Source organism: Lepidochelys olivacea (assembly GCF_965140295.1).
Source record: "Lepidochelys olivacea isolate rLepOli2 genome assembly, chromosome: 28".
Taxonomy (NCBI): Eukaryota; Metazoa; Chordata; order Testudines; family Cheloniidae; genus Lepidochelys; species Lepidochelys olivacea.
The window spans coordinates 2,621,221-2,758,974 of NC_140438.1; the positions used below are offsets into that span (position 1 = coordinate 2,621,221).

Sequence of the window (137,754 nt, forward strand, 5' to 3'; positions counted from 1 at the left end):
CTCTCTCTAGCCTCACAACAGTGTACGAGGACGAGTAGGGCGTGTCTTCAGATCGAACAAGCACTGCTACTGAAAATCTCTGATCGAAGGTGCATGGCAGCACATGCAGAAGCAGCAGAAGATACCTAAAAGTGGATAGTCCGCCAGCGCCCAAACCGTGGCCCTGCTCCGGCACTGCCCCTTCTCCCCGAGGCCCTGCCCCCACACCACCTCTAAACCCCCAAATCTCCCCGCCATTCGCTCCTCTCCTACCCCCATCACTCTCCTTTACAGACAATAAAAAGTGGGGGCGGGGGCATGGGTCTCTGGCCCACCATGTTCCGCCGCCCCGGATGCATGCACCCAAGGGGGGAACACATCTCAAAGAACTCCAGTTACTGTGCAAGGGGAGTAAGCTCTGCGCAAGGGGAGTAAGTTCCCCTCCCCCTGTACACCAACTTGCCTGCTGCAGACTCAGCCTTGGCCAACAACCCTTTCAACAGAATCATAGAATATCAGGCTTGGAAGGGACCTCAGGAGGTATCTAGTCCAACTCCCTGCACAAAGCAGGACCTAATCCCCAGCTAAATCACCAGCCAGGGATTTGTCAAGCCTGACCTTAAAAACCTCTAAGGAAGAAGATTCCACCACCTCCCTAGGTAATGCATTCCAGTGCTTCACCACCCTCCTCGTGAAAAAGCTTTTCCTAATAGCCAACCTAGACCTCCCCCACTGCAACTTGAGACAATTGCTCCTTCTTTTGTCATCTAGTACCACTGAGAACAGTCTAGATTCATCCTCTTTGGAACCCCCTTTCAGGTAGTTGAAAGCAGCTATCAAAACCCCCTCATTCTTCTCTTCCACAGACTAAATAATCCCAGTTCCCTCAGCCTCTCCTCATAAGTCATGTGCTCCAGCCCCCTAATAGTTTTTCTTGCCCTCCGATGGACATTTTCCAATTTTTCCACATCCTTCTTGTAGTGGGGGGCCCAAAACCGAACACAGTACTCCAGATGAGGCCTCACCAGTGCCAAGTAGTGGGGAATGATCATGTCCCTCTATCTGCTGGCAATGCCCCTACTTATACCGCCCAAAATGCCATTGGCCTTCTTGGCAACAAGGGCACAGTGTTGACTCATATCCAGCTTCTTGTCCACCGTAACCCCTAGGGCCCTTTTCTGCAGAGCTGCTGCTTAGCCAGTCGGTCCCTAGTCTGTAGCAGTGCATGGGATTCTTCCATCCTAAGTGCAGGACTCTGCACTTGTCCTTGTTGAACCTCATCAGATTTCTTTTGGCCCAATCCTCTAATTTGTCTAGGTCCCTCTGTATCCTATCCCTACCCTCCAGCGTATCTACCACTCCTCCCAGATAAGTGTCATCTGCAAACTTGCTGAGGGTGCAATCCACACCATCCTCCAGATCATTAATTAAGATATTGAACAAAACAGGCTCCAGGACCGACCCTTGGGGCACTCTGCTTGATACCAGCTGCCAACTAGACATGGAGCCATTGATCACTACCCGTTGAGCCCGACAATCTAGCCAACTTTCTATCCACCTTATAGTCCATTCATCCAGCCCAGACTTCCTTAACTTGCTGACAAGAATACTGTGGGAGACCGTGTCAAAAGCTTTGCTAAAGTCAAGGAACAACACGTCTACCGCTTTCCCCTCATCCACAGAGCCAGTTATCTCGTCCTAGAAGGCAATTAGATTGCCCTTGGTGAATCCATGCTGACTGTTCCTGATCACTTTCCTCTCCTCTAAGTGCTTCAGAATTGATTCCTTGAGGACCTGCTCCATGATTTTTCTGGGGACTGAGGTGAGGCTGACTGGCCTGTAGTTCCCAGGATCCTCCTCCTTCCCTTTTTCAAAGATGGGCACTACATTAGCCTTTTTCCAGTCGTCTGGGACTTCCCCGGATCGCCATGAGTTTTCAAAGATAATGGCCAATGGCTCTGCAATCACATCCGCCAACTCCTTTAGCACTCTCAGATGCAGCGCATCCGGCTGCATGGACTTGTGCTCATCCAGCTTTTCTAAATAGTCCCGAATCACTTCTTTCTCCACAGAGGGCTGGTCACCTCCTCCCCATGCTGTGCTGCCCCGTGCAGTAGTCTGGGAGCTGACCTTGTTCGTGAAGACAGAGGCAAAAAAAGCATTGAGCTTTTTCCACATCCTGTCACTAGGGGACAACACTTTCCCTGACCTCCTTCTTGTTGCTAATATACCCGTAGAAACCCTTCTTGTTACTCTTAATATCCCTTGCTAGCTGTAACTCCAAGTGTGATTTGACCTTCCTGATTTCACTCCTGCATGCCTAAGCAATATTTTTATACTCCTCCCTGGTCATATGTCCAAGGTTTCACTTCTTGTAAGCTTCTTTTTTGTGTTTAAGATCAGCAAGGATTTCACTGTTAAGCCAAGCTGGTCACCTGCCATATTTACGATTCTTTCTACAGAGCTGGGGCCAAGCCCTTCCTGGCTATATACGTTTGAGGGGATGCTCTTTAACTATCCTGCCCTGGTTTCTGCTAACAGCTCCTTTAGTGCTAACTCTATGCTAGCAGTTTTCAAACTGTGGGTTGCGACCCAGTACTGTCGCAAAATGACAGGTTTCAGAGTAACAGCCGTGTTAGTCTGTATTTGCAAAAAGAAATAACACGCATCCGATTAAGTGAGCTGTAGCTCACGAAAGCTTATGCTCAGATAAATTGGTTAGTCTCTAAGGTGTTGCAAAGTGTAAGTCACTGGGTCTCAGTGGCTCTGGCCAGCCCTGCTGACCGGGCCATTAAAAGTCCCGTCAGCGGTGCTGCCCAGCTAAGGCAGGCGAGTCCATACCTGTTCTGACACCACGCTGCGCCCCGGAAGCAGCCAGCAACAGGTCCGGCTCCTAGGCTGGGGGGCCATGGGGCTCCGCGCGCTGCCCCCACCCCGAGCACTGGCTCTGCGCTGGCCAATGGGAGCCTGGGGGGGGCGGTGCCTGCGGGAGAGAGCCACATGCAGTTGCTTGCGTGCCTCCGCCTAGGAGCCGGACCTGATGCTGGCTGCTTCTGGGGCGCAATGCGGTCTGTGGTGCCAGGACAGGCAGGAAGCCTGCCTTAGCACCCGCACTGCGCTGCTGTCAGGGAGCTGCGGGAGGTAAGTCTGTGCCCCAATCACCTGCCCCAGCCCTGAGCCCCCCCAAACCCAGAGCCCCTTCCTGCACCCCAAATCCATCATCCCTGGACCCACCCCAGAGTCTGCACCCCAAGCCCAGAGCCCTGACCCCTTCCCACACCCCAACACGCAGCCCTGAGCCCCCCCAACCCAGAGCTCCCTCCTGCACCCCAAACCCCTCATCCCTGGCCCCACCCCAGAGCCTACACCCCCAGCCCAGAGCCCTGATCCATTCCCGCACCCCAACCCCCTGCCCCAGCCCAGAGCCCCCTCCCACACCCTGAACCTCTCATTCCCGGCCCCACCCTGCAGCCCTCACCCCTGCATCCCAACCCTCTGCCCCATCCCTGAGCCCCTCCCACACCCCGAGCCCCTCATCCCCAGCTCCGTTGGGTCATGGGCATCAACAATTTTTTTCAACTGGGTCGCCAGAAAAAAAAGTTTGAAAACCAGTGCTCTCTGCACTCAGGCAGGACAATATCCCACCTATCCACTGAGGTGCATATGGTATTTATTAAGAAATAATATATTTCCCAGTTCTCCACAGGAGTAGGAACACGAACCAATGGAGGGGCAGGATCTCACTCACACCAGCGTTGATCTGGACACCGATGGGAGAAGTTACTACAAATTGATGCTGGCGTATCAGGGTCGGATGAGCTGTGAGTGGAGCAGAAAGCACTATCGGTGATGCTTTGTGGTTTCGGATGAGGGCCGGTAGGTGTCACAGCAATGGGACAGAAAGGGATCAGGGATGCATGGTCACGGATTTGCAGGGTGAGTCCCAATCGCTCTGGTAGAGACTTTGCCCCCTTAGGGAGCGATGGAACCAGAGACCCAGGGCAGCTGTTGCAAAGGGGCCTTTCGGTTAGTCTGGGAAAGCCAAGTTTTGCTCAGAGTCCGCGTTCATAGAATAACAGGGTTGGAAGGGACCTCAGGAGGTATCTGGTCCAACCCCCTGCTCAAAGCAGGACCAACCCCAACTAAATCATCCCAGCCAGGGCTTTGTCAAGCCAGGCCTTAAAAACCTCTAAGGATGGAGATTCCACCACCTCCCTAGGGAACCCATTCCACTGCTTCACCACCCTCCCAGTGAAAAAGTTTTTCCTAATATCCAACCTAAACCTCCCCCACTGCAATTTGAGACCACTTCCCCTTGTTCTGTCATCTGCTACCACTAGATCCATCCTCTTTGGAACCCCCTTTCAGGTAGTTGAAGGCAACTATCAAATCTCCCCTCACTCTTCTCTTCTGCAGAGTAAACAACCCCAGTTCCCTCAGCCTCTCCTCATAAGTCATGTGTTCCAGTCCCCTAATCATTTTTGTTGCCCTCCGCTGGACTCTTTCCAATTTTTCCACATCCTTCTTGTAGTGTGGGGCCCAAAACTGGACACAGTACTCCAGATGAGGCCTCACCAATGTCGAATAGAGGGGAACAATCACATCCCTTGATCTGCCGAATCACCTTGCGTTCTTTTCCAAAGTGTCCTGGAGCTCATCTTCAGTTCCTGAGACTTCATTCGTACCAGCCCATCCCTTACCCCTGTGTCCCAAAGGAGACATTAAACACTTCACACCCAGCAAGTGGGGAAACCGAGTCATGCATAACGTTCCTAAATATATTACAGAAATGCCCATATTCTCCACACACAATCCTCTCTGATCCGCGTGACTCACGCGGAGAAGTCAGCCGGGCAGCACTCAGTCTTGGGGTATTTCTACACCAGAGCCAGAGGTGAAATTACTCTGAGCTAAAAACAGAGGTGTAGTTGCAGCAGTGGCTAACCACTCCAAGTACAACCCTGTCTGAAACCTTTGGAAAATACTTGGGCACCATCGTGGCTACACACCTATTTTTAGCCCTTTAACTCAATTACAGCTAGTGCAGGTATGTCTACCTGAGTTGGGAATTACACTTCCGGCTCCAGTGTAGACGTGCCCGTAAAGACACAGTGTCACCAAGCCAAGCATTCAAAGATTCTGCATCCGACCCCTGAAAACCACAATATTGGCTTAAAATCCATGAGCTTGTTAAAAAATAATAAATCTGGGATTCTTCGTATATTTCCTTCTGGTTTTTGACCCTCTTAGGGATTGAAACCCTTTCAGTACCATGCCCTATGTATGTGTTTTTGTCATGGTCCAAATTTCTTGGTCAAGGTCCAGACTCCCGAGAAAATAATAATAATAAAAAATAATAAGAATCATAAGGAAATAGAAAGATTTCAGGGTCTGTTCAAAAGCATCTGGTGATCCAAATTTGGCCCGCGGTCTGCCTATTGACCACCTCTGCTCCAAGAGGCCAATCTGTTGCATTCAACAAAGAGGAGATGAAGGGGTGACGTGATCCTGGTCTCTAAGTACCTACACAGGGAACAGAAATGTGACGATAGAGGGCTCTTCAAGCTAAGGTCGAACAAAAGCTAGAAGTGGAAGCCAGACAAATTCAGAGTGGAAATAAGGTGTCAATTTTTTTTAGCAGGGAGGAGAATTAACCATGGCAACAATTTACCACGGGTCATTGTGGATTCTCCATGACTGGCAATTTTTCAATCAAGGTCTCTGGATGTTTTTCTGCAAGACCTGCTGTAGTTCAACCAGGGATGAATTCAGGGTAGCTCCATGGCCTCTGTTATAGAAGGTATAGATGATCACAATTGTCCTTTCTGCCCTTAGAATCTAGGAAGTGATGAAAAATTTCCAAATTTTCTCCACCAACATGAAGCGTAGAAATTTCATTTTAAAAAGAGAAATCATGTGACTTCGGGAGCCGGAGCCTTACGTGAAAAAAACCACCAACAGGGCGAGACTCGTTGGCTGAGCAACGTTCAGTCCTACATTCGATAGCGCTTCTCTGTTTGGCTGCTTGTAATGCAGTCGTTTTTGAAAACTGCATCCGATCAATTCCAAAGTGTCAGGGCCTGTTCGAGGTGTCCATTGGCAGAACGCCCTTTTGATGTGGGTGAAAATCATCAGACTGGAAAACCCGGATGTCTACTCAGATCAGGTCCTCAAAGAGCTCGCTTGGGGCTGCATGCAAAGGAAACCCCCCCACCCTCCCTATTGCCTATACAGACCACAGGCAATGAGAAGAAGGAGAAGTAAGTCTCTAGCTGGGATGGTTGTGAAACAATCCTTCAAAATGTGACCCAACTGTTACCAATGCAGGGAGACTGCCTGAGTCTGCAGAGAGCCTGAGCCCATTGCTCGGTGGGGGAGCTGTCCTGAGTGTAACCGACACAGCAACTCTGCCTGAGTCTGCAGAGAGCCTGAGCCCATCTCTCTGAGAATGGGGTAACGGCCCTGAAAATAATTGACACAGCGAGTCCTGCTTGAGTCTGCAGAGAACCTGAGCCCCATCCCCTGCCATGGGGCTCAGTGATCAGCAGGAGAGAAAGCAGCAGGCTTGACTCACTCTGCCACCCAAATAGATACCCTCTGGTGAGGAGAAGGGACCTCCACTGTGCCCAGGAGGAAAGAGTGTGCCGTTTATGTTCCTGGGGGTGAGGTAGCAGGCTCATGCCTCTTTGGGAGGTGAACTGCCACTGTAAATGGGGTGGATCATGACCACTCTGGAGCCCCAGATCACCTTCATTAAGCCCTGCAGGGAAAGGACGAAGTGGGTAGCGATTGCTTCTGAAAATGTCTGAACAGCTGAGCCAGAGCTCGGCAAGCAGAAGTCGGAGTTGCAGGGAAGGATCAATTATGAGGAGTGTGATTGCTCATCATCTCCTGTAGGGAGCAAGAGTGGAGGAAGTCAACGGATCCGGGGGGGGGGGGGCAACGAAACCCACCGTCTGGGATCTCCCAAGCTGGCGATCACACCAATAGACCTTGCGGGCCCTGCGGGAGGGAGGGCAGGCTACCCACACAGGGACATCTGCTCCACAGAGACACTTGCAAAGAATAACCAGGCCCAGAGCGTGGGAGAGAAACATCTGTTCAGCACTCTGGGGACCACCCGGAGAAAGGGGAGGAGGGGAGGTTAGACAGGAGCCAGGCGAGGCCGCCGGTGGCAGGGCTCTGAGCAGTGTAACCTCTGTGATGACTGGGCTCGTGCGATAATTGCTCAGTGGGTGTTTCTGTCTCAGTGAACGGCAGCCGGGCTCCCTGCCCACTGACCTGTGTCTGTCTGCAAAGAGACAGCTCTGTGAAGGGGAGAAAAAAAAAATCCCTCGCTGTTCAAAATGTGGCGAGGAGCCCTTACATCTCCCAGGCATGCGTCTGTCTGGCTCACTCTCTCTCTATCTGCTTCCCCCTGGCCATCTTTCTACCACCTTTCCAGGTTTTATTGCCACAAGGCAGCATCTGGCAGGGGACGTTTTTTCTCCGACGTACAAGACAAGTGATGTATGTAAGATCCAAGCCCCCAGCCGAGATGAGAATATGTTTTCTGCCTGGGTGTGATGAGGAATCAACCCACTTTCTTTTCGGCCCCAGTCATCCGAATATCACAAGTCGGGCCCTCAAAATCATGTGATTGGCTTGAAAAAATCATGAGACTTTGAAAAATAATACATTTGGGGTCTTCTGATGGGCCTTGTGAGTTTTGAGCCATTGTGTGTGTGTGTGTGCGTGGGGGGGGGGGGGATGGTTTCAAGTTTTTTCCCTCACTGACGAGAGCTAGAAATGTATGATTTTTTTTTTCTGTTTAAGCGAAAGCTGTGATTCTCGCAGAATCACGTGACTCCGGGAGCTTTAAGAAAAAAACATCAACGATTGGCAAGGATGAATGGAGCCTCACGATTCTCCCAGCTGGCAGGGAAGGCTGTGATATCAGCTCCATTTTGCAAATAAGGAAACTGCAGTCTGGAGAGATTAGCAACCATATTTTCAAGTGTCCTCTAATTATGGGATACTTGAGATTACTTAGACCTGATTTTCAGAGGCTCACAACTCCACAGAGAGCTGGGGTTGCCGAGCATCTCTGAATAGCAGGCCCTAAAATCCTTAAATCTGTCCCCTAAGAATCGAGGGAATCACAAATTTGGAAAAATCTCTCTTGAGTTATTTGTCTACGGTGACACATAAAGTGACATATGCTTAGGAAAGACGGTGTAGCAGTGATGTAAGACATGGATGTGGCAAGAGGATGTCACATGAATTAGAATTCACTGACACAAAACTTTAATTAGGTTGCCCTGAGGTATTTTGTGCCCTTCCGGAACGTCAAGTTCAGCAAAACTCAAACCTCTGAAAACTAGGCAATACAGAGTCAAGGTACACGCCGACACAACCTTAACTCTGCCCTCTTTCAGCACTGCCCGATTTACCCATAATTCTCATAGTTGCACTGTGCCTTCCCAGATAGTGCGTGTAGGAAGATTCTGGGTCATACCAATGGTCCATCTAGCCCAGTATCGTCTTTCGACAGCGGCTGGTGCAAGACGCTTTGGAGGGAGTGAACAGAACAGGGTAATTATTCCTCCTCCTCATATCTTTTTTGAGATGGGGTGACCAGAACTGCACACAATATTCAAGATGTGGGACCATACATAGTGGCATGATGATATTTTCTGTCTTCTTATCTATCCCTTTCCTGCATGGAAACTTTTTTAAAAACACCATAATAGAGGCTCTTGTGACAGTTCAGCTATATTCACCTCTTGGACCAGATCCTGTGCTCCACTTAAGACTAGATCAAGAATTGCCTCTCTCCTTGTGGGTTCTAGGGACTAGCTGCTCCATGAAGCAGTCGTTAATGGTGTTGAGCAATTTTATCTCTGCATCCCATCCTGCGGTGACGTGTTTCCAGTCAATAAGGGGATAGTTGAAATCCACCATTATTATTGGATTTTCTGATTTTGTAGCCTGTCTAATCTCCCTGAGCATTTCACAGTCACTTGGGGAACAGGGCATGTGACAACTGTAACAGAATTAAATGCCTTCTGTTTTCTAAAGCACAGCTTGTTTTTAGGTGATCTGTATCGAACAGGCCAATGATGGCCATCAACTGAATATCCACCTCCAGGACCTCGCTAGATATCTATCCAGGTGGCTCCCCTGCAGACTAAATCCTTCTGGGATTTGTCACGATGCCGATGCTGTTCTGAACAGGAGCTCCCTATGCCTGTTCTGCACTCAGACACTGAGCCTGCTCCCCAGAAACAACCCCATACTTGCTACATTTTACAATCCCTTCAGCAAAGCTCTCAGCCGTGGCTTCTTAGTAGGGATGAAGAGCAGCTGGTTAGCACCGGCACATCCAGATGCTGCCCAGCCTGGTGACACTGACTGGGGCCCGAGAGACTCCCCTCCTTCCTCTTTAGGGAATCGTGGTTCCTTTGAGCCATGGGGAAGCCCCGGGTCTAGTGCGGTGACAAAATGCAATTTGAAGGGCAGACGTGTCTATTGGCTTGGAGCTGCCAGGCCCGTCACTTCAGGGAGAGTACATCCCATCTGTGAGACAGACAGCAGAGAGTCATCTGATGACGTGGACTTTAGCGCACGAAAGCTTATGCTCAAATAAATTTGTTAGCCTCTAAGGTGCCACAAGGACTCCTCGTTCTTAGAGCCAAGAACGCCGCTTTTGCTTGCCTGACTCCCAGCACGTGCTTTTCATCAGGATTTAGTATTGTGCCAGGCCGGGAAGGGGGTCAAATGGTTCTGACCTTGACTCCTGGACAACTCCGCCACCACCGATGAGCGTCCCCCTTACAGCTATGGCAGTCACTGGCATGGAAAAGTGATGTTAGGGAAATGTTCTGTGTATTTTTAGCTGCTTTCGGGATGATTTAGCAACTGGAAACAAGGAGGAGAGCCAGCATCACATAACCAGCCAGCTCTCTATGGACCTCAGCGTGGGAACCACTGCGCTAGGCACTTTACAGACCTGCAAAGGAGCCATACATCCTCGATTAGTGTGATAGCACCGACTGGAATCAGAGCTCCATTGTACAAATGCATAGTAAGAGACAGTCCCTACAATCGGAATAGACAAGGCAGACTAACTAGGTTTAAAATTAAGTTTGATAAATTGAGGAACAGGGTGATATCACTGGGGTGGCCTGTGATAGCAGGAGACTGGACTTGATCCAGAAGGTGATCAGGAACAGTCAACATGGATTCACCAAGGGAAAGTCATTCCTTACCAACTTGATTGCCTTCTATGATGGGATAACTGGCTCTGTGGATATGGGGAAAGCGGTGGACGTGATATATCTTGACTTCAGCAAAACTTTTGATACAGTCTCCCACAGTATTTTTGCTAGCAAGTTAAAGAAGTATGGATTGGATGAATGGACTATAAGGTGGATAGAAAGCTGGCTAGATCATCGGGCTCAACAGATAGTGATCAACGGCTTGATGTCTCGTTGGCAGCCGGTATCAAGCGGAGTGCCCAAGGGGTCGGTCCTGGGGCCAGTTTTGTTTAACATCTTTATTAATGATCTGGATGATGGGATGGATTGCACCCTCAGCAAATTTGCAGATGACATTGAGCTGGGGGGTCGGGATAGGGTCCAGAGTGACCTAGACAAATTGGAGGACTGGGCCAAAAGAAATCTGATGAGGTTCAACAAGGACAAGTGCAGAGTCCTGCACTTAGGACAGAAGAATCCCATGCACTGCTACAGGCTGGGGACCAACTGGCTAAGAGGCAGTTCTGCAGAAAAGGACCTGGGGATTACAGTGGATGAGAAGCTGGCTATGAGTCAGCAGTGTGCCCTTGTTGTCAAGAAGGCCAACGGCATATTGAGCTGTATTAGTTGAAGCATTGCCAGCAGATCAAGGGACGTGGCTGGGATGATTTAGTCAGTGTTGATCCTGCTTTGACCAGGGAGTTGGACTAGATGACCTCCTGAGATCTCTTCCCACCCTAATCTTCTATGATTCTAAGGTCGCTTCCAGTCCAATATGTGTCCATTGGTCACCTGACAGTTGAGTGGCAGCAAATGCATTCGACCCCTGGACTCCAGGCAATTTACAGTCTAAGCTGGCATGAACAGAATTTTCACAAGACGGGGCCTAGTCAATCCTTCATCTCTTGGATGAGATGTGTCCTGGTTGACAAGCGCCAAATGTACAGACAAGGATGCAGTCTACAGATGTGATGCCAAAGAGTTGTCAGCTGAGGATGAATTTTTGGTCCAGATTCAAATCCATAATCAAGAGGCAAATAAAACCCCTGTAGCCCGACCCTGATTATCTGTGCCATCCCGTTTCTTTATCCCTAACCTATGCCGCTTGCTTGGGTGTTCAGAATACCCTTAAATATCGCTGTTCTGCTTTTTAAAAATGGCGGGCAACCTTGCACGTATTTTTAAAATTTATTTATGCACTTTTAATAGAAAGGTCTTTCACTATGTTCTCAAAAGAAGCTGCTTTGGAACGACCCTTTGGTTGATCTACCTGGGGCTTCCCAGTGAAAATGGTCACACAAAAGGAAATGAAGAATGAATCTCTCATCTGCTTGACCAGTGGTAGCCTCTCACTGGAAAAAGAGAAACAGCCCAGCCATCGAGGAATGATTCAAAGAAATATGGGAGATTTGTGATTATGGAAAAATTAACACACCAATTATGTATCCAGCAAAATAGACAGAGAGATAGATAGATACTTAGATATCTGGTTAACATTTATTCAGTACTCAAAGTACATTCATTTGCAAAAAAAAAAAAAAAAAAAAAAGAAAAGCACACCCTGTTCAATTTTTTTGAATATTAACATTAGACAGACATACCTGGTTATTGGTGCTTTCTCTGTAGTATGGTGACACCTTGTTAAATAAAAAGATCTGATGACTATATTCCTGTGTAATGTCTCTTGAACCAAAAGCTAACTGTTGTGATGATTGTCTTGTTTCTGATATTTACATGGCAAGGGTTTGCAAACTTCTTAAAATTCCCTAAATAAATAGTTTAAAGAAGAAGACGACTGCTCTGATCTTTCTGATGGTATTAATACTTAACATTTCTAGAACATCTTTACACCCAGGTCCTCAGCTGATGTAAATCAGCATAGCTCCATCAAAGTCAGTGGAAGTAACCAGTTTACACCATCTGAGACATCAACCTTTAATCTTCAGTGCACTGCATTACTGCCTAATTAATCCTCACCATGACACCAGTGTGTATTGTTACAGGCAAGTAATTATCGTCATTTTTGTTTCACAGAGGGGGAAACGGTGCCATAGAAGGGCAGAGTGTTAGTGGCAGGGGTAGGAATGACGCACACTCCATGCTGAGAAGCAAAGCGGCATCCACCCGTTTTCCCAAACCTGGGCGCATCCTGGAATTTTTCCAGCTCACGGTTTTACAATCTTTCCAAAGATTATTTTTTTTAAAGTTCCAAAATTAAAAAAATACATACTGTATTTATATGGAAACCAAGTCCCAGAACAGTACCCTGAACTACCTCACTTAACTAAGATCACATCTATATGATGTTATATATATTAACATGCTATTTTTGTCAGTCTTAAAATCCACCCCTGTGCAGATGGCGAGCCCAAGGCCTATGCACCTATTAAAGCCTACTGCAAGTGAGTGACGGCTCTGTTTACTATCAGCTGTACTGCATATTACCCTGAGTAGCCCCACAGTGGAATTACTCGCTGTAGTAAATCCTATGCCATGGTAATAAACCCTAAGCCAGGATTCAGACACAGTTCTTCAGACCCTAGTCGAAAACTTAGCCCCATTATGCTGGGTGCTAAACATGTATGTAGCAGAAGAGGCAGACCCTACCTTGAAGAGCTTACAGCCTAAATAAACCAGACAGATGCGGGGACTGCAGTACAGAAAGAGAAAGTGACTTGCCCCCAATCCTGTAGGGAATGTGTGGCAGAGCTGCAAATTGGGCCCTTTTCTCCTGAGATCCCGACCTGTTTCTGACCTGCGAGACCATGCGGTGGTAAATGCTACAACTTTTCTAGTCCACGTGTGCAAAAATTAGCCGTGGTGAAACCATGGCCCGTCACTGCCAAAACTCCCACTAACTGCACCGGGCCAGCATTTTGCCCTCTGGTTCTTTAGCGTTGAACGTGGCATTCCCCCATTGTTATAGGTCGCCACACAAATTTAACATGTTATTAAAGAGAGAGAAAAAAAGCATCAGTATAGAAAACCAGTGGGGAAGAGGCCAAGGCCATGGCAGTTGTCTTGAAAGATTTTCCCAGTGCAAACAGAGCCTGAGACAGTTCCCTTGGGGGAATTACCGTCTGGGTATGGCCGTCTCGGCTCTTTGATCCTCTTGCAAGACAAAATGCGGTGGGCGAACCATTCTGATAAACACTACGACTTCTCTATTAACACTGTGCTATGTTTCTTCAGTGGTCTCCCTCTGACAGTTGCTGAGCTACAGAAAAACATCAAACAGAGATGAGAGACGGGTAAAAAAAAAACAAACCCAAAAAACAACACAACCCACCAAACCGTTCCCTGGGGAGTATAGACCAAGCCACAAACAGCCAGGGTCAAGTTGAAGAAGAGTTTCTCTTATTGTCAGAAAATGTGTGTTTTGCTCTGTGTGTATCTTTTTGTTTTTTAACAATATGATAATACCATACTAACCACCCTGCAAACATAATAAATTGGCAGCTTCGAAACCAGATGATCAGATGCCCCTTTAATTTCTTCCCCCTTTCCAGCAGCTAACCAGAGGACAAAATAAGTCAAAGATCATGAAATCAACTGCCACAAAAAAGCCCTTGTCTATTGCATTTTAAATCCAAAGAGAAAAACCCCAACCCACCCCTTTCGCCTCCAAATTCGTCCAGAACCATTGGCTTCTAGCGCTGCCAGGGAACTGTTTCAACATGAATGAATAGGATCAGCGCCCATGCTCCTGAGGGCTGTAGGGGGTGTTGAATTAAATATAAAAGGCACAGAGGGAAACATTTGGTTGGCAAGCAGTGTTTCCCTGCAGGCGATGGGCATATCTTATGTGGGTATTTATGACTATTCTGCAGGGGGAATGGAGCTGAGAATTAAACAGCATTCATAGTGGTGTGCATGCAAATCCGAACCCTTTCCTACCAGATTTAACACCACAGTTAATAGAAATACAGCACCTATGGCTAGGTTACGATTATGAAAATTACGACTGCAGTTGTAATGCAGTTAAAACTCCTTGCTGGGAGTTCTGCCTGTGTTAAAATTGCACAATCGGGTCCTACCTTCTAATGGTCACCTGTCTTGGATTCCCAACTTTTTTTTTTTTTTTTCAGATAGATTCCCCAGAAATGTTGTCCCAGAAGGCTGGCTACCTCTGACAAAGAATGCCGTAGAGTCTTCAGAGTTCAAAAGTCTTGTCTAGAACGGGCTTTATCCAGAAAATAGAGACTGCGGTTCTCTGGCCCGTATTATGCGGGAGGCCAAACTAATCTCTTCTGGACTTAAAATCTGTGAATTTTTCTCTCCTGGAATTGACAGTTGTAGAGAGAGATTACAGAGGGGAAAAATGAATAATCATCATACTTTCCCTGTAAATATTGAAGAGAAATTCTTCCCCCACCCAACCCTGGCTTGTAATTTTATTTGCTTCTTCCAGGCGTCAGAGTATTTGAAAATCAAAAAAGTTTAGAGGGTGTTTCATATTGTGCTGACATGCTTAACCGTTCCCAGGATTGGATCCATATTTAGAAAGGATTTCTCCATTTGCCTTGTGGTGTGATTAGCGGTCTCTTTTATTTTAATATACAGAAAACGAAACAAGTGGGGTATAATATGCCTGCAAAGGAAAACAAAAGGTAGAAAGATGGTTTAAAAACAAATATAAGTAGGGAACTCCAGGATCTGTTTGGATCCTCAATTAGGCCCTGATCCTACAACTGAATCTGCTAGCATAGACCAGGATTGGGGCTTTTATTTTACCTGCTATATTTTTTGAGTTGGTGAGGATAGTCCTAGAAACCTAGATGCATTTGAAAAGAAGATGGAATCAGAACAGGACTGCATCCCTTATTCCTATAGGAGGGGTTCCACAGCTTTCATTTTGCGGGGGTGCAGGTGGGGAAAGGGTATTTGAAATGCAGGTATTTTAAAGCTACAGGAGACTGTATTCCTTCAACATTTACTTTAGGAGCTCCCTGATTTTAAGGGACACAACCAAGCGGCCGATGAGAAGAAAAATAATTAAGCTTGGCATTCCCCAGTTCTAGGTCCAATTCTGTTCCTATTTCAGGCAGTTGCAGAACTCCCCCATCATCCTCATTAATATCGAAGGTCCCATCCTGCAAACAGGTACATGTGGGAGCAACTTTACCTGGGTAATCCCAAAGTTATATATATCTGTAACATTTGCAGGATCGGGCTCTGTGGATGAGTGTCCAGGTTGTATTTAGGGCCCAAGCCGACACATGCTGACTATACACATTGTTATGGGGACTACCAACTGTAATAAACGTTGGCTAGGATTACTGAACCCCTATCTCGCAATCACTAGGCACCGCAAGTATGTTGAGTCGCAGACATGCAGCCAGTCACAGGATCAGGGCCCTAGAGAGTACTGTATCCCTTATATTTTTAGGAGCACCCCAATTCCATTTGCATTTTGGGGGTGGCTGTCAAGAACCTAGATGGATTTTGTGTTCCAGCTACAAGTTTAGGAAAAATTCCCCCTTCAAAAGCAGAAGCTTAAAAGAAAAATAAAATAAGGTACAAACAATTATAATATTTTGTTCCCCAATTTTATGTGGGAAAAGTTAACAACAAAGAAACAAAAAAGAAAGGACAGTGGTTTTTAATAGAAAAGCGGGGGGTTGGGGGGGGGTAGAAATCTCATTCTTTTGTTTTGTTTTGTTTTTTTTGTGAGTGTGTGTGGAAAACCTTCTTGAAAAAGATATCAAGGAAAAGACAGAGTTAAATCCATCCCCACGATGTACTTCACCGAATTTGGACCATGCGTTTAAATTCTTTTTTTTTTTTCCCCCTTGGTTCTTCCTCTCTTGCCTTAAGCCTAAAGAAAAAGAGAAAAAAAAAGCAAAACCCCACCACTCCCTTCTGAAGTATTTAAAAGTAAGAAAGGAAGAAAAAAAAATGAGGGCCCCCCTTCTCTTGTCTCTCACATGAACTAGTAAAGCAGGCAAAAAAAATTATATATATATATGGTGTTACTAGTATGGAACTAGTTAACCTTTAACAATTTATGCTGATGTCACACTGAGCATGAGTACTGATTAATCCCAGCCTTTTCTGTCCTCCCCCCCCGTAAAATATTTTTATTGAGGGAGGTGGGGGGGGGGGGAAGTATAAGAAAAAAGAAATAATTTAGAGCAGCCATCTTTGTTTTATGCAGAAATCTTTCTCTTTCAGTTCCCCCCCAGTGCCAGGAATATACAAATATTGTTCATCTATGCAATGAGCTGAGAGATTCAAACAAGCAACAATAAGGAGAAAAATTAAGAGGGGGGGTCTTTTTGTTGTTGTTGTGGCTGTTTTGGACTGATTTTGGGGGGGGCTGGGTTTTTTTGTTAACCTCAAGGAAGAGGTGTGTGTGTGGTGGGGGGGGGTGACTTAAAAATCAAGCCAGCCATTTTGTGTTTTTTTTTTCAATAAAGAAAGGGGTGGGGGGGATTTTTTTCCCTTTTTTTTCCCTCGTGGGGGGGTCTGTTTTAAAAATAATTTAAGGGCGGCCATTTTTGTTCCTTGCTCTTGTGGCAAATATTATGCTGAGCTGCCCCCTCAGAATTTAAATATATTTTAAACCTCCCTCTCGCTTCCTCCCCCCCTTTTATATTTTTTAGAGGGGGGGAGGGGAAAAAGTTAGGTTTTTTTCCCTCTCTTTTTTTGAATTCATGGGACTTTTTCAGGCTCTTCTTTTTTTTAGTGACTGAGGTGATCTGAAGTGGGGGGGAGGATTTTTGTGTGTAGTGAAGGGGGGTTGTTCCCCCCCTTCTCTCTCTGTGTGTGTCCCTGCCCCCCCCCCCAGCACCACCATGGCTTCCCCTCTGAGGGAGGACGAGGAAGAGGAGGAGGAGATGGTGGTGTCTGAGGTGGAGGGGGATGAAGAAGAAGAGGAGGAAGAGGAGGAGGAAGAAGGAGCAGGGGACAACAGCCCAGGCGACATATTCCCGCCCGCTGCTGCTCCGCGGGCACCAGCAGCATCAACTCCACCAGCAGCTGCGGCTCCTCCAGGTAAACAACCCCCCTCCCCAGAGCCGGGCGCCAAAACAGCCCCCCTCCCCCTCCAACGGCTTTGGAACTTTGGGGGGGGGGCATTGTTTGTAAACAACCAACGGCTGCGGAACGTTGAGGGGCCGAGAGTTCCGACTTCCGAGGCTCCCCCCCCCCGCGGCAGCTATCCCCGTCGCGCGCGCGCCGCTGCCCAACGGCTTTGGAACGTTGAGGGGCCGAGAGTTCGCAGCACCCTCCCCCCCCCGCGCTGCCCAACGGCTGTGGAACGTTGAGGGGCCGAGAGTTCACCCCCGCCTTCCCCCCGCAGGCGCGCGCTGCCCTGAGGGGAAAGTTTCCATTCCCCCCCCCCCCTTCCCCTCTTTGGATCGTTGACGGGCCGAGAGTTCCGATCCCCCTCCCCCCTCCCGTGCGCCCGCGCTGCCCAATGGCTTTGGAACGCTGAGGGGCCGAGAGTTCAGCCCTACCCCCGCGCGCGGTCCCAACGGCTTTGGAACGTTATGGGGGGCCCCGAGAGTTTCTGACCCCCCCCCACCACGCGCCTCGCGCGGTGCCTAAACGCTTTGGAACGTTGAGGGAGCCCCACCTGCCCCCAGAGATTCTAGTCCCCCCCCCCGCGTTTTGAAGGATCAGGATGGGGGGAGGGGTACAGGCAAGTCCCCCTCGACTTGGTTTTGAGGGCCCTCCCCCACCCAAAGTGGCCTCAGTGGGGCCCGATGCTCCCCCATGGATTCCAATGGAGAACAAGATTGCCCCCCCCACCCCCGAATGCGCGGTGGCCCTGATTGCTTGGGGCCTGCTGGGTGTTGGCGGGCAGGACGGGGGATGCTGGGTGTTGGCAGGAGTGGGGGGGTGCTGGGTGCCTGGCGGGCAGGACAGCTCCTGCTGGGTGTTGGCGGGAGTGGGGGTGAGCAGAATGGGGCCCACTTGGATCAGCTGGCACCGGGTGGCGTGGGGGCTCAGTAACCTGTGGGGTGGGGCCTGCTGGCATTAGGGGCGGTAGGTGTCATTTGTCTCTCTGACTCGTGGTGGTCTCCAGGGGATGGGATCTCAGGGTGTAGGGAGCAGGTGGAGATCAACACCCAACCCGACTCAGTGCCCTGTGGGATGGGCCACCATGGCTCCGGTGCCAGGGAGAGCGTTGGACTCTGGGCAGGGTGAGGGTGAACTGGGAGTGGAAGTGGCTCGGCTGTCCATGGGACAGGGCCACGGTGGTTACCTATATCTGTGTGTGGTGGTCCCTTGTGGGGCGGAGGTCAGTAGCCACCCCTCAGGCTAGAGTTACGTCACCTGTGACAGGAGTAAAGGGTGCCTTAAGGAATGAGGCCCATTCCCCTCAACAGGAGTGGATGGGTCAGGGCCGGGTTGGTGATGGCGGGAGTGGAGGGTGAGGGGAGGACGGGGTTAATGGGCTGTGGGGCCGTGGATGGGTCAGGGCCGGGTTGGCGATGGCAGGAGCGGAGGGTGAGGGGAGGACGGGGTTAATGGGCTGCAGTGGCAGTGGATGGATCAGGGCCGGGTTGGTGATGGCGGGAGCGGAGGGTGAGGGGAGGACGGGGTTAATGGGCTGTGGGGCCGTGGATGGGTCAGGGCCGGGTTGGCGATGGCAGGAGCGGAGGGTGAGGGGAGGACGGGGTTAATGGGCTGCAGTGGCAGTGGATGGATCAGGGCCGGGTTGGTGATGGCGGGAGCGGAGGGTGAGGGGAGGACGGGGTTCATGGGCTGCGGGGCCCATGGATGGATCAGGGCTGGCTTGGCGATGGCGGGAGCAGAGGGTGAGGGGAGGACGGGGTTAATGGGCTGCGGTGGCAGTGGATGGATCAGGGCTGGCTTGGCGATGGCGGGAGCAGAGGGTGAGGGGAGGACGGGGTTAATGGGCTGCGGGGCTTGTGGATGGATCAGGGCCGGGTTGGCGATGGCGGGAGCAGAGGGTGAGGGGAGGACAGGGTTCATGGGCTGTGGGGCCTGTGGATGGATCAGGGCCGGGTTGGCGATGGCGGGAGCGGAGGGTGAGGGGAGGACGGGGTTCATGGGCTGTGGGGCTTGTGGATGGATCAGGGCCGGGTTGGCGATGGTGGAAGAGGAGGGTGCGGGGAGGACGGGGTTAATGGGCTGTGGTGGCAGTGGATGGGTTGGGGCGGGTTGGCGATGGCGGGAGCGGAGGGTGAGGGGAGGACGGGGTTAATGGGCTGTGGGGCTTGTGGATGGATCAGGGCCGGGTTGGCGATGGCGGGAGCAGAGGGTGAGGGGAGGACAGAGTTCATGGGCTGTGGGGCCTGTGGATGGATCAGGGCCGGCTTGGCGATGGCGGAAGAGGAGGGTGAGGGTGAGGGGAGGACGGGATTCATGGGCTGTGGGGCCTGTGGATGGATCAGGGCCGGGTTGGCGATGGCGGAAGAGGAGGGTGCGGGGAGGACGGGGTTAATGGGCTGTGGTGGCAGTGGATGGGTCAGGGGCGGTTTGGCGATGGCGGGAGCGGAGGGTGAGGGGAGGACGGGGTTAATGGGCTGTGGGGCCTGTGGATGGATCAGGGCCGGGTTGGCGATGGCGGAAGAGGAGGGTGCGGGGAGGACAGGGTTAATGGGCTGTGGTGGCAGTGGATGGGTCAGGGGCGGTTTGGCGATGGCGGGAGCGGAGGGTGAGGGGAGGACGGGATTCATGGGCTGTGGGGCCTGTGGATGGATCAGGGCCGGGTTGGCGATGGCGGAAGAGGAGGGTGCAGGGAGGACGGGGTTAATGGGCTGTGGTGGCAGTGGATGGGTCAGGGGCGGGTTGGCGATGGCGGGAGCGGAGGGTGAGGGGAGGACGGGGTTAATGGGCTGGGGGGCCCGTGGATGGATCAGGGCCGGGTTGGCGATGGCGGGAGCGGAGGGTGACGTGAGGCAGGGAGGTCAGCGAGGTCATGGCCAGGCTGAATGTGGCGGGTGCTTTTCAGGACAGGCTCGTCAGCCAGGTTCGGAGAGCAGCGGGTCGGTGCCTCATGTCAAATGGCCGTGTTTCGCGGGTTGCCCTCAGACCAGTCCATATTGCCCCTATGTAACTGACTTGCTTCCTACTTCCTGGGGCCCATCCCCTTGGTGTTGGAGTACTGGTTTAAAAAGTAAACATTAAACGTTAATGAAATCACGGGGATGCAACCGAAGGCTCTTGTCCTTTAAAAACATTTTGAATCTTTTCCTGCCGCCAGACATATCTCTCCCCAGATTCGCTTCGATTTGCTCTCCCTTATAAAGAAAATGTCAGGCGTGGCGGGGGGAGGAAACATGAGGAATCGGAGGAGCAGAGAAATCAGGAAGTGTGGGCGTAAAATGCCACTGGTTTTACTTCTCCCTTTATCGTTGCCGTAATTATTAATTTATTTTTAGTCCAGTTAACACATGGAGGCCCTAATCATGGTTCAAGGCCCCATTGTCTTAGGCTATGGGTACCTGGCTAACACATATGTCGTCTCTGTCGCAAGAGTTTACAGTCGATCTTGCAAAGACTTGTCATTCACCATGCGTCATGTGAAAGACGTGCAGGTCTTTTGCCTTCGTCTAAATGGACAGTCTCTGCCCCAATCCTGTTGTTCTCAGCAGTAGGGTCTTTCCGCACATGGATTGGTCGAAACGATCGGTGCGTAGAGAGAGAAAAATTATTAGTTTCAGCCTTGTAGGTAAAGGATTTGTGACTTAAAAAAAAGAGGAAATAAAGCCAATGTTTTTCTGTCACCAAATTTGATTTCTAGGTCCACAAAGTCACTTTGCTTTCTGTTGATTTAATAAATACGTTAATTTTAATGTTGAGTGTTTTTGCGCGGGGGTAGTTATTGATGCCAGTGTAAAGACTGCTGTCTTCCTCGACCTGCTTTCGTAGCATTCCCTGCCTGGCGGAAACTTGTGATCGCTATGTATATAAAACCATGTTCAGTGGTTTCAAAGCATTGGGTTTCTGATCCTGGAGACACTTGGGTGAGTAGCTTTGCTCATGGAAATCGTCCCATTGGCTTCAGAGTGTGAGTCAAGTTCCTTGTGTTGTGTGTTAAGTCATGCCTGGAAGATGTATGGCTTGAGAGCTGTGTTCAAATCCTGCCTCTGCCCCTGGCCTTGCGAGGTCACCTTGAGCGAGCTGCTTCCCCACCCCTTGCCTCAGTTTCGCCCTCTGTGAAATGAGGCTAAAGATACTGTTGGCCTGCTTTGGTAAGCGCTTTGAAATCTACTGAAGAAAATAGGTAAGAGCTGGGGATAATTATTATATGAGAAAGTGGAGGAAAGATTTGCAGGTTTACGACATAAAAGGTGTGGCTAATTTAAAGAAAGGCAAAGATTATTCCCCGTTGCGAATACTGATTGAAAAAAAAACGCTAGAGAGGGAGAAAAACATTCACTTTATTTTCTCTTGATCAAGAAAACTCACTTTTCAGTTAAAAGGAAAAGGTGTGTGTGTGTTTAAGCTCCAAGTTTTAAAATAGAGTCTCCTCTTCCCCGCTTTTCAAAATGGTCAGAAATCTGTGTTTCAGTTTTAAAAGCAGCATTGCTTCATCACGAAACCGGTGTCCCTCCTTCCCCTCAATCTTTAAATCCACCTCCCGATTCTCCACTTGTAACACTGAGGCGCTTAAGCGAAAGAATCCAGAACCGTTCGTAAAATGACAATATGGCTTTGCTTTTTATTGATTTGTATTCACGTACAGGCTGCTGAGCAGAGATCAGGGCCTCCTTGAACTAGGCCTTGTATTGAGTAGGCCCTGATCCTGCAAGGCTTTTCAGCATTTATGATGAAAATCCTGGCTCTGTTGAAATCAGTGGGGATTTTCCCTTTGTCCTCAATGAAGCCAGAATTTCGGCCAGAATTTTTTAACTTCTAAACACCTCCAGACCAGGAAGGTAGAAGATCACAGGTTGACTGCTTTTCCCAGAGCTCTCCCTTTCCTGAAAACATCCGAATTGTGGGGCTGCTTCTGGAAAGAGTTAAAGACACGCATAACAATGTGGACAGCTAAAGTCACTGATCGAAGCGGGATTCCTTGTGGGATCAGAATTAAGCACCCAATTAAGTCTTCGCAGGATTGGGTACCCGCAGGATGTAACACCCTGGTGCCCGCTTCTGACGCTAGTCTAAGGAGCAAGTTCCTGGTTTGAAGAGGTGCAAAGGCTCACCATTTGTACTGAAGTCTGCTGGAGCTGGAGGTGCTCAGCACCTTTGCAAATCAGATCACTAAAGTTTGCAGGAGGGTGCTTTATAATTACCCCCCCCCCCCAAAGGGGCACTTTAAGTAGTATTTCCCCGTAAAACAACCAAATGGAAATTCTTACGGGATCTGAGAAACGTGGGGATATGTTTAGCCCCTGATCCTGTGATTGATGACGGATCCAGCTGGAGGATTGGCGGCCTTGGTTGCTTTCCAGCGTGAAATCTCTTCCAAAGTAGCTGTCCCCTCTCCTGAGTAGGGCACTGGGAACTCCACCAGGTTTCCTTGGCAAGAGTTTTCCTCACATTGGTCCTAAAGCGGTGACTGCTTTTCCATCTCCTGCTAATCCAGCTCATCGTCTGAAATGCTGGAAGGTCTCAATAACCTTCCTACTTCTGCACTGGGTCTCTGATCTCTCCCGGCCCCCCTGCTGGAGCTGCATTTACCAGGGACATTTCCTTGTCAGCTGGTGTCCCTGTGGATTTATACCAGATAAAGGCTAAATTTGCAAAGGGGCTCAGCAACCCACCTGAGAACAAGGGGGAAAGAGGTGGGCATTACGCACTTCTGAAAATCTGTCTGCTTCAGTCAGTTGCTTAACGGGGGACCCAAGCGCTTGCTGAAAATCTCCCTCATACCCTGTGTTTAATTCGGCAGAGTCCCGAGGTGCGTCGCCAAATGAAGTTGTACCCGTAATCCCTCCCCACCAAACCTGACTGGCGAATTTCTACCTTGCGGACAATGATTTTTAAAGCCACTATTAAAAATAAGAAGGGCCCATTCCCCTGCCCTGGTGGAAATGCCTCCTCCCACCCCCCTGTCCCGTTTCGTAGATAAAGGATCTGTTCTTGGTTTGCTTGTCTTTTGTTTAAATTTAAATATGCAAGTGGAATGGAAAAGACATCTGTAGTGAATGAGATGAAGATTCTTGAGTCTTTCTTTTGTTGCTGGTTACAGGGAAATAACTCTTGATTTCTGGTTTTAGTTAAATCTACATCCCACCATCCCTTGTTGCGTTATATAATATCTATGTGTGTGCAAGTATTTATATATATATATATATATATATATATATATATAAAACATATATATTAGAAATAATTTTTTTTCCAAGGTAGGGAGTGGAAATGTCACGTGTGTGGAAAATTCTAGTTGATTGCCTGCCAAAATACCCGTCTCGGCTGCGCATGTGCATCAATATTATGATTAGGGAGGGGGGGGGGAATCTGAAAGGGGTGGGGGGGGGAAGAAAAGATTGATGGCAGGATTAGAAATTGACGGGATTGAGGGGCTGTAAGGATGCACTGTGGCCTGCCCCACTCCCCTCGGCTTTGTCAATTACATCCCACCGGGAACTGAGCAGCGGCGCAGGGATGGAACAAGGTGATTCAAACCCACAGGGCTGAAGAGATAATGTTGTATTGTCAGAAGAAACTGGGACGGAGCCAGATGCTTAGACAGAAGGGGCTGGTGGCTGAGGCAGGCTCCGACAGGAATCTAGGCGGGGAGGGTGCGAAGGCAAGTCCACCCCGTTGGCTGCGTCTCCATTTTTTATTTTTTGCATTTTGATTTGCAAGGCAAAAGAGCTGGTGGTATCAGCTACTGTGTGTGTGTGTGTGTGTGTGTGTGTCAGAAGGCGGTGTTGTCATTTCTAACCTAGCAAGGCATCCCCTGTTGAGGTGACTGGCATCATCCGACAGGTCATTCCTCTCTGTGCGGCTGAGTTCATGTTTGCCCTGCACCTGGTGCAGGGGTTTGGCCAATGTCTCTCCCGCAGCCAGCATGCGGTGTGAAGTTGCCAAAGGATTATTAGATGAGGAATCCACCCCGGGTAGGTGGTTGCAGGCTCCTGCATAAACCAGTGCATTTGTCTTGTCTTCCCTGAGGTTGTTTTTTCCCCTCCCTCCCTCCCCTGCAGGCCAGGGAAATCCATTATCTTCTTTTGTAAATCCAGGCTCACCGCTCTGTTGCTCTGTTGTACCCAAGGCCCCGATCATCCAGCAAGTGGGACCCACTTGTATGCTTTGTTAGATTGGGGCCTGCGGGCAAAGACGTGGCAGTGTGAATTTAGCACTGGTAAAGGATATTAGTTTGGGATCCTGGAGAGGACAGTGTGATCAGTGTGCTTAATCTGTGACCTACAGGGACCCTCTCCGGGGGCTTGAGAGGGCAGCCGTGACCCCGTTTAGTTCTCGACCTCTGTCAAAAGACAGCCAGTTAGTGCCAGCTGTGATTTATGTGGCCACCTGCCCCACGGGAAGCCAGGCTAAGAACCCGCCAGCTTGTCACACGTGTAGGGTCACCGAACAGACGTCGGATAACGACGCGGGCTTGATTGGGATGGATGAGCTAGAGGAGAAAGGCTCTGTGTCCGGGGGATGGAACTCCTGAGCCAGGAGACAGACGTGCATGGGTTTCTTGGGCAAACTCTGGAGTCTGATCCTGTCTGTCCAGGGGGCCCTGAGGGGAAGGGACATGTCGTTATCCCCAGAACTGAGGGCCCCAGGGATCGAAGGCCAGATGTTTAAAGGTTTTTAGGTGCCTAAATCCCATTCATTCCAAATACCTGTAAAAATCTGGGTCTCGGTGACTTGGTCGTATCAGAAGTCTGTGATGGGAATTAAACCCAGATCTTCTGAGTCGTAGTCAAAAGCTTTACCCGCAAGACCCTTTTCCCTCCGTCCTCTGCTTAAACCTAACTTTTAGGGGTCTATCCTGTAAAGTGCCGAGTGCCCATGGCTCACGGCAGGAAGTGCTCCCTGATCGAGGTGTAAGGAGGGGAGTTGGGGCGCTATGGAACAGTTTGAATCCAGCCCAGGTGCCGTTAGGGTAGGGAAGGGTTCCCAAAAGGTGGGGTATCCACCTCTCAGTTGTTCTCAAGTGTCTCCGTTTTTATTTTAAAAAGACCAACGCTAGCGGCGGGAGGGAGACAAACCTTGACAATGTGCGGGAGACAAACCTTGACAATGTGACAATGTGATGCAGCGATGCTTCCTGAATTTGCAGAGAGCCTGCACCCATTGGTCTGAGAGAGGGGATTTGCCCCAAGTGCAAGCGACGTTCCCTTTTAGCATATGCACAGCGTGCTGCAGGTGGTAGGTGACCAGATTCATCACTGAATTTGGTCCGGTGGTTGGATCATTTGCTTCCTCAGCCCAGGGAGCGCGCAACGTGAACGCTGATCCATGCCCCCCAGTGACGCCGCCTGCGGGGTACAGCTCAGCTAGGGAATGAAAGTCATTCCTTTATGACGGCCGTATGGCGGCCCGTTGTGTGAAACGAGTGCAGGGTTCTCAGAAGTCCCGCCCGAGCACCCGTGTCAGACAAAGTGGTTGTAATGCCCCTTCTGGCCTTCAAAATTGACGCCGGGGACCCGTCGCTGGCCGTCCCAGCATTGAGGCCTGGCTGGGTTGTGCCTGTTTCTGTCTGCTAATTATCTTCCGTCTCCGGGGCTGCCAGTCTGGCAATTGCCTTGACACCAAATTAAAAAAAAAAAAGGGATCAAAACCCTGTCACCCTGGGTGTGAGGAATTTGGCTGCACGGTGGCAGCGGCTGGGATTCTGGTCTTGCTGGTTTGAGGATGCTGTTCTGCGTTAGTCACACTTGGGGAACGTTCCCCTGCGCTCTCCAGTCAAGCAGGTGGAGAAATTGCTCACGGCGGGGAAAGGAGAGGGGCGAGGCGTGAAAACGGCTTTCTAATTGCTTGTTGAGCGGGCTGTCTCGTGACGTTAGCCAGACGTTAGCCAGACGTTAGCCAAACCCGTTATGTCTGGCCTTCCGGAGCTAATCCAAGCTTCTGCGGAGGAGAGCAGATGTTTAAACTGCGGTCCAAAAAGGGCGCAGAGGTTGATTGCCGCCAGGCTGAGCAAGGAGGGAATTGGAACGGGGGGCGTGCTTCAGAATCCCCACGCTGCAGCCCACAAGCTCTGTCCGTTTTTGCCGGTATGCTGAGGACGGCGCTGCAAAGCTCTTGTGCCATTTGTTGATTTCCTTAAATCCTCAGCTCCCGGAGTCATGAGACTTTCAGCTTTGGCTGTTTGAAAATAGCAAGCTGCTTCCTCTCTGGGTTGTGGGGGAAAGCTTGGAAACATAAAGCCAGGAGGAGAAGGGCGGGGGGTGGGGGTGGGAATCCGGGATTTATTATTTATTTTTTAAATCTCAGGGTTTTGTTGTTTTTTTTAAAGCCGACCTCATAATTTTCTTTGCGGCCGGACTCATGGGTTTTGAAGGCTTCGGCTTGGCAGCGTCCAGTGGATTAAAAAAAAAAATCCCCTTTCCCTGAGGTCTGGCTTCAGTCATTCATACTACCCTGGGCCACAGGCGAGGGAGCCAGAATCTCTTTTCCTCTGCTCTTCGGCACATAACTCAGAGCCTCGCTTGTTTCAAACCGCCGTCGGCCTTGCCAGGATCCCGGTCATTTGACATTCGATAGCTGCTGTGAGGTGATTGACTCATGGGTTTGCGGCTGCTGGCCTCTCAGGTCGTGACCCATCTTGGGTTCTGATCCCATTGGATCTCACAAGCTGGGTAGGACTCGGGGGACGGAGGCACCAAACTCAAGGAGGGGGAGTGGTATTACTGTTAGTTGGTGATGGGAACGGTTCACTTCCTGTCTCAAACGCTGCTATTTTAGTGAGTGTGTGTGCCTATGTCTACCCTCCCAGCTGCCGCATGGACACACCGTAAGTGTCTCGGAAATCCAACGCAGTCTCGACTGTTTCTAAGTTCAAGTAACAGGATTAAAAGACAACACCACCTCAACCACTGGCAATTCGGTGTCCAGCTGCTTGCTCCTAAGGGCCTGGCCTGCCACGATGCTGGGTTTTTTGGGGGTTATTCAAACTTCTGCCTTCGATTTGCAGCGGGTAACTCTGCTGGCTGCCTCGAAGAGTGTGGAGGTTTCTTAGAGTTTAAGTCTGAAGGATCATCCGATGAAGTGAGCTGTAGCTCACGAAAGCTTATGCTCAAATAAATTGGTTAGTCTCTAAGGTGCCACAAGTACTCCTTTTCTTTTTGCGAATACAGACTAACACGGCTGTTACTCTGAAATCTGACCTCCTGTGATATCACCGGGTTACGCCTATAGGGAGCCTGATTACTTTAGTTACACCAAAGCATCTTGATGGTGCGTTAGCAGGAGCGTCGTAAGCCAGACACAAGAAGTAATTCTTCCGCTCTGCTCCGCGCTCATACGGCCTCAGCTGGAGTAGTGTGTCCGGCTCCGGGTGCCGCATTTCAGGAAAGAGGTGGACAAATTGGAGAGAGTCCAGAGAAGAGCAACAAAAATGATGAAAGGTCTAGAAAACATAAGCTCTGAGGGAAGGTTTAAAAAATTGGGTTTGTTTAGTCTGGAGAAGAGAAGACTGAGAGGGGACGTGATCACAGTTTTCAAGTACATAAAAGGTTGTTACAAGGAGGAGGGAGAAAAATTGTTCTTCTTAACCTCTGAGGATAGGACAAGAAGCAGTGGGCTTAAATTGCAGCCAGGGGGGTTTAAGTTGGACATTAGGAAAAGCTTCCTACCTGTCAGGGTGGTTAAGCGGTGGAATAAATTGCCCAGGGAGGTTGTGGAATCTCCATCATTGGAGATTTTGAAGAGCAGGTTAGATGAACACCTGTCAGGGGTGGTCTAGATAATACTTAGTCCTGCTATGAGGGCAGGGGACCAGACTAGAGGACCTCTCCAGGTCCCTTCCAGTCCTACGATTCTACATTCAGGAGACTAAACTGGCAGAGAACAGAAGAGACCGAGGTGCCCCCAATGTCCGAGACTCTTGTGCTACTAAGTGAGATTTGTGGCCAGGTGATCCCGGCAAGCAGTCTGCACCCACTGAAGAGCCAGGCGAACCCCTGGCAAAGGTCCCTGCTGATCTGACCTGGTTGGCGGCGGGGGGGAATGAATTCCTTCCTGAGCCCAAATCTGGGTTGTGATTTCAGTCCTCCACCCTGATCACCTCAGAGAGACGGGCAGACTGGAAATCCAACAAGCGCCTTTGCATCTGATCTTCCCTCCCTGCGTTTTGGGGGTGGGGTGGGGGGCACCCCGTTGTGCCCTGACCAGGCTCCCTCGCTGCCTTCCTGCTGGGGCCACAGGAGCAGGGCTGCCTCAGAACTCTGAATCGAACTACACATCAGCTTTGTGCGTGTTGCTACCAATCTTTTGTCCATCCTGAACCTATTTCCATTGAATTTAGGGCGAGTTTCAGCAGGCTGGAACAAGTACAGGGTGCAAGCCCAATTTAGGGGGCTAAGGGTTTAACTGCACCAGGAAATCGACTGGAATAGTTCCCCACATGAATACTATTCTGAAATCAAAGTCATTTTAGTCCAGAACAGTAACTCTGCTTAGGAAGAGAATTCAATTACACTGAACGAAGGCCTCTCTTATTCTGAACGAACAGTCTCCACTCAGGGGTGTAATGTGGTTCAAAAGCATAGCTTTCGTTAATCTGGATTAATTTCCCCAAATCCTAAAGCCCTGATTCTGTCTGTTCCTGTGCATCTGTTGACGTGGAAAAAGATCAGCGGTTTGGAAAACCTGCCCCGTGAGTCCGTGTGGAAGGATTTGATTTTTATCGGTGAAAGCTGGTAAATGTCGATTTCACCGTAGGTGCACCAAAAAGATGTCCATAGGTAATCGCTGAAATTTACAAATAGGCAAAGTAAGAAAAACGCTACTTGAGAACTCATTCGAGTTGGATCTGAGGGTAGTTCGTTTGTAAATTTTAACGTGTGATGTTGACAATTTGTGTGTTAGCGGTTATAAAGGTGAACTTTTTGAAGCGCAACGTTATGGTCCTTAAATCAGTGGTCCCCAAACTTTTCACACCCGACCCTGTCTGCGCTCCCGCCTGGGAGCCGGGGCCAGGAGTGGGGCCGTGGCTTGGGGGTGGGCACGGACGGGGTAAGGGGGCCGAGGCTGGGGCCACAGCTGTGGGTGGGTCTGGGGCCGGGAATGGACCTGTGGCTGGAGGTGTGAAATGACCAGCCAGGTCTGCCTACAAACCATAATTTCCCCTTACGCAAGGCCCAAACTCATATCTGCTGCTGTGTGTTTATTATTTTGCAAGAGAAGAGTAATGGGTAAATATCCGTTTCACCCTAAAAGCCCTAATAATGGTGGCTTTCCACAGCTGGACGGGTCAGTAGCACGATCCTAGGGAATGAATAAATACCAGAACGCAGCTGTCTGCCCTTTGGTGAAATAACAGGGTCTTCGGAGTAAATGTAGCATTTAGCCAGGGGGAGGTTGGGGCGGACTGCACGTGTGTATCTCTGCTGCTGGAAATCCACTGCCAGCTGTGAGGAGGATGAAGATGCAATCCGACCTGGTGAGGCCTCGTTTTGGAGAAGCATGTAAAGGCTTGTCAAGGCTTGAAACTTAATTTGGAGGAAGGGAGGGTGAGAATCGAGTAGCGATTCCTGACAAGGAGGTTTGGTGGAGCATACCACTCAATTTCCCTATGTAAATAATCCTTAATAGATAACGTGTGACTCCATTCCTAGGAATCTTTCCAGGTTGACGCTGAATTCTCTGTAACCTACACCATACTTGAAGGAAACCGTTGGGCCAGGGTGAAATGCCAAAAGCTATTCTGCCTGCAGGGATCCTTCCTGCGGTGCAAATGGCGTTACGAAAAGAGAACGTTTCCCGGTTCTTCGCTCCTGACGTCAGTCATTCTCAGCAATGTGGGCTGGGAATGCCAAAATTTGCAAGGAGCCCAGTAATTTGGTGCAATTAGGATAACGACTCCGAGCCAATCTCATGCTTCAGGGCTCCGGCCAAGTTGCCTGCAGGGGTCAGGAAGGAATTTTCACCCTGATGCGCAATTGGTATCTGGGGGTGGGAGCCACTTTTCCCGGAAGCATCAGAGGTTGGCCGGAGCTGGAGATGGGACCGTGGGCTGGTGCTTTGATATCGTGCAAAAAATCTGCTTTCTAGCTGCCTGGCTGGTGCATCTGATCGGCCCTTTTGGCCTTGAACTCTAACTGGACAGGGCAGTGGACTGTGCGTCTGTGGGCCAGTCGTTCCCATGCCTGGTGTCTCAGTTTCCCCTTCTCTGCTGATTTCGATTGTAAGCTCTTTGGGAAGGGGATTTGTCTCTGACTAGGTGTTTGTGCAGCGCCTGGCACAGTGTGGGCCTTGGTCTTAGCTGGGGCCTGCTGATGCTTTCATATTATTGCAAAAAAACTCACAAGAGTAACATTCCCTCAAAACGCCAGATGAGAGGATTTGGCATGTTTGCATAATGAAAGGCCAGCTGATGGTTTGGAGCCGCTGCTCTCCAGCCAGGTCTGGCTCACTAGCAGCGGGGCTGCGTCTACGTAAAGCCGATGTGGGAAAGAAATGGAATTGGGCCCGTTGTTTCGTTGAAGGCCAGAACGAGCCGTTAGATCATCTAATCTGGCTTGTCTAGCCTGGGCCAGTCAATTTCCCCTGCACTCAGAGAAGTGTTGTTTTACCCTTTCACACTGTACAAAATCCAGGGCTCACCTGCCGAAACGCAGAGGCAGCCGGTTTAGTACGAAGAAGAGGAAGTAATTTTTTGGCACAACTAATCTGTGGAACTCATTGCCAGGGGATGTGGCAAAGACCAAAAATATAACTGCCTTTCAAAAAAGTTCACGGAGGATCAGTTCATTGGTGGCTCTTAGCCAAGATGGTCCAGGATGCAACCCCACACTCGTGGTGACCCTAAACCGCGGGCTACCAGGAGCCGGGAGCGGTAGACCGCCGTGGATCACTGGATAATTGCCCAGTTCTGTACACTCCCCCAAAGTGATAGCTCAGGCCGCTGTTGGAGACGGGATACTCGATTAGTTGTAGCGAGGCCTGACCCAGTCTGGCAGCCTTATGACTTCAGGATTGTGGGGGAGAGAATTAATGGGGAGCTACTGTTGACGCCGGCCGAGAGATTCCCTCGGTTCAGACAGTTCACCTGCGTCTCTTTGGCCTGCCGTTCACCTCGGAGGTCCCTGTGTGTCCTCAATGAGACGGCTTCGAGCGGCTGCAAAGCGCGACAAGCTGGGCTCTTAGCCCAGTTCCTGGGGGGCCTGTAATACGTTCCCGGCAACCGTAGCAGGCATGGAGAACAGATGGCAGCTCCAGGCCCGTGGGACGGCACGGCTGTAGGCAGGGTCTCTCGGCTTATTAGCGCGTGGCCCCGGCTGCTCAGAGGCGAGGATCCTTGGCAGAGCCGCGCTGGACAGATTGTAGGGGTGGGCGAAGAGGGAGCTGGGGGAAAGAAAGCTTGCTTCGGCGCGTGAGCCGGATGCACAGAATCCCGGGGCCTGTTTGACTTATTTATTTTTTCTTTCTGTAGACGAAGCAGATGGGGATCTCAGGAACCTGGAGAGCGCCCTGGGCGTCAAGAAGAAGAAAAGGGGTCCCCGCAAACAGAAGGAGAACAAGCCAGGGAAGCCCCGGAAGCGCAAAAAATTAGTAAGCTGCCACCCGTTTGCCGGGCTGCCGACTCGTCAGGTGCGGGGCAGCTGGCCGCGGAGGCTGGCAGGGGTGTGATCTCAGATGGGAAGGATCCGCAACTGGGGGAGGGAGGGTGCGATGGTGGGGTGGGTTGATCTTGGACGGAGAGGGGAATCTATGCGGGGAAACATCCCTTTTTGAACTCGGTGGGCATCGGGGGCTGATCCTGCCACCGTGCTGGGTTTATTGGCCTGGCCTGTCTCCTTAGCCCGGGAAGGCTCAAACCCTGCAGCCAGAGTCTGTTTGGCCTCTTTATTGGGGGCTGCTGGCACCCCCCCCAAAATAAAATGTCAATATACAGAGCGCTGGAGCATGGCGCAGGACTCCTGGGTCCTATTCCCAGCTCTGACACTGGGTAACCTGGAGCAAATCACTCCCTTCTCCTTCCCACCAACCCCACGGGGCCTCAGTTTCTCCATCTGCAAAATGATGCTGACCTCATTTGTGAAACGCTTTGAGATTTGCTGATGAAATGCATAAGAGCCAGGGCACCTGAGAGATTCCCCCCAAATCATCCCAGCTGGTTCGATCCGGAGCCGCCAGACAAATTCCCCACCCGCAAATCGTCCAGCCGGTTCGACTGGATCCACCAGACAAACCTCCTCCCCTCAAATCGTCCCAGCCCGTTTGACCGGGATTAACAACTGCCCTGTCCCCGCTGGGAGACATTGTGCTGACAGGTTGTTCCCTCCCCGATTAGCTCCCCTTTGACTTTGCCCCTCTCGCCCCTCAGGTGAGCGAGGATGAGTTTGAGTCGGACCGGGAGGAGTTCCGGGAGAAGTCGGAGAGCGGGAGCAGCGACTACGGAGGGGTGGCCAAGAAGAAGCGGCGGAAGCACCGGGAGAAGAAGGAGAAGAAGACCAAACGCCGGAAAAAGGTGGATGGTGACGCAGGCCAGAAAGTAAAGGTACAGAGCCTGGGAACGGCGATCCGCCACCCGCTGCTGTGTGCTGCTGGCCGAGCTCTCTGGGGTGAAACCCCCCCCGGTGGCCCTCTGCACCTGTAGGGGAAATCACCGCCCGGATGCCCCGCTCCCTCGGGTTGTGGCTGCGTTGCATGGCGAGCATCAGTGGGCTGGAGCCGATATTCCCATAGTGCGTAAAGCCAGATGGGGCCACCAGGTAATCCACGCTAACCTCCTGTCTAGTGCTGGCTAGTCACTTCCACCCAGTTACCCCTCTACCGAGTCCAAAGACCTAACCATCTCGGGAGACGAACCCGGCAGAGAGCGGCAGAGACCGAGGTACCCCCGCAATGCCTGATTTCCCTGCCATGGCAGGGGACTGACGAGGCAAGACGTGCCCGGATGATCCCAACAGGAGATCAGCCCCCAAACCTGACGATCAGTTGGACCCTGCGTGAACAAGGCAGCTAGAGAGAGGGATTCCCACAGGTGTGGCGGGAGTGCTTAACTGCAGCCGTTGTATTTTAGCGAGCACCATTTGGGAGCTTGCTTCGGGACAGAAATCGCCACTGTCCCAAAGCGCTCTGGGAATGCTGTTCTGCTGGAGAAGGCACGGAAAGGAAGCATAAAAAAACAGTTCAGGGCAAACGGATGGAGTTGGGAATCCCAGATGTTTCTGTAGGGGAAAAACCACCCTCTGAAAGTTTTCACCAGCAAAATGTTGTGGTTTTGGTGAGAATTTTCCTTTCGAACCCCCATTTTTTTGCTTGCATTGGAAATGGTTTGTTCCGATTTTCAGATTTGGGGCTTTTCCCTTGTTCACCCTTTGATTAACCTCCCTGAGAAAAAGTGGGAAGAACGCCCCCCACCCCCCAAAACCGGGAAATCTGAAAATGGAAAACTGCAACAAAATTACTCCGTTGAGACATAAGACAGGCAGGGAACCCCGGAGTCACCAAGTTCAGTCCCGGCTAGCGCAGGCCACCCCATCATATCACCCCCATCAGACACCGGGCAAGTTCTGTCTCCAGACCCATTCATCTGTCTCCCTCGGGCCCTGCACTGGGAGACTGTTCCTGACCCTCCCTTCCTCTGATGGGTATAATTCTGCCTCAGTGAATCCCCATCTGTTCCACCAAAAATTGAAATGAAATTTCTCATTTTGATTTTCCTGATTTGGGAGAAATGAAACACTTAGTGAGTCTGGACAAAATCACATTTTTCAGTGGGAAGTTTTTCATGGGGAAAAGATCAGGAGTGTTTGAGCACCGATTTTAGTGGAAGATTTGGATTTTCACCCCCCTCCTGAGCCCCCAGGATTGAGCCAGAAAGGACAGTTGTGATAATCCCATGCCAGAGTCCCACTCAGCGCGTCCGGACCCCGCGTATGAGTGCATTAGCCTAGAGTTGGGCATTTTGCACCTGAAACTTTTGTCGGTGAAAAATACAGATTCAGGGGCACCGAAACATTTAGCAAATTTGCGTCCATTTTGCTAAGTTGTTTTGGTTCCAAAGTAACAAACAAAAAATCCCTGGCGGGGGGCAGGGGGGGAATGCTGAAAAAATCAAAATGTTTCTAAATGACTTTTCATCTAATAATTTCATTGAACCGAAAAGGTAAATAGTTCCCAAAACCAACATGAAACATTTTGACTTTTTCAGTTGAAAGCGATTTTCTATTTCATGATTTCCTGTTGTTTTCCTCTAAAAAAAATTGCAAAAAAAGTTTGCAAACGAAACGTTTGATTTTTGGTTTCTTTGGAACAACTTTCAAACTTTCCTTTCATTTTATTGAAAAAAAAGAAAAGAAAAGAAACCTGATTGAAATTGAAACCATATGTTTCAGGGTGAGCAAAAAGTTGCGTTCGACCCAAAACCGTTGGGTGGGTTTTTTTGGAGATGCCAAGAATTTTGAAAAACTTTGTTTGGTCAGACCCCGTCATGATTCTCGTGTTCCCGGATTTTTCAGACTTGCCCATGAACTGGAAAACGGAGGAAGGTCCCTGACCTTGTTGGGCTTAGTGCGTGACTGGCCAAGCGATAGACAGGAGGCCGTGCTGCATGATTTTGGTAGAACCTTCTGGCCGTGAACGCTGTGATTCTCTTTTCCCTGCTCTCTTTTGCTGGTAGTTACTGGATCCTTGGCAATTCAGTATGGAAGATCCATTATATCCCGTCTCCAGCAGGGACATAGGAGAGTGGAAGATCTTTCAGGACTAGAGTCTTTAGGATGCATCTGTGGTGGTCCCTCAGGCTTCCTCTCTACGCACCAATCCTGGGAAGCCTCCCACTGGGAGGGAAGGGGTGTATCGTCCCCTTTAGATAGGATCCCCGGCAACACAAGGAAACCACCCTCCTCCCCAGCTGGCTGCCTGGCTAACGGGGAGCGTTTGGCTTGCTCAGCAGGTGGATCAGAAATCCTCGGCCCAGCTGCTCATGACCTGGGGGCTGGAAGACGTGGACCATGTGTTTTCCGAGGAGGATTATCACACGCTCACCAACTACAAAGCCTTCAGCCAGTTCATGAGGTAAGGACCTGGAGTCTTTGGATTTCCCATTGAATCAGGTTGTAGGATGGACAGTAGGCAGCAGCTAGGAGTCAGGACACCTGGGTTCTGTTTATGCCCCTGCCCTGTCATGTGACCTGGGGTGGGTCCCCTTCCTTCTCTGGGTCTCTGTCTCCCCTCCCATCCATTATATGGGCAGACAGGGAGTTTTCTGGGCAGGGACTGTACCTCGTGCGGCGCCTGGCAGGCCAGGGCCCCAACCTTCGTTGGGATCTCTGGGGTGGTGGGCCCCGTATCTCGGTCAGGTGGGTCTGTGCAGTGCCTGGTGTGATGGGGCCCTGATCTTGGCCAGGGGGGTCTGGGCAGTGCCCATCAGGTAGAGGGGTCTGTGCAGTGCCCGGCACAATGCGCACTCTGATCTTGGCATACAAGCCGCTGGAATATAAATGTAACAAGTCCTCGGTGGTCTCTTTGGGACTGAAGTCGGTGCTGAACAGCCAGCATGGATTCACCAAGGGAAGGTCATGCCTGACTAATCTAATCGCCTTTTATGATGAGATTATTGGTTCTGTGGATGAAGGGAAAGCAGTGGATGTGTTGTTTCTTGACTTTAGCAAAGCTTTTGACACGGTCTCCCACAGTATTCTTGTCAGCAAGTTAAGGAAGTATGGGCTGGATGGATGCACTATAAGGTGGGTAGAAAGTTGGCTAGATTGTCGGGCTCAACGGGTAGTGATCAATGGCTCCATGTCTAGTTGGCAGCCGGTGTCAAGTGGAGTGCCCCAAGGGTCGGTCCTGGGGCCGGTTTTGTTCAATATCTTCATAAATGATCTGGAGGATGGTGTGGATTGCACTCTCAGCAAATTTGCGGATGATACTAAACTGGGAGGAGTGGTAGATACGCTGGAGGGGAGGGATAGGATACAGAGGGACCTAGACAAATTGGAGGATTGGGCCAAAAGAAATCTGATGAGGTTCAATAAGGATAAGTGCAGGGTCCTGCACTTAGGACGGAAGAACCCAATGCACAGCTACAGATTAGGGACCGAATGGCTAGGCAGCAGTTCTGCGGAAAAGGACCTCGGGGTGACAGTGGACAAGAAGCTGGATATGAGTCAGCAGTGTGCCCTTGTTGCCAAGAAGTCCAATGCCATTTTGGGATGTATAAGTAGGGGCATTGCCAGCAGATTGAGGGACGTGATCATTCCCCTCTATTCGACATTGGTGAGGCCTCATCTGGAGTACTGTGTCCAGTTTTGGGCCCCACACTACAAGAAGGATGTGGATAAATTGGAGAGAGTCCAGCGAAGGGCAACAAAAATGATTAGGGGTCTGGAACACATGACTTATGAGGAGAGGCTGAGGGAGCTGGGATTGTTTAGTCTGCGGAAGAGAAGAATGAGGGGGGATTTGATAGCTGCTTTCAACTACCTGAAAGGGGGTTCCAAAGAGGATGGCTCTAGACTGTTCTCAATGGTAGCAGATGACAGAACGAGGAGTAATGGTCTCAAGTTGCAGTGGGGGAGGTTTAGATTGGATATTAGGAAAAACTTTTTCACTAAGAGGGTGGTGAAACACTGGAATGCGTTACCTAGGGAGGTGGTGGAATCTCCTTCCTTAGAAGTTTTTAAGGTCAGGCTTGACAAAGCCCTGGCTGGGATGATTTAACTGGGAATTGGTCCTGCTTCGAGCAGGGGGTTGGACTAGATAACCTTCTGGGGTCCCTTCCAACCCTGATATTCTATGATTCTATGATGCTTTCCATCTGCCTGCGGCGTTCGGTGCTGACAGTCATGAGCTCATTAGTGGCACCTAATGGGGGTGCATGGAGCTGCTCTACGGCATCTCTGTTCTGGCCGTGGGGTGCTGCCCCTCGTCTGCCTGCCCTGTGGCTGGGGAGGAGAAGGATGAAAAGGCCCCCAGCTGCTGATCACATCCCTGGACCAAGCCATCTCCCTCTGCCCCAACCCCATCGGCTGCAGCTGCCGCCAGCAGATCCGGAAGCGGGAAGAGGAAGTGGATCCAGTCTCGGCTCCCCCCACGCCCGGAAGCACCAGGTGTTCGGGGAGAAGGAACCCCAGGAAGACCGGTAACGTGTGTCAGTGGAGCCAGGGCTGATTGACACTGGCTAGGGATCTGGCCCCATTGACTGCAATGGAGAGACGCCCATTGACACCAGCCGGGATCTGGCCCCATTGACACCAGCTGGGATCTGGCCCCATTGACTGCAATGGAGAGATGCCCATTGACACCAGCCGGGATCTGGCCCCATTGACTGCAATGGAGAGATGCCCATTGACACCAGCTGGGGTCTTTCCTCTGCTGACCCCTGTCACTCTCCAGCCCGCTGTGCCAGGCCCTGAGGAGGGTCAGCCAGGAGACACGGGCTGTGCCATGCCATCATTACCCCGATGACGCCCCAGCAGCCCGCCCCATCATGCCTGACCCAGCTGGTGCGGCAGCCCGGATATCCGTACGGACCTGGGCTGCGTGCCAGGTGGCACAGCCCCAAGAAGCCCGGGAGAATGCCGTGGGTAGCAGCCAGCAGATCTGGCAGGGTTTACACTGGTGCCCTTGAACGAGGGAGTTTGCGGCAGCCAGCTGGGGAGGGCGGGCTGGGGGGCTGGAGTCAGATCCTAGTCTTGCCAGGGAGGATCTGCAGCCAAGAAGGCTTCCTGACCGCCTGGCAACCGGAGAGCGCGGCCTGCAGCCGCCCTGGCCACGGAGAGCTCGGCGCTGGGTCACCGCGGTGAGCAAACACCTCCGGGCCTCCCAGAAACCCAAGCCAGCGCCAAGTCTATTCAAGTGGAATTCCAGGCCTGAAGCGACAGGAGCCGCGCCAGCTGCCAGCAGGTTCCCGGGAGGAATTAAAGGCGTCGGTAGTTGCCTAATTAGCCTTTGGATCTGATTCCCCTAATAGCAAATGCACTCAGACTGGAGCTGGAGCTTCTCGGGGTTTCCCATTGGGGGTCTCCTCGCCGGCTTTCTTGTCTTCCCGCAGGCCTTCGGAGAGAGCTGGGGGTCTAGCGGCTCCTTTTGGCCGTGTCACTTTGGTCCCGCCCGGGCCCAGAGATCAGGGGAGCAGCCCTGGGATAGCCTCTCAGTAGATGGTCACAGGGATCCCTTTGGGCCTGTGAATCTACCATCTCTGCATCTGGGATGGGGTTTCTTTTGGGAGCGATGCCACCAAAATGGCTCCCCCGCCGGCAGTTGCATTTCACCAGCCCTGTTCTTTGAACTCAGCTGAGGAGGGGACCTGGTCGGATCCGCTTCAGAGGAGGATTGGCTGAGGGTCTGAAAACTGCTGGGGATCACTCCCCAGCCTCCCACTCCCAGCCAAGGGTGGTAGGCTGGGAGGTAGGAGATCTGGGTTCAATAACCGGTTCTGCCCCCCATGCCTCAGTTTCCCTGTTTGTAAAATGGGGATAATACTCATGCTGCCCCTTTGCAGAGGGCCCCCACCACTCAGAATGTAAAATGCACGGAGGTCCCATCCAACCCTGATATTCTGTGATTCTATGACTGTTTGTCTTTAGGGCCCGAACCAGGATATCGTGGTCTTTTTCCCGAGGCTTTAGCTGGGCTGGGAGCGCCACCTAGTGTCTGATTTGGCAAATCGGCTCTTTCCGTGAGTTGGCTGGAAGGGATCTCAAGAGTTCTGGCCCCCGTTAGGCCAGTCCCTTCTTGTCCCGCCATGGACGGACATGGAGGACAATTGGTCTCCGTTCTCTTTATAACAACCGTTTTACGGTTCTGAAGACTGCGACCAGGGCATAGAAAGGACCTCGGGAGGTCACCTAGTCCGGTCCCCTGCACTCATGGCAGGAGTAGAATCATAGAATCATAGAATATCAGGGTTGGGAGGGACCTCAGGAGTTATCTAGTCCAACCCCCTGCTCAAAGCAGGACCGATCCCCGACTAAAGCAGGACCTAATCCCCAGCTAAATCACCAGCCAGGGCTTTGTCAAGCCTGACCTTAAAAATGTCTAGGGAAGGAGATTCTACCACCTCCCTAGGTAACGCATTCCAGTGTTTCACCACCCTCCTCGTGAAAAAGTTTTTCCTAATATCCAACCTAAACCTCCCCCACTGCAACTTGAGACCATTACTCCTTGTTCTGTCATCTGCTACCACTGAGAACAGTCTAGATCCATCCTCTTTGGAACCCCCTTTCAGATAGTTGAAGGCAGCTATCAAATCCCCCCTCATTCTTCTCTTCTGCAGGCTAAACAATCCCAGCTCCCTCAGCCTCTCCTCATAAGTCATGTGTTCCAGTCCCCTAATCATTTTTGTTGCCCTCCACTGGACTCTTTCCAATTTTTCCACATCCTTCTTGTAGTGTGGGGCCCAAAACTGGACACAGTACTCCAGATGAGGCCTCACCAATGTCGAATAGAGGGGAACGATCACGTCCCTCGATCTGCTGGCAATGCCCCTACTTATACATCCCAAAATGGCATTGGACTTCTTGGCAACAAGGGCACACTGTTGACTCATCTCCAACTTCTTGTCCACTGTAACCCCTAGGTCCTTTTCTGCAGAACTGCTGCCGAGCCATTCGGTCCCTAGTCTGTAGCGGTGCCTGGGATTCTTCCGTCCTAAGTGCAGGACTCTGCACTTGTCCTTGTTGAACCTCATCAGATTTCTTTTGGCCCAATTTGTCCAATTTGTCTAGGGCCCTCTGTATCCTATCCCTCCCCTCCAGCGTATCTACCACTCCTCCCAGTTTAGTGTCACCTGCAAACTTGCTGAGGGTGCAATCTACACCATCCTCCAGATCATTTATGAAGATATTGAACAAAAAAAGTAGACCATCCCTGACGGGTGTTTGTCTAATGAGGAGGGGAATACAGATGATGTGTGTGCTACAGAGCAAAAATGTGTCACAAAGAGAGGGGGCATTGCCCCTCCTAAAACCCAGACGGTGGTTTCCGTTCGGAGGAGAAATGGATGATAGAGGTCAGAAGTGCTGTTTGTTTACCATGAATATCCACCAACTCACAGTCTTAAATTTTAAATCAAGATGGGATTTTCCCCCACCAGCCCTCCCACCCTGAGATCTATTCCAATTCAAACAGGAATCACTTTGGGGAAGTCCTATGGCCTGTGTTATACGGGAGGTCAGATGATCTCAGCGGTCCCATCTGGCCTTGGAATCTGTGAACATCTAAGCCCGCCTTTCTCGCCAGCCCTGCGGCCTAAGGAGCTCTGTCTCTTGGCCTCCTCCTAGGATACAACTGCCTTTCTTTCGCTTTCTTCTGGCTTGCTGTCGCTCTCTCTCTCAAACGCACACTGCAACCAAATCAATCCCATGGAAACCCCCTTAGCTTTTGATCGGCATTGCTTTGGGCGTTAGCTTCCTGTTGTTTCAACTCCCGATGCATAGAGGGGTATTTAATTGCTCCTTCGGTTTAGCCCGATGAGACTTGACACTGGCCAGTATTGCACGGTTCAGATGCAATAAAGCTGCTATTAGAAAATACCTGCCCAGAAGGGAAATTTCATCCCATCTGTGTGTGCTTATGCACTTTCTCCTGTCTGATGATCTCATCTAAATGTCTGAGTGTGGGGAACAGGGGTTGAACCTGGGACTTCTGCGTCGAACACCATGACCCATGGTATAGCAACTCCTCAACCTCTCTCTGCGTCCCCTAGACAGAGCACCACACTGTGGTGTGGGCCGTCCCTCTAAATGACACGTCTAGAATGGCGGGTCATTTCTTTTCCCGTGATGCGAACAATTTGGCGAAACCGACATGAATCCACAAAATGTTCGTCGGTGACGCCAAATCCGTGGGGGGCGTTTTTTGGCGGAAATTTTTTGCCCAGCGTTCGTCTAAGGGCCCCTCCTCTTTCAAGTAGGTTTTGAGAGATGTCAGTGTTTTATCTGATAGCTGACCCCTCTCTCTAGTCGGGCTTCCCATGTGACTGAGGTTCCATTATCTCTGCCTAATGTACTTCACACCACTTAACGAGTGCATTAGGAGGCAGGGTGGTAAATTATTCAGACTCAGAGATGGTTGTTGACATAAAAGAACAAAGAACATCCTCCTTCCATGTTGTGCCGGGCACTGAACAGACACTCCCCCCGCCTCCAGTGACCGAGATCAGGGTCTCTGGGGTGCAGGGCGCTGCACAAACACACAGCGAGAGAGACCGTCCCTGTCCCAAAGTGCTCACAACCTAAATAGGCAAAACAATGGGGTGGGAGGGGAAACCGAGGCACAGAGCAGGGCAGGGATTCTCTCGAAGTTGCCAAGCTGGGACTAGAACCCAGGCGTCCTGCTTCCCAATGCACTGGCCGACACCGCTGTGGTCTCTTGCCCTTCGTTCCTGACCTGGCCTGGTCAGGTTCCCACCGCGATTTGGGGCGTCTGGGTTCTGTCGCGATACGACTCTACAGCCGATGCGACGGTTTGCTAGCTTACAAGCTCCAGCGGGTCTCCCCGACTGGGACTTTGGAGGTCTGGGTGCTGCTGACACCCGGGACCTTTCTCTGTGCCCATGTCCCGACGCTCTAAAATAGGAGTCACGATGAACACTGTCTCGAGCAAAGCCTGAACTGGTGCAGATTAGTATCGGTGCAGGCTCTGGATGCTTTTTTAACTTTATGTACACAGAAATATGTTTATTATCGTAAAGTCTTAGCACCTTTGGCTGTTCTGTTGGCGAGTGACAGGAAACGCTGAACTTGCTAGGCCAGGGAGCAAAGAGATTCAAAAGAAAAACCAAAGTCTGGCGCTTTTATGTTGTCTAGAAAACACGCACTTTACTCCGCGGGTTATCTGAGGCAGCCTGAGTCTGCAGAGAGCCTGAAACCAAATCCGCGTTGGGCGCGAACTGCCGCTAATGTAACTGACGCAGCCACATCTGCCCAAGAGGGTAGCGCTGGGGTGAGGAAGCTGCCCGGAGATGAGCTGCTGTCTGCAGAGAGCCTGAGCCCGTTGCTCAGAGAGGCGTGGAACAAAGGCTGTGCATCTCTGTGGCTGCGAACTCCGAGGCCCGGGAAGGCATAGGCGCCGACTCCGTGGGTGCTCCGGCTCTGGACCACCCATGGGAAAGAAAACAGTGGGTGCTCAGCACCCACCGGCAGCTCCTCCGCTTCCCCCGCCAGCGCTTCCCACCCGTCAGTGATCAGCTGTTCAGTGGCGTGCAGGAGGTGCGGGGGAGTGGGGGAGGGGTGTGAGCAGGAAGAGGTGGGGGGAGGAACAAGGCGCGGAAGGTGGTGGGAAGAGGCGGGGCGGGGCCTGGGGCAGAGCAGCGGTTGAGCAGCCCTGGGAGCTCTTGGCACAACAGCGGGGTGACCCATACTACTGGTCATCGCAGGGAGCCAGCAGCGGGCGGGGGGAGCTCAGATCTGGGGGGTGGGGGTGGTGAAAGGGGGGACTCTGCTTCCAAAGGCCAAGGCGGCGCCGTACTTATCTCACCCCCCCTTCCCCCCCGGTTTTGTCTCATGTCACGCAGGCCTCTCATTGCCAAAAAGAACCCCAAGATCCCCATGTCCAAGATGATGACCATCCTGGGCGCCAAGTGGCGGGAGTTCAGCGCCAACAACCCCTTCAAGGGCTCGGCTGCGGCTGTGGCGGCGGCAGCTGCAGCGGCGGCGGCGGCCGTGGCCGAGCAGGTGTCGGCGGCCGTGTCGGCCGTGGCTACCGAGCCGCAGCCCGCTCCCATCCGCAAAGCCAAAACCAAAGAAGGGAAAGGTGAGTCACCCGGATTTCTGTCCCGCTTGTCTCCTGTCGGGGTAGGGAGGGGGGTTGGACCACATCTCCCATGATGCACCAGGGCCAGGGACTACCACAGTGCACTGCTTCTCCATCGTGAAGACCATAGGAGAGCATTATGGGGGATGTAGTCCCACCAGGGACCCCGGACTACAGAGGAGAAGGGATTGATGAAGCACCCACCACTAGAATACCCAGGATGCTTCATGGCTGGGTTTGCCCATGATGCACCTCTTCTCCAACACCATGGTGCATCATGGGATATGTAGTCTGACCAGGAACCTTGGCCTATACAGGACAATAGCTGCATGGGGCATCTGCAACTACAATTCCCATGATACCTCAGGGCCAGGAGAGGAAAGGCCCCGTGTCTCATTCCCCTCCCCACCCACCTGGACTCCTGGGTTCTCTCCCCAGCTCTGGGAGGGGAGTGGGGGCTGGTGGGTTACAGCAGGGTGGGGGCTGGGAGCCCGGACTCCTGGGTTCTACCCCCAGCTGCTTGCATTGTGACTTAGGGCAAGTCCCTTTCCCGTGCCTCAGTTTCCCCTTCTGGAACAGGAGGCCGGCCATGCCTGTTGTTGAGGTGGATTTGGAGCTTTTGATCGATCTCGCTTTCTTTGACAAAAGGGCCGGGTCACAAAAGGCGGAGCAAGAGCCCTCGCGTGCCAGAGATGAAGAGGAAGATGAAAGGGAAGAGGATGGCTCCCCTGAAGATCAAGCTGGGCATGATCGGTGGAAAGCGGAAAAAGAGCAGCTCGGTAAGCCACGCTCCTTCCCGGCCACACTCACTGGGGTGCGGGGAGAGCCGGGGGTGGTACTGGGAGCTCAGGAGGGAGGTCACGCCAGGTCCCCAACTCTCACAAAAGCGGGTGGGTTTTTTTCCCCCCTCCCGAATAATTCCTGTTGCTATGCCGGGGCCCCGCCGGAGAGGACTGGTGACTTGCTGCCGGGGCCCGGTTGGGAAGCTGAGAATGATCCCAAATGCCAGCAGGCGAGGCAGGGACCAGCCACGGGCGTTATCTGAGGCTTTCAGCATGGAATGGATTGAGGGGGCGGGTTTTGATAGGAGGGGGGCCAGCTTTGGAGAGGGAAGGGGACATCGGCGCCGACTTCCCCTCTTTCCCATGGATGCTCGACCCCCCATGCCCCCGGCCCCGCCCCTTCCTACCCCTTCCATGAGGCCCCACCCCCATACCAACCCTTTCCTCAAAGTCCCCACCCCAATTCTTCCCCCTCCCTGCCCCTATTCCTACTCCTTCCCCAAATCCCTGCCCCGTCCCCACTTCTTCCCCGCCTCCTCCCCTGAGCGCGCCACGTTCCCGCTCCCTCCCCCACTCCTGGAGCGTGCTAACGCCGCCAAACAGCTGTTTGGTGGCGGCCGGGGGGGAAGTGCTGGGAGGTGGGCGGAAGAGCGGGGATGCGGCGCGCTCATGTGGGGAGGAGGAGGAGGAGGTTGGGTGGGGGCTGAGAGGAGCTTGGCTGCTGGTGGGTGCTAAGCACCCACTAATTTTTCCCTGGAGCACCCACGGAGTCGGCGCCTGTGGAAGGGGACAGGGCAGGGTTGGAGCAAACATCCGAGCAGCACCGGGAGGACATCATCCAAAGCATAGAAAGTTCTGCTGGGGTTCCGTCTACACCGCATTGTGAACCAGAGCTTACAATGGCTGGACCTGGGTCTCTCCGGCTTGCATACACGCTTCAAAATAACGGGGCTAGGACTTGGGGCACCCGACCCACGCCCCAGCAGCGTCCTGTGTCCCAAGTCCTGACAGCTCGCGGAGACCCGCGTCCGGACGGAACACAGGGGCCGTGGCTCAAACCTGAGTCCCAGCCCGGGCATCATGTGCCGTGTAGACGCACCCTTCCAGGTCTCTGCTTTGGCTGCTTGGTTTGCCCCCACGTGGCTGGGAAGTTACCTCCCTGGCTTCATGGTTATTCTGCACGGTCCCCCGACTTCGGAAAACCAAGCTCACGGGATTGGAAGTGCTGGATGACCGGTGGGGCTTAGAATCGCGCCGCACGGGGAGAGGGTCTTGAGCCCCCCAGCCCGAGTCACTTGACCTGAGCTCTGAAACTGGGGGTGGCGGGTTTTTCACTGGAGTGTGGCCGTACCCTGGCATCACCGAGCCAGGCAGGACTCTGGGGCACCGTCTCCCCTCCGGGCGTGCTGTCACAACCCGCCCTCCTGGCTTTCAATAACACGTGGGGGAAACTGAGGCACACACACACAGCATTGAGACACAACATTCAGAGCATTCCCACTTTTTTTTTTTTTGCACTGCGGACTTACCCTTGGAGTGCGTCTGTCTTGCATAGCTCACCCGGGCTCTCGGCCTTAGCCCTGCCCTGGCTCCCGCAGCAGACCCTCTGACCTGGGCTGTAGGTGGCCAGACGGGAGGAGGTGGTGGAAGCCACACTTGGCTTTAACCGGGGCTGGAGCCTGGCTGCTTTCCAGCAAGGCTGCCTGCCAAACTGCTGGCGAGCGGAGAGCCCTCCAGCGCCTTCCCTCCCCAATTGCCCCGCAGGCAAAGATGCCTCGGGGCGCCAGGGCAGGGGCCTCCCTAGTCTGGGGGCTCATGTGCGACCGTGGGGGCCCTGCTAATCCGTGGCCCAACCATGGGCGTGAACGTCTGTATTTTCGGTCCCACTGATGTCCCACTGATGTCTCCCTGCCCCCCGTGCCGGGTCTGGGGGGAGGGCGCCCGCAGCAATGAATCAGTGACGCCGCATGACCCGCCCTCCGTCCCTGTTCCCCCCCCCATCCCCCACTTTGCGCCTCTGGACGAGCCCCGGCTAACGAGGGCCACTATGGTTATGTACAGCATGTGTTTCAGAGTGACGAGGTGGGCGAGATGGAGGAAGAGTCTGACGTCGACAACTCCAGTGTCCACAGTTCCTCGGTGCGGTCCGACAGCTCGGGGCGGGTCAAGAAACTCAAGCGGGGCCGGCCTGGCAGGAAAAGGAAGAAGGGTGAGCGTGGCCGTGGCAGCAGGGTGGGAGGAGCTTTCATGCCAGGGGCGGGGCTTCTCTGGGTGGGAGGAGCTTTCATGCCAGGGGCGGGGCTTCTCTGGGTGGGAGGAGCTTTCATGCCAGGGGCAGGGCTTCCAGGGGTGGGAGGAGCTTTCACACTGGGGTGGGGGCTTCTTGGGATGGAAGGAACTTTCACGCTAAGGCGGGGCTTCTAGAAGAGGGAGGAGCTTTCACAGAGGGGCAGGACTTCTAGGAGTAGGAGGAGCTTTTACACCCGGGGTGGAGCAGTGCTGTCCGTTGAAATGACAGCCTGTGGGCTGAAATTAATTGAGAGATGCTCTGGTTGTTGCTGGCTTGCAGCAGAGGGGCTTGTACTGTACCAGACCGGGCTAGATGGGCCCATGGGTCAGAGCCTGCACGCCAGGGGCCGAGCTGGGTTACCAGGGTAGATGGGCCCATGGGTCAGAGCCTGCATGCCAGGGGACGAGCCGGGATACCGTGCTAGATGGGCCCATGGGTCAGAGCCTGCATGCCAGGGGACGAGCTGGGATACCGGGCTAGTTGGGCCCATGGGTCAGAGCCTGCACGCCAGGGGGCAAGCCGGGATACCGGGGTAGATGGTCTGACCCGGGGCAGCAGTCCCTAAGATGTAGCTCGCCCCGGCTTGTGCAAAAAGGCCCCAGTAGCTTACGACTGTTACTCAGTGCAGTATGCATGGTAGTCAAATACTTGACGAGCATGAGTCCAGGACCCCAAGATAGGCAAGCTGGGCTGTCAGCCATCCACTTCCATGCTTCAGGGCATGAGCTGTCTGAGGGGGTCAGGTAGCATCTTCTGGCACCCCTTAAAACGGAAAGGCCCCATGCCCCATTCACTGCCCCCCGAGCCAGCCTGTGGGTCCGACAGCTGCAGACTCTGACTTGTTATTGTGTTACAGCGATTTCCACAATCCCAATCCAGGATCGGGGCCCCGTGGTGCTGGGCGCTGCGCAGACGCATGGTGAGAGGCTGTCCCCCGCCCTGACGAGCTGTTCCAAGGCTAGGAGGGGGGATCGTGGTCTCTCGTCTGACCTCCTGGGCGATGCTTCCCTGAAGGAATTCAAGTGGTTGAACCAGAGTGTGTCTAGTTCCTATAATAACAGACTTTAGCTCTTATCTAGCGCTTTCCAGCAGCATATCTCAGAGTGCTTTCCACAGGAGATCAGTATCATTATGGCCATTTAGAGTTAGGGAAACTGAGGCACAGGGAGGCAGCTTGCCCAATGCCAAGCTGGGAACAGAACCCAGTTCTCCTGTGTCCTGGTTCAGTGGGTTTCTAGCTTGTTTTCGTAAATGTCACACTTGAAATGGGGTTTTTTTTACCAATAATTTTTTTTTTTAGTTAAGTAGCATGTAGAGAAGCCCTGAATAGATAGAGGCTAAGTGGGGAAACCGAGGCACAGACGGAGGAAGTGACTTAACGCAGCTGGGCAGTGTCCATGTCCTCCGTCAAGCCAGACTTCCTCTGCTCCTAGTACAGACAATAAAGTTGAACGGGAATCTTTTGATGAATCGTTTCTTCATCGTCGGAAAGTGCCAACTTGTGAAATCCGAAAGCATTCAGAACAGGTCGGGCTTGGGGAATTTCCCGACTCGAACCAGATCCCGAGGCAGAGGGGTTTGAAACTCTCGAAATGAAAAGTTCTGGTCTGAAACAACTTTTAAAACTTGAACTCTCAAAAATGTTCTTGGGACGGGAGAAAGCTTGAAATTGTGGAAACAAAACGTTCCTGTTTTCTGCTTCGAAATGCCGTTTTGTTTAGAAATTTTAATGAATTAGACTGGGGAAAGGTTGAAGTTGGGAATATTTTCAACCTTGAAACTAGTCAAAATCGTGACTAGTTTTGAAATGTAAGCCAATTAGATCCCGAAAGGTGGAAATCAGGCCCATTTCAAGCCCATCGGACTGAAAAAGGTCGAAAGCATGCGCATTTTCTGCTGGAAAACTGGTCAGAATTGCAAATGGTTTTGAAACATGAGCTAATTAGACTTAAAGAAAAGTTGGGAAATGGTCCAAGTTGAAACCAAAGATTTAGAAATTCGCCAGAAGGTTTAGAAATTCGATTGGCCCAAAGTGGGGAAAAGAGAAAGTTTTGTCAGGCTGCAGCTATTGGTGAACTTTTGAGCTGTTTGCCCTGGCTCAAGCCGGGCAGGCTGGGGTGGGGATCCCGACCTTGCTGAAGTCTTTGCGGGACGGGAAATCCGTTTCCTGGCCTGCGGGAACGGTGCGTCCCGTGTGGGGCGGGAGGTGCAGCAGCCTGTGGGGTCTGGGCGCCGCCTTCTGCAGTGTCTGCTTTTGCATCCCTTCCCAGTGGCTGGCGAGGAGGAGGTGGACGGCTACGAGACGGACCACCAGGACTACTGTGAAGTGTGCCAACAGGGCGGCGAGATCATCCTCTGTGACACCTGCCCCAGGGCCTACCACCTGGTGTGTCTGGACCCCGAACTCGACAAGGCGCCCGAGGGCAAATGGAGCTGTCCCCACTGTGTAAGCCGCCCTCTGTTCCTTCCTGGCCGCCCCCCTCGCTCCCTGACCCCCTGCCCGCCTAGGTACCATCCCTGTGCCCTGTTGAGACCCCCGCCGCCTTTCCCAGAAGGGACTGGTGCGTTTTGGGTGCTACTTACAGGTGTCCGTCCTGAGAAATGGGTGCCCTGTGAGGCGTCTCACTTGTGATCACGGTGACCCAGAGGGGTAGCGGCTGCTGAAAAGCTGGCTGGCCTGACTCGGTTTCCCTGGGCAGGATGCTAGAATTTGTAGAGAAGAGAGTCAAGCTTCCTCTGAAAGAGGGTATTGATTTGTGCAGGCCATTTGCGTCCCGCCTGTCCCGCGCCTGGCGTCGGGTCTCTGGGCGCGCGCGTCCCGCCGGGGGCCTGTCCCGCGCCTGGCGTCGGGTCTCTGGGCGCGCGCGTCCCGCCGGGGGCCTGTCCCGCGCCTGGCGTCGGGTCTCTGGGCGCGCGCGTCCCGCCGGGGACCTGTCCCGCGCCTGACGTCGGATCACTGGGCGCACGCGTCCCGCCGGGGGCCTGTCCCGCGCCTGACGTCGGGTCTCTGGCCGCGCGCGTCCCGCCGGGGGCCTGTCCCGCGCCTGGGGTCGGGTCTCTGGCCGCGCGCGTCCCGCCGGGGGCCTGTCCCGCGCCTGGGGTCGGGTCTCTGGCCGCGCGCGTCCCGCCGGGGACCTGTCCCGCGCCAGGCGTCGGATCACTGGGCGCGTGCGTCCCGCTGGGGGCCTGTCCCGCGCCTGGCATCGGGTCTCTGGTGGGCGCGTGCGTCCCGCCGGGGGCCTGTCCCGCGCCTGGCGTCGGGTCTCTGGGCGCGTGCGTCCCGCCGGGGGCCTGTCCCGCGCCTGGCGTCGGGTCTCTGGTGGGCGCGTGCGTCCCGCCGGGGGCCTGTCCCGCCCCTGGCGTCGGGTCTCTGGTGGGCGCGTGCATCCCGCCGGGGGCCTGTCCCGCACCTGGCGTCGGGTCTCTGGGCGCGTGCGTCCCGCCGGGGGCCTGTCCCGCGCCTGGCGTCGGGTCTCTGGTGGGCGCGTGCGTCCCGCCGGGGGCCTGTCCCGCGCCTGGCGTCGGGTCTCTGGCCGCGTGCGTCCCGCCGGGGGCCTGTCCCGCGCCTGGCGTCGGGTCTCTGGGCGTGTGCGTCCCGCCGGGGGCCTGTCCCGCCCCTGGCGTCGGGTCTCTGGGCGCGTGCGTCCCGCCGGGGGCCTGTCCCGCGCCTGGCGTCGGGTCTCTGGTGGGCGCGTGCGTCCCGCCGGGGGCCTGTCCCGCGCCTGGCGTCGGGTGTCTGGGCGCGTGCGTCCCGCCGGGGGCCTGTCCCGCGCCTGGCGTCGGGTCTCTGGGCGCGTGCGTCCCGCCGGGGGCCTGTCCCGCGCCTGGCGTCGGGTCTCTGGGCCCGTGCGTCCCGCCGGGGGCCTGTCCCGCGCCTGGCGTCGGGTCTCTGGGCCCGTGCGTCCCGCCGGGGGCCTGTCCCGCGCCTGGCGTCGGGTCTCTGGGCCCGTGCGTCCCGCCGGGGGCCTGTCCCGCGCCTGGCGTCGGGTCTCTGGGCCCGTGCGTCCCGCCGGGGGCCTGTCCCGCGCCTGGCGTCGGGTCTCTGGGCACGTGCGTCCCGCCGGGGGCCTGTCCCGCGCCTGGCGTCCGGTCTCTGGGCGCGTGCCTCCCGCCGGGGGCCTGTCCCGCGCCTGGCGTCCGGTCTCTGGGCGCGTGCGTCCCGCTTGGCACCCGCCCCCGTCTGACCGGCTGCCTCGCTCCTCCCGCAGGAGAAGGAGGGGGTGCAGTGGGAAGCCAAGGAGGAAGACGAGGAGTACGAGGAGGAGCTGGAGGAGGAAGGCGAGAAGGAGGAGGAGGACGACCACATGGAGTACTGCCGGGTCTGCAAGGACGGCGGGGAGCTGCTGTGCTGTGATGCCTGTATCTCCTCCTACCACATCCACTGCCTCAACCCGCCGCTGCCCGAGATCCCCAACGGCGAATGGCTCTGCCCCCGCTGCACGGTAGGGCGCCCAGGCGGACGAGAGCCAGGCCCCCTCCTGCACCGTCTGGTGCCCCAGGCTCAGCTCCGCCTCTCGGCGTGGAGATCTCTGCATTGTGCAGCATCCCGTGGGATCCCAGAGAGACGTGGAGTTCATGGGCATGGGGAGAGCTGCAAAAATTGAGCAGAGATGCGGCCGCCTCTGGGGCAGGGCGGCTGGTTGTCCAGGGACCCCTTGCTCAGCGTTGAGATGCAGCCACCTCTGGGGTGGGGCGGCTGGTTACCCAGGGACCCCTTGCTCAGTGTTGAGATGCGGCCACCTCTGGGGCGGGGCGCATCAGCTGTTCTGAGAGAGGATGACCAAACCTAACAGGGCCCTTTTAGGACAGGAAGTGGAGTCCTGCCCAGAGCGCAAGGGGGCAGCAGACCCTGCGGGGACCGGGGGGAGCCGGCGCTGAATCCGAGCGGGACCCGGTGCCCGGGTGGGGGAGCGCGGCGTGCCTGACTCCCCCTCCGTCCCCTCCGCAGTGCCCCGTGCTGAAGGGCCGGGTGCAGAAGATCCTGCACTGGCGCTGGGGGGAGCCGCCCCCGCCCGTGCTGGTGCCCCGGCCGCCCGACGCCGACCCGGACGAGCCCTCGCCCAAGCCGCTGCAGGGGCGCTCGGAGCGGGAGTTCTTCGTCAAGTGGGTCGGCCAGTCCTACTGGCACTGCTCCTGGGCCAAGGAACTGCAGGTAGATCTCCGGGGCGGGCGGGGGGGGGGGGCGTGTGTGGGCTGGGGGGGTGCCTGGGGGTCTGCGCAGAGCCTGGCATACCCAAGCGCCTCACCCCCCCTTTCCTCTTCCCTCCCCGGCCCGCCGGGCGCCCAGCTGGAGATCTTCCACCTGGTGATGTATCGCAACTACCAGCGGAAGAATGACATGGACGAGCCGCCCCCGCTGGACTACGGCTCCGGCGAGGACGACGGCAAGAGCGAGAAGCGGAAGAGCAAAGACCCGCTCTACGCCCAGATGGAGGAGCGCTTCTACCGCTACGGCATCAAGCCCGAGTGGATGGCCATCCACCGCATCATCAACCACAGGTGGGCCGGGGCGAGGCCCTGGGGGTGCCCCCCGCGCTGCCCCGGGGCCCTGGGGGTGCCCCCTGTGCTGCCTCAGGGCCCTGGGGGTGCCCATGCCCGCCCCCACACACTGCCCTGGGGGTGTCGCCCCCTGCTCTGCCCCGGGGCCCTGGGGGTGTCCCCCCCCGCCCCCCCTCACTGCCCTGGGGGTGTCCCCGTCCGCCCCCCGCTCTGCCCCGGGGCCCTGGGGGTGTCCCAGTCCGCCCCCCCTCACTGCCCCGGGGCCCTGGGGGTGTCCCCATCCGCCCCCCGGCACTGCCCCGGGGCCCTGGGGGTGTCCCCGTCCGCCCCCCGCTCTGCCCCGGGGCCCTGGGGGTGTCCCCGTCCGCCCCCCGCTCTGCCCCGGGGCCCTGGGGGTGTCCCAGTCCGCCCCCCCTCACTGCCCCGGGGCCCTGGGGGTGTCCCCGTCCGCCCCCCGGCACTGCCCCGGGGCCCTGGGTGTGCCCACGTCCGCCCCCCGCTCTGCCCCGGGGCCCTGGGGGTGTCCCCGTCCGCCCCCCGGCACTGCCCCGGGGCCCTGGGTGTGCCCACGTCCGTCCCCCGCTCTGCCCCGGGGCCCTGGGGGTGTCCCCGTCCGCCCCCCACTCTGCCCCGGGGCCCTGGGGGTCTCCACATCTGGGTGTCCCTCACCGGCTCCCTCCCCGGGCAGCATCGACAAGAAGGGGAACTACCACTACCTGGTGAAGTGGCGCGACCTGCCCTACGACCAGTCCACGTGGGAGGAGGACGAGCTGGCCATCCCCGACTTCGACTTCCACAAGCATGCCTACTGGAGGCACAGGTACCCGCGGGGGCGGCGCCGGAGGGGGGCGCGGGGAGGAAATCCTGAGCCCCGAGGCCCCAAGAAGGGGGTGGCTGGAAACCGGCCGGCCCCGGGTTTCGGCTTGAAACAAGGCGAAGGATTTTCGGCGGCGCGAAGCTCGGGAACAAAAAAACCGAACCGGCTTCGGGACTGCGCTTGATCCGTTTACGGGGCGAGGGGACTGGGGGGCGTTTCCCAGCCAGGGGCGGCTCGCCTCGTCCATTCCCTGCTGTGGCGGGGGCTGCCGGGGCCCCCCCCGCGGTCTGTCCCGTTCGCCGCCGGTTACCTCGCCCCGGTTACCTCGCCGCCTGCACTGCCGGATCGGTTCCTAATCCTGCTCTCACCCGCCCAGGGAGCTGATCATGGGCGAGGACCCGGCCCAGCCCCGGAAGTACAAGAAGAAGAAGAAAGAGATGCCGGCCGAGGGCCCCCCGAACTCCCCCACCAACGACGTGAGTGTGTGTCCCCAGGGCAGCGGTTTCAGGGAGGGGGAGCCGGATGCTGGAGGCGCCCGGGAGCTGGGGTGGCAGAGCAGCGTCATGGGGGGCCGGCCGGGGAGCCCCGGGGCGTGGCCCCCTTGGCTTCCCCCCCGGGGGAAAGGGCTGAGATGGAGAGCCACTCGGCCTCCCGGCGCTCCTGCCGGTGGAGAACTGGATGGGGCTCGGTGATAGGAGTGTGTGTGGGGGGGACGGTGGGTAACTGACTCCGTGTGTGTTTGTGTGTGTAGATTTGTGTGTGGGATGGTGGGTCACTGACTTTGTGTGTGTGTCTATGAGAGAGCTCTGAATCGCTGGGCCTGGGGGTTGTGATTTGTGATTTCTGTGTCCACCCGCCTGTGCGTGCACTAATTCATGTGGTGGCGGCGTGGGGTTGTGATTGTGGCTGGCTGGTTTGCTGTGTGTGTGTGGGTGCTTTGGAGCGTTGTGAGTGCGTGATCCATGGGGTGGGCCCGCCCTGTCGCACGTCTGTTTGTTCCCGCATTTGAGCCTGGTTTGCTGTGGGTGTGGTGGGGTGGATTTTGGTGTCTTTGTGCGTGTCTGCCTGTAGACGCCAGCAGTTGCGGCGTGGGGTTGTGACTGTGTGTGACTGGTTGGCAGGGTGTGGGGTTGTCGTTAGTGGGGTTGTGCCGGGGTGGATTTCTGTCCGTGCCCACCTGTACGTATGTGATTGGCCCTGGCTGCGTGTGTTTCAGTGAGGGTGGCTGCCGCCGGGGGTTGTGGTTGTGTGGATCTGTTGTGGTTGTGTGCGCCTTCCTGCTTGAGTGTGTCCGATCTCGGGGTTTGCGGCATGATAGCGTGCGGGGTTCTGACTGTGTGTGATGGTTGTCTGTGGCTACGTGTGCCCACGCACAAGCCTGCGTGATACTTGTGTGAGTGTGTTAGATTGGTGTGGCTGTGTGTTGGGGACACCAGATCAGGGGAGCAGTTGTGTGCGATTGGGGACGTTTGCGTGTGGAGGGGCGGGGTTGTGATTTTTGTGGGTGTTGCCTGTGACTTGGGGCCTGGGTCGTTGTGGGATCTCGGCTTGGCAGGTGTGTGTGTCGGTTGCATGCTCAGGGTTGGGGAGCTGGCGTGAGTTTGGTCTGCGGATGGGGCAGGTTGTGTGATTTGGGAGTTGTGATTTTTTTGTGGTTTTGTGTGTGCAACTGAGCAGCAACCCCTGTGGGATATATGCAGGGTCGGGGGCTGGGAGCCAGGACTCCTGGGTTCTCTCCCCGGCTCTGGGAGGGGAGCAGGGACTGGTGGGTTAGAGCAGATGGGGGGCTGAGAGCCAGGACTCCTGGGTTCTCTCCCCTGCTCTGGGAGGAGAGTGGGAGCCAGTGCTTAGAGTAGGGGGGCTGGGAGCCAGGACTCCTGGGTTCTCTCCCCAGCTCTGGGAGGCGAGTGGGGGCTAGTGCATAGAGCAGGGGGGCTGGGAACCAGGACTCCTGGGTTCTCTCCCTGGCTCTGGGAGGAGAGTGGGGGGCTAGTGCTTAGAGCAAGCGGGCTGGGAGCCAGGACTCCTGGGTTCTCTCCCCGGCTCTGGGAGGGGAGTGGGGGTTGGTGGATTAGAGCAGGGGGGGCTGGGAGCCAGGACTCCTGGGTTCTCTCCCCTGCTCTGGGAGGAGAGTGGGAGCCAGTGCTTAGAGCAAGCGGGCTGGGAGCCAGGACTCCTGGGTTCTCTCCCCGGCTCTGGGAGGCGAGTGGGGGTTGGTGGATTAGAGCAGGGGGGGCTGGGAGCCAGGACTCCTGAGTCCCGTGGCTCACTCTGAAGGCAGCAGGCTCCCAGCTCTGCTCGGGGCGGTCCCTTGCTGTTCCCGGAGCCAGCCGCGGGAGGTCGGTAGCGAGACATCCCCCCCCAATCACCGGCTCCCTCTCTTGCCCTTCAGCCCACGGTGAAGTACGAGACCCAGCCGCGGTTCATCACCTCCACGGGCGGGACCCTGCACATGTACCAGCTGGAGGGACTCAACTGGCTGCGCTTCTCCTGGGCCCAGGGCACCGACACCATCCTGGCCGACGAGATGGGCCTGGGCAAGACCATCCAGACCATCGTCTTCCTCTACTCCCTCTACAAGGAGGTAACGTCGCCGGGGGAAAGAGCCAGCCGCCCCACCCCAGAGGTGGCCGCATCTCGGCGCCGGGTGAGGGGTCCCTGTGTCAGCAGCCGCCCCATCCCAGAGGTGGCCGCATCTCGGCGCCGGGCGAGGGGTCCCTGGGTCACCGGCCGCCCCGCCCCAGAGCTGGCTGCATCTCGGCGCCGGGCGAGGGGTCCCTGGGTCACCGGCCACCCCGCCCCAGAGGTGGCCGCATCTCGGCGCCCCTGTAAAAGCCACTCTTTTCTCTGCCCCCTAACCCCCTGGGTGTCTCTCTCTGCCCAGGGTCACACCAAAGGCCCCTTCCTGGTCAGCGCCCCGCTCTCCACCATCATCAACTGGGAGCGGGAGTTCCAGATGTGGGCGCCCAAGTTCTACGTGGTGACCTACACGGGCGACAAGGACAGCCGCTCCATCATCCGCGAGAACGAGTTCTCCTTCGAGGACAACGCCATGAAGGGCGGGAAGAAGGCTTTCAAGATGAAGGTGAGGACCCCCCCGCCCTGAGCTGCGTGTGCCTGGTTATTCTCATTGGGCAGGGGAGCCAGGACTCCTGGGTTCTCTCCCCGGCTCTGGGAGGGGAGTGGGGGCTGGTGGTTAGAGCAGGGGGGGCTGGGAGCCAGGACTCCTGGGTTCTCTCCCGGCTCTGGGAGGGGAGTGGGGGCTGGTGGTTAGAGCAGGAGTGCTGGGAGTCCGGACTCCTGGGTTCTCTCCCGGCTCTGGGAGGGGAGTGGGGGTCTGGTGGTTAGAGCAGGGATGCTGGGAGCCAGGACTCCTGGGTTCTCTCCCAGCTCTGGGAGGGGAGTGGGGTCTACTGGTTAGAGCAGGGGGGGCTGGGAGCCAGGACTCCTGGGTTCTCTCCCGGCTCTGGGAGGGGAGTGGGGGTCTGGTGCTTAGAGCAGGGATGCTGGGAGCCAGGACTCCTGGGTTCTCTCCCAGCTCTGGGAGGGGAGTGGGGTCTACTGGTTAGAGCAGGGTAGTGGTTGGGAGCCAGGACTCCTGGGTTCTCTCTCGGTTCTGGGAGGGGAGTGGGGGCTGGTGGTTAGAGCAGGGGGGGCTGGGAGCCAGGACTCCTGGGTTCTCTCCCGGCTCTGGGAGGGGAGTGGGGGCTGGTGGTTAGAGCAGGAGTGCTGGGAGTCCGGACTCCTGGGTTCTCTCCCGGCTCTGGGAGGGGAGTGGGGGCTGGTGGTTAGAGCAGGAGTGCTGGGAGTCCGGACTCCTGGGTTCTCTCCCGGCTCTGGGAGGGGAGTGGGGGTCTGGTGGTTAGAGCAGGGATGCTGGGAGCCAGGACTCCTGGGTTCTCTCCCAGCTCTGGGAGGGGAGTGGGGTCTACTGGTTAGAGCAGGGGGGGCTGGGAGCCAGGACTCCTGGGTTCTCTCCCGGCTCTGGGAGGGGAGTGGGGGCTGGTGGTTAGAGCAGGAGTGCTGGGAGTCCGGACTCCTGGGTTCTCTCCCGGCTCTGGGAGGGGAGTGGGGGTCTGGTGGTTAGAGCAGGGATGCTGGGAGCCAGGACTCCTGGGTTCTCTCCCAGCTCTGGGAGGGGAGTGGGGTCTACTGGTTAGAGCAGGGGGGGCTGGGAGCCAGGACTCCTGGGTTCTCTCCCGGCTCTGGGAGGGGAGTGGGGGTCTGGTGCTTAGAGCAGGGATGCTGGGAGCCAGGACTCCTGGGTTCTCTCCCGGCTCTGGGAGGGGAGTGGGGGCTGGTGGTTAGAGCAGGAGTGCTGGGAGTCCGGACTCCTGGGTTCTCTCCCGGCTCTGGGAGGGGAGTGGGGGTCTGGTGGTTAGAGCAGGGATGCTGGGAGCCAGGACTCCTGGGTTCTCTCCCAGCTCTGGGAGGGGAGTGGGGTCTACTGGTTAGAGCAGGGGGGGCTGGGAGCCAGGACTCCTGGGTTCTCTCCCGGCTCTGGGAGGGGAGTGGGGGTCTGGTGCTTAGAGCAGGGATGCTGGGAGCCAGGACTCCTGGGTTCTCTCCCAGCTCTGGGAGGGGAGTGGGGTCTACTGGTTAGAGCAGGGTAGTGGTTGGGAGCCAGGACTCCTGGGTTCTCTCTCGGTTCTGGGAGGGGAGTGGGGGCTGGTGGTTAGAGCAGGGGGGGCTGGGAGCCAGGACTCCTGGGTTCTCTCCCGGCTCTGGGAGGGGAGTGGGGGCTGGTGGTTAGAGCAGGGGGGGCTGGGAGCCAGGACTCCTGGGTTCTCTCCCGGCTCTGGGAGGGGAGTGGGGGCTGGTGGTTAGAGCAGGGGGGGCTGGGAGTCCGGACTCCTGGGTTCTCTCCCGGCTCTGGGAGGGGAGTGGGGGTCTGGTGGTTAGAGCAGGGATGCTGGGAGCCAGGACTCCTGGGTTCTCTCCCAGCTCTGGGAGGGGAGTGGGGTCTACTGGTTAGAGCAGGGGGGGCTGGGAGCCAGGACTCCTGGGTTCTCTCCCGGCTCTGGGAGGGGAGTGGGGGTCTGGTGCTTAGAGCAGGGATGCTGGGAGCCAGGACTCCTGGGTTCTCTCCCAGCTCTGGGAGGGGAGTGGGGTCTACTGGTTAGAGCAGGGTAGTGGTTGGGAGCCAGGACTCCTGGGTTCTCTCTCGGTTCTGGGAGGGGAGTGGGGGCTGGTGGTTAGAGCAGGGGGGGCTGGGAGCCAGGACTCCTGGGTTCTCTCCCGGCTCTGGGAGGGGAGTGGGGGCTGGTGGTTAGAGCAGGGGGGGCTGGGAGCCAGGACTCCTGGGTTCTCTCCCGGCTCTGGGAGGGGAGTGGGGGCTGGTGGTTAGAGCAGGGTGGTGGTTGGGAGCCAGGACTCCTGGGTTCTATTGTCAGCTCCTGTCACCTTCCTGTGCCTGTGTCTCCGGGCGGGAAGCGCGGCTCACCGTGCTCGGGGCTTGCAGGGCCCTGAGGCTGGGCTGGGGAGGCGCAGGGTGTGAGCGGGGCTGGGGATCACTGATGGGGCTGCCCGTGGCTCGGGGTCCCCGGCTCATTAGCCGCCAGGGCTCATCCCCGGTGGGGGTCCCGGCCCGGCTGCTGCTCCACCCACTCACCCGGCCCGGCCTTTCCCTGCAGAGGGAAGCTCAGGTGAAGTTCCACGTGCTGCTCACGTCCTACGAGCTGGTCACCATTGACCAGGCGGCGCTGGGCTCCATCCGCTGGGCCTGCCTGGTGGTGGACGAGGCTCATCGGCTGAAGAACAACCAGTCCAAGGTACCGGCATGGAGCGGGGAGTGGGGGCTGGGGGGCTAGAGCAGGGGGGCTGGGAACCAGGACTCCTGGGTTCTCTCCCTGGCTCTGGGAGGGCAGTGGGGGCTGGTGCTTAGAGCAGGGGGGGCTGGGAGCCAGGACTCCTGGGTTCTCTCCCTGGCTCTAGGAGGGGAGTGGGGGCTGGTGCTTAGAGCAGGGGATGCTAGGAGCCAGGACTCCTGGGTTCTCTCCCCAGGTGCCGGAGGGGAGCAGGGGCTGGTGGGTCAGAGCAGGGGGCTGGGAGCCAGGACTCCTGGGTTCTCTCCCTGGCTCTGGGAGGGGAGTGGGGGCTGGTGCTTAGAGCGGGGGGTGCTAGGAGCCAGGACTCCTGGGTTCTCTCCCTGGCTCTGGGAGGGGAGTGGGGGCTGGTGGTTAGAGCAGGGGGGCTGGAAGCCAGGACTCCTGGGTTCTCTCCCTGGCTCTAGGAGGGCAGTGGGAGCTGGGGGCTTCAGCTCTTTCTCTGCTGGCTTGCCAAGCTCTCTGAGCTCCCTGCACAGCACCCTTGGGCTGCCCCCACTGGTGTCTGGAGGAGTGGGGTGGGGGCTGCAAGCCTCTGACACCCCCCGCGCCCCTCCCAGTTCTTCAGGGTGCTGAACGGTTACAAGATTGACCACAAGCTGCTGCTGACGGGGACGCCGCTGCAGAACAACCTGGAGGAGCTCTTCCACCTGCTCAACTTCCTCACGCCGGAGCGCTTCAAGTACGTCAGCCCCCCGCTGCCCCACACGAGACCCCTGCCCTGACCCCCTGGGGCGCCGCAGGGAGCCAGGACATGGCTTCGTGCTGGGAGATCCCCCTCCCTGACCCCCTGGGGCCCTTAAGGGAGCTGGGACACGGGCTCGTGCTGGGAATTTCACTCCACCCTCCTTCCTGGCACATGCACCCTGTGCCCCTCACCTTCAAGAAGACCCCTCCCACCCCGATTTGCCTCCACCTTGCCTGGGCATCACCCCACCTTGGTTGGCTTGGTTTGGCGTGGGGGGGTGTAGGAAAGTCACGCCTCATGACCCCTAGGAGTATGGGAGCTCACACCCGTGGCAGCGCAGCAAGGGTCGGTGGCGTGCTCTGCTGGGGATGTGAGACCCCAGGCCCCTTGGGTCCAATCCCCCTAGTGAAGCAGGATAGGGCTGGGGACACCAGAGGGGTGCCATGCTGCAGGGCGGGGGCTGGCGGGGCTTGGCATGGGGCGGTGCTGCATGCCGGGAGGTTGGCCCGGGCCCGGCCAGGGAGGCTGGCAATGCTGCCGGGGCGGGGGGCCCAGGCTAACCCGGCCCCGTCCGCCTGTCCCCGCAGTAACCTGGAGGGCTTCCTGGAGGAGTTTGCCGACATCTCCAAGGAGGACCAGATCAAGAAGCTGCACGACCTGCTCGGCCCTCACATGCTGCGGCGCCTCAAGGCCGACGTCTTCAAGAACATGCCGGCCAAGACGGAGCTGATCGTGCGTGTGGAGCTGAGCCCCATGCAGAAGTAACCGCCTCTGTCTGGGGGAGGGTTAGGGCGGCGCTCGGGGGGCGCGGTGGGGCAGGGAGTGGGGCGGGGGGCTCAGTGGCGGGCATCGGAGATAGGGGCATAGGATGTGGTGTGGATGGGATTGGAGAGCCGTTCCCTGCCTGGCACTGTGTGAGTGTGTTGGGGTACGTGGTGAGAGCAGGGGCCGGGGCTGGGAGCCCGGACTCCTGGGTTCTCTCCCCGGCTCTGGGAGCGGTCTAGTGGTCAGAGCAGGGGGGCTGGGAGCCAGGACTCTCTGCCCTTCCACACTGCTGGGGAGCAGGCTCCGGGGCAGTGGCAGGGCCCAGCCTCACCCTCCCTCCCGCTCCCTGCTCAGGAAATACTACAAATACATCCTGACCCGCAACTTCGAGGCCCTGAACTCCCGGGGAGGCGGCAACCAGGTCTCCTTGCTCAACATCATGATGGACCTCAAGAAGTGCTGTAACCACCCCTACCTCTTTCCTGTGGCTGCGATGGTACGTCCCGCCCGTCGCTGGGGAGGAGTCTGGGGAGACCCTGGTGTACCCCGGAGCATGTGGGCCCATTGGTAACGTCCCACCTGTCCCGGGGGAGCAGAGGAGTCTGGGGAGACCCCGGTGTACCCCAGAGGGTGTGGGCGCGTTGATACATCCTGCCCGTCCAAGGCGTGTGTGTGGGGGTGTCAGGCAGACCATGGTTCATCCCGGAAGGCAAGGGCTTGGACCCAGGAGGCGGAGTCAATGAAGCTGGGTGGAGCTTTATATGCAGATTAGGCCCCATGGATGCATTCTACGACTTCGCATCGATTTTGGTCCGGAAAGAATCCTTTGAAAGAAACGTATCAAAATGGAAACATTTTTTTAAAACGTTGGAAAGGATTTTACAGGATTGAACGACGGGAAGATTAGCGGGAGCAGCCTGGGGGCAGGGGGGCAGAAAACGAGTGAATTTGATTTAAAAACCAACGTGGTGGGGGAGGGAAAATCTTTCATTGGGGGCGACGGAGACGAGTTGTCGGGGCTGGGAGAGGGACGCGGAGAATCACCGTCGAGTAGCGTAAGGCGTTAGCCGCCGTGGGGAGGAAAGCTGTGGGGTTTCCGGCGGGGTGGCTGAGGATTTGGGGCTGGGCGCCGTCCCATTACCCGCCCTCCGCTGGGATCTGTCCCTAAGATCTCCCCTTAGCAGTGCCCGGAATCAGCCCCGGCCCTGCCTGGGCATGACGGGGGCGTTTTCGGAGCTGAACAGCTGCCATCTTGGCCTCGCCAGGAATCCCCCAAGCTGCCCAGCGGTGCCTATGAGGGCGGCGCCCTCATCAAATCCTCCGGCAAGCTGATGCTGTTACAGAAGATGCTGCGGAAGCTGAAGGAGCAGGGCCATCGGGTGCTGATCTTCTCTCAGGTGAGGCGGGCCGAGGGACCGGCGCGGGTGGCGTCGGCCGGGGCCTGTGTGTTAATTCGCAGCCTCGTGCGGGTGACACGTACGTGGTGTCTTTCCTCTGATGCCCAAATGCCTCGGGGTCATTAACCACCCCGCACCAGGCTTCGGAGGGCGCAAACCCAGGCGTCCTGGGGCGTTCCGGCCCTGGGCAATTCCATCCTGCCCGATGGATCCCCTCTCAGACGGATACAGCAGCCTCCCTCGTGTCCCGTCTGAAACTCCTGCACAGCCAGGGGTGGTTAAATAGGGGCTGCCCTGCCCCAGAGGTGGCTGCATCTCAGCCCCGGGCGAGGGGTCCCTGAGTAACCAATTGCCCTGCCCCAGAGGTGGCCGCATCTCAGCGCCGGGTGAGGGGTCCCTGGGTAACTAGCCGCCCCGCCCCAGAGGTGGCTGCATCTCAGTGCCCGGCAAGGGATCCCTGTTTTCGGAGCCCAGCATTGACCACCCTCATCTCCCCTGAATGTTCAGATGACGAAAATGCTGGACCTGCTGGAGGATTTCCTGGACTACGAAGGCTACAAGTACGAGCGGATCGACGGTGGGATCACTGGGACGTTGCGGCAGGAAGCCATTGACAGATTCAACGGTACGAATCCTCCTGCCCAGACCCCCCTGACTGAGATTGGGGCCTCGTCGCGCCGTGCCGTGCCCAGACCCCCCTGACCAAGATCGGGGGCCCATCGCGCCAGGTGCTGCCCAGGGAGGTGGTGCCGAGTGACAGTGACGTTGCGAGTTGACACCTCCGGCCTGGGCCCCATGATCCCCGCAGCCCGGGCCCGGGCCAGCGAGAGCCCCCCTGTGGCGAGTTGGGGGAAGTCAGCTGTTGCAGAGACTTGCCTTGGCAGCTGCGGCCAGTTTGGTTCGTTAGCGTCCTGCTCTCGTCAGGGAGGAGATTCCAACCTGGCCCCCTCTGCCCCAGTCCCACCAGTGCCCAGGGTCATGGTCCCAGACAGCAAGAGCTTTGATGGTTCCAGATGGGGGCGGGTTCTTGCCCATGCGGGGAGGCTGGGATTTCCCCCGGGTGACCCGTGCTATCTCTCCCCCAGCTCCCGGGGCCCAGCAGTTCTGCTTCCTGCTCTCGACCCGGGCCGGGGGTTTGGGCATCAACCTGGCCACCGCAGACACGGTGGTCATCTTCGATTCGGACTGGAACCCCCACAACGACATTCAGGTGAGTTCCCCGCGGCGCCACGCCCCCAGGGCGGGCAGCTGGGGGGCAGGCGAGGATTCCCCTTGCCCAGGATGGCTGCCAAGGAGACCCAGGCCCGGAGGACCCACCTGGCTCCTTCTTCCTGAGCCCCAGGTTGCATCTCTGGCTCCGGAATAGCTCTGTGACCATCCATGGAACCTCGCCACTTTACCCCCGTCAGGGGAGAGGCCCTTCTCTTGGGGGGCGCCGTGAAGGGGAATCTGGGAAACAGTTGGCTGGCCAGAGAGGTGCCCCTGGGGCAGGGTGGGTGGTGAGATAGAGCCAGAGGGGACTCCGTGTCTCGGGTGGATGGACTCAGGCAGAGAGTTGCCCCGGAGGACGGGGTAGGTAGATCTTTGCCTCTGAGATGGGTTGGGTGGATCCAGGTCACGGGGAGGGAGGGAGGCATGGAAGGGACAGGCCGGCTTCCCTGGGAGGGTGGGTCAGATGAACGGATGGGCAGGCGGGTGGGTCGGGGTGGGGGATGGGTAGGCGGGGAGGTGGGCGGGTGGGTCGGGTGGATGGATGGATGGTTGGGCGGACAGGGAGGCAGGTGGGTGGGTCAGGCGGATGGTTGTCAGGCAGACCGGGAGATGGGTGGGTTGGGCAGACGGGGAGGTGGGCAGGGAGCCAGGCCGACGGATGGATGGGCAGATGGGTCGGACGGACGGGGAGGCGGGTCAGGCGGACGGGGAGATGGGAGGGTGGGGAGGCAGGCTGATGGATGGATGGGCGAACGGGGAGGCAGGTGGGTGGGTTGGGCGGATGGGGAAGCGGGTGGGTGGGTCGGATGGACGGGGAGATGGGCAGGTGGCGGGGGCGGGTGAGTTGGGCGGGGAGGCAGGCCGATGGGGAGGCGGGCGGGTGGGTGGGTCGGGCGGACGGGGAGATGGGAGGGTGGGGAGGCAGGCCGATGGACGGATGGGCGAACGGGGAGGCGGGCGGGTGGGTTGGGTGGATGGGCGATTGAGCGGATGGGGAGGCGGGCGGGTGGGTTGGGTGGGTGGATGGATGGGCGGGCGGATAGGGAGGCGGGCAGGTGGTTGGGCGGCTGGGGAAGCGGGCGGGTGGGTTGGGCTGATGGATGGATGCTCGGCGGACAGGGAGGCAGGTGGGTGGGTCAGGAGGATGATTGTCAGGCAGACCGGGAGATGGGTGGGCGTGTGGGTTGGGTGGGTGGATAGGGAGGCGGGCGGGTGGTTGGCAGCTGGGGAGGCGGGTGGACGGGGAGGCAGGCGGGTGGGACGGGCGGACGGGGAGACGGACCGGCACCCCTGCATCTCACCCCACGCCCACCTGTCCGGCCCCGCAGGCCTTCAGCCGGGCTCACCGCATCGGCCAGGCCAACAAGGTGATGATCTACCGGTTCGTGACGCGGGCCTCGGTGGAGGAGCGGATCACGCAGGTGGCCAAGAGGAAGATGATGCTGACCCACCTGGTGGTGCGCCCGGGGCTGGGCTCCAAGGCCGGCAGCATGTCCAAGCAGGAGCTGGACGACATCCTGAAATTCGGCACCGAGGAGCTCTTCAAGGATGAGAACGAGGGTGAGGGGCGGCTGGGCGGGGTGGGGAGGACAGGAGTGGGGCTTGGCGGGGGAGGGTATGGCTGGGGAGGGTGTGGGGGTATAGGGGTAGGGTAGGGGATGGCTGGTGTGGGGGGTGAGGGATAAGGGTGGGGCTGCCTGGGGAGGAGGTTGGGGGATAGGGGGCGGAGGATGGGGTGGCTGGGGAGGGAGTTGGGGGATAGGAAGTAGAGGATGGGGTGGCTGGCTTGGGTTGTGTGGGGCAAGAGATGGGTGTGGGGCTCGGAGGCGGTGGGGGGTGGGGAAGGGGCTGGTGGGGCGGAGCTCAGAGGGGGCCAGCTGGGTGGCGGGAGGGAGGCAGGACTTGGAGGAGCCTGGGCTGTAGGGGGCACTGATTGGGGTGGGGAGGAAGCCAGGCTGAGGGACGGGGGCCCTGCGATCCCAGGGGGCGCGGAGCCTGGACCCCCCAGTGGGGGGAGGCGGGGCGGGGAGGGGAGCCCCACAGCCCTTGTTGCCCCCAGACTCGCCCCCTGGCTTCAGCCTCCCTGCGGGGGCCGCGGGTGGGGCTTGAGGGGCCCCCGCCCTGACGTGGGTCTGCGCCCCCCCCCCCAGGGGAGAACAAGGAAGAGGACAGCAGCGTGATCCACTACGACAACGAGGCCATCGCCCGGCTGCTCGACCGCAACCAGGATGCCACTGACGACGCTGACGTGCAGAACATGAACGAGTATCTCAGCTCCTTCAAGGTGGCGCAGTACGTGGTGCGGGAGGAGGACAAGGTGAGTCGGGGGGAGCCCGGGGCTGGAGCCGGGGGGGGCCCCGGCCCGGCCCGGCCCAGCCCCTCACCCCCGGCCTGCCTCGGCAGATCGAGGAGATCGAGCGGGAGATCATTAAGCAGGAGGAGAACGTGGACCCCGACTACTGGGAGAAACTCCTGCGCCATCACTACGAGCAGCAGCAGGAGGACCTGGCCCGGAACCTGGGGAAGGGCAAACGGGTCCGGAAACAGGTCAACTACAACGATGCTGCGCAGGAGGACCAAGGTCAGCACCCGTCGGTCCCTGCACTTGGGCGGGCAGGGCCGGGAGCGAGGGGCACGGGCAGAGCTGGGCTGGCAGGAGGCTGTGGGGCAGGACTGGAGACAGGGCAGGGCCAGCCGGAGCTGCTGTTATGGGTCCTCTCCTGTATCCCGCGGCTGAGAGGGGGAATTTGCATCCGCCCGGCGGGAGGGGCTGTTATTCCCACTCAGCGACGTTGGGGCGAGTGGGGGAGAAAACGAGTGTGTGGTGCAGATGGGGGTCCGGGGGGATTGGGGTGGTGTCCTTTTCGGGACAAACACACCTCACCCTTGTTACGCCTTCCGCCCTAGACCCACAATAGTAGTGAGCTCTGGTTTCCGGGATTGACGGGAGAATAGGTGCTGGGTGTAACTGGATGTGGTGTACGCTAGGAGGTACAGTTTTGGGCTGGGACGTCCAGGGTTCTGTTCCTGGCTTCGCCAGCGGCCGACCTTGAGCAAGGCCCCGCCCTGTGCCTCAGTTTCCCCATAATTCCGACCTCCTTGAGAGCTGCTGCTAAGAGCTACAGGATTAATAACCAAGATTAATAACCCGTCCTGCTTGAAATCGCTGCTGACCCTCAAAGCGGATGGAAATCTGCCTGCCGAGATGGAGAAGAAGTAACGTAATCTCCACGTGGAGAGGGAAATAGAGCGCGTTAAGTCGAGCGGCTGGGGTTGGAGGCAGGTACCTGCAGCCTGGAGATAGGATGCAGATTTCTCACCGCCAGGGGCAACAGCTTCCCCCACAGGTGGTGGATCCGCAGTAAGATCCACGCTAGCTCCCTGTCACGGAGTCTCCGGGCGATGCTCTGGAACTGCTCCCCACAAAGCCAGTCGGGACTCTGGGGCAGTCTCCTTTCTGTGAGCAGCCTGTCTGCAGGACACACAGGTCACCCGGCTTCCACCTTCCTGGGTCTGACCTCGGAGCATTCGGCATCCTCTGCCCCTCCGTGCGCTTCCCACAGCGAGTCCACCCATGTGGGGTCCTGGGGAAGCCAGAGGGTCCTGCCCCCCAACTCCGCAGTCAGACGTGACTCTCCGCCAGCCAGTAAAACAGAAGGTTTATTAGACGACAGGAACATGGTCTAAAACTGAGCTTGTAGGTGCAGAGAACAGGACCCCTCAGCTGGGTCCATTTTGGGGGGCAGTGAGCCAGACAACCCTGTCTGCCCTTCACTCCATGTCCCAGCCAGCCCCCAACTGAAACTCTCTCCAGCCCCCCCTCCTCTGGGCTTTGTTCCTTTCTGGGCCAGGAGGGCACCTGGTTCCTTTGTTCTCCAACACTTTAGCTCTCACCTTGCAGGGGGGAAGGTCCCAGGCCATCCGTGGCCAGGAAACAGGGTGTCGGCCATTGTCTGTGTCCAGACCCCTGCACACACTTGCCGTCTAGGGCTCTGCAATGATCATACACCCCCATCCCACCCCCTAGATACTTAAGAACTGCCTAGGGGAAACTGAGGCACCCCCACAGTATTCAGAGGAAATATTAAGAACAGTCCCACTTCGTCACACTCCCCCACAAGATATGGGCCCGGTGCAGGGATTCCTGGGTGTAATTGGTCTGTGACACACCCGAGGTCAGATCCGATCATCAGATTGTCCTCTCCAGGCCTATCAGTTCATGGCTCTCCCTGTGCAGGTCTTTAATGAGAACCAATCAGAAAACAGTCAATGTAGCAGTTTTCTGCCCGGAAAACACTGTTTTGTTTAAACCAAAATGTCTCGTGGAAAGGCGTCGATTTCAACGGGAAAATTTCAAAATGATTTGAATCAACATGGAGGGGGTCTCAGTTCATGTCATTTCGACTTTCTCATTGAGCTTCATTCCCTCTTTATAGCTCCTTTTGACTTTTAATTTTTAAACACTTAAACTTTTAATTTTCATATTATTTTTATATATGATATTTTGTATTTATATAATACTTTATATATTATAGTTGATAATAGTCAACTTTCAATTTTATCCATATATTAACAGTTAAGTTTTTCTCTATATACTTGATATTTAAATATGATCTCTAATATAAAATATTAACTATTAAAATATACATTTTAATTAAAATTTAATATTTATAGTATATTTAAAGTATAATAAAATCTTATCAGTTATACTTTAAATATACTATAAATACAATTAAAATAAATATATATAATTTTCTATTTTATTAAAATATTTTTGTAATTTAGATTAATACATTATATTTAAGATTTTCTATTATACTTTAAAAATAATACAGAGTATTAACTATTACAATAGATACAGATTTTATATTTATATCTACTTTAAATATAATACAAAGTATTAACTATTAACATCTATATCAAAATTTTATATTATACATTAAATATAATATTAACTATTCAATATATATTTATCTATTTTACTATAAAGTTATAAAGTATTATAAAGAAATCAGATAGGAACTATTAAAGTATACATTTATCTATTTTAATAGTTCTTTATTTAATTTCTGTATAGTTTAATAGTAAATAATTTATAGTAAAATGAAAATCATGACAATAAATAAAACATAATATTTTATAGTATACTTTGTTTTTTATATTTAATAGTTTATATTATCTAGAACATTTTAAATATAATCAGTATATAAATATAAGTTAATATTTTCCATAACACTTTACATTTAACATATACCGTTGTGAATATTTTATATTCTTTATAATACTTTCTATAGTATATTCAATATGCAAGACTTGGTGTGTGTGTGTGTGTGTGTGTGAAATATTTCACATGGATCGAGATCTGTATCATACTTTCGAATGTTTCAACATCACATCAGGAGGGTCATTTTGATGTGTCCTAAACAAAAAGTTCTCGAATTCCCATCTCGTGGGAACTTTTGGAATTTCGACTTTGGGAGAGAAGGGAAAATGACTCATGTGGGTTGGGGGTCAGGACGCGTCCCGGCGCCGTGAGCCACTCAGTCTACGATTCCCCCTCCCTGCCATCTGGGTATCTTCGGATGTGAACGAGCCAGCTTCTTCATTTTTAAGCCAGAGCCATGCTGTGATGTGGGGGGCAAATTAGCGAGCCGTGGTGCAGTGAGGATCAGAAGGAGGAATCTGTGCTGGGATTCCCGCATGCCCCCCCACCCTTGATCCGGAGTGGGGCTAACTAGGGAGTCCTTTTCCGGTTACCAACTGCCGTGATGCTATTTCAGACAATCAGTCCGAGTACTCGGTGGGATCGGAAGAGGAAGACGAAGACTTTGACGAGAGGCCGGAAGGTGAGGGCCCGGGTTTGGGGGTACAACCGCTCTGTGTCAGTTGGGGGGGAAAACATCAGACCCTGTCCCAGGGCTAGGCCCATTTAAGCCTTGCTTAGGAATGTCAAATTCCCAGAAATTTTGCGGGCGTGACAATTTTTTGTGGCAGGGGGAAAAAAAAGTACGAAAGAATGAGATCCCGTCCGTTGTCTCCCGCTTGTCGAAACTTGCTCTGCTCCTCCATGTTACGCGGGATGTAGTTCGCATGTAAGAAAGGAGAGCTGGTGACGTTGATGAAATCAGCGTGCCTAAGTCCTTTCGTTTTGATTCAGATAGAGTAGTAGGAGCTAGACCTGCACACCAAGGTACCGGGGCAAATTTCGGTTTTTTGCCCACTGGCAAACAGCGGGGGGGAAAACCAAACAAACGTGGCCAATCGAAAGCATCCGGCGTGGGATGAGCCAAGCCGGAAGGTTGTATCTTTTGGGCTTGGAAAGCGTTTGCGCGGACGTGATCAGGCGGGCGGAAAAGACACTCTTCTTTCTAGCGGAAGAGCTCGGAAACGCGGTTAACGAGCACGGTCTGTCGGCGTTACCGGATACGGCCGGTGTCTTGGCTGTAGTGTAGACAGACCCAGCCGCAGTCTGAACACGGCCCAGGCCGGGCGGGAAGCTCCGGGCCCAGCATTGGAGGTATACTTTGACCGCTAGATCTCGTGCCTAGTGTGACTGGGGGGGGCCAGGTCCGGGGGGGCACATGGGGCCCTGGCTTTAGGGGCTGGGTCTGTGCAATGCCTGGCATAATGGGAACCAACTTCGGGATGGGGACGGGGTGGGGTCCGTGCAGCCAGCGCTTGGCTCTCGGCCCGTGCGCCAAGCCCCCGGCTCCGTTCCCGGCCCCCGGGGCAGGGGCTCCGGCCTCTGGCTTGGCGGGCAGGGACACTTCATCGCGTCTCCTTCCGCCCACGCAGGACGGCGCCAGTCCAAACGGCAGCTCCGCAATGAGAAAGACAAACCTTTGCCACCACTGTTGGCCCGAGTCGGGGGCAACATCGAGGTGAGATGCTGTCCTGGGAGCCAGGACACCTGGGTTTTCTCCTGGCTCCGGGAGCGGACTGGGGGCTGGTGGGTTAGAGCAGGGGGGCTGGAGCCAGAACTCCTGGGTTCTCTCCCCGGCTTTGGGAGGGGAGCGGGGGCCGGGAGCCAGGACTCCTGGGTTCTCTCCCGGCTCTGGGAGGGGGGAGCAGGTGAGCTCTGGCTCTGCTAAGCAGGGCCTCATCTCTCAGCAGAGGGCCCCGCGGACACTTGGGCCCCGGGGAGGGCGCTGGGGGGCCCGCAGAGGGCGGGGAGCTGCCCGGGGAGGGCACTGGGGGAACCGCAGAGGGCGGGGAGCTGCCCGGGAGGGCGCTGGGGGGCCCGCAGAGGGCGGGGAGCTGACTGGGGAGGGCGCTGGGGAGCTGCAGCGGGCGGGGAGCTGCCCGGGGAGGGCGCTGGGGGGCCCGCAGAGGGCGGGGAGCTGCCCGGGGAGGGTGCTGGGGGAACCACAGAGGGCGGGGAGCTGCCCGGGGAGGGCGCTGGGGGCCCGCAGAGGGCGGGGAGCTGCCCGGGGAGGGCGCTGGGGGCCCGCAGAGGGCGGGGAGCTGCCCAGGAGGGCGCTGGGGGTCCCGCAGAGGGTGGGGAGCTGCCCAGGAGGGCACTGGGGGGCCGCAGAGGGCGGGGAGCTGCCCGGGGAGGGCGCTGGGGGTCTCTCTCTCACCCGCCTTTGCCGCCAGGTGCTGGGGTTCAACACACGCCAGCGCAAGGCGTTCCTGAACGCCGTCATGCGCTGGGGGATGCCCCCTCAGGACGCCTTCACCACCCAGTGGCTGGTCCGGGACCTGCGAGGCAAGACAGAGAAGGAGTTCAAGTAGGTGTAGACGCAGGGTGCCGGCCTGGGGAGGGCTCGCCAGGCCGGGGAGACCCTGCTCCGCAATTCCCCCAGCCTCTCTGGGTCCCGGGGAGGGAGGGCAAGCAGGGCCCCCCCAGTCCGCGGATGCTGCACGTGCCCCCTTGCCACGTGATGACGGTTCTTACTCATCTGAGTGCCCCATTGCGCGGCCAGCCGTCTGCTTTCCTGGAGTGGGCGTGGGAAGGCGCTGCCCCCTCCCTCACGCAGACGGAGATCACCCCCTCTTGGGGGGCGGCTGTGCTGGGGCAAACGGGGGGGACATGCCTGAGCTGTGGCTGTGCCCCCCACCCCGAGCCGGCCCGCCGCACAGGCTCCCCGCGGGGCGCCCCGATGCAGGGCGGGATGAGAAGCTGGTTCTGATGGCAGCTGGCGGGCGTTCGAGAGAGTGGGGAGAGCGTGCGGCGCGGCTGGCATCCTGACGCCGGTGATTTTGGGGCTCCCCTGTCCCGTGGGCCCGCCGGATGGGGGCACTGCCCCCCGCTGGCGTGTGTCCTAGCCCCCGCATGTTGCTAGCAGCCAGCCAGAGGGGATTCCCCTTCAGCTCATGTGGGGGGCTGTTCTTGCCAAGCGGGTGGGCTTCGTGGCTCTCAGCTCCTGGTCTCTCCACTCCCCCCCGGCAGGGCCTACGTCTCCCTCTTCATGAGGCACCTGTGCGAGCCCGGGGCAGACGGCTCGGAGACCTTTGCCGACGGCGTGCCCAGGGAGGGGCTGTCCCGGCAGCAGGTCCTGACACGCATCGGTGTCATGTCGCTGGTGAAGAAGAAGGTGCGTTGCCGAGGGGGGGTTGCGGGGGGGTGGGGCCTGGGCTGAGGAGTGCGGGTGGGAGGCGCGTCTGTCGGTCCGTCCCCGGCCTGCGGGAAGGAGCTCGACAGCTCTGGAGCGTCGGCGAGCAGCCGCCGCTGGAGACGCCGGGAGAGGATCCGGGGTGTGAGCTGAGCAGCCTCCAGGGAGGAGGCCTGAGCTGCGTCTAGTGAAGCTGATCCTGGAGTGGGGGTGGGGGGAGCTTGCACAGGGGGTGGGAAAGGCCCAAGACAGCACGATCTAGTGAATAGCCACTGACCTTCCGCCAGCCCCCCCACCCAGCACTGTGCCTCAGTTTCCCTTCTTGTCTATTTAAACTGTGAGCTCTCTGAGGCAGGGGCTTTTTTCTCACTGACAGGCTCCCCGATTTCATTTGGGGCAGACGAGTTGATTGCACTCTCTAGGATGATGGTGGGAGGGGCCTGATCTTGGGCAGGGGTAGGGGTCTGGGTTAGGGTTGTGGGGGAGGGTGGGGGGTGGGACTGACGCAGTGCCGTCTGCTCCCCACTCACCCCACAGGTGCAGGAATTCGAGCACATCAACGGGCGGTGGAGCATGCCCGAGCTGATGCCCGACCCCAGCGCCGACTCCAAGCGGTCGTCCCGCGCCTCCTCGCCAACCATCAAGACCTCCACCACCACCCCCGAGCCCAGCTGCACCAACACGCCCTGCACCTCCAAGCCAGGTGGGGCCTGGCCCCACGGGGGCCGGATCCCGGTACCGCCCCGCTGGGCCGCAGCCCGGGAATCTCACCCACACGGGCGGGGCCTCACCCTATCACGGCGGGGAGGGAGGAGCCTGAGGCCTCACCCTATCACAGGGGAGGAGCCTGGGACCTCACCCTATCACAGAAGAGGGAGGGGGAGGAGCCTGGGCCTCATCCTATCACAAAGAAGGGAAGGGGAGGAGCCAGGGGCCTCATCCTATTGCAGAGGAGGGAAGGGGAGGAGTGGGGGCCTCACCCGATCACGGAGAAGGAGCCTGGGGCCTCATCCTATCGTGGAGGTGGGAAGGGGAGGAGCCCGGGGCCTCACCCTATCACAGAGGAGGGAGGGGGAGGAGCCTGGGGCCTAATCCTATCACAGAGGAGGGATGGGGAGGAGCCTGGGGCCTCTCCCCGCCGCAGGGTCCCCTGGCCCCACCCGGGAGGCTGGCACTGCCCAGTTGATGCCGGTCTCCTCATAGCCACGCCAGCCCCCAGCGAGCGCGGGGACGGGACGGGGCCGCTGGCCGAGAAGGAGGAGCCGGAGAGCAAGGAGCCGGAGAAGGAGCCGAAGAGCAGCGAGCGGACGGAGACGGAGGTAGGCGCTCAGGGCCTGGCAGGCAGCCGGGGCAGACCCAGGCACTTCCCAGCCCAGCCAGAGACCCAAAGGGAAACTGAGGCAGGGGTCTGGGGCTGAACTTCGGTAACAACGGCACAGGGCCTTGCTCGGGGCTGATTTCCACGCTCCGCTGCCCATCTGCCCGTGCCTTGCCTCTACCGGGCTCGGGTACTTTCGAGATTTGCACGTTTTCCCTTGTTCCATGCAGGGGGGCGACACCAAGACCTTGGCCAGCGGGCAGGTCCCTGATTTCGTGGGATAATTCCCCTGTGGCTGGAGATGGGACTAAAACCCAGGGAGGTGCTGGGCTCGGTACCTCCCTCTGAGACTCAGTTTCCCCACCTGTGCAGCGCGGGGCTGATAATCCTGCCCCTCGTTCTGGGGCAGATAAACGGCCGCGTTAGGCCAGCTGCCTCCTGCGAGATGGCCCCTGGGATGTGGCATGGGACCTGGGGATTTGGCCGCTCCCCCTGCACATCCGCCTCCTCGAACCCGTGTCCTCTCCCCCTCAGGGGCCTGCTCTGGAGCATCCAACGCCCACCACCTCCCCCGGGGAGAAGAGCGAGCCGGAGGCAGCCAAGAAAGCGGACGAGGACGAGCCCATGGGGCTGGGGGAGAAGGAGCCGGAGGCAGAGCCCTCGGTCAAGGACGAGAAGGAGAAGTCGGGTAACGCCCGGTCTCTTCATTGGGGTCAGTGGGCCTATATGGGGAAGGATATATAGTGGCTATGGGGTGGATGGATGGAGAGTGTCTATAGGGACGGATGGAGACCCAGTACTCTGCCTGTCTGATAGATGGGGAAACTGAGGCTGGGAAAGGTGCTGGGACTTGCACGGAAAGGTGGCCAAGACGGGTCCTAACCCGGGGCCTCTGTCCCGAACTTGTCCCAGCACCTGGCTGATTGTGGCTCACGGGTCTCGGTGCTGTCTGGTTCCAGGTGCCGGGCCGGAAGAGCCAGCGGCGGAGAAGGCCGAGGAGAGACCTGCTGACACCGATGAGCCCAAGGAGAAGGGGGACGGGGAGGGGCCGGAGGTGAAGAAAGGTAACTTGCGGGGGATTCACAGGCCTGAAAGGGCGGGGACCTGGGTTCAGGATGCGAGAAAGGTTTCCTTCCGCGCGGCTTTGTCCGTGGTTTCACCGCGGGGCGACTCGGGGAGCCTGGAGAGCTTCTGACATTGTGCGTGAGGGGCAGCGATCAGCGCTAAGAGCGGCGTGAACTGCCCCTGTACAGCTCTGTTGGGGCATTAACTCTGGACCCTAATGTTGGATATTTAAAAGGCCACCCTTATTAGCTGTTTCACACAGCCACGGCGGGGTGGAGGGGTGAGGGACAACGTCTGGGCCTGAGCTGTCTGTCTGTCTGTGTGCATAGCAACTGGGGGTGTTGACTCTGACCCCTAATGGTGGCCCTTGTGCTTGCAGAAGAGGTGAAGGTGGAGAAGGAAGCTGGCAAGGAGCCTAAGGCAGGCAGCATCAAGGAGGAGAGCAAGGCCAACGGGCGGAAGGAGGACAAGGCCGAGAAGCCCCGGTTCATGTTCAACATCGCGGATGGCGGCTTCACGGGTGAGAGGCCGCCCCTGGTGTGCCGGGGCTAGTGTCTGAAGAGCGGGCGCGGAGAGTGGGGAGAGGGGGACAGTCTGTGCGGCGACGGGGCCCTGATCTCGGTTGGGAAGGGGGCGTCTGGATGGTGTGGGCACACCCGCGGATCTCACACCACCCGCCTTCTCCTCTCCGCAGAGCTGCACACGCTGTGGCAGAACGAGGAGCGGGCGGCCATCTCCTCCGGGAAGCTGAATGAGATCTGGCACCGGCGCCAGGACTACTGGCTGCTGGCTGGCATCGTTCTGTATCCTTCACCGCGGCCTGGCTCCAGGGACGGGGAATCTGATCCCTCCAATTTCAAAGTGTCTAATCCATCCCAGCGCGCAATTCCCCCCAGCTGTGGGGTGTTACCGATCCCAGCACGCAATTTCTCCCCCACACTCCCCAGCCAATGGAATATCACCGATCCCAAAACCCAATTTCCCTGTGGAACTCCCCGCCACTGGATATTACTGATCCCCAAACCCAATTTCCCTGTGGAACTCCCCGCCACTGGATATTACCAATCCCAAAAAACATTTCCCTGTGGAACTCCCCACCACTGGATATTACTGATCCCCAAACCCAATTTCCCTGTGGAACTCCCTGCCATTGAATATTATGGATCCCAAAAAACAGTTTCCCCATGGAACTCCCTGCCTTGGATATCACCAATCCCCAAAACCCAATTTCCCTGTGGAACTCCCAGCCACAGGATGCTACTTAATGCCCCAGTGCCGGATTGATACCCACAAGTTCCAGAGAGCCTGGTTATTTTGAACCAGTTACCCAACCTGCCAAGCTTCCCTGGCACCCCCATTCCCGATGGGTTCTCCGGAGCATCCCTGAGCCCTGTCCCCTCCTGTGAGGGCATCTGGTTGGGAGTGGGAGGGAGAGGCAAAGGGGGCAGCCCCCATCCGCCACCCGGCAGGATCCTTAGCGCCCCCGGCCCCGCGCAGGCACGGCTACGCCCGCTGGCAGGACATCCAGAACGACACCCAGTTCACCATCATCAACGAGCCCTTCAAAACCGAGGCCAACAAGGGGAATTTCCTGGAGATGAAGAACAAGTTCCTGGCCAGGAGGTTCAAGGTAGGAGTGGGAAGTGGGGACCCCCCCCCGACCCCTGAGTCAGCGGGGCTGGGCGGGTGGGAAGGGGGCAGGAGGCAGGGCCCAGGACCGCTCTTAACAGCGGGGTCACAATGCCCTTGGGAGAGGAGAATCCTAACTAGGACTCCTGGGTTCTCTCCCCGGCTCTGGGAGGGGAGTGGGGGCTAGTGGTCAGAAGAGGGGAGGTGGGGAGCCAGGACTCCTGGGTTCTCTCCCCAGCTCTGGGAGGGGCATGGGGGCTGGTGGGTTAGAGCAGGGAGGCTGGGAGACAGGACGTCTGGGTTCTCTCCCGGCACCGGGAGGGGAGTGGGGTGTAGAGGGTCAGGGCAGGGGGGCTGGTGACAGTCCGTGAGCCCTGTGCCCCTGCGGGTTGCGGGTGGCTCAGCCAGTTCTCCTGCCCCCTTCCCCGCAGCTCCTGGAGCAGGCACTGGTGATCGAGGAGCAGCTGCGCCGAGCCGCCTACCTGAACATGACCCAGGACCCCAGCCACCCGGCCATGGCGCTCAACACCCGCTTTGCCGAGGTCGAGTGTCTGGCCGAGAGCCACCAGCACTTGTCCAAGGAGTCCCTGGCTGGCAACAAGCCTGCCAACGCCGTCCTTCACAAGGGTAAGAGGAGGGCGGGCAGGCGGGCGCGGAGAGGACGGTGTCTGTAACGTCCAAAGCATCCTCTGTACCGTGCTCTCTGAATCATTAAAGTGGGGTTGTGATCAGAAATGCCGCTGTGTTCGGTTGTCTCCTTAATCCTGCTCTGTGTATCTCTGGTGTATCCTCTGAGTATCTCTGGTGTATCCTCTGAGTATCTCTTTGTGTATCTGCTGAGTAATCCCCAAACCTCTGCTGAGTATCCCCCCAAGAATTGGCTAAGAATTTCTGGGGTATCACCCGAGTATCTCCGGTGTATTCCCCAAATATCAGATGGGTATGCCTGGAGTATCTCTAGCGTATCTGATGACTATCCTCCAAGTATCTGCTGAGTATCGCTGATGTGTGCGCTGAGTATTGCTGGTGTATGCCCTGAGTATCTGCTGAGTATTGTTGGTGTATGCCCTGAGTATCGCTGGTGTGTGCCCTGAGCATCTGCTGAGTATTGCGGGTGTATCTCTTGAGTATCCTTTGAGTATCTCTTGGGTATCACTTGTGTATTTCTCCCCGAGTATCATGTGAGTATCTCTGGTGTATTTCACCTCCCTTCCTAACCCTGAGTATCATGTGAGTGTCTCTGGTGTACTTCACCTCCTGCGTATCTCTGGTGCATTACTTCACCATCACACCCCCCCACACCTGATGGGTATCTCTGGTGTATTCCCGTCCCGAGTATCATGTGAGTATCTCCGGTGTATTCATCCTCTTGAGTAACTCTGGTACAGCGGTCCCTGCTGAGTATCTCCAGTGTAATTCTCCCCGAGTGTCACGGTGTATTTAAGTATCACTCGAGTATTTCCAGCATATTCATCCCCCTGAGTATCACTTGAGTATCTCTGGTGTATTCATCCATCTGAGTATCACCACTCGAGTAGCTCTGGTGTATTCTTCCCCCAAGTATCTCTGGTGAATTCACGTTCCCACCCCCGAGTAGCACTTGAATATCTCTGGTGTATTCATCCCCCCCGAGTATCACTTGAGTATCTGGAGTTTTCATCTCTCTGAGTATCCCCCAAGTATCTCTGGAGTATTCATCCCCTGAGTATCCCCCCGACTATCTCTGGAGTATTCATCCCCCTGAGTAATGTAATTACTCCCGAGTAATGTCCCTCCCCACTCGATGGTCTCTGGGCTGAGCCGACCTGACACGGAGGTTGGGGGAGACGGGGCAGGGCCCTGCTCTGCCTCTGGCACCCCGGCTGGCTCGGCCCTGGTGGGGCGGGGCCCCCGCCGCGCAGCCGGCCTGGCCCCCGCGCCCCGCCTGACGCCTCTCCCCCTCTCTCTGTCTCTCCGCGCCCCAGTGCTCAACCAGCTGGAGGAGCTGCTGAGCGACATGAAGGCCGACGTGACGCGCCTGCCGGCCACGCTGTCCCGCATCCCGCCCATCGCCGCCCGCCTCCAGATGTCCGAGCGCAGCATCCTTAGCCGCCTGGCCAACAAGGGCAACGAGACGCAGACCGCCCCGGTAACGCCTGGGGGGGGCTTGGCCCCGCCCCCGCGGGCCCCGGTAACGCCTGGGGGGGGGCTTGGCCCCTCCCCCACGGGCCCCGCCCCCTGCAGGGCCCGATAACGCCTGGGGGGGGGCTTGGCCCTGCCCCCGCGGGCCCCAGTAACGCCTGGGGGGGGCTTGGCACTGCCCCCGCGGGCCCTGATAACACCTGGGGGGGGGCTTGGCCCCTCCCCCACGGGCCCCGCCCCCTGCAGGGCCTGATAACGCCTGGGGGGGCTTGGCCCTGCCCCTGCGGGCCCCGGTAACACCTGGGGGGGGGCTTGGCCCTGCCCCCCACGGGCCTTGGAACTACTGGGGAGCTTGGCCATGCCCCCGCAGGACTTGTAACCACTGGGGGGGCTTAGCCCTGCCCCCACAGGCCCCATAATGCCCGGGGGGGGCTTGGCCTTACCCCCCTGGACCTTGTAATAACTGGGGGGCCTAGGCCCCGGCCCTGCAGGCCCCATACCACCCTGATCCACCCCCCATGGGCCTGGAGAGTCACTGCCCCCTCCCCCCGCCTTCTCTTCCAGGCCTTCCCGCCGGGCCCGTACGCCACCCCCCAGAGCTTCGGGGGTTCCTTCAGCGCCGGAGCCCTGCCCACAGCGGGCGCCAACTACAGCCAGATGCCAGCTGGGTCCTTCATCACAGGTCAGCACCCGCAGGTCCAGGGCATGGTGGGGGCGGAGCGAGGGGGGGGCTGGGAGCCAGGACTCCTGGGTTCTCTCCCCGGCTCTGGGCAGGGAGCGGGGGCTGGTGGGTTTCTCTCTTCTCACCCCACTCCCCCCTCTTCACCGCAGCCGCCACCAACGGCCCCCCGGTGCTGGTGAAGAGGGAGCGGGACGCTGACCCCCTGGAGAAGAAGGAGCCCCGGGCCGGCGAGGTGATCTGTATCGACGACTGACGGGGACCCCTCCCCTCCCGCGGGCAGGGGCAGCCCCCTTCCTCTCTCTCTCTTTCCCCCGGGGGAGGGGGGCATGATACTGGCCCCACCCCCGCTCTGTCCAGACGGGACCCCGCTTCCCCCCCTGGGGGGAGGGTACGTAGCCTGGGTGGGTGACGGGGGGGTCCAGTCCTGGGACCCCCGCCCTGCCGGCTACTCTATAAATATGAATATATATATATATATACACACACACATACTGTATGGGGTGCCCCCCGCCAGCCCCCCAGGCCCTCCCCTCGGCACCCCACTGTGGGGGTGGCCCCCCCCGGCCTGGGAAGGTCGCCCCCCATCCCAAAGCGGGGCAGGGGGGCAGTTCTACCTCGCTGCAGTCTGGCTGGAGGGGGCGGGGCGGCTGGGGGCGCGCCAGGAGTCACTCCGGATTGTTGGCAGTTCGCATCACTTCTTGTTTAAACCGCGCGGAATAAAGGCACCGTTTCCTTGGCTACATGACCCTGCCTCCGGCTGTGTTTGTGGGGGGCGGGGGTCTCCCTAGCCCCGCAGTGGGGCAGGGCCCCGTGCCCCCACAGCGGGAAGCCCCTCCCCAAAGACCACCACAGCCCGCTGCTCCTCTTGGCACGGCTGCACGCCTGTCCCTGCACGTCCGCCTGTCCCCGTCCGCAGGTCCGCCTGTCCAACCCCATGCGCCTGCCTGTCCTCACACACCTGTCTGTCCCCGCATGCCCACTTGTCCCCATGTGCCCGCCTGTCCATTTCTCCATCCCCGTGCGCCCGCCTGCCTGCCCCCACACCCCTGTCCATCCCCACGCGCCCGCCTGTCCGCCCACGTAGCCGTTCCCCGGCACCCTGTCTGTCTGTCTACCTGTCTCTATCAGTCCCCACAGAACCCTCACACGGCCCCGTCTCTCCCTGCACCCCCCCCAATCTGTCCAGCCCCCCCTCGCCACTCCTCCACACCCATTTCTCTCCCCTGCCCCACATCACCGGTCTCTCTGTGGCACCCAGTGACCATTTCCCGCTGCGGCCTGTCCTGGCAAACCCGGCTGGTCCGAACTGATCCCACAGTAGCCAGGAAGGGCCAGTGACGGGGCAGCAGCCGCAGTCCCCAACATGGCAAACCGGGCAGGACTCAAAGCGGTCACAGGGGGGGGTCCGGGACCACAGGGCTGCTCTCACCCAGCATGCCTGAGGCCCCCAAGTCGAGGGGGGCGTTGCAGGGGTCTCAGTGAGGCACCGGTATAAAGTCTGCAGCAGGGGCGAGCCCCAGACCGGGCCCTGCCGCCAGCCCTGAGGAAACGGGGCAGCCACGAGCCCCCCCAGCCCGGTGGTGAGGGGACGGGGGTACAGGTGTGAGGGTCTTACTGGAGAGGAAACCCTGGGTGTAAACTGGAGCAGAAAGGCAGGACCACCTCGCCAAAAGCAGGGGGTCCTGGGAGCCAGGACCCCTGGGTTCTCTCCCTGGCTCTGGGAGGGGAGTGGGGGGCTGGCTGTGGCCCCATGCCAGGCAGACCTGGGGGAAATGAAGGGAAGCAGCCCCCTGGGTGCTGGATTTGGGGGGGCCTCATTCCCTTGGGGAAGGGGGGGCCCCTGCTAGGAACCATGAGTTGCTAGCGGGGTGGGAAGAACCCCTCCCGGCCCCACATCTCTGCTCCAGGGGGGCTCAGCTGGAAAGAAAGAGCCAGGTGGGGAAACTGAGGCAAGGTTCGTTCCGGCCCATTCCCGGGGGAGCGACCCCCGCCCCACAGAGAACACGGACGTCATGGCCTAGGCTCCACGCCTGGTTTATTGCTGGGGGGCAATGGGGCCAGGTTCCAGCCTGGGCCCTACAACAGCCCCCCCCCCTTATTAAAGCAGCAGCAGGAGATGCCCGCAGGCAGGCCCGGGGTTCGAGCCCAGCGCCGCTGCCCTCTCTGCCAATCGGGAGCTGGTTTGGCAAAGTGGGAGGGGCTCCTGCTGGCCATGCTTTGTTGACTCAGTTTACGCCCAATCAGAATCCGGTTTGTAAGAGTGGGCGGGGCCTCCCAGGGTCAAACGAGGCAACTCCCAGTCGCAGCGCCCCATTGGTTGGCTCTGTAATGACATCATGGCCAGGTGTAGCCTTCATACATGATGTCAAGGCCTGCAAGCCCATTGGTGGACGTCACTTCCTGCTGGGGCCCGTAGCATGACATCACTTCCTGCTTGGCCCTGCATGGCTAGGTCTGGTCCAGTGACATCACTGCCTGCTGTAGAATGACATCACTTCCTGCTGGACCCAACCCAGACCAATCACACCCGAGCTGGCCCCTTCCACGGGACGTCCCTGTGTCCACCCCCACCCTCCCCTCCTGGGGGGCACAGCCCCGTCCCCCCTTGAGCACAGAGCCAGAAAATCTAGGGGGCAGTTGCAGGACTCCTGGGTTCTTTCCCCCTCACTCTGCAGCCAGGGGAATCCGGGGGGGGGGGGGGGGCGCAGGGTTCTTTTCCCCTCACTCCGCAGCCAGGCGGGGGGGCAGCCGCAGGACTCCTGGGTTCTTTCCCCCTCACTCCGCAGCCAGGAGAATCCGGGGGGGCCACAGCCGGACGCCTGGGTTCCTCCCCCGGCTCAGGCCACCTTCACCACCTCCTCCAGTTGGCGGTACTGGAGCAGGAAGTAGGGGTAGCACGGGTCGCCGGCGAAGACCACGTCGATCTGGGGGTCGCTCAGGCTGTCCACGCACGAGTCGTACAGGTCGCTGGCCGGGTCGCCGGCGTCCAGGGGCGGGGGCCGGCTGCCCCAGGCCCGAGCGCCCCACCAGCACCTTGCAGAGGGAGCCGTGGCGCAGGCCGGCCTCGGCGGGGGGCGCGTAGGGGTGGGAGTAGCTGGCGCGGCGGGCGAAGTAGCTGCCCTGCCCGTAGAGGGCGGCGTGTTCCCCCGGCAGCCGGCGGTCCAGGTAGTGTTTGCCGAAGGCCGGCACCGCGCCCGCCGACGTGCCGTGGAAGAGATGGCGCTCGTTCCGCAGCCGCTGCTCCAGGGACGTCTGCCGGCTCACGTGGCTCTGCTTCCTGCAGGGGGACACACCGGACTCCTGGGTTCTCGCCCCGGCGCCGGGAGGGGAGCAGGCGGGGCTGGGAGCCAGGACTCCTGGGTTCTCGCCCCGGCGCCGGGAGGGGAGCGGGGACTGGTGGGTCAGAGCAGGGTGGGGCTGGGAGCCAGGACTCCTGGGTTCTCGCCCCGGCACCGGGAGGGGAGCAGGCGGGGCTGGGAGCCAGGACTCCTGGGTTCTCGCCCCGGCGCCGGGAGGGGAGCGGGGACTGGTGGGTCAGAGCAGGGTGGAGCTGGGAGCCAGGACTCCTGGGTTCTCGCCCCGGCGCCGGGAGGGGAGCAGGCGGGGCTGGGAGCCAGGACTCCTGGGTTCTCGCCCCGGCGCCGGGAGGGGAGCAGGCGGGGCTGGGAGCCAGGACTCCTGGGTTCTCGCCCCGGCGCTGGGAGGGGAGCGGGGACTGGTGGGTCAGAGCAGGGTGGGGCTGGGAGCCAGGACTCCTGGGTTCTCGCCCCGGCGCCGGGAGGGGAGCGGGGACTGGTGGGTCAGAGCAGTGGGGGCTGGGAGCCAGGACTCCTGGACTCTCGCCCCGGCTCCGGGAGGGGTGTGGTGGTTAGAGCCGGGCACCCTTCCATTTGTCCCTGTCGCACAGGAAGGGGCTCTGCACCCAGGAAATGCCCAGGGGAAGGGGTTAGGGGGTGCTGGGGGGCCGTGGAGGGGCAGCTGCTGGGGTGTGTGGCCGGGGATGCAGGGTGAGAGGGACAGGGCAAGGAAAGGGGGGGGCATGGCCAGGGGGCAGGGTGTGGGGGGGCAGGGCTGGAGGGGCACAGGGTGTGGGTGGGCGCAGGGTGGGTGGGACGCGGGGGACAGGGGTACGGGGAATGGGGAGGCGCAGGGCTAGGGGGGAGCATGGCAGGGGGCACAGTCCAGACAGGGCTAGGAGAGAGTGGTGGGCGCAGGCCTTGTGGGGGCTCAGCGGGGGCAGGGCAAGGGGGCGCGGCAGGGAGCAGAGGGTGCGGGGAAGGGCTGGGGGTTGCGACGGGCGCAGGGCGTGGGGGGCAGGGCTGGGGGCGCAGGGCTGGGGGGTGCGGGGGGGGGCACTCACCGCTGGTACTTGTCCCACAGGAAGGGGTTCTGCACCCGCCGTGCCCGCTCCAGGCGGCACCGGGCCTCGGGCAGGCTCTTGTGGAGGAGCCCGTAGATGAGCCGGAAGCCGCACTCCTCCACCGCCACGGGCACCTGCTGCCAGTCCGGCCCGGGGGCCAGCGGTGCCCAGGTCTCGGGGTAGGGCGGGGCCGGCGGGGGGCCCCGGGGCCGGCGGGGGGCCCGGGTGCAGGCTGCCGGAGAGCGTCCTGCGGGGGCGAGGCAGGGGGTGAGGGGGCCGTGAGCCCGGCTGGGGGGGGGGGCGCGGCGGGGGGGGGCACCGTAGCTCCGGCAGCAGCAGGGCGGGGGCGCGGAAGGCGGGCCGGGCCCGCAGGGTGCCCGTGGCCAGGTTGCGCTGGGAGCCGGCCCGCAGGTCAAGCCGGTAGCCGTGGTCGGCCGTGCTGCACAGCGCCTCCTCCTGGCCGCTCCGCAGCGCCGCCTCGATGCTCTGGGCGAAGGGCTGGGGGCGGAGAGAAGAGGGGTCAGCGGCCCACGCCCCTCCCAGAGCCGGGGAGAGAACCCAGGAGTCCTGGCTCCCAGCCCCTCCCCCCTTGTTCTACCCCACCCGCCCCTACGCCCCTCCCAGAGCTGGGGAGAGAACCCAGGAGTCCTGGCTCCCAGCCCCTCCCCCGTTGTTCTACCCCACCAGCCCCTACGCCCCTCCCAGAGCTGGGGAGAGAACCCAGGAGTCCTGGCTCCCAGCCCCTCCCCCGTTGTTCTACCCCACCAGCCCCTACGCCCCTCCCAGAGCTGGGGAGAGAACCCAGGAGTCCTGGCTCCCAGCCCCTCCCCCGTTGTTCTACCCCACCAGCCCCTACGCCCCTCCCAGAGCCGGGGAGAGAACCCAGGAGTCCAGCTCTAACCCCCAGCCCCCATTCCCCTCCCAGAGCCCGGGAGAGGACCCAGGAGTCCTGGCTCCCAGCCCCTCCCCCCTTGTTCTACCCCACCAGCCCCTACGCCCCTCCCAGAGCTGGGGAGAGAACCCAGGAGTCCTGGCTCCCAGCCCCTCCCCCCCCCCGTTCTACCCCACCAGCCCCAACGCCCCTCCCAGAGCTGGGGAGAGAACCCAGGAGTCCGGCTCTAACCCCCAGCCCCCATTCCCCTCCCAGAGCCCGGGAGAGGACCCAGGAGTCCTGGCTCCCAGCCCCTCCCCCCTTGTTCTACCCCACCAGCCCCTACACCCCTCCCAGAGCTGGGGAGAGAACCCAGGAGTCCTGGCTCCCAACCCCCCCCCCCCCCGTTCTACCCCACCAGCCCCGACGCCCCTCCCAGAGCCGGGGAGAGAACTCAGGAGTCCGGCTCTAACCCCCAGCCCCCATTCCCCTCCCAGAGCCCGGGAGAGGACCCAGGCATCCCGGCTCCCAGCCCCCCAGCGCCCCCCCGCGGCGGGGAGGGAACCCCGGCGTCCGGCGCACCTCGCTGTCGGGCTCCCAGCCGCCGAGCGCCTTCCAGCAGTAGGTCCTCGTGGTGCGGAAGGGGGTGCCGGGGGCGGGCGGGGTTTTGAGGCGCCGGACCCGGGTGAAGCTGCATGGCCACCAGGTCGATGTCGAAGGTGACGTCCCTGCCGGGCCGAGGGGAGACGGGGGTCACAGGGGGGGCCTGGGCTGGGGCCTGCCCATCACCCCCGACTGCCCCCCGCTACCCACTCACTGCCCCCTAAACAGCCATTCCCTTCACAGCCCAAACCCTGCCCCACTGCTCCCCCCACTGCCAGCCCCTGAAGTCCCCAAACCCTGCCCCACTGCCCCCATTCCCCCCACGCCAGCCCCCCACCCCAAGCGCTGCCCCCTTTCCCTCCCATGCCCCCAAACCCTGCCCCACTGCTCCCATTCCCCCCACCCCAAGCACTGCCCCCATTCCCCCCACCCCAAGCACTGCCCCCTTTCCCTCCCATGCCCCCAAACCCTGCCCCACTGCTCCCATTCCCCCCAAACCACCTGCCCCCATTCCCCCCACCCCAAGCACTGCCCCCTTTCCCTCCCATGCCCCCAAACCCTGCCCCACTGCCCCATTCCCCCCAAACCACCAGTCCCCCCACCCAAAACCCTGCCCCACTGCCCCCATTCCCCTCAAACCGCCAGCCCCCCACACCTCCAAACCCTGTCCCACTGCCCCGTTCCCCCCCACGCTACCAGCCCCCCCAAACACTGCCCCATTGCCCCCCACTCCCGCCCCAGAGTCCCCAGGATCATGCACAAATGCCCATTGTCCCCTAGGTCGGGGGTTCTCTCCCGCCCCCCCAACGTGCTGTGGCCCAAGAACTGGGTTTCTGCAGATCAAAGCCGGGGCCGGCGTTAGGGGGCAGCAAACAAGGCAACAGCCTGGGACCCCCGCGCCCCCCAGTGCTCAGGCTTCAGCGGCAGCCCCGGGTGGTGAGGTCGGGGCCCCGGGCCCCTGGTTGAGAGCTACACCTTAGGCGACCCCCCGGCCTCTACCCCGACCTGCCCCCCTCCCGTGCCCCAATGAACCCGACACCCCCCAGCTGACCCCTTGTACCCCACGTCCAGCACAGACCCAATGCCTGCTCCCCCCCCCAGAACTGTCCCCCCCCACATCTGCCCCCGTGTGTACCCCTCCCTACCTGCCCCCTGATCACACCCCACACGTCCGGCCCCTCATCCTGCCCCAGCCCATGCCCCCCACCCCCAGCCCTGTCAACGACTTTCCCCCAACCTGACACCAATCGAGGTAACTCGGGGACATTGAACAAACCACCCAGGCGTCCTGGTTCCCAACCGCCCCCCCCCCAGCTCTAACCCACCAGACCCCACTCCCCTCCCAGAGCCGGGGAGAGAACCCAGGCGTCCTGGCTCCCAGGGCCCCCCGCTCTAACCACCAGCCCCCACTCCACTCCCCTCCCAGAGCCGGGGAGAGAACCCAGGCGTCCTGGCTCCCAGGGCCCCCCGCTCTAACCACCAGCCCCCACTCCACTCCCCTCCCAGAGCCGGGGAGAGAACCCAGGCGTCCTGGCTCCCAGGGCCCCCCGCTCTAACCACCAGCCCCCACTCCCCTCCCAGAGCCGGGGAGAGAACCCAGGCGTCCTGGCTCCCAGGGCCCCCCGCTCTAACCACCAGCCCCCGCTCCCCTCCCAGAGCCGGGGAGAGAACCCAGGCGTCCTGGCTCCCAGGGCCCCCCGCTCTAACCACCAGCCCCCACTCCCCTCCTAGAGCCGGGGAGAGAACCCAGGCGTCCTGGCTCCCAGGGCCCCCCGCTCTAACCACCAGCCCCCACTCCCCTCCCAGAGCCGGGGAGAGAACCCAGGCGTCCTGGCTCCCAGGGCCCCCCGCTCTAACCACCAGCCCCCGCTCCCCTCCCAGAGCCGGGGAGAGAACCCAGGCGTCCTGGCTCCCAGGGCCCCCCGCTCTAACCACCAGCCCCCGCTCCCCTCCCAGAGCCGGGGAGAGAACCCAGGCGTCCTGGCTCCCAGGGCCCCCCGCTCTAACCACCAGCCCCCACTCCCCTCCCAGAGCCGGGGAGAGAACCCAGGCGTCCTGGCTCCCAGGGCCCCCCGCTCTAACCACCAGCCCCCACTCCCCTCCTAGAGCCGGGGAGAGAACCCAGGCGTCCTGGCTCCCCCCGGCCGCGCACTCACTGGTAGGAGGCCCGCACGTGGGTGCGCTCGGGGTCGCCGTAGAGCCGCTCCAGCGCCCCGTGGGCCTCGGGCCCCACGCTCAGCCAGCCGGGCGGGAGGCTGGTGCTCCACCAGAGCTGCCAGAGGTAGGGCAGCAGGGTGCGGTGCGGGGGGCAGCGGGCCCCGGAGAAGCAGCAGCCCAGGAGGAAGTGGGGGCAGATGCGGACCCCGTCCTCGGGGCGGGTGTGGTACTCCAGCTGGGCCACGATCTCCAGCAGGTGGTCCAAGGTCAGCTCCTCGCACCCGGGCCCGGCCTCGGGGCTCGGCTCCGGAGCCGCCTCCCGCAGGGCCAGTTCCACCCTCTCCCCGTAGGGGTCGCCGGCGGGGGCCGCGGAGGGCGGGCGGGGGGGCTGGGGCGGCCCCGCCCGGTTCCGGGGGCCGGCGGGGGAGCAGCCGCGCCTGGGCCTTGAGCCGCAGCGCGATGGGGGGGCGGAATGCCGAACGGCGGGCGGCGGGGCTACGGGGGCATCACTGCCGGCCGCCATGGGGCGCCTGGACACGGCCCGATCCTCCCGGGGAGAGCTGGAAAACAGGGAGACAGAGAATGAGCAAGGGTTAGTGTTGGGGGACAGAACCCAACCCCCCCGCTCTAATTCACCAGCCCCCGTTCCCCTCCCAGAGCCGGGGATGGAACCCAGGAGTCCTGGCTCCCAGCCCCCCTGCTCTGACCCACCAGCCCCCGTTCCCCTCCCAGAGACGGGGATGGAACCCAGGAGTCCTGGCTCCCAGCCCCCCTGCTCTGACCCACCAGCCCCCGTTCACCTCCCAGAGACGGGGATGGAACCCAGGAGTCCTGGCTCCCAGCCCCCCTGCTCTGACCCACCAGCCCCCGTTCACCTCCCAGAGACGGGGATGGAACCCAGGAGTCCTGGCTCCCAGCCCCCCCTGCTCTGACCCACCAGCCCCCATTCCCCTCCCAGAGACGGGGATGGAACCCAGGAGTCCTGGCTCCCAGCCCCCCCTGCTCTGACCCACCAGCCCCCATTCCCCTCCCAGAGACGGGGATGGAACCCAGGAGTCCTGGCTCCCAGCCCCCCTTGCTCTAACCCACCAGCCCCCGCTCCCCTCCCAGAGCTGGGGAGAGAACCCAGGAGTCCTGGCTCCTAGCTACAATTCAGTCAGTGCCGGTCGGCGGCAGAGCCGGGACGCCGAGCAAGGTGGGCCTGATCCGGTTTGATGACTCCCTCCCCCCAGCTCCAGGGCTAATGAGGGTCTGTCTGGGGTGCTTGAGGGGGTGGGATTCGGGACTGATGTCTAGAGCGGGAGTAAATCCCGTGTTTTAGGAAGAGATCTGAGAGACCCCGAGCAAAGATTGCCAAGGTCTCTTCATGCAAAATTCTCCATCTGAAACCTCCCACACCCTGGAAGAAAAAGGGGACAGCAAAATGAGTTGCAAATTTGTGGCAGTTTCACCCCATTGTTTGTTTGGATGGGGGGGGGGTGTTTTGACATTTTCCCCAACAAAACCGTCCCGGCTTGAAGCCAGTTTGGGTCGGCTTCTCGAAAAGGCCGGCGCGGTGGAAATCCCAAAAAACCCGAGCCGTCCCGTGTGTCCGATCCACGGTGATCCCGTCACCTGCCGGCGTCTGCTCGCTCCGTTAAAGGGGGCGGATCAGTTTTGCCGCGATCTTTTGAAACCCTCGACGCTCTTCCCACATATCTGGCTGACTCGATGGGCACTTCAAGCCTGGCCGTGTCGGTCAAGCGTACGAAAACCGACAGCAACACGGCTCTGCCGAGCAAAACCCCAGCGTAGACGCGGCGAAGCCGAGAGAAGAGAAACGGCATCTGTGCGTCGGCCTGGGCTGGGCCCTCTCTACCGGACCGAGAGCGGTGGGTTTTGCAGCTCACAGGCAGGGGACAAAATGGTTTTTGACGGCGTTTGGAGCGAAACAAAACTTTTGCGGGGACTTTTTGGAGAAACACAGAGCCGTAAAAAGGCCAAACTGCGGCGCGAGTGAAAACTGTTTCAATTTTGACGGGTTACAAACCCCAAACGTTTCGGCAAAATTTCCAAAAATTCCATGCCTGGAAACGCCCAAAACCCAGAGCAGTTTCGAATAGATCTTCATGTTGTCTTTAACGTCTGGGCAATTTTTCAGCCGACGCAAACCAAAAGTCGGGCGGGATAAATTTCAACGCAACAAAAGGCCAAGGCGAACCGAACGCCGGGTTTCAACGGTTCTTCGAAGGCTTTGGTGATTTTTAAAACCCCGTCCCGTGGAAGGAAATTTGAAGTGTCCTTTTGATCCTTTCCACCCCCACCCCAAAAAATATCAAGCCACTTTTGACTTTTTTGAGAAGCTTTTTGCCCCCAGCGGGACAGTTTGGCAAAACCACCGCCAACCGGCGAGACGCGTAGCCGTGTTTTTGCGCTGCAGGGGGGAGCTGGGAGTTTCGCCCCACAACGGAGACACGGTTTCCCCGACACACCAGGGCCAAATCCAGAGGTAAAAAATCACCTCCTCCGGACGTATCGTTTTCCTTCATTGAGAACCGAGCCCCGGCAGTTTGTTCCCCCGGCCCGGCCCAGAATCAGTAACCCTGAGGGCCACAGGGCGGGGGTCACTGATCCATCGCATCTCCCAGCCCCCCATGCGGAGGGAGGAGCTGGGATATGAACTACGCCCCGGGTCAGCCCCGAGAGAACAGGCCCCATCCCCCAACACCTCCAGACAACGGGTCTTGTGATTCGGCACTTGCCAGCTATTGCCCGGCAGGGCTGGGAATGGCTGGAATGGAACCCAGGAGTCCTGGCTCCAAGCCTCCACCCTCTACTCTAACCTCTAGCCCCCCTCCTCTCCTTGAGCCAGGGATAGAACCCAGGAGTCCTGGCTCTCAGTTCCCCCTACTCTAACCCACCAGACCCCACTCCCCTCCCAGCGCTGCAGAGAGAACCCAGGAGTCCTGGCTCCCAGCCCCCCCTACTCTTACCACCAGCCCCCACTCCCCTCCCAGAGCTGGGAAAGAACCCAGGAGTCCTGGCTCCCAGCCCCCCCTGCTCTAACGCACCAGACCCCACTCCCCTTCCAGCGCTGCGGAGAGAACCCAGGAGTCCTGGCTCTCAGTTCCCCCTGCTCTAACTCCCCAGCCCCCATTCCCCTCCCAGAGCCGGGGAGAGAACCCAGGAGTCCTGGCTCCCAGCCCCCCCTGCTCTAACCCACCAGACTCTGCTCCTCTCCTCCACCCAGGGCATTTCTTATTGTAGGGTCTCCCCCTGGCTCCCATGGGCCACCCCCAGAGCAGGCCAATGGGCCCAGGACTGACATCAGACACACCCCGCCCCTCCCCCCTCCAACAAGACGATATGGGGGGGTGTACAGATATCACCCCCCCCAAGGCCATTCCACTACTTAGGGAGATGGCTCCGTAGTGGGGGTATTTTAGGGGGCTGGGGAAAGCAATATAGGACCTGTTGGGCGGGGCACTGGGAGCCAGGACTCCTGGGTTCTCTCCCCGGCTCTGGGAGGGGAGTGGGGGCTAGTGGTTAGAGCGGGGGGGTGGGGCTGGGAGCCAGGACTCCCCCCCTTTTCTTCTGGGTTTGCACAGCTGCAGGGAGAGGGAGGGGCTCAGCCAGCAGGAGACACCTAATTTAGGCAAGGTCTGGAAAGATCACCCCACCCACAGCTTGATCAGCAACCCAGCCGGGGGGGGGAGCAGATCTCGGAAGAAAGCAGCTGGGTTTTTACAGAAAGACAGACGGACGGTAGGGAAGAGGAAACAGTGGTGAAGAGAGGTCAGAGTGCATGGGGAGGGGAAAGAACCCAGGAGTCCTAGTACCTAACCCCCCCCTTCCCTCCGCTCCAACCAACCAGCCCCCCCTCCCCTCCCAGAGCTGAGGAGAGAACCCAGGAGTCCTGGCTCCCAGCCCCCCTGCTCTGACCCACCAGCCCCCACTCCCCTCCCAGAGCAGGGGAGAGAACCCAGGAGTCCTGGCTGCCAGCCCGCCCTGCTCTAACCCACCAGCCCCCACTCCCCTCCCGGAGCCGGGGAGAGAACCCAGGCGTCCTGGCTGCCAGCCCCCCCTGCTCCAACCCACCAGCCCCCACTCCCCTCCCGGAGCCTTGGGAGAGAACCCAGGAGTCCTGGCTCCCAGCTTTCCGATGCAACCATCCACTCACCTCATCGCATCCGTTCTCAGCCCAGACCCGCCCCAATACCTCAGCTCCCGGCAGCCAAGGAGAGCAGGGAACCGCCCCCCCCCCACCCCAGCCACTGGGGGTGCCCCCCACTCACCCCCTCTGCAGCCAGCTCCGCCTTCAGAGCAGCCGGGGCTCCGCACCCCACCTGCCTGCGATCCGCTTCCAACAGCAAGGGGGGGGGCTGTTGCTTGTATTTCCCCCCCTCTTCTCTTCCTTTTTTTTGGGGGGGGGCCGCTGCCCAGCCTGGCCCCGCGCGGGTGGGGGGGCTCGGGCGTTGGGAGAAGCCCAGGGCAGCCGCGATCCCACCCCAAACCCAGCGACCCAAACAACAACAAGGTCTCGTCAAAGTTTCACTTCTTCCCAGTCCCCACCGGAGCCAACTCCCCCCCCCGGCCCCCTGTGCGGAACCCGCCCTGGCGCCTCCCCCGGGAGGCTGTGGGACCCGGGGGGGCCGGCTCCGGTTTCGCTTTCCTTTTCTCAGCCCCTGGGGAGGGGACGGGAGAAGAGGCCTGGCTTTAAATGAAAAAGAAATGGAGACAATGGCTGGGTTTTTTTGGGGGGGGGGTGTCAATTTCACCGATTTTGGGGACAGAGGGTCAATTTAACTTCAAATGGAGTTTTCCTGGGAAGAGTGTTATTTGGTAAGTTTTTTGCAGTTTTGATTGGGGGGGGGAATCTATTTTTACAGTGAAATAATTTTTAAAATGTGAGTTCATCACAACCCCTTTCCTGGGGGACCGCGGAGCGACTTGGGACAAAATAGCTTGTCTGTAACTGGATCCCAGCAGCAGGCCTGGGAATAGGACCCAGGAGTCTGGGCCCAGTCCAGCTGCTGGCTCAGGCTTCATAGGAAACCGCTCCAAAATATTTTCTCCCCGGCTCTGATAATATTTCAAGCGCAGTCCCCCCAGTGATACTGATTACAGGAAGGATGAATGAGAGAGGAGTGGGTTTTGAATGATCCATGTGCTTAAACTATTTGTATTGACATCTCCCTACATGGCTAGCAGCCCCCATCATGGCCCCCCGTGCTAGGGGCTGTACAAACAGAACGAGACTTACGACCTCTGTGATATTCATCTCAGACGAAGATAAGACACTTTCCACTTCGTCGGTGCCGATCTTGCCACCACGGTTTAGATTTCACAGAAACGTAACAGCACCTCGCTCTCATCAACAGCTCTCCAGGTGCTTTCCCACATTCTCTCTCTGTAGCAGATGGGGAAACTGAGGCAGAGATCAGTGGAGCAGCTTTACCCAAGGTCACCCAGTGGCCAAGCCAGGAATAGAACCCAGGTTGGTCCTGACTCACCTCAACAGGCCTCCATAAGTATGTAACACATCAAAATCCCAGTGGCTTCAAATACTCCGCCGACTGATCTTCCTGTCTGGTGTCCTGCTGTGGCCATCCTCTGAGGCTGCAGAGGAAGATAAAAAAAAATCCCAGCTATATCTGGCCAATTGTGCATTGGGGAAACATTCCTTCCTGACCACAGCTGGTGGCCAGCTGAAGGCCTGAAGCATGACATTGGATTGGAGTTATTTTCTTAATGCACCAGTTTAACCGTATAAAACGGATGGCACAACCCAACTGCCTAAAGTCAAGCACTCGTGTGAAGATTCAGGGCATTTTCTGGAGGCCCAACACAAACTGAAACGAATCAGTGTCCCTTTCTCCGCGGCATTGGCAGGGGGAATGGATGTTGCCATCCTGCAAATATTTTCAAGAGGCTGAAATTTCCCCTCAGCTTGAATACGGACAAAATAGTCAAGAGCACAAAAAATATTTGCAGATCAAAAAAGATTTCTTTTTTTCCATTTCAGACCAGTTGGAGTGTTTTGTTCCAAAACTTTTAAAAGGGTCAATTTGGATTTTAAAGTTCTTCTCGTCTTTATGCTTTTGTCATTCGCGTAGCTCATGTAAATTGGGTAATGAAAAACTCACTTCAAATGGGAAACCATCTGGATTTTTTTTGCTTGTTCTGAAAAAAATGTCGAAACAAAACATTTGGACAATTCTTCCTCTACACTTCTTTGGAGCAGGAAATTCTTTGAACCTGTCCCCGTTGTGTGAACAGTTTGGAAATCGAGAAATCAGTATTTTTGGACCCCCAAAGCCCCCTGATGCATTGAACAATTCCTAAGCAGATCTATCTACCCCTCATAGACTTCAGCCTTGTTCCCAAAGTGTCGAAGGATAAATGTTGAAGGACGAGCAACAGATCTCCACAATGTTCTTCAGTCACTGTGTGATTTCGTTTTTGCGTCTTGATAACCAGTGTGTGGGACCAGGAAAAAAAAAAACAGGTCTCCAGATGTTATAGTTACTGTGACAAAGTGGGGTTTTAGTCACCTTGTTATGTTGCATGTGAGTCTTATGGTCCTGTATTAATATGGTGTGTGCCTCAGTTTCCCTGTGTATTACACCAATGCCTAGGTGGTGGGAATTGGGTGTGATTTAGACTGAGGCCCTCGGGGGCAGGTGAGGCTGCTTAGCTGTCTGCACATATGTAACCTGAGACCCAGGAGGGGGATGTGACCAGGTGACACCTTTTGCCCAGGAAGCAGGACAAAGACCAGGAGGAGGAGCAATGGGGCTGTTGGGGGTTGGGTCGCTGGAAGCTGGGCAGTCTGCGGCTTGGGGCTGGAAGAGAGGGAGGCCAGGGCAGTCTGGGCCAGGACTCCCCAAGATGGATGTGGCTGAAAGTCACTGATTTCTGTGCTAGCAAGTTCTGTTCTACACTGTGTTTCTGTTGCCTAATAAACCTTCTGTTTTCCTGGCTGGCTGAGAGTCACGTCTGACTGCGGAGTTGGGGGGCAGGACCCTCTGGCTTCCCCAGGACCCCGCCTGGGCAGATTCGTGGGAAGCGCATGGAGGGGCAGAGGATGCTGAATGCTCCGAGGTCAGACCCAGGAAGGTGGAAGCCGGGTGAGCTTCTTGCCCTGGTGACAGTCTGCTCAGAGAGGAGGCTCCCCCAGAGTCCTGCCTGGCTTCGTAGGGAGTAATTCCAGAGCCCCGGTGACTCTGTGACCGTTACAGAGAAAACCTTCAAATTCTGCCCTGAGCATCAGCAACGCTGCCTGAGTCTGCTCAGAGCCTGAGCCCGTTGCTGTGAGAGTGGGGAGCTGCCTCAAATGTAACCCGTGCAGAGACCGTGACGCTGTACGACGGAATCTGGGGGACGCTTGAGGATATTATGAATATTAATATTGTAAAATTGCAATGAGTTGTGCCAGATATGCCATGTAGGGCATCTGCAAATATGTTATGATTTGCCAAATATGATCATCTCATTTATGTGTTTGTATCACCTCTGTATTATGACAGGTTGCAGAGTAGCAGCCGTGTTAGTCTGTATCCGCAAAAAGAAAAGGAGGACTTGTGGCCCCTTAGAGACTAACCAATTTATTTGAGCATAAGCTTTCGTGGGCTACAGCTCACTTCATCGGGTGCATAAAGTGGAAAATACAGTGAGGAGATTTATATACACAAAGAACATGAAACAATGGGTGTTACCGTACACACTGTAACCAGAGTGATCAGGAAAGGTGAGTGATTACCAGCAGGAGAGCGGGGAGAAAAAACCCTTTTGTAGTGATAATCAAGGTGGGCCATTTCCAGCAGTTGACAAGAACGTCTGAGGAACAGTGGGGGGGGATAAACATGGGGAAATAATTTTACTTTGTGTAATGACCCATCCACTCCCAGTCTCTATTCAAGCCGAAGTTAATTGTATCCAGTTTGCAAATTAATTCCAATTCAGCAGTCTCTCGTCGGAGTCTGTTTCTGAAGTTTTTTTGTTGGAGAATTGCCACTTTTAGGTCTGTAATCGAGTGACCAGGGAGATTGAAGTGTTCTCCGACTGGTTTTTGAATGTTATAATTCTTGACGTCTGATTTGTGTCCATTTATCCTTTTGCGTAGAGACTGTCCAGTTTGCCCAATGCACATGGCAGAGGGGCATTGCTGGCACATGATGGCATAGATCACATTGGTAGATGTGCAGGTGAACGAGCCCCTGATGGTGCGGCTGATGTGATTAGGCCCGATGACGGTGTCCCCTGAATAGCTATGCGGACACAGTTGGCAACGGGCTTTGTTGCAAGGATTATGAGTTATAGATATGTCTGTATTTCAAAACATGTGCTATGCTTCTGGGTGACACCCCCAGACAGTTTGGCCCACTAAGGACCATCAGCGATACAATTGTCCCATTGAGAGAAGGCAAGGGATACACCTTATGACATGCCTATGGAGAGAAAAGGCTTCCAAGCCATGTGCCGGGCAGCTTGTGTTGGAAACAAAGGAAGCACAGGCCGCGTGGCAACAGACTATAAAAGGCAATTGCATCTTCTCCATTTTGTCTTCAGTCCTGCTTCTTAGCTCTGGACGAATCTTTCTACAAACTCTCTCCAATGTGTCCACATCCCTTCTGTAGTGGGGGGCCCAAAACTGGACGCAATACTCCAGGTGTGGCCTAACCAGTGATGAGTAGAGGGGAATAATCACGTCCCTCCATCTGCTGGCCATGCTCCTAGTCATGCAGCCCAAGATGCCGTTGGCCTTCTTGGCAACAAGGACACTGCTGACTCCTAGCCAGCTTCTCCTCCACGGTAATCCCCAGGTCCCTTTCTGCAGAACTGCTGCATGACCCATCCAAGCTGTGGATATGCTCCAGAGGGACTTTCAAGCCAGCAAACTCACCAATACTGCTAGGAACCTGATCTGTGGACTTTAAGTCTTGTATGTATGTGACTGTTTTACCGTTTGACATCTCTCTGCTTATCTTTTCTTGTTTCTTTATAATAAACTTTTCGTTTTAGACACTAAAGGATTGGCTGACAGCTTGGTATTTTGGGTAAGATCCCAACCTCTACTGACCTGGCGACGTGGCTGGCCCTTTGGGGTGAGAAGAACATTTTGTATACGTGAGCAGAGTTTTTTTTAATAACTTCTCACTGTACTGGACCTAGGTGCTGACTGGGAGCCAGAGAACTGGAATGCAATAAGATCACTGTGTGATTTCGTTTTTGCGTCTTGATAACCAGCGTGGGGGACCAGGAGCACACTCTGTGACTGGTTGGGAAATTTAATTTCAGTGTTACCCAGCCATTGTGGGAGTATCTGTGCTCCATTTTGCAGCCTGCCCTGACGGTGGCTTTTCCAGTGAGAGCTGCTCTGGGCGCCCCGGATCACACAGACCTGGATCCCACCAGGCAGGGGGGTAGGGGCCAGGAGTGTGAATACCAGTGCCCGTCACCCGCAGCCCCCTGCTAGCCCAGGCCTGAGCTCCCTCCCCAGCTCTGCCGGTGCCCCTCATGCCCAACATGCAGCCCCCTGCTAGCCCAGGCCTGAGCTCCCTCTCCAGCTCTGCCGGTGCCCCTCACTCGCGACCCACAACCCCCTGCTAGCCCTGCCCTGGCCCTTGATGCCAGATTGGGACCGGTCCCCCATAGAGGGGAAAGGCCCCATCTCCCATTCCCCACTTCCCCAGGCTGGCTGGTCTCTGTTCTTCTTGTCGAGGAAAATCCACTGGGAAATTCCTGAGTTTTATTTCAGGAGAAAAGGAAGCAGGAAAGGGGAAATTCCTCTCCGGCTGGGCTTTGGCTCCGCTCCGCAGCATGATCGGCCATCCCCAGCTCTGAGAGAGGCGATTTCCCAGCAACATGAAGAAAAAGAAGCGTGCAGACCTGGAACCGGCCTGAAGGAAGAGGCTGTACCCGCCCCCAATCCCATCTCCTCCGTAAATTGCAGTCATCACAGCTGTGATACAGAGAGGGGAATGGAACCCAGGTGTCCTGGCTCCCAGCCCTCCCCTCCGCTCTATCCACTAGACCCCACTCCCTTCCCAGAGCCGGGGAGAGAACCCAGGAGCCCTGGCCCGGCCTGCATAGCACTGCCTGGGAACCAGTCCCTGGGGCTACAGACCCGTGCCCTGTCCGGCCCCAGGCCCTGGCTCAGCAATTGACAACGAAAACTCGCCTCTGGAGGAGGTTGTAGGGTCTGGGGGGATTAGAGTGAGGGGGAGGGGCAGCAGGCAAGGGGATGGAGTGACTGGCCCCACACAGAGACCCACAGTCACAAACACACAGAGATGTCACACACACCGACACACAGACCCACAAACACACACAGACAGTGCAGACATCCCCCCACCCCCCCAACACACCCCACACCCGGAGACTCACAAACACAACACAAATTGCACACACCAACATAGACACATAAAGACCCACAAACACACAGCTCTTTCTCACACAGACACACACCCACAGGGCTCAGAGGACCCACAGATCTCACACACACGATTGCGCCCCCCTTCCCGCTCGGGGTCATCCGCAGATTTTCTAAGCCTATGCCCCACTCTATTATCCAAGTCAGTCATGAAAATAGTCATCCCGGATCCAGGACTGACCCCTGCAAGATCCCACTAGATTTGCCTTCCCAGTCTGACAGCGATCAATTGATAACTACTTTTCAAGTCTGGTCTTTCAGCCGGTCATGCACCCACCTTAACCTTGTATTGATTCCATCCCTCTTGTGTTCCCCTGGTTTGCTTCTGACAATGTCCCATGGGACTGCGTCGACAGCCCACCTAAAATCAAAATCTCTCACATCTACTGCTCCCCATCTACTACGCTGGTGGCCCTGTCAAAGGATCACCCGCGGATCTCAGTCAACCTCTTGCCCACAGCGTCCTCACGGTCAGCTAATTATCCCCCCATGCTTCCCCAAATCCTTTTCTGAGTACCTGCTTCTCTGGAGAGAGTCCACCCAGCAAGTCTGGCCTGCATTCGTCTTGAGGATGGCTGGGCTGGGTTGAGACAAGACCATGACCAATTGCGCTGACCACTATCGATTCATTTGTTGTCTGGTACTTCGATCGGAAGCGGTCTGGGGCAGGTTTATACAGCCAAGCGCAGGGGCCCCACAGTAACGAAATAATCCAGAATAATCCATTATCCAGAGTGGTTTGATGCTTCTTCAAGAACTGCACATGGGAAGCGTCCTGCTAGATTAAAACACCCACGCAGGTGCTGTCAATGGGTTACCTTTGTAATGCCAGTGTTGAGGGAGGGAATGGGGTAACGCTATGGGCTAGTGGCTAGGGACCCAGGAGTCCGGGTTTAGAATCATAGAAGATCAGGGTTGGATAGTCCAACCCCCTGCTCAAAGCAGGACCAGCCACAACTAAATTATCCTAGCCAGGGGTCAAGCTGGGCCTTAAAAGCCTCTAAGGAGGAGATTCCACCACCTCCCTAGGGAACCCATTCCAGTGCTTCACCCCCGTCCTCGTGAAATAGTGTTTCCTAATATCCAACCTAGACCTTCCCCACGGCAACGTGAGACCACTGCTCCTCCTTCTGTCATCTGCCACCACTGAGACCAGCCGAGCTCCATCCTCTTTGGGACCCCCCTTCAGGCAGTTGAAGGCTCCTATCAAATCCCCCCTCCCTCTTCTCTTCTGCAGACTAAATAACCCCAGTTCCCTCAGCCTCTCCTCATAAGTCCTGTGCCCCAGCCCCCTAATTATTTTTGTTGCCCTCCGCTGGACTCTCTCCAATTTGTCCACATCCCTTCTGTAGTGGGGGGCCCAAAACTGGATGCAATGCTCCAGATGTGGCCTAACCAGTGCCGAGTAGAGGGGAATAATCACTTCCCTCCATCTGCTGGCCATGCTCCTATTAATACAGCCCAATATGCCGTTGGCCTTCTTGGCAACAAGGGCACACTGCTGACTCATAGCCAGCTTCTCCTCCACTGTAATCCCCAGGTCCTTTTCTGCAGAACTGCCGCCTAGCCAGTCGGTCCCCAGCCCTAATTCCAGCCCTGCCCCGAGCCTGCTGTGAGATCCCAGGCTAATCTCTGCCTCACTGTTTACTCTGGTGTAGCGCACGTCACTCCTGGGAAACTGGAATGAGAAGAGCAGGAAATTCTCCCGCTGCTGATCTTCAGTTGCTCTTTCCTCTCGGCCGGGATTCACCTCTCACACCGCTTCAGCGGAGTCCTGACTCCAGATTTAGATTGGGTTTACTGGCCCGGTTGGCACCCCACTAAAAGCGGGGGGCCCTCTGGCAGCTGTGGTTCAGTTACTAAAATATGGACCTCCTTCCTTTCTTCCTCATCGACCAGTAATTCAAAAGCACTGGTTGCAAAGTCGAATGGCTTAGAGCAGGGTTTTTGACATTTTCCCATCAAAGTGTGGCATTTGCAAAACATGCCTTTTGGATTCTGACCTCTTTATCCCATGGGGAAGAGCTGGATTTTCTTCTCGGCAACGCCGTTATAAAATCGGATATTTCCAACCTTCCGAGTATTGAACCCCAGAGTTACGAACTGACCAGTCAAGCACACACCTCATTTGGAACCGGAATCGGGCAGCAGAAGAGACCAAAAAAAAAAAAAAAGAGCAAATACGGGACTAAAAAATCCAAGGAAAGCCGCATTTTTCTTCTGCATAGCAAAGTTTCAAAGCTGTATTAAGTCACTGTTCGGCTGTCAACTTTTGAAAGAACCGTCGTAAGGTTTCGTTCAGAGTTACGCACATTTCGGTTATGAACAACCTCCATTCCGGAGGGGTTTGTAACTCTGAGGTTCCCTTGTATTAAAATTATGCTTATCTGTCCACTAGATGGCAACAAACCCCGACAGATATAACCTGTAGTAGCGTTATCGGCTGGGGGGCCTGGACTCCTGGGTTCTATCCTGGCTCTGGGAAGGGAGTGGGGTCTGGTGGGTCAGAGCAGGGGGGCTGGGAGCCAGGACTCCTGGGTTCTATCCTGGCTCTGGAAAGGGAATGGGGTCTAATGCCTTAGCACAGGGGTTTCAACATTTTTTCCATCAAAAGTTGGCAAAGCAAAACGTTTCGCTCTGAAAATGTGTCAAAACAGGATTTAAAAAAAATTTTTTTTTTACATATTTGTTGTTGCAAAGAAGAAATTATCGTGTCTGCCCCCTTGTGGTGGAAGTTTGGGTATTGGCCAACTGGCATTTTCTGAGGAAAATAAAGTTCCATGCCAAAAATTCCTGACCAAATCAAGTCAAAAACACTTTGCTAGTGGTAGCCGTGGGATTTTGAAGGAGATCCCCTGTCACGGATCCTCAGGATCTATGCTTAAGCAGACACTTGGGAAGACCTCTTTAGTGTGCCAGACCCACAAGGGGTTCCAGTCCTTCCAAGACCATCCACACAGCCTCAACACCTCCGAGACGAAGCCTCTGGGCGCCCTCACTTCTGCTTGGCCCCGTGAACTCTGCCCAGCGAGTCCAAGGCTTTTACGCTCCTCGGGGACACGCACCTCCGCAAGCATTTGCGGTGACACCCGACAGACTTTCAGAACAGGGTCGGATTTGTCAGTCAGCTGGCACATGGCATCAGGAAGTCCTTAGGTTCACACAAAAGAGCAGAAGATAAGACCAAGTCCGTCCTGCCCAGTGCCAGGGCTCTGTTGATCTGTGCTGCTGTGGAATGATCTTTGCATCCTTCCTCTGTTTCTGGTCCTTCGTCTCAGTCTGGGGACAGAGCTGTGGCTGCTGCATCTCCTTCATGTGCCTTTCCCAGAGCTCTGTGGAGCTCGAAAGCTTGTCTCTTGCACCCACATAAATGACATTACCTTCCCCACCTTGTCTTTCTCTTATCCTGGGACCAACATGGCTACAACAGTGCTGCAAACATCCGAAAACCAATGGAAATTAGACGCCTATTACCACTGGCCTTAGAATCTGAGCTCTCTCCTAGGTCACGGGCCAGGAGGCTGCGTTCGGAGCAGTGGATAAGAGTGGACATGCTAGAACTTTTTACCTAGCTTAAACGGCCGTAATATTGCCTGGATTGAGGGCGCGTCGTGCGCTTCAAGCTACTTGATGCGGTGTTCAGGACTTCAGACATCAGAGGCTTGAGCAGCTGAAATCATGGTCAAAACCTTCTGTCAGGGTTCCCTCCCCACTCTGGGGTACAGCTGTGGGGACCAACATGAAAGACCCCCCTACGCTTATTTCTACTAGCTTAGGTTAAAATTTCCCCAAGGCACAAATCCTTTCCTTGTCCTTGGATGGTACTGCTGCCACCACCAAGTGAGTTAGACCAAGATTCAGGAAAAGGACCACTTGGAGTTCCTGTTTCCCCAAAATATCCCTCCAAACCCCTTCACCCCCCCTTCCTGGGGAGGCTTGAGAATAATATACCAACCAATAGGTTAACCAGGTGAGCACAGACCAGACCCTTGGGTTTTTAGGACACTAAAAACCAATCAGGTTCTTAAAAGAAGAACTTTATAATAAAGAAAAAAGTAAAAACAGCACCTCTGTAAAATTAGGATGGAAAGTAATTTTACAGGGTAATAAAAAGATTTAAAACACAGAGGATTTCCCTCTAGGCTCAAATTCAAAGTTACAAAAACAGGAATAAACCTCCCTCTTATCATAGGGAAAATTCACAAGCTAAAACAAAAGATAATCTAACGCATTTCCTTGCTTTACTTACAATTTTTGTAACCTTAGATGCTTATTTCAGGTAGGGTTTTCGGAGATGTTTTTTTTCCTGCCCTGGTCCCTCTCTGTCAGAGAGAACAACAAAGAGAGCACAAACAAAACCTCCCCCCAAGATTTGAAAGTATCTTCTTCCCTTATTGGTCCTTTTGGTCAGGTGCCAACCAGGTTATTTGAGCTTCTTAACCCCTTACAGGTAAAAGAGAGATTTTATGCTACCCTGAGCTGTATGTTTATGACACCGACCATCAGATGGACGAAGGTGTTCTAGACCTTGGAAGTGCTGGAAGAAGGAGATCTGGGATGGACCTAAGAAAGGAGGGGGCCCCTGGTGTGTTACTCTGGATGTAAACCCTCCATCTCCAGCAGAGATCAGAATCAGCCCCATGAACTCCAGGAGTAACTCCACTGGTCGACATCGACGTGAGAGGGGAATGGGCCCCAATCGACTCCGGTGGAGTTACTCCTGATCAACACCGGTGTGTGAGCGCATGAGGAATCCGCCCCAGTGACCCAGCCGGAGGAAGACACCGAAGGGACTGACAAAGAATGCCTCCATCAAACGGTAGAGAAAACGCCCGGGGCTTAACGAGAGAGAGAGGATACGCAAAGAGGATAGGCAGGGCTGACGAAGTCCTAAGCGAGGTCCAATGGTGCAGGAAGAATTCAGATAAGAATGTCTACATGGGGAATTATCTCAGCATAGCTATGCTCGTCAGCTTCCTCTGGTGGACATGATCCAAGGCTCAGACCAGCTGATCGCTCCAGGCGCAGACTACGGAGAACGTGGGAAGGCCATTTGTCCAATAAAAGATATTCCCTCCCCCACCTTGCCTCTCTGCCATGTTTGTGAACAGAACGGACCAGCTAAGCATTTCCTGAAAGGCCAACGGAGGAGCCTTGGAGCGCAAGAGCAAAGAATTCTTAGCGGGAACCACCATCAACGGGAAAAATATGTTCTTGGAAGACAAAGGTTCAGGCAACTTGGGAGAGCAGCTGAAAAACTCTATGGCACGGTGTATTGAAATCTGTGGTATATCACTTCAAATTCTCAGGTGTTTTCCTGGTCCTGCAGGCTGGCTGGCGGGAAGCATGCACGCTAGGTCTAGCAGCAGGCAGTCTGCAGCCGGCCAGCCTAGAAAGGTGAGATGAGTTTTCTCTATTTTGGCGGGGGGAGCAACCTGTTTTGTCTCTCTCTGGTTTCGGTTCTTGTGTTCGGGTTCTGCATTGTAAGCAACAAAGTCATGGTGTGTTGTGGTCTCCAGCAAGTCTCCAGAATGTTATTGTTTTTTTTTTCCTCTCTAACTTCTCTGCTTGTATGTCCTGAACATATTGTCCATAGACCAGCGAGAAGGAGTAATAATATTTTTATGAGAAAGATATGTGACTCAGTTTCCCCCATCTCACTTAGTACTGCTAGCCACTGGGTGGGAAGGGGTTAGTTTCTTCCTTGGGGTGGGGGAATGGGGTCAGAGTCCCATGAGGCAGGGCTGCGTCGGTACGAATGACGTGTTCACAACTGTCGAAGCAGAAAGGCAGAAAGAGGTGAAACCCAGAAGGCTGCAGGCAGGGGATTCCATCAGCAAGGACTCAGAGTGAAGACTAACCAAAGGCTTCTTAGATCCTGGATTTCAGGAGACTAATAAATGCCAGCTTCTTTTGGAAGCCTGCCCTGAGTCTCTGCAAATCCCTAAAGGATGAAGTCATAGAATCACAGAATATCAGGGTTGGAAGGGACCTCAGGAGGTCATCTAGTCCAACCCCCTGCTCAAAGCAGGACCAATCCCCAACTAAATCATCCCAGCCAGGGCTTTGTCAAGCCTGACCTTAAAAACCTCTAAGGAAGGAGATTCCACCGCCTCCCTAGGTAACGCATTCCAGTGTTTCACCACCGTCCTAGTGAAAAAGTTTTTCTTAATATCCAACCTAAACCTCCCCCGCTGCAACATGAGACCATTACTCCTCGTTCTGCCATCTGCTACCACTGAGAACAGTCTAGAGCCATCCTCTTTGGAACCCCCTTTCAGGTAGTTGAAAGCAGCTATCAAATCCCCCCTCATTCTTCTCTTCCAGAGACTAAACAATCCCAGTTCCCTCAGCCTCTCCTCATAAGTCATGTGTTCCAGTCCCCTAATCATTTTTGTTGCCCTCTGCTGGACATTTTCCAATTTTTCCACATCCTTCTTGTAGTGTGGGGCCCAAAACTGGACACAGTACTCCAGATGAGGCCTTACCAATGTCGAATAGAGGGGAACGATCACGTCCCTCGATCTGCTGGCAATGCCCCTACTTATACATCCCAAAATGCCATTGGCCTTCTTCATAGAATCATAGAATATCAGGGTTGGAAGGGAGCTCAGGAGGTCATCTAGTCCAACCCCCTGCTCAAAGCAGGACCAATCCCCAATTTTTGCCCCAGATCCCTCAATGGTCCCCTCAAGGACTGAACTCACAACCCTGGGTTTAGCAGGCCAATGCTCAAACCACTGAGCTATCCCTCCCCCACCCTTCTTGGCAACAAGGGCACACTGTTGACTCATATCTAGTTTCTCGTCCACCGTAACCCCTAGGTCCTTTTCCGCAGAACTGCTGCCTAGCCATTCGGTCCCTAGTCTGTAGCGGTGCATGGGATTCTTCCGTCCTAAGTGCAGGACTCTGCACTTGTCCTTGTTGAACCTCATCCGATTTCTTTTGGCCCAATCCTCTAATTTGTCTAGGTCCCTCTGTATCCTATCCCTACCCTCCAGCGTATCTACCACTCCTCCCAGTTTAGTGTCATCTGCAAACTTGCTGAGGGTGCAATCCACACCATCCTCCAGATCATTAATGAAGATATTGAACAAAACTGGCCCCAGGAGCAACCCTTGGGGCAGTCTGCTTAATACCAGCTGCCAACTAGATATGAAGCCATTGATCACTACCTGTAGTCCATTCATCCAGCCCATACTTCTTTAACTTGCTGGCAAGAATACTGTGGGAGACCGTGTCAAAAGCTTTGCTAAAGTCAAGGAACAATAAGTCCACTGCTTTCTCATCCACAGAGCCAGTTATCTCATCATAGAAGGCGATTAGATTAGTCAGGCATGACTTGCCCTTGGTGAATCCATGCTGGCTGTTCCTGATCACTTTCCTCTCCTCTAAGTCCTTCAGAATTGATTCTTTGAGGACCTGCTCCATGATTTTTCCAGGGACTGAGGTGAGGCTGACTGGCCTGTAGTTCCCAGGATCCTCCTTCTTCCCTTTTTTAAAGATGGGCACTACATTAGCCTTTTTCCAGTCGTCGGAGCCTTCCCCCGATTGCCATGAGTTTTCAAAGATAATGGCCAATGGCTCTGCAATCACATCCGCCAACTCCTTTAGCACTCTCGGATGCAGCGCATCCGGCCCCATGGACTTGTGCTCATCCAGCTTTTCTAAATAGTCCCGAACCACTTCTTTCTCCACAGAGGGCTGGTCACCTCCTCCCCATGCTGTGCTGCCCAGTGCAGTAGTATGGGAGCTGACCTTGTTCGTGAAGACAGAGGCAAAAAAAGCACTGAGTACATTAGGTTTTTTCACATCCTCTGTCACTCGGTTGCCTCCCTCATTCAGTAAGGGGCCCACACTTTCCTTGACTTTCTTCTTATTGCTAACATACCTGAAGAAACCCTTCTTGGTACTCTTAACATCTCTTGCTAGCTGCAACTCCAGGTGTGATTTGGCCCTCCTGATTTCATTCCTGGATGCCCGAGCAATATTTTTATACTTCTCCTGGTCATTTGTCCAATCTTTCACTTCTTGTAAGCTTCTTTTTTGTGTTTAAGATCAGCAAGGATTTCACTGTTAAGCCAAGCTGCTCGCCTGCCATATTTACTATTCTTTCTACACATCGGGATGGTTTGTCCCTGTAACCTCAATAAGGATTCTTTCAAATACAGCCAGCTCTCCTGGACTCCTTTCCCCCTCATGTTATTCTCCCAGGGGATCCTGCCCATCCGTTCCCTGAGGGAGTCGAAGTCTGCTTTCCTGAAGTCCAGGGTCCGTATCCTGCTGCTTTCCTTTCTTCCCTGCGTCAGGATCCTGAACTCAACCAACTCATGGTCACTGCCTCCCAGATTCCCATCCACTTTTGCTTCCCCCACTAATTCTACCCGGTTTGTGAGCAGCAGGTCAAGAAGAGCTCTGCCCCTAGTCGGTTCCTCCAGCACTTGCGCCAGGAAATTGTCCCCTACACTTTCCAAAAACTTCCTGGATTGTCTGTGCACCGCTGTATTGCTCTCTCAGCAGATATCAGGGTGATTGAAGTCTCCCATGAGAACCAGGGCCTGTGATCTAATAACTTCTGTTAGTTGCCGGAAGAAAGCCTCGTCCACCTGGTCCGGTGGTTGATAGCAGACTCCCATCACGACATCACCCTTGTTCCTCAGACTTCTAAACTAAATCCAGAGACTCTCAGGTTTTTCTGCAGTTTCATACCGGAGCTCTGAGCAGTCATACTGCTCCCTTACATACAATGCAACTCCCCCACCTTTTCTGCCCTGCCTGTCCTTCTTGAACAGTTTATATCCATCCATGACAGTGCTCCAGTCATGTGAGTTATCCCACCCAGTCTCTGTTATTCCAATCACATCATAATTCCTTGTGTAACCCTTCTGCCTGTCACAGTTGGCAGCAACAAGGGCCGGGTTCAATATCTAGGGGATCCATTCCAATAACACAATGCAAACCGGCTCGAGCCCCCACCCAGTGACCTGGGACAAATATATACCACCCCTGCTGGGCGCCTCCAAGAGGCAATACTTCCCCTCTCGCAAGCACATAGTCTGAGTGTAGCAAAAGTCTTTTAATAACAGAGAGAAACAATGTGGCATTATGTTGGGGAAACACCACCAACAGGATTCATAACACAACCTATGAGCAAAAACAACCCCACCCCAGGCAAATTGGGGCATGCCCTTTTCCCTTTGGTTCTTGAGTCCAGCAACCCCAAATCACCCAAAGTCCCAAAAGTCCAATGCCCCAAAAGTCTCTGTCCCTGGTCAGGGCAGCCCCAGAGTTCGAAAGTTTATCTGCGGAGCTTTTACCTCCCAACCTGGGTGGAAATGGGATGGGGGTAAGAGGCACCTTACGTGATCTGAAGCTGACCGCTCCATAGCGGCGCTCCGCTCCACCAGCCGCCCCACAAAACTCCTTCGCTCAGCTGCGCTCCGCACCGCCAGCCGCCCCACGAACTCCTTCACTCAGCTCCACGGCCCACAAGCAGCTCCTACCATCCACACACTGCTCCGCGTCGAACTGCTTCACCAGCCATCCCGCAAACTGCTCCACAATATAGCTTCAGGCTCCCCCACTACTTAACACAACACTCAGTGATTTCAGCTCTTAGGTGAATTCAGCTTACAGTAGGGGAGCCCCAGTGCTGGTGCACTGTCAGCCCAAAGTGAGCTCAGCAGCCTATAACTAGACTTCTAATGAAACCAAAATTAGCTCTGATATTCCACAGTGGAGAGAGGAGGAAGTGCAATCAGCATGTAAGGCCCTCACCAAGGGGCCCATGCCACCAAGTATTAATACTTGTCCCCAGCCTCTCTCCATTCACACAGTTTTGGAACCCATGACCCTTGCCTAGCGAGTGCTACTTAGTTGATGGTGAATCCCTCCATCATAACAAAAGGCCACGTACAGTTCCAAGCACAGTTCCCATAATCAGGGTAATAACAATTTATTCTTCCTGCCCCAATAACAGAGACACTGGGGATCCCACAGCAGCCAAAGTGACCATTTGGGCAGCTATGGTCTCATTCTAGGCAGGGTGGGTGTGCCTATGCAAATGAGATCAGCCCCTGAAGTTCTTTTCCACAACTTGCCACACCTCACCACCAGATGTCAGGGTGGAGCTCATCCTGACACTGCTTACACTTGGCTGTGCCAGGACTTCCAGTTCTCCCTGCTTGTTTCCCAGGCTTCTTGCATTTGTGTATAGGCACTTGAGATAACTTACTGATCGTCCCTCTTTCTCAGTATGAGGCAGGAGCCCTCCCCTTTCGTGCTCTCCTGCTTGTGCTTCCTCCCAGTATCCCACGTCCCCACTTACCTCAGGGCTTTGGTCTCCTTCCTCTGGTGAACCTAGTTTAAAGCCCTCCTCACTATGTTAGCCAGCCTGCTTGCGAAGATGCTCTTCCCTTTCTTTGTTAGATCGAGCCCGTCTCTGCCTAGCACTCCTCCTTCTTGGAACACCATAGAATCATGACAGGTTTCAGAGTAACAGCCGTGTTAGTCTGTATTCGCAAAAAGAAAAGGAGGACTTGTGGCACCTTAGAGACTAACCAATTTATTAGAGCATAAGCTTTCGTGAGCTACAGCTCACTTCCTCAGATGCATATCGTGGAAACTGCAGCAGGCTTTATATATACACAGAGAATATGAAACAATACCTATTCCCACCCCACTGTCTTAGTGGGGTGGGAATAGGTATTGTTTCATATTCTCTGTGTATATATAAAGCCTGCTGCAGTTTCCACGATATGCATCTGAGGAAGTGAGCTGTAGCTCACGAAAGCTTATGCTCTAATAAATTGGTTAGTCTCTAAGGTGCCACAAGTCCTCCTTTTCTTTTCATAGAATCATAGAATATCAGAGTTGGAAGGGACCTCAGGAGGTCATCTAGTCCAACCCCCTGCTCAAAGCAGGACCAATCCCCAACTAAATCATTCCAGCCAGGGCTTTGTCAAGCCTGACCTTAAAAACTTCTAAGGAAGGAGATCATCAGTCTAGATCCATCCTCTTTGGAACCCCCTTTCAGGTAGTTGAAAGCAGCTATCAAATCCCCCCTCATTCTTCTCTTCCGTAGACTAAACAATCCCAGTTCCCTCAGCCTCTCCTCATAAGTCATGTGTTCCAGACCCCTAATCATTTTTGTTGCCCTTCGCTGGACTCTCTCCAATTTTTCCACATCCTTCTTGTAGTGTGGGGCCCAAAACTGGACACAGTACTCCAGATGAGGTCTCACCAATGTCGAATAGAGGGGAACGAGCATGTCCCTCCATCTGTTGGCAATGCCCCTACATATACATCCCAAAATGCCATTGGCCTTCTTGGCAACAAGGGCACACTGTTAACTCATATCCAGCTTCTCGTCCACTGTCACCCCTAGGTCCTTCTCTGCAGAACTGCTGCCGAGCCATTCGGTCCCTAGTCTGTAGCGGTGCATGGGATTCTTCTGTTCTAAGTGCAGGACTCTGCACTTGTCCTTGTTGAACCTCCTCAAATTTCTTTTGGCCCAATCCTCCAATTTGTCTAGGTCCCTCTGTATCCTATCCCTACCCTCCAGCATGTCTACCTCTCCTCCCAGTTTAGTGTCATATTGGATGTTTCCCTGAAAGATCTGCTCTAGTTCAGCCAGGAAACAATTCAGGGCAGCTTTATGTCTGTGTTATAGGAGGTCAGACTGGATGATCTGGCTTAGGATCTATGAAATACAAAAATAATAAAGCAAATAAAAAAAACACTCAAAATAAATCTTCTTAACAATTAACGTGTCCACTTACCCACTAGGTGGCAGAGATGAACTGAGGGAAGAGATATATTGATTTGATTCTGTTGCTCAGTACGTTGAAATAGAATGAGGTAAGTGCCAAGATCCCTTAAAATACTCCAGTGTTTACCCATATAGATACATCAAATGTTTAGACACATGCCCAACTCTGCTAAGCCACCGATTTCGCCCGATCCATCGCTAACACAGATTTTATTATATAATTCTGAGCTTGCTAGTCTTCAAATACGTCTAATGAAGTAAGCTCTAAACAGTGAAGGAATCCGTTCTATTGCACAAAAGTAAAACTTTAAGCAAATATTTGGGGTGCTTATATAGACAGCGAAATAAGATTCAAAATAGAAATGTGTGCGCATTCCAAAAAATACACACATACATAAGAACGGTCAGACTGGGTCAGATCAATTGTCCATCTAGCTCAGTATCCTGTCTTCCAACAGTGACCAACAGCAGATGCTTCAGAGGGATTGCTACTGGGAAATCATCATGCTTGAGAAATATGACTGGTATGGCTTAAAGGAGTTTATTTTTGAGTTTGAGATTCACTGAGTTTTGAGGAAACTCAGCCAAAGTTATCAAGTTACAAGTCGTTTAAGAGCTGGGTAGGAAATGGCTTTTTTGTCCTGTGAACATCTGGGAAAGTTTGGAAATTTTTCCAGTCCCAAATCAGGAGGAAAACACAAAAATTTGAATATTTTCACAAACTGAAAATTCCCCCCCATCCCCCAAATTTAGTTCAGGTCAATCAAAACATTTTGTGTCAGTCATTTTCAAATGTATCATGTCTATTCAACCATACTGGGTGTTTTAAATATTTGCTTTCTAATTAGCTAAACATTTCAAAATAAAAAAAATCATTTCAAAGTGGAAAAAACACAATTTTTGGTTTTGAAACATTCAGAATTTTTCAAAAATGTTTCACATCGAGAAATGTGTCCAAACCGAGCCTTTCCCACAAAATTTTGGTTCTGACATTTTTCAACAAAGAAACATCACGTGGAAACATTTCTCACTGGCTCTCATGGTTTTGCTTGGAAACCATGGAAAAAACCCTGAGTGTTGTAGTTTCCACCCTAAATTGTAAGTATCCCCAAACTCTGGGGGTAATTGATATGAATGGGAAAGTTCCCCCATCTCAGAGCAATTGGCTCAGGCTCTCTGCAGACTCAGGAAGCATTGCTGCATCGATTACACTCAGGGCCGCTCCCCCCTTCTAAAACTTTAGCACTAAACTCCCTGAAATCTTGGCTCTGATACTAACTGAGCCCAGAAACACAGCGCGGTTCAAGAAAGGATTGGACATTCATATAGATATGAATATCCAGAGTTCCAAAGTTGATTAGCATTCACTATTGTAAGGGATCTTACTCCTCATGCTTCCAGATTTAAACCAATCTCTCCCTAAAGGGATCAGAAGGGGACGTGAGGGACAGATTATGTCACGTCTGTCCACGCTGGGGTTCTTCCACCTTCCTCACAAGAACCTGAGGCGACATGCTGGTCTAGATCCAGTATGGCATAGTCTATGCTTTCCTAATTAACCCTTGCATCGCAGCTCCCAGGTACCTCCATATTACAGATGGGGAAATCTGAAACCGAGGCAAAAGGTCAACATTTTGGGTGCCCAAAACCAGGCACACATGTGCACAACTAGCCCCATAGACAACTGGTCTGGTGTTCAGAGGCCGGTAGCTTCCATAGACTTAGAATCCTAGAATATCAGGGTTGGAAGGGACCCCAGAAGGTCATCTAGTCCCACCCCCTGCTCGAAGCAGGACCAATTCCCAGTTAAATCTTAAAGACTTCTGCTTACCGGGCCTAAATATGGATTTGAGGGTCTATCTTTAGACACGAAAATTTGGGCCTAAAGGCTACAGAGAGATAGCAAGAGCTGGGAGTTGCTGTGTTGATGGAAAGAGGCCATAAAGACGACCCTTACCAAAATACCTTCCACTTATCATAGAATCATAGAATATCAGGCTTGGAAGGGACCCCAGAAGGTCATCTAGTCCAACCCCCTGCTCGAAGCAGGACCAATTCCCAGTTAAATCTTAAAGACTTCTGCTTACCGGGCCTAAATATGGATTTGAGGGTCTATCTTTAGACACGAAAATTTGGGCCTAAAGGCTACAGAGAGATAGCAAGAGCTGGGAGTTGCTGTGTTGATGGAAAGAGGCCATAAAGACGACCCTTACCAAAATACCTTCCACTTATCATAGAATCATAGAATATCAGGGTTGGAAGGGACCCCAGAAGGTCATCTAGTCCAACCCCCTGCTCGAAGCAGGACCAATTCCCAGTTAAATCTTAAAGACTTCTGCTTACCGGGCCTAAATATGGATTTGAGGGTCTATCTTTAGACACGAAAATTTGGGCCTAAAGGCTACAGAGAGATAGCAAGAGCTGGGAGTTGCTGTGTTGATGGAAAGAGGCCATAAAGACGACCCTTACCAAAATACCTTCCACTTATCATAGAATCATAGAATATCAGGGTTGGAAGGGACCCCAGAAGGTCATCTAGTCCCACCCCCTGCTCGAAGCAGGACCAATTCCCAGTTAAATCTTAAAGACTTCTGCTTACCGGGCCTAAATATGGATTTGAGGGTCTATCTTTAGACACGAAAATTTGGGCCTAAAGGCTACAGAGAGATAGCAAGAGCTGGGAGTTGCTGTGTTGATGGAAAGAGGCCATAAAGACGACCCTTACCAAAATACCTTCCACTTATCATAGAATCATAGAATATCAGGCTTGGAAGGGACCTCAGGAGGTATCTAGTCCAACTCGCTGCTCAAAGCAGGACCTAATCCCCAGCTAAATCATCCCATCCCAGCCAGGGCTTTGTCAAGCCTGACCGTAAAAACCTCAAAGGAAGGAGATTCCACCACCTCCCTAGGTAACGCATTCCAGTGCTTCACCACCCTCCTCATGAAAAAGTTTTTCCTAATATCCAACCTAAACCTCCCAACTACATGCTACCCTCCAGGCAGCCCCTGATGAAAGGGGTAGGAGCGGGCACACCTGGCTATTCTTAGATACTAAGCAGGTGGGAGAAGTTTGTTAAATCTGTCATTCCTCTCCCTTTGAAACATCCGTCACACTCATTAACACACAGCGTTTCTATTTATCTGCCTGTGCTCAAATACTTATTTACTCCTGGTTCAGAGGCTGCCCAAGATGATCTGAAATAGCCCAAATAACGCGACTCTCCGGGTATGCTGAAAACGACCTTTGTTGGGCACGCGGCTTCCTAGACGAAGGGTAGCTGGCCAGCCGAGATCCTGTGAAGCAATGATTTTAACACCGCTCAGATTTAATTTAATTATATGATTAATGATGCTAGGGTGCATCAGAGCGTCAGAAAGGCATCTTTCTGATTTGAAATCTAAAAAAATAAATATAGCCCAGAAACTGGGCTGGGGGCTTCCCACCCAGCGTGTTATACAAGATAGGACTACAAGGGTCCCTCCTGGTGTTATAATCTATGCATCCATGTTAGAACGACAAGGGACCTGAGAGATGGAATTATTGTGGCTGGCTCGCAGCTCCGTTTCCCTCTGCTTAGCCTCGGAGAGCTGAAATCCAACCACATCTGACCTAGTTACACTGCTCTTTTATGCACGTACCTCTTTTATGCCTGTCACACAGCACTGCACGGGAGGATTTTAATAGCTTCGCTGAGGCTGTTCTTTCTGCTCAACTCCCATCCCTTCTAACACCTCTCTCTCAACCAGGGACAGCTGGCCAAACTTTGAGCACAAGGCACTTTTGAACACCTTAGAAGCGACTTTTCAGGAACCTAAGTCTCACTGAAAGTCAGTGAAACGTAGGCTCAAATCTTTAAAGCGATTTAAGCTCCTAACTCATCAGTGGAAGTTAGAACACCGAATCTTGATTTAAAAAATGGTCAGTGAGAGAATCCACCACGGCCCCTGGTAAGTTGCTCCTAAGGTTAACTGCTCTGTTAAAATGTTATGCCTTATTTCCACTCTGAATTTGTCTAGCTTCAATTTCCAGCCATAGGAACATGTTGTTCGACCTTTCTCTACTAGATTGAAGAACCCATTATTAAATATTGTTTCCCCGACTGACACTGAGTCAGCAGTGTGCCCTTGTTGCCAAGAAGGCCAATGGCATTTTGGGATGTATAAGTAGGGGCATAGCGAGCAGATCGAGGGACGTGATCGTCCCCCTCTATTCGACATTGGTGAGGCCTCATCTGGAGTACTGTGTCCAGTTTTGGGCCCCACACTTCAAGAAGGATGTGGATAAATTGGAGAGAGTCCAGTGAAGGGCAACAAAAATGATTAGGGGACTGGAACACATGAGTTATGAGGAGAGGCTGAGGGAGCTGGGATTGTTTAGCCTGCAGAAGAGAAGAATGAGGGGGGATTTGATAGCTGCTTTCAACTACCTGAAAGGGGGTTCCAAAGAGGATGGCTCTAGACTGTTCTCAATGGTAGCAGATGACAGAACGAGGAGTAATGGTCTCAAGTTGCAGTGGGGGAGGTTTAGATTGGATATTAGGAAAAACTTTTTCACTAGGAGGGTGGTGAAACACTGGAATGCGTTACCTAGGGAGGTGGTAGAATCTCCTTCCTTAGAGGTTTTTAAGGTCAGGCTTGACAAAGCCCTGGCTGGGATGATTTAACTGGGAATTGGTCCTGCTTCGAGCAGGGGGTTGGACTAGATGACCTTCTGGGGTCCCTTCCAACCCTGATATTCTATGATTCTATGATCAAGTCACCCCTAGTCCTTCTCTTTCTTAAATTACCTCGATTGAGCTCCTTGAATCTCTCACTCTAAGGCAGGTTTTTGAATCCTGTAATCATTCTCATGGGTCTTCTCTGAACCTTCTCCAATTTATCAACATCCCTTCCTGAATTGTGGACACCAGACCTGGACTCAGCATTCCAGCAGCAGTCACACCCATGCCAAATGCAGAGGTAAAATCATCTCTCTGCTCCTACTCATGCTGCTCCTGTTTATGCATCCAAGCACTGCATTAGCCCTTCTGGTCACAGAGTTCATTGGGAGCTCATGGTTCACCTGATTATATACCACAGGCCCCATATATATATATTTTTTCTCCTCAGTCATTGCTTTCCAGAATAGTCCCCCCCTCATGTAAATAAATAGCCTATACTTTGTTCAGAAAACAGCCTCCTCTGTTAGGAACGTGGGTGAAATGCAGCCAACCGGCCTGAGGCCATTCTGTAGGAGACGTCACCTTACGAAGCAAGCTGGTCCAGGCATGAAAAATCTCCAAGAGAAGCTAGAGAAGCAGTGGTTTCTTCCCTTGAGCTGGGAGGCAAAGGCCAGAGAAGGTGACATTTCAAGGGACTCTCCCTTGTTTGGAGCCTTTATGACAAGATAGCTTTGTGAAAGATGTGTTTTAATCCAGCTTCTGTGTGCTGTTTGTATGGTTTTTGTGGTCCCAGCTGGCCTTGGAGTCTATGAATCTAACCTCATGCTTCAGGGCTTCAGCCTGTCACCTGCAAGGGCCAAGAAGGGACTTTTTCCCCCACCCAATGTGTGTTTCCAATCTCCCCTGCCCACCAAGTAGTGTTATTGTGCATTTGATCGCTGCAGTGACAGTAGTCAGGTGCTTGGGAATCCCCGTCACGTCTGGCCATGGAAAGCAAGGAGTGACAGTGCGGGCCAAGGCCAAGTCTCACTCTTCTCGTGTCGGACTGCAGTTCCCAGTTGGGTGGGTGCACCGGCTGCTGCGCAAGGGGAACTATGAGGAGCGAGTGGGAGCTGGAGCCCCGGTGTACCTGGCCGCTGTGATGGAGTATCTGACCGCTGAGATCTTGCAGCTGGCTGGCAATGCTGCCTGGGATAACAAGAAAACCCGAATCATCCCTCAGCACTTGGCCGTGCAGAACGACAAGGAGCTGAACAAGTTGCTGAGGGGAGTCACCATTGCACAGGGTGAGGTCCTGCCCAACATCCAGGCAGTGCTGCTGCCCGAGAAAACCAAGAGCCACAAAGCAAAGGGCAAGTGAGAGTGGATGCCAAACCCCCCCCCCCAAGACCACCACCTTCCTCTGAAAGATCAACAATTGGCCACAGCAGGAGACGGGACAGTGCTCTGAGCTTGCCCATAGAATCCTCTCTCTGGATGCCTGGCTGCTATGTCTTGCTCACATGTGGGTCCGATTAATAAACAGATTTGGGGATGGGAAGGAATTTCCTTACAGATCAAATAGGCAGGGACTTTGTATGTGTGTGGGGCGGTTGAGGGGGGCACAGGGAATTTATCTTCCTCTGCAGCATGGGGCATGCATCACCTACTCAATTCCCTGCCATTGCAGGGGACCTAGGCGTGGCACCTGGCTTTCTCCTGTTCTCTGCCAGTTTAGCATCCTGAGGGCGGATGTGCTTTGGTCTAACTGAAATCATCAGGCTCAACATAGCACTATCTGGGTGAAACTGAGTAGCCCGTGCTTCACAGAAGGTCAGACGGGATGCTCTGACAGCCCCTTGTGGCCTTAAACCCACTTACACCTTCTTTGGAGAAGAGCACAGATGGAAAAAATCCACTTCACAAGCTCCCCAAACTGGGTCGTTCTTAAAAAAAGGAAAGTCCACCCACCTCTGTTTATTTTTACTCTAGATTTGTTTCCTTTCAGGCACAAAGCGCAAACAATCACAGTCAATTAAGAGCCACAGAGTCCCATTAGCCAGACAGGGAGTCTCCAGGGACTGGCCATGTTCCAATCTGCCTGGCTGGTGTGCCTCATTTTCTCCTTATTTACTGCCACCAAAGAAACTCTACTCAAGGCTCAGTGTCACACCCTAGGTGACAAAGGAGAAGAGCACGTCTGGGAGGGTGTAGGTGAGTGAGGCAAGGGCTTCTTCGTGATCTGAAAGTCACATGCCATGAGATCATTTTAAGATCAGAGTAAGCACGAGTCAGCAGAGCTGCTAGGTAGGAAGGAGGTCAAGATGAACTGGGTTTGCCCGGGATTATGTATGGCTAGTTACTGTAGATGCCAAACAAATCAAGGTTGTATGTTTTTCTAAGAGATTCTTCTCTAGTTTAAACAGGAGAAAATTCGGGGAAGTTCTCTGGCCTGTGTTATGCAGATCAGACTAGATGATCACAGGGAGCTTAGAATCTATTAAATTTTAAATAATAAACAGCTGGTGCTTAATGAGAATTGTTAGTCACCAAAGTCTTAGTCATATCCTCTCCCCTAGGCCAGGCACAGATACGTAGTTCCAGCGTGTGGCTCTAATCTCAGGTGATGGTGCAGCCAAATCCACGTGGAGTTTACAGGGCCCATTTTAAAGAGCTGTCAGTGGTGGGAAATGAAAACCTGAAGTCCTGAGTAGGGGATAAAATTGAGACACACCGTCAGAACATGGGTGCAGAGAACGATCAGATGGGCTCAAGGAGTGGGGAAGAAAGAGCAGAGGCAGCTGTGAGTGCTAAAGACAGTTTGAGCCACCTAGATAAGAGTGTTGGGTCTATGGAGTGAAGAGAAGCTGCACACAGTGTCTTAAGACTACACAGAAATAGGAGCAGGCCACATGGTAACTAGAATGACTCTTCTAGGAGGTTGTTTTAACAGGGGCTAGTGGCAGAGACTTGCCACAAACCAGTGACAGCATCCTTCACATTTGAGGTTATGCACTATTCAGGATAAGGAAGGACCCTCGCTCTGCAACAGGGCTTAAAAAATAACCCCCTCGTGCTCTAAGCATTAGAGACCGTTCTCTAAGCCAGTCCTGACTCCCTGTCCTGATTATTGGACCTCCCTCCCTCCCAAGTAACAGCAATGGGTCTTACTGATGATACTGTCCCCAGGCACCACCTTCCTGTTGGAAAGGAGATCAAGGCAACCAAATAAGCGTTGACATTTCAGGTTTTATTAAAATTAAATATAAGTTACAATAGTTAAATATTAAAGACAACAGATACACACATTCCCTATTTCAAACTCTTCAATATTTAAATTCATTTCACAGAAATGCTACAATAGCAGAGAGCACCAAGAAGCCAGCCTCTTCAGCGAGAGATGCATGGGGACGTCTGAAACCTTCGCCTCATGCAACAGTTTCACATGCAGCGCTCCGAAACTGGGGCCAGACAGGAATTCTGCCTCCAGATTGGGCTGCTAACTTGCGCAATGGTAAAGGATAAGGGTTGGCAGATAATTTGGCAACACCACCACAGCAATAGGCTTTTCATTGGGATTCGCAGAGAAAGAGGTCATGGGTTTGAGGGGTATTTTTAACTAGTTCGTTAGCACACAGACTTAATCTTGCTGTCTGAATCAGTTAATACTCGAGGCTCAGAGTTTGCCCATATGGGACTTTCCACCAGATATTTACCGTATCTGCTGGTAGGTGGGTCAGTGGCATCGCTGGCATTTTATACGGCAGAGAGGGGTGGAGAGTGGGAGAGCCGGACACGTAAGGCATTTCAGGGGCTGTAGATGTCAGGACCAGACAAGTTGTTGGGATGCCACCCTCCAAACTGATCAGCCGCCAGGCCTCATGGCGACAGACAGTCAGATCTCTGCGGCTGATTTGACCCAACAGCCCCTGTCAAGTCTCCCTGCTTGCAACAGAGATGAGCAGTGACAGGTCAATGCCGCAAGCAATCGCGCCAGTCGCTGGTGCCTCGGGAATCTCTCTCTGCAGGTTAATGAGAACCAGGAACTCTAGCTCCAGTGCTATGGTTGAGTCCCATAGAGCTGATGGAGTCTAATGAGATCAGACAGTTTGTCAGTAACTACCTGCCTGGAGGAGAAGCTAGCCAGCACTGCTGCGGGAGGGGGAGAGAAAGAGCTGGTTTCTCCCAAGAGTCTTCTAAGCCTTTTGACGAGCAGCCAGCCCCAACTCTTGTGGCTAGCCCTTGGAGCCTCACATGATGTAGCAGTTCATGAGGGCGAGATCCTTCATCTCTGGACAATAGGCTGCGGGAGAGAGTCACAGAGCCGTGAGTGCAGGCAGAGACCGGACGACACAAGTGATAACGCTCCCGGGCCCACGCAACCCAGCCTGGCAAATATGTACCATTGAAACGCCTCTGCTCGAGGATTTCCTGTCCCCATGTTAGAGAGCGGGAACTGAGCAGAAAGGCGGGACGGGTACTGATGATGCCCGACCTCCTGCCCCACCTACCTCCCAGAGCGTGCCGCCCCCCCCCACTCTAAGCTACTAGACCCCAGTTCCCCCCCAGAGTGAGAGATGGAACCCAGGAGTCCTGGCTCCCAGCCCCCACCCCATTCTAATCACTAGACCCTACTCTCCCCATGGCCAGGGGGTGACGTCACCCCCCATAAGAGATGACCTCACCAAGGAGGGGGATGACATCACCCACCCACCTAGGGGTGAGGGGGCACGTGCCACGGTGGGGGTGAGTTTACATCACCCCCCCCCATGGTGGGCACGCTAAGGGGGGAGGGAGGGAGTGACTTGACAGCACACCCCCCCACAGACCCCTAGGGGTGGAGCGCTAGCTGAAGGGGGGAGTTGACTTGACATCACGTTGAGGCCAGGCTCCTACCCCTCAGAGCCCGCCCTTGGCCAAAGTGGGAAGGACCCGGATGTACGTGGCCCAGGCTCTGCGCCCTCCTCAGGCACGTGCGGCCCCGCCCTTCGGGCAGGCAGCGCGCGCCCGAACCGTTGAAGGGGAACGGGGAGGGGTAAGGGGCGGGCGCGAGGGGAGAGACTTACGGTTGATTGGCTGCCGCTCCCGCGCGCTACTGCGGCTGCCGCCCCCTCGCAGGAGCTTCATCAGCGCCCGCCACAGCCGCGATTGGCCCGCCTCCTCCGGTACGTCATTGCCAGGCACCGCCTCCTCCTCCTCCCCCGCCTCCTCTTCCCGCCGGCCAATCCGCTTCCAGAGCTCGGGGTCGACGGGGGGCAGGGCCAGGCGGCGCCGGCTGCTGCTGCTGCTCCGCCTCCTCGTCCCCGCCTCCCAGCCCCTGCCGCGCACGCGCAGCGAGGTGGGGGTGCGGCAGAAGGGGCACGTGACCGCCTCCCAGCTCTGGTCGCGCGCCAGGCGGCAGAGGCAAGCGGTGCAGAGCGCGTGGTGGCAGGGGGCGGGGCGGCGCCAAGCGCCGTGCGCGGGCCCGAGGCGGCGCGGGGCGCGCGCCCGGCGGTCGTAGGGCAGGTAGCAGATGCCGCACTCCAGCTCGGCGGCGCCCCTCTCCGCGTTCGCGTCCATGGCTCGCGTGTCCGCTGGCGGCCGCCGTACCCGCGTTCTCTCGCCTAACGGCTTCCTCCCCCGCGGGCCGGCGGCGGATATATAGCCGGCCTGGCCACGCCCCCGGCCTGGGGGGGGCGGGGCGCGCCCGCGGCCAAACTCCGCCCCTTCCCGGACCCGCAGCGCGGGGGAGCCCCGGACTCCTGGGTTCTCGGGCGGGGGGGAATGGGAGCCCCGGACTCCTGGGTTCTCTGCGTGGGGGGAGCCTCGGACTCCTGGGTTCTCTGCGTGGGGGGATGGGAGCCCCGGACTCCTGGGTTCTCGGGCGGGGGAGCCTCGGACTCCTGGGTTCTCTGCGTGGGGGGATGGGAGCCCCGGACTCCTGGGTTCTCTGCGTGGGGGGATGGGAGCCCCGGACGCCTGGGTTCTCTGCGTGGGGGGATGGGAGCCCCGGACTCCTGGGTTCTCGGGCGGGGGGGAATGGGAGCCCCGGACTCCTGGGTTCTCTGCGTGGGGGGAGCCTCGGACTCCTGGGTTCTCTGCGTGGGGGGATGGGAGCCCCGGACTCCTGGGTTCTCTGCGTGGGGGGAGCCTCGGACTCCTGGGTTCTCTGCGTGGGGGGATGGGAGCCCCGGACTCCTGGGTTCTCGGGCGGGGGGGAATGGGAGCCCCGGACTCCTGGGTTCTCTGCGTGGGGGGAGCCTCGGACTCCTGGGTTCTCTGCGTGGGGGGATGGGAGCCCCGGACTCCTGGGTTCTCGGGCGGGGGAGCCTCGGACTCCTGGGTTCTCTGCGTGGGGGGATGGGAGCCCCGGACGCCTGGGTTCTCTGCGTGGGGGGATGGGAGCCCCGGACTCCTGGGTTCTCGGGCGGGGGGGAATGGGAGCCCCGGACTCCTGGGTTCTCTGCGTGGGGGGATGGGAGCCCCGGACTCCTGGGTTCTCTGCGTGGGGGGATGGGAGCCCCGGACGCCTGGGTTCTCTGCGTGGGGGGATGGGAGCCCCGGACTCCTGGGTTCTCGGGCGGGGGGGAATGGGAGCCCCGGATTCCTGGTTTCTCTGTGGGGGGAGGAGCAGGTGGAAGCCCCGGACTGCTGGGTTCTCTATGGGACCCCCCCCCGGACTCCTGGGTTCTCTGTGTGGGGGAGATGGGAGCCCCGGACTCCTGGGTTCTCTGCGTAGGGGGATGGGAGCCCCGGACTCCTAGGTTCTCTGCGTAGGGGGATGGGAGCCCCGGACTCCTGGGTTCTGTCCCCATCACTGCGTCATTTTCTCCCGCTGTAAAAGGAGGTTCCGACCAGGGCCCCCGGCCGAGGGGTTGCCCTAACCCTGGTTCCCTGGCTGAGCCCCGACCGCTCTGTGCCCCCCATCCCCCTGCCTAACGGCCTGTTTCCGTCCGTCCAAAACCCGTCGCTTCCCCTCACGCCTCTGCCGGCCTCCTGTGCGCGCCTGGCGCAGCCCTGAACCAGGCCTGGGTGCCTGGGCGCCCGCCAGGGAGAAATCAGAAATAATCCCCCTCCGAGGGGACCGGCTCTCCGGCGGGTCTCGGGGTCTCCGCGCCGGCTAGTTAACACCGCCACGCCTGTCTGTCTAGAGGGGGAAACTGAGGCACAAACAGGGTGGAGGTGATCGCCCAAGGTGGGGATAGCCTCGGGTGTCCACGCCCAGAGCCCCAGCCACTAGACTGCGCTCTCCCCTCAGCCTCCAATCCCGCTGAGGGCCTGTCCTGGGCCCATTTGGCCGTGCCCTGACCCTCCGTGTTTTACAGGGCTGGGCATGTGGGTGACAGGACCCCGTGGCTTACGGCCTCCCCCTGCCCCGGCCACCTGTTCCAGCTTCCTAACATGGTTCTTGCGCATCCTCTCCTAAACGATCGTGTCGTGGTGCTCTGCAGCTGTTAAACCTCGGCTGTGCTTTGCTCCAGAGGTGGCTGCATTCCGGTCCCGGGCCAGCGATCCCTATGCAGCATCGCTCAGGGATTGTTACCCAGCTGCTGCGTCCCACCCCAGAGGTGGCTGCATTGCAGTGCTAGGTGAGTGATCCCTATGCAGCATCGCTCAGGGATTGTTACCCAGCTGCTGCGTCCCACCCCAGAGGTGGCTGCATTGCAGTGCTAGGTGAGTGATCCCTATGCAGCATCGCTCAGGGATTGTTACCCAGCTGCTGCGTCCCACCCCAGAGGTGGCTGCATTGCAGTGCTAGGTGAGTGATCCCTATGCAGCATCGCTCAGGGATTGTTACCCAGCTGCTGCGTCCCACCCCAGAGGTGGCTGCATTGCAGTGCTAGGTGAGTGATCCCTATGCAGCATCGCTCAGGGATTGTTACCCAGCTGCTGCGTCCCACCCCAGAGGTGGCTGCATTGCAGTGCTAGGTGAGTGATCCCTATGCAGCATCGCTCAGGGATTGTTACCCAGCTGCTGCGTCCCACCCCAGAGGTGGCTGCATTGCAGTGCTAGGTGAGTGATCCCTATGCAGCATCGCTCAGGGATTGTTACCCAGCTGCTGCGTCCCACCCCAGAGGTGGCTGCATTGCAGTGCTAGGTGAGTGATCCCTATGCAGCATCGCTCAGGGATTGTTACCCAGCTGCTGTGTCCCACCCCAGAGGTGGCTGCATTGCAGTGCTAGGTGAGTGATCCCTATGCAGCATCGCTCAGGGATTGTTACCCAGCTGCTGCGTCCCACCCCAGAGGTGGCTGCATTGCAGTGCTAGGTGAGTGATCCCTATGCAGCATCGCTCAGGGATTGTTACCCAGCTGCTGCGTCCCACCCCAGAGGTGGCTGCATTGCAGTGCTAGGTGAGTGATCCCTGTGCACTGTTTCTCCGGGGCTGTTACCCAGCTGCCGCGTCCCACCCCAGAGGTGGCTGCATTCCTCGACGGGCCCTTGGTGTGCTGCACCAGAAAGGGGCTGAGGAGAAGCCGTGGCAGGGGGTAGGATGAGGTCACCCCCAGCTGCTGGTCCAAACGTGCGTCATTCGCTCTTCCTGCAGGTGATGAGCCCGGGCCTGGATCCAAGCGGAGTTGGCTTTGGAAATGACGGGCCCAGCTCTGGGGCGGCTGGAGTCATTAGCAAATAGCTGGGCTCCCTTGTCAGCAGCAGGCTGGGGGGGGGCACTGGGAGCCAGGACTCCTGTGTTCTTTCCCCCACTCTAGCTGGGGAGTGGGGTCTGGGAGCCAGGACTCCTGGGTTCTCTCCCCAGCAGTGGAAGGAGAGTGGGACTAAATCCATTAGTGTCAGGCACTCGTTGCCCTACCCAGAGGAGGACGCCCATGGGTGCCGGGACTGTGCCCACTCCAGGCAGGTCGGGGTAGTTGGGGGGCTGGGGAAGCCCATTCCTCTAGTGTCGAGTTTGCCTGAGGGCTGGATCCTACCCCATCCCCACCCCCAAAGGCCCAGGGCTCCCTACCGGGGCCAGATCTCCCCATGGCCGAACACCCCCCAGTCTGGCTGGGGGCTTGCAATTGGCCACGGGGTCAGCACATTCTCCGTCGTGTTGCCTGCGAGTGGGGGTACGGTCGTACCCATGACCGCGGTTGCCTATGGCGGTGCGGCCGTCTCCGGGTACATTTGTGGTGTCCCCCGCGGGTTGTGCGCGAGCGATTGATAGATCATGTGTGTTTATGTCCCGCTTTCCTCTCCAGCACCCATGTGCCCCAAATCTATCCCCTGTCCGCCTGTCTTCCCTCCATCCTACAACCAGCCTGATTTCCCGTCCCCAGACCCCAGCTGGTGCAGGGGCGTTTCCTGGTGTCTGCCTGGCTCGGGGTGCAACAGCTTTCGGACAGCCCCAGACCGGCAGGGACCTCCGCGTGTCCTGTTCGCTGCCGGCAGACCTTGGTGTAACTGGACGCTCTGGGCTGGGCCTGGGGGTGTCGGGGGGAATCGGGGGGCCTGGGAGCTACAGAGAGGATCTAGGGACCCATGTGACCCCCCCCAGGCAAATAGCTTCTGGGAAGGGGGAGATGACCCGGCGGCCTGTGCCCTGCCACATGGCCGATTTCCCAACCTCTGACTCACGCCCGCCAGCCACAAAGCGTGAGCGTGAGTCAGTCCCAGCGGGTAAATAAATACACCAGGTGCCTACATGCCACTCGGCCAGAAAGCTGCGGGCATGTCCCCTGCGCCCCACGACCGGCTCTTAACCCCTTGCTCTCTGGGACTGGGTACGGCCTTTCCCCCCCAGGCTCCCAGACGGCCCCGGGCGGGGACTAGCTGGCTCACGGGGGCAGGGGATGGGATTCGGGGACGCTGGCTCTGCAGGGCTGGGATTGGGGGCTGGGCAGAGAGGTGCGTTCGGGGGGTTGGGTCCTAGCCTGGTTTCCCTGCTGCGGGCACCGTGCCAGCTTCCACTGGGATTTGCGTAATCCCAGGAGCCGGTTTTCCCAGGATTGCTCAACCCGGCGAACCCGGAAAGGGGGCTGAGGCACCCTGCCCTACAGCAAACTGACTCCCAGCCCTGAGCTCCCCCCGCCTGCCCCAGCCCTGCCAGTGCCCCTCACCCCCGACCCGCAGCCCCCTGCTATCCCCGCCACCCCGCTCCCAGCCCTGTGAAATAATCACACAGTCTTAAGGAAGCCGTAAGACCATTCAAACCGGATCTGGGCCCCTCATTGTGCCAGGTGCTGCACAGACCCATGGGGAGCAACGGGCTCTGCCCCAAAGACTAGCCAAAGAGGTGGGGAAACTGAGGCACACAGCCCCACCTACCTGTCTCTGGTAATTGAAGCTGCCATGTGCCTGGCCAGTCTCCCTTGGTCACGGGAGGCGCATTATCCCCACACGCCTGGCTCAGGGAGCATGAAATTTGTTGGCTAATTACTGTGGGCCTGGCGGCTGGCTGGGCCTGTCCAGCCACCTTCCCGGCAGGGCTGTAACTGGGGTGTCACCTCCCCAACGGGCAGTGCCCGGGGGGTGAAGAGGAAGAGGCAAATTAGTGAACAGGATGTGATCAGGTGGGTTTGGGATGTGGCACATGGGGCCGCCCAGCCGGGCGCAAGATGGTGGAACGGCAGGGACGGCCCATGGGAGTTGGGTGCCGATATGCAGCATGGCACAATGTGCCAGCCCCTCCCTGTTCTTGCGCTGGGTGGCCCAGCGGCACGTAGAGAAAGGGGGTTACAGCCAAGATGTGGAATGACTCCTGATTGACTCCGGAATGAGTGTGTGTGCGGGGGGAGGGTGATTGTCCCAGTGACTCCAGGGGAGTGACTCCTGATTGACTCTGGAGTGAGGGAGGGGAGAGATCGGTCCATTGACTCCCGTGGAGTGACTCCGGATTGACTCTGGAGCAAATAACAGGCTAACTGGGTTTATGGTCAAGTATTTTGTCCCCTCCGTTATTCTCCGCCGGGATTAGCGAGATGTTGGCCCAAGCCAAACTCAATTATGTAGCAGACAAACGGCCGGCACGTCGGATGGACATGGGCGTGCTGGGGTTTGTTTCGGGGGGCTAGCCCCCACTCCCCTCCCAGAGCTGGGAGAGAACCCAGGAGTCCTGGCTCCCAGCCACTCACTCTTCGCCCCCAGAGCCGGGAAGCCTGTGGAAACGCACGGACCGTGTGCTCTGGCCCGTTGCCACCCCCCCGTGTGACTCTAGTACTGATGAGTCAGCGGCTCTGCGGGGACTCTCCCAGCTGCCGAAGCCCCTGCCAGCACCCGCCCTGGCCACACGTCGGCCCCGTCCAACCCCGCGCGCGCCAGGCTCCCCCCTTGTGCCTGGCTGGGCACCGTGGCTGATTCAGGCCCCCTGTGTGGGGGGACGTGCCATCTAGGCCCCATCTCAGCCACGCTCCCCCCCTCTCGGGCTCAGCCCAGTTCTCCACACGCCGAGGGGTCCAGGGGACGAGGTGGGACCGGCCGGTCTCTGTGTGGGGGCTACGCTCAGCTGGGGGATCGGGCTGAAACAAGCCTGAGGAAGGGGAAAAATTAGCAGCCACTAAGTCGGGACGCACGGGCCCAGGCAGCAGGATGGTGGGAAAGGATCCAGGGGGGTTACACCAGAGCCCCACTTCAGGATGATGCTGTGGGGGGAAGAGGTGGGGCGGCTGGTGACCCAGGGACCCCTTGCCCGGCGCCAAGATGCGGCCACCTCTGGGGCGGGGTGGCTGGTGACCCAGCGACCCCTTGCCCGGCGCCGAGATGCGGCCGCCTCTGGGGCGGGGCGGCTGGTGACCCGGGGACCCCTCGCCCGGCGCCAAGATGCAGCCACCTCTGGGGCGGGGCAGCTGGTTACCCGGGGACCCCTCTCCTGGCTGTGTGGCCCAGTCCCCTCAGCGTCACTGCCCCCTGCTGGTGCTCGGGAAGAAGGCAGGCGCCACCAGGCTCGGTTGGTTACTGGTTTATTATTTTCTTTTTTACATTTCAACCTTCTGAAAAGAGAGCGAAGCGTCCACACCCAAACCCCAGATATCTCGGGGGGCGGGGGGTCCGTGTGGGGTGAGGCTACAGGGCAGGGGGGCCCCAACTGGAGGGCACAACAGAACGACCTGCAATGCACCGCATCAGGTGGGTGGGGAGGCATAACCCTGAGATAGACCCACACCTGCGCCCTCCACACCCCAGCCCTGCCGGTGCCCCTCACTCCTGACCCGCAGCCCCCTGCTAGCCTGGCCCTGGGCTCCCCCTGCCCTGCCGGTGTCCCTCACTCCGGACCCGCAGCCCCCTGCTAGCCCGGCCCTGGGCTCCCCCCTGCCCTGCCGGTGCCCCTCACTCCTGACCCGCAGCCCCCTGCTAGCCTGGCCCTGGGCTCCCCCTGCCCTGCCGGTGTCCCTCACTCCGGACCCGCAGCCCCCTGCTAGCCCGGCCCTGGGCTCCCCCCTGCCCTGCTGGTGCCCCCCACTCCTGCCCCGCAGCCCCTGCCAGCCCAGCCCTGCCAGTGCCCCTCACTTCCGACCCGCAGCATCTGCCCCCCCAGCCCTGCTGATGCCCCTCACTCCCGACCCGCAGCCCCCTGCTAGCCCGGCCCTGGGCTCCCCCCAGCCTTGCTGGTGCCCCCCACTCCTGCCCCGCAGCCCCTGCCAGCCCAGCCCTGCCGGTGCCCCTCACTTCCGACCCGCAGCCTCTGCCCCCCCAGCCCTGCCGGTGCCCCTCACTCCCGACCCGCAGCCCCCTGCCAGCCCAGCCCTGCCAGTACCCCCCACTCCTACCCTGCAGCCCCCTGCCAGCCCAGCCCCCCCAGCCCTGCTGGTGCTCGTCACTCCCGCCCCGCAGCACGGCAGCTATTTCAGGCCTTGGGCTATTCTCCTTTCACGCCCTACTGCGGAGAAAGGGGACAAACATCCCGTCCGCCGCAGAACCGCTCATTGAAGCGGCTCATTATGAACAGTGGAGAAGGTCACAGACTGCGTCAGCTCGGCATAGAACCCAGGAGTCCTGGCTCCCAGCTCCCCCACACCGCTCTAACCCAGCAGCCCCCACTCCCCTCCCAGAGCCAGGGAGAGAACCCAGGCGTCCTGGCTCCGAGCCCCCACTCCCCTCCCAGAGCCGGGGAAAGAACCCAGGCGTCCTGGCTGCCAGCCCCCCCGCCTCTAACTCACCAGCCCCCACTCCCCTCCCAGAGCCGGAGAGAGAACCCAGGAGTCCTGGCTCTGAGCCCCCCCTGCTCTAACCCACCAGCCCCCACTCCCCTCCCAGAGCCGGAGAGAGAACCCAGGAGTCCTGGCTCTGAGCCCCCACTGCTCTAACCCACCAGCTCCCACTCCCCTCCCAGAGCCGGAGAGAGAACCCAGGAGTCCTGGCTCTGAGCCCCCCCCCCCCCCGCCGCTCTAACCCACCAGCCCCCACTCCCCTCCCAGAGCCGGAGAGAGAACCCAGGAGTCCTGGCTCTGAGCCCCCACTGCTCTAACCCACCAGCCCCCACTCCCCTCCCAGAGCCAGGGAGAGAAACCAGGCGTCCTGGCTCCGAGCCCCCACTCCCCTCCCAGAGCCGGGGAAAGAACCCAGGCGTCCTGGCTGCCAGCCCCCCCGCCTCTAACTCACCAGCCCCCACTCCCTTCCCAGAGCCAGGGAGAGAACCCAGGAGTCCAGGCTCCCAGCCCCCCCTCCTCTAACCACTAGCCCCCACTCCCCTCCCAGAGCTGGGGTGAGAACCCAGGAGTCCTGGCTCTCAGCCCCCCCCCCCGGCTCTAACGCACCCCAGCATTTAATTCCCCTCCCAAGTCTGAAACCCATCTGGTGGGATCTAAGAAAAACGCGCCCCCTACTGGCTCTTGAGGTGCAGTGCAGGTTCACACAGGGTCTGCGGGAAAGAGCCCAGTTCGGGGGGGGGGGCCCCTGCTCTAACTCACCGGCCCCCACTCCCCTCCCCAGAGCCCGGCTCAGAGCGGGGGCCACCTGCCTGCCAGCCCAGCTGGAGCAGCCCCGCGGGAGCCAGTGCCGGGCCACTCAGGGACCCCTGGCCCGATGAGGAGACGCGGCCACCTCTGGGGCAAGTCATGGCAGCCGCATGCCACGTAGGCCAGGAAGCAAAGGAAAAGGATGGTTCAGGGGAGCGGAGACTTTGTCCCGGACGCCTGGGTCCTGCCCCCACCGCTTTCCTCTGGGTTTCTGTCAGCAGCAGGGCCTGTCGCCCCCTCCTGGGGAGAATGGGAAGCGCCGCTCTCGTGTTGGTACAGAGTCCACCTTCCCCCGAGAGGACGGGGCCCGTCTGTCCAGCCCCCGTCCGTCCGACCGGAAGCCAGGATTGTGCGAAAGCAGGAGGGGGAGGGGCGGTCCTGGATGGGGGGGGCTCGTAGGCCCCCCCCGCACCCCTCCTCGCTGGAGCATTATTGCTATAGGAACAGCTGGCTCTGGGTGATCGATGGGTTTGGTTTGGTTTTTTCCATTTAAAGCAGAGAAAGAAACTCAAGTGGACAGAAAAATGTCCTGGGGTGGGTGGATTGGAGCAATATCCTTCCGCCACCGGGGGGGGGGGGCAGGGAGAGGAAAAATAGGGAATTCCCCAAGGCCCCAGCAGGGGGCAGCCAGCTGGGGAGGGGGGGGGGAAGAGTCCCAGAGCCACACAGGAGCCAACGGGGGGGGGGGCAGGGAGAGGAAAAATAGGGAATTCCCCAAGGCCCCAGCAGGGGGCAGCCAGCTGGGGAGGGGGGGGGGAAGAGTCCCAGAGCCACACAGGAGCCAACGGGGGGGGGGCCGCAAGGAAAGTGCCCCCATGTCCCCCCCCCCCCCCGTTCTCCACGTCAGCTGCCGGGCTGCGCACTTGGGATCCAACCCTGATTTCCCCCCACCTCTGTCCGATTACTGGGGTTCCCCCCGGCCCGTGCAGCCCACGCTCCTGGCTCCCCCGGGGGTCCTCACGGCCCCTCCCCAAATCTCTCGGACAGATGGACCCAATAAATAAATAAATAAATAAATAAAAATCGGGAAACCGGCTCAACTAGCAGAGGCCGCCAGCAAATCAACGAGGGTTCGTTAGGTCGATCAATGAACCCCTCGCCTGTCCCCCGGGACGAGGCGGGGGCCGGTCCCTTTAAAAACGGGAGCATGGATCCGGCGGGAGGCGAAGCGGCCGGCGAGATCCGGCGCGGAAGCTGGCGGGGAGGGCGGGGCCTCTCGCCCACCAATCCCCTGGCTCATGCCGGCAGTGGGGATAGGTCGAAGCAGCGGCCAGGGAGGACGGGGTGGGGGCGGAGGGATCCGGCTCCGGCTCCGCCCCCGGCACGGAAAGATACGGGGGGTCCTGGGGTCATGCGCGAAGCGGCTCCTCCTCTCCACCAGAGAGCCAGGCGGAGGGATACACAGTCCGATGGGACACGGTCGTGCATAGGCCCGGGCGCCGACGTGTCCCTAAGCCCGGGACTCTTTTTTTGTATTGGGCTTGTTGCCCAGGAGGGCGTCAATTTCCTGAATGACGGGCGGGGTCAGCTGGGCCAGCACCTGCCGGGAGACGGGGGACGGGGGGGGGGGTGAGATTCTCCCATGCCCATGCCCCTCCCCCTGCCAGGAGAGAACCCAGGAATCCTGGCTCCCAGCCCCCCCTGCTCTAACCCCCAGCCCCCACTCCCCTCCCAGAGCCAGGGAAAGAACCCAGGAGTCCTGGCTCCCAGCCCCCACTGCTCTAACTCACCAGCCCCCACTCCCCTCCCAGAGCCGTGAGAGAACCCAGGAGTCCTGGCTCCCAGCCCCCTGCTCGAACCCACCAGCCCCCACTCCCCTCCCAGAGCCAGGGAGAGAACCCAGGAGTCCTGGCTCCCAGCCCCCCCGCTCTAACTCACCAGCCCCCACTCCCCTCCCAGAGCCCGGGAAAGAACCCAGAAATCCTGGCTCCCAGCCCCCCCGATCTAACTCCCCACTCCCCTCCCAGAGCCGTGAGAGAACCCAGGAGTCCTGGCTCCCAGCCCCCCCTGCTCGAACCCACCAGCCCCTGTCCCCTCCAGTGCCGGGGGGGGCGCTCACCTGGATGGCTCCGAGGTTCTCAATCAGCTGTTCTGCGCTCGACACCCCGAGCAGGACGGAGCTGACGCCCTCCGAGCGCAGGCACCAGGCTGTGGGGCAGAGATAGGGAGGTGGGTCAGTCCCCACTGCCCCCCAGGGGAGAGTGCCCACTGCTGAGCCCCCTGCCCCACAGCACCACTGAGCCAGCCCGGCCTGCCAGGGGAGAGCGCCACCTGCTGAGCCCTCCCCGCCCCACAGCGCCCCCTAGCCCCGCCCTGGGGCGGGGCCTGTCCCTCACCAATCGCCAGCTGAGCCACGGTGCAGCCCAGACGCTCGGCGATGGGCTGCAGCTCCTTGATCTTGGCCTGTTGCTTCCGTCCATCGTCGCTCTGGAGCTTGTCCTTCAGCCACTGGTAGCCCTGGGGGGGATGGGGACAGGGCGTCAGGGGGGCCGGGGAGCGGGTTAGGGGACACGAGGCAGAGGGAGCCCAGATGGGGGTGCAGGGCGACCAGGGGCACCGCAGGCCTAGAGGCAGGACAAGGGTGAGGGGGTCATGGCAGAGTGTGTGTGTGGGCGTCCGGGCAAGGCATGGGGGGGTGGGCAGGGAGGGGGGACATGGGGGGGGTTGGGGGGCCCCCGTACCTTGATGGCGGCTCGGCAGTTCTCGGGGACCCGCTCCTCATACTTGCCGGTGATGAGGCCGCAGGCCAGGGGGGACCAGGTCATGGCGCCCACACCTGGGGCAGGGGAGGGGGGAACAGAGGGATTAGCGCCCCCTAGCGACTCCCCCCGCCCCTCCCCATTTGCCCCACAGATCCTCCTGTCCTCATCCCCTCCCCCTCAGCACCCTGCCCCATGGACCCTCCTCCACCCACCCCACAGATCCCCTCCAACCCCAGCTCCCGATTCCACCCCCCAGCACCCTGCCCCATGGACCCCCCTCCCCCCCTCCCGCCCAGCGCGGGCACCCACCGATCTTGTGGTAGATCTCGGGGAGCTGCGACTCCACCTTGTCCCGCTGGAACATGTGGTACTCGGCCTGGTCGCACACCGGCGGCACCAGGTTGAACTGTCGCGCCACCGAATATGCCTCCTGCGGGCACGGGGGGGGGGTCAGACTGGCGTGGCCGGGGGGGCGCCCCCCAAAGTCCCTCCCACCTCCTGGCATCGTCCTCCCAGGCATGGGGCCCTGAAAGTCTCTCCCTGCCTGGAGGCCACGTCCCCTCCCCTCTGCCCCGCTCCCCCCCCAGAAACCGGGGGTGCCCTCCGCCCCCCCCATTCCTGATGCGGGCGGGTCACTCACCATGATCTCCATGGCGCTCCAGCGCGAGGTGCCCCAGTACATGGCCATGCCCTGGTTGATGACGTAAGTCATGGCCCGCACGATCTCTGGGCCCGGGGGGTTGGTGGGGAGAAAGAGGGAAGATAGGTCAGCCGAGGACCCCCGCTTCCCTCCCCCCCGAAGGGAGCCCCGCTTTCTACCCCCAGCTGCTCAAAGCGGCGGGACCTGCGCCCCACTTGGGTGTCGTGTTCACTCTGAACCCTACCAATAGCACATTTTAGCCTGAGCTGTGGAACAATGGCTCTGTCAGAGCTACAAGCTGCTGGCAGACACCAATGGGGGTGTTAATCCTGGCCCCTACCGATGGGCAAGTATATAGCCCTGACGGATATGGGGGCCGCTATAATTTAGCTCAATGGACCATTGACTCTGAAACCGACTGATGGCAGGGTTTCCGGCCCACTCTGCGGACAGACGTGTGACCTGACCCAATTTACCTCAGTGACTGGGTTATTTCTGAGACCTAAGGGTGATGAATTCACTCCTGGCTGGCCACAGGGGAGACATGACCCGGCCCCATTTAGCTCAATGGGGTGTTGTCTCTGAAACCTACTGAGGGCAGTTTTTCACACCCAGACTGCAGAGCCAGAGCAGACAGAGGTGGGACCTGGGCCGAGCCACCTCCGAGGGACGTGTCGGCCACGGGCCTGTTAGGATCTGTGTCGGTCTGTCCACGGGCAGGGCTCACCCCATCTCCACCCCCCCCGCCCAAACATTACAGTACGAGCAGACACCCCTCTGCATTGACACGTACGCATAGAGCCTGACCTATAGGGTAGAGTCCCGTGAACCCCACAGCAACCCAGCATGGGGTCTCTATCCTACACTGCTGGGTCAATGAGGGTCGGGGTGCTACAGGGTTCTAGGGGGCTTTGGGGCAGGTCTCTATGGGGCTGGGTCTATGAGGGCTTGGGGGGGTCCACCCTATGGGAGAGGTCTATGGGGTTTGGAGAGCAAGGGGGATTAATGGGGTTCCAGGTGGTTCAGGGATCTCTGCCCTACAAGGCCGGGTCCATCGGGGGCGGGGGGGCGAGGAGGTTTCTGGGGCATTCAGATTCTATTAGTTTTAAGGGGCAACTATGGGGTTTCGGGGATCTCTATCCTACAGGGCCAGTTCTATGGAGTTTGGGGGGTCAATGGGCATTCCAGGGGATCTCTGCCCTATGGGGCCAGATCTATGGAGTTTGGGGGGGGGATCTATTGAGTTCAGGAGGGTCTCTGCCCTATGGGGTCAGGTGTATGGGGTAGTACAGGGATTCAGGGGTCTATGGGGTTTGGGGGTATCAATGCGAGTTCAGGGGGCTCTCTAGCTCACAAGCCTGGGCCTATTGGGTTCGATAGGTTCTGGGGGGTTCTATAGGAGTTTGAGGGGTCTATGGGGCTGTAGAGGTTTCCATGGGGTGGGGGTCTATGGGGAGATCGGGGGGGGGTGTCTCTCCAGTACCTTCCAGTAGCAGTAGGCGGAAGTTGGGGTCATACTCTGCGGGGGGAAGCAGACAGAGGTGAGGGGGGGATATGGGGGGCCCATCCCCCCACAGCCCCCCCATGAGATCTCCCGAGGGACACACACACGCGAGGGCTCTCGGTGCCGGGGTGGGGGCTCCCCGGAGGGGCAATGCTGAAGGGACGGGGGGAGGGGAGACGGAGCCAGCGGGGGCGGTGTGAGGGGGCAGGACCCACCTTCCATGGGGCTGTTGGCATCCATGCGGTTGGCGAAGACGATATCGACATAGTCCAGCTGCAGCCGCTCCAGTGACCCCCTCAGCCCTGGGGGGGGAAGGGGCATGGCGGGGTCAGTTGGGGGGCACAGGGACCCCCCCACCTTGCCTGGACTCCTGAATCCTGCCACCCCCCCAACTCCTCCCCCCTGGGATGGACACTCCCATGCTGCTCCCTCCCCACAGCCCCCCAATCCTGCTAGCCCCCACCCCATCCCCTACTCCATCTCCCCTGAGGCTCCCCAAATCCTGCCCCACCCCCTCCTGCTGCCCCCCTTCCTTCAGCTCCACCCCCATAAGCCCAAACCCTGTCCCGCCGCTCCCCCTGCCCTTCCCCCAGCTCCACCCCACCCCTGTGCTGACCCCCATCCGCCCCCACACATCTCACCCTCAATGATGTGCTTCCGGGAGAGGCCCCGCTCCGTCTCCGCCCTGGAGGGGGAGAGATTAAGAGATGGGGGTGGGGGAATCCCCTAAGCCACCCCATAGGGACCTGCCCCCAGGGGGCACCGGGGGCCTCAGGGCCCATGGCCAGCTCAGCCTTAGCACACACCCCACCCCCCACTGCTGGGCTGAGACCCGGCAAATTCCTCTCATTGATAAACGTGGGCTGGATGGGAGCCGGCGCCCCCTAGAGGGGACAGGCCCCTACCCCTTTTCCCACCTCCCTGAGCCAGCCAGTCCCTGCCCTGGGGCTGGAGGGGAGCCGGCGCCCCCTAGACGGGACAGGATCCTGCCCCATTCCCCTGTCCCCCTCAGCCAGCCAGTCCCTGCTATGGGGCTGGATGGGAGCCGGCGCCCCCTAGAGGGGACAGGCCCCTACCCCATTTCCCACCTCCCTGAGCCAGCCAGTCCCTGCCCTGGGGCTGGAGGGGAGCCGGCGCCCCCTAGACGGGACAGGATCCTGCCCCATTCCCCTGCCCCCCTCAGCCAGCCAGTCCCCGCTGTGGGGCCGGATGGGAGCCGGCGCCCCCTAGAGGAGACAGGCCCTGTGCCCCATTCCCTGACCCCCTGAGCCAGCCAGTCCCCCCCTGGGGCCTGATGGGAGCCAGCGCCCCTAGAGGGGACTGGCCTCTGCCCCATTTCCCGCCCCCCCAGCCCCATGGCATTCTGGGTACTCACTGGCCACCCCAGTAGATCTTGGTGGTGACAACATAGCTGGATCGCCTGGGGGAAGAAAGGGAGGCAGGTTAGACAGGCAATGGGGGGGGACCCCCAGCCCAGCCCCACTGGCTCGGCCCCCTAGTAGGGGCTGAGCCCCCTCCCGGTCCCTGCCCCACAGAAGGGAGTTTGGGGGGCGGGTTACCTCCAGCCTTTGCTCTGCAGGATGTTGCCCAGAGTTTTTTCGGCCCTGAAGAAGGGGAAAAAAACAGATGAAAGAAAAATCGAGAAATGAAGGAGTCCCCCCAACCGAACAGCACAGCGCTCCCTAGCCAGGACTCCTGGGTTCTCTCCCCGGCTCTGGGAGGGGAGCGGGGGCTGGTGGGTGAGAGCAGGGGGGGCTGGCAGCCAGGACTCCTGGGTTCTCTCTCCAGCTGTGGGAGAGGAGTGGTGTAGAATGGTTAGAGCAGGGTGGGGGCGGGGAACTGGGAGCCCGAACTCCTGGGTTCCCCCTGCCCGGGGAGGGACACCTACTTGCCGGAAGCGTAGACCTCGGCAGTGTCGAAGAGATTGACCCCGTTCTCGTAGGCGATGGTCATCACCTTCTCCGCCGTCTGGGGGTGCAGAGAGCGGAGTCAGGTGAGGGACCCACGGCTCCATGCCCCCCCCAACCCCGTGCTGGGCCCCCTCAGGATCTCACAGGGACCCACAGCTCCCCGGCTGACCCAGGACTCACCTCGTCTGAGATCTGGGAGCCAAACGTCACCCAGGTGCCTGCGGGGAGAGAATCGGTGATATGAGCCAGAGCCAGGAGAGGGGGAAGATGTGGGGAGGTCTTGGGGGGGCAGATACCCTTCTACCCCCCCATCTGTGCCCTCCCAGCGAGCCCCAAGCCCCGCCGGGATCCCCCCAGCCCGCGCTCCCCACACCACAAGAACTCACCAAGCCCAAGGCAGGACACACGGAGCCCGGATTTACCCAGATTTCTGCGGGAGAAAAAGCAGAATTGGGGGGGGGTTTACAGAGGCCACCCCCCAAGGACAGAGAGTCCTGGCGCCCCTCATTCCTGACCCACAGCCCCCTGCCAACCCTGTCCAGGGCACCCTCCACCCCACTTTGCTAATGCTCTTGGATTACCTTGAGCCCCACCAGGCTCAGCGCCGGGCGAGGGGTCCCTGTGTAACCAGCCGCCCCACCCCAGAGGTGGCTGCATCTCCGCGCCGGGCGAGGGGTTCCTGTGTCACCAGCCGCCCCACCCCAGAGGTGGCTGATTTACGAGGGGCCCCGTATACGAGGCAGATACCCTCCGGTGTCCCATCTCCCCCCCGGCGGTGCAGAGGCCTGGGGTCAGCCCCGATCTTGGAGCTATTTATAGTAACTTCTCGCTCACTGCGGCTGCTCCGGCTGGCACAGGAGCCGGGCATCTCCGTCCGGAGCAGAGAGGGGAAACCGAGGCACCAACCACAGGCCATGCCAGAGATCACACAGCTACAACAAACCCAGGACTCCTGAGTCCCAGCCCCCCCTCCACTCTGACCACTAGCCCCCACTCCCCTCCCGGAGCAGGGGAGAGAACCCAGGAGTCCTGCAGCCACAGGACTGCCCCCACCTTAAGAGGGATTCGCACCCACGGCAGGAGGGAGAGGGGCATTATTTTAAAGCAATCTAAAGGGTCAAATGGGACAGAGAATTAATTGGCCCCTGCCAGGGGTGGGAAGGGGGTACAGAGCCCAGCTACCCCATCACAGCTCCCTGTACCGCCAGAGACCCTACAAAAACACCCTCAGAGACCCTACAATAACACACCCACACATGGAGGTCCCTCTGCCCCCAGAGACCCCACAATAACACACCAGTGGAAACTAAACTGGTAGGACTTGGAGTATCTGACTCGAAGTTGAATGATGTGTGTCCAATTGTCTCCAGTCCCTGCCCCCTCCCAACCCACCAGACCCCCCACTCCCATCCCAGAGCCAGGGAGAGAACCCAGGAGTCCTGGCTGCCAGCTCCCCCGGCTCTAACCCACCAGCCCCAACTCCCATCCCAGAGCCGGGGCGAGAACCCAGGAGTCCTGGCTGTCAGCCCCCCATCCCCCGGGTCTAACCCACCAGCCCCCACTCCCCTCCCAGAGCCAGGGAGAGAACCCAGGAGTCCTGGCTCCCAGCCCCCCATCCCCCGGGTCTAACCCACCAGCCCCCACTCCCCTCCCAGAGCCAGGGAGAGAACCCAGGAGTCCTGGCTCCCAGCCCCCTCTCTTCTAACCACTGAGGCAGGAGCTCTTATCCTTCTCGATGTTCCCGTCAGCAGACCCCTACGCCCCATGGGTGCCCCCAACTCCCCCTCTCTGTCCCCGGCCCCCCCCAGAGCCCCCCCAACTCCCCGTCCCTGCCCCCCTACCTGTATTTCATGCCAGTGGCCAGCCCCGTGGACTCCCGCAGCAGGAACGCGATGTGGGGCAGGTGCTGGCCGGGAGCCCGCAGCCCCGCCACCGCCGCCAGCCCCCGAGCGCCCTTAGGGGGCTGGTGCCCCCCATTCCCCGTGCCCCCCGGGGCCGGCGCCCCGCGCCCCCCCGTGCAGAGCCGGTCCTCGGTGCTGCGGCTCCGCAAGTTCTGCTCGGTGCAGGCGATCGAGACCTGCATGGCTCAGGTGCGGGGGGCCGGGACCCCCCCGGGGTGTTCGTTCTTAACCTTACGGTGACTGCAGCCCCCCCCCCCCCGTCCTCTCCCCCGGATGGGGGCTGCCGGTAATCTGGGGTGGCCGTGGGGGAGGGGCCGAGGCCGTGCTGGGGATGGGGGCGTGCGGGGTCCGGGGAGTGGGGTTGGGCGGGGGGGAAGTGGGGGAGGGGCAGAGAGAGTCCCCCCGCTCCCGGAGGGATCGCTGCACAATGCAGAGCAGCCTCGGCCTCATTAGCATAACAGGCTCCACCCACTGGTCCAGGGCAAGGGATGGCGGGAGGGAAGCAGATGGGAGGGGAGTGCGGGCTGGTGGTTAGAGCGGGGGGGGAGCCTGGGAGCCAGGACTCCTGGGTTCTCTCCCTGGCTCTAGGAGGGGAGTGGGGGCTGATGGTTAGAGCAGGGGGTGCTGGGAGCCAGGACTCCTGGGTTCTCTCCCCCGCTCTGGGAGGGGAGTGGGGGCTGGGAGCCAGGACTCCTGGGTTCTCTCCCCACCCCAGTCCCGGGGCCTTTCCCTCCTGCAGTCTGAACCCCCCCCCCAAGCTGGAGGGGGAGGGGCGCTGCGCTCATCGCCGCAGTGACTCTTAAAGGGCCCCCCCCCGTTAATCCCCGAGCGCTAGGAGTGTGAGGCTCTGCTGGGGGGGGGGGTGCGGCTGTTGCTATGTAGGACAGTTCCCCCCCCTCCCCCGTCCCGCTCCAGTGTGTATGGGGGAGTTGTGGACTGGACCCCTCGCAGCCGGACGCCTGGGTCCGGCCAAGAGTTTCTGAGATAAAGTATAAGAATTGGGGGGGGGTGATTAATGGGGGGAGCGCGGGAAGAGCTGGGGAGGGGGACCGAAGCCCAGACCCGCCCCGCCCCCCCAGAAAAAAGGCAAGGGTCCGGGAGAAGCGAGCTCAGCGCTCCCCCTGCTGGGAGTGGTCGGCAGCGCAGCTGGGAGGTACCGACACAGACCAGACCAGACCCCCCCCATCAGACCCCCTCCCTTGGCGCTGCACAGACACCCCCACCCCCGATATCTGGGGAGCGGAGGGGATGGGATGTACGGGGTGAGGTCCAGTGGGGGAGGGGCTGGGAGCCAGGACTCCTGGGTTCTCTCCCGAGCTCTTGGAGGGGAGTGGGGGCTGGTGGGTGAGAGCCGGGGGGGGGGCTGGACTCCTGGGTTCTCTCCCGAGCTCTTGGAGGGGAGTGGATGCTGGTGGGTTAGAGCAGTGGGGGTGGGGGCCAGGACTCCTGGGTTCTCTCCCCAGCTCTGGGAGGGGGGCTGGTGGTCAGAGCAGGGGGGGCTGTTGCAGGGGGTCCCTGTTGGATACAAGGGTTGGGGGAGGGGCGGGAGTTCGAACTCAGGGCCCTGCACGGACAGCGCGTGGCCTGGGGGGGCTGAAATCCCAGCCCGGGGTCAGGCTGCAGCTGCTCCTACAGCCACATGGTGGCGCCATTTCCCAATCAGTGGGAAAAGGCTGGAAGCCCCCCAGCCCCCACTCCCCTCCCAGAGCCAGGAGAGAACCCAGGCGTCCTGGCTCCCAGCTCCCTCTGCTCTAACCACCAGCCACCACTCCCCTCCCAGAGCCGAGAGAGAACCCAGGCGTCCTGGCTCCCAGCTCCCTCTGCTCTAACCTCTAGCCCCCAATCCCCTCCCAGAGCCAGGAGAGAACCCAGGCGTCCTGGCTCCCAGCTCCCTCTGCTCTAACCACCAGCCCCCACTCCCCTCCCAGAGCCAGGAGAGAACCCAGGCGTCCTGGCTCCCAGCTCCCTCTGCTCTAACCACCAGCCCCCACTCCCCTCCCAGAGCTGAGAGAGAACCCAGGCGTCCTGGCTCCCAGCTCCCTCTGCTCTAACCACCAGCCCCCACTCCCCTCCCAGAGCCAGGAGAGAACCCAGGCGTCCTGGCTCCCAGCTCCCTCTGCTCTAACCACCAGCCCCCACTCCCCTCCCAGAGCCTAGAGAGAGCAGAGGGAGGCAGCCTGCCCTGGTGTGTTATTGTAGGGTCTCTCAGGGTAAGCGGGGCAGAGGCCCCGATGCGGGTCTGGCCTCACTGAAGCATCTGCCTCACCCCCACTCCCTATACCAGGGCTGTGCCAGACCCCCATTGCCCCTTATCCCCCGCTCTCCTGGTAGTGGGGGGGGAGGGGCAGAGGGAGCCCAGGGCACCTGTCTACACCCATCTGTGCCCAGCCATGGCACAGACCTGGCCTGGGCACCACCTGCACTGTTTGGGGGGGCTGGGCAGGCTACCAGGGACAGGAGGGGGAGCTGAAAACGGGGGAGGGGATAACGGGGGGAGGGGAAGGCAGCACCCAGCGTTAGCTCTGGACAAGTGTTTGTGTTACTGTCGGGTCCCTGGGGGATCCGGGGCTGTGTGTGTGTGTTATTGTCGGGTCTCCGGGGGTTCTGGGGCTGTGTGTGCGGGTGTGTTATTGTCGGGTCTCCGGGGGTTCTGGGGCTGTGTGTGCGGGTGTGTTATTGTCGGGTCTCCAGGGGTTCTGGGGCTGTGTGTGCGGGTGTGTTATTGTCAGTTGTCTGGGGTCACCGGGGCTGTGTGTAGGGGTGTGTTACTGTAGGGTCTCTGG

At 57.4% G+C, this 137,754-nt stretch overlaps 3 protein-coding genes and 2 pseudogenes across 16 annotated transcripts; 2 read left to right on the plus strand and 3 right to left on the minus strand.

Annotated features, from left to right (window-relative positions):
- The first annotated feature begins 16,767 nt into the window (after positions 1–16,767).
- On the plus strand, positions 16,768–78,370 carry CHD3 (chromodomain helicase DNA binding protein 3). Of its 11 annotated transcripts, none has more exons than XM_084616214.1 (41): positions 16,768–17,213; positions 31,705–31,862; positions 32,599–32,772; positions 35,173–35,297; positions 42,742–42,980; positions 43,629–43,759; positions 45,824–45,971; positions 46,909–47,088; positions 48,323–48,498; positions 50,261–50,494; positions 51,001–51,204; positions 51,340–51,551; positions 52,240–52,371; positions 52,745–52,844; positions 54,761–54,952; positions 55,253–55,453; positions 58,002–58,139; positions 58,754–58,875; positions 59,469–59,642; positions 60,001–60,142; positions 60,912–61,043; positions 61,551–61,668; positions 62,129–62,253; positions 63,584–63,815; positions 64,406–64,572; positions 64,659–64,836; positions 68,036–68,101; positions 69,051–69,136; positions 69,852–69,985; positions 70,648–70,792; positions 71,348–71,513; positions 72,014–72,129; positions 72,663–72,840; positions 73,088–73,192; positions 73,573–73,713; positions 73,888–73,996; positions 74,691–74,823; positions 75,254–75,449; positions 76,787–76,950; positions 77,508–77,625; positions 77,775–78,370. In XM_084616214.1, exons 1-41 carry the CDS (start codon positions 17,015–17,017, stop codon positions 77,876–77,878), a joined length of 6,294 nt encoding a protein of 2,097 aa, XP_084472340.1. In that variant the 5' UTR covers positions 16,768–17,014; the 3' UTR covers positions 77,879–78,370. The 11 variants fall into 11 exon arrangements, with proteins under 11 accessions (XP_084472340.1, XP_084472344.1, XP_084472343.1 ...); XM_084616218.1 differs by having other exon boundaries at positions 45,836–45,971; XM_084616217.1 differs by having other exon boundaries at positions 35,176–35,297.
- Positions 78,371–79,643: 1,273 nt separating this feature from the next.
- Positions 79,644–106,390, minus strand: LOC311514075 (protein mono-ADP-ribosyltransferase TIPARP-like; annotated as a pseudogene). The gene is made up of 7 exons (XR_014714655.1): positions 105,393–106,390; positions 90,859–91,214; positions 85,616–86,176; positions 83,439–83,584; positions 82,305–82,483; positions 81,986–82,232; positions 79,644–80,902 (listed from the first exon to the last, which is right to left on the minus strand). The product of XR_014714655.1 is annotated as a protein mono-ADP-ribosyltransferase TIPARP-like (transcript).
- Positions 106,391–113,272: 6,882 nt separating this feature from the next.
- Positions 113,273–113,966, plus strand: LOC311514187 (histone H2A.J pseudogene; annotated as a pseudogene). The gene has a single exon. The product of its transcript is annotated as a histone H2A.J pseudogene (transcript).
- A 1,717-nt stretch (positions 113,967–115,683) lies between these two features.
- RNF227 (ring finger protein 227) lies at positions 115,684–118,041 on the minus strand. The gene is made up of 2 exons (XM_084616196.1): positions 117,510–118,041; positions 115,684–116,746 (listed from the first exon to the last, which is right to left on the minus strand). The coding sequence occupies exons 1-2, from the start codon at positions 118,000–118,002 to the stop codon at positions 116,694–116,696; spliced, it is 546 nt and encodes a 181-aa protein (XP_084472322.1). The 5' UTR covers positions 118,003–118,041; the 3' UTR covers positions 115,684–116,693.
- Positions 118,042–127,151: 9,110 nt separating this feature from the next.
- On the minus strand, positions 127,152–135,300 carry KCNAB3 (potassium voltage-gated channel subfamily A regulatory beta subunit 3). 2 transcript variants are annotated; one of them, XM_084616626.1, is made up of 15 exons: positions 134,912–135,300; positions 133,457–133,500; positions 133,251–133,288; positions 133,049–133,128; positions 132,720–132,764; positions 132,536–132,580; positions 131,802–131,845; positions 131,376–131,462; positions 131,140–131,175; positions 129,657–129,742; positions 129,326–129,446; positions 128,996–129,090; positions 128,651–128,771; positions 128,374–128,462; positions 127,152–127,854 (listed from the first exon to the last, which is right to left on the minus strand). In XM_084616626.1, the coding sequence occupies exons 1-15, from the start codon at positions 135,151–135,153 to the stop codon at positions 127,765–127,767; spliced, it is 1,263 nt and encodes a 420-aa protein (XP_084472752.1). In that variant the 5' UTR covers positions 135,154–135,300; the 3' UTR covers positions 127,152–127,764. The 2 variants fall into 2 exon arrangements, with proteins under 2 accessions (XP_084472752.1, XP_084472753.1); XM_084616627.1 differs by lacking the exon at positions 131,140–131,175 and having other exon boundaries at positions 134,912–135,299.
- Between the last annotated feature and the right edge of the window lie 2,454 nt (positions 135,301–137,754).

Coding starts and splice junctions, on each gene's coding strand:
- CHD3 (XM_084616214.1), top strand. CDS start 17,015: ATGGCTTCCCCTCTGAGGGAGGACGAGGAAGAGGAGGAGGAGATGGTG. Junction 42,981..43,628: donor CAAAACCAAAGAAGGGAAAG/GTGAGTCACCCG, acceptor CTTTGACAAAAG/GGCCGGGTCACAAAAGGCGG. Junction 73,193..73,572: donor GGGGCCGGAGGTGAAGAAAG/GTAACTTGCGGG, acceptor TTGTGCTTGCAG/AAGAGGTGAAGGTGGAGAAG.
- RNF227 (XM_084616196.1), bottom strand. CDS start 118,002: ATGGACGCGAACGCGGAGAGGGGCGCCGCCGAGCTGGAGTGCGGCATC. Junction 116,747..117,509: donor GGAGCGGCAGCCAATCAACC/GTAAGTCTCTCC, acceptor TCTCTCCCGCAG/CCTATTGTCCAGAGATGAAG.
- KCNAB3 (XM_084616626.1), bottom strand. CDS start 135,153: ATGCAGGTCTCGATCGCCTGCACCGAGCAGAACTTGCGGAGCCGCAGC. Junction 133,501..134,911: donor GCCACTGGCATGAAATACAG/GTAGGGGGGCAG, acceptor TTTCTCCCGCAG/AAATCTGGGTAAATCCGGGC. Junction 133,289..133,456: donor TGTGTCCTGCCTTGGGCTTG/GTGAGTTCTTGT, acceptor CTCTCCCCGCAG/GCACCTGGGTGACGTTTGGC.